We start from the raw sequence: 139,154 nt of genomic DNA, 5'->3' as shown, positions 1-139,154 counted from the left end.
CTCACTCTCTCTCTCTCTCTCTCTTTCTCTGTCTCTCTCACTCTCTCTCTGTCTCTCTCTCTCTCTCTCTGTCTGTCTCTTTCTCCCCCTCTCTCTCTCTGTTTCTCTGTCTCTCTCTCCCCCTCTCTCTCTCTCTGTCTCTCTCTCTCTCTGTTTCCCTCTCTCTGTCTCTCTCTCTCTCTGTCTCTCTCCCCCTCTCTCTCTCTCTTTCTGTCTGTCTCTCTCTCTCTGTCTCTGTGTCTCTTTCTCTCCCTCTCTCTCACTCCCTCTCTCCCTGTCTCGCTCTCCCCCCCCTCTCTCTCTCCGTGTGTGTCTCTCTCTCTGTTTCCCTCTCTCTCCCTCTGACTCTTTCTCTGTCTCTCTCTCTCTCTGTCCCTGTCTCTCTCTCTCTGTCTCTCTGTCTCTCTCTCTCTCTCTCTGTCTGAAAATCTGTCTCTCTGTTGCTCTCTCTCTCTCCCTCTCCTCTCTCTCTCTCTGTCACTGTCTCCCTCTTTCTCTCTCTGTCTCCCTCTCCCCTCTCTCTCTCTGTTGCTCTCTCTCTCTCTCCCTCTCCCTCTCCCTCTCTCTCTCTCTGTCACTGTCTCCCTCTCTCTTTCTCTCTCTGTCTCCCTCTCCCTCTCTCTCTCTGCCTCCCCCTCTCGCTGTCTCCCTCTCTCCTCTCTCTCTGTTGCTCTCTCTCTCTCTCTCCCTCTCCTTCTCTCTTTCTCTCTCTGTCTCCCTCTCCCTCTCTCTCCCTTTCTCCCTTTCCCTCTCCCTTTCTCCCTCTCCCTCTCCCGCTCTCTCCCTCTCCCTCTCTCTCCCTCTCCCTCTCCCTCTCTCTCCCTCTCCTTCTCTCTTTCTCTCTCTGTCTCCCTCTCCCTCTCTCTCTGTTGTTCTCTCTCTCTCTCCCTCTTTCTCTCTCTGTCTCCCTCTCCCTCCCTCTCTGTTGCTCTCTCTCCCTCTCCCTCTCCCTCTCTCTCCCTCTCCTTCTCTCTTTCTCTCTCTGTCTCCCTCTCCCTCTCTCTCTGTTGTTCTCTCTCTCTCTCCCTCTTTCTTTCTCTGTCTCCCTCTCCCTCCCTCTCTGTTGCTCTCTCTCCCTCTCCCTCTCTCTCCCTCTCTCTCTCCCTTTCCCTCTCTCCCTCTCCCCCTGAGTGTATTGATGATGAATTCTCGCAGTATTCTCACAGCTCTGCCCATTGGATGTTTCAGGAAGGTATAAGTGCACAGTGTCTCGACACTGGGTGAACAACGATGTGGGAGAGACCATCCCGTACTGTGCCCCAGGTAAGGCCCCGCTGGCTGTTGGACTCTCGAGGTGCCCCAGGGTACATGGTCCCTGATACATGGACCCTTGCTCCCAACCTGCCATACTTGCAGTTTCTGGGTCAATATAGTCTGGTCCCTCAATCCATCCCTCCCTCCCTCCCTCCCTCCGTCCCTCTCTCCCTCCATTCCTCCCTCCATCCACCCATCCCTCCATCCCTCCCTCCCTCCCTCTGTCCCTCTCTCCACTCCTCCCTCCGTCCCTCTCTCCCTCCATTCCTCCCTCCATCCACCCATCCATCCCTCCCTCCTTCCCTCCTCCCTATCTCCCTCCCTCCTTCCATGACCCCTTCCCTCTCTTCCTCCCTCCATTATTCTCTCGCTCCCTCCCTCCTTCCCTCTCTCACTCCTCACTCCCTCCCTCTCTCCCTCTTTCACCCCTTCCCTCCCTCCCTCTCTCCCTCCTTCCCTCCTCCCTATCTCCCTCCCTCCTTCCCTCTCTCACTCCTCACTCCCTCCCTCTCTCCCTCTTTCGCCCCCTCCTTCCCTCCCTCCCTCTCTCCCTCCTTCCCTCCTCCCTATCTCCCTCCCTCCTTGCATCCCTCCTTCCCTCTCTTCCTCCCTCCATTATTCCCTCCCTCCCTCCCTCCCTCTCTCGCTCCCTCACTCCCTCCCTTCCTCTCTCGCTCCCTCCCTCTCTTCCTTCTTCCCTCCTTCCCTCCTCCCTATCACCCTCCCTCCTTGCATCCCTCCTTCCCTCTCTTCCTCCCTCCATTATTCCCTCCCTCCCTCCCTCTCTCGCTCCCTCACTCCCTCCCTCCCTCTCTCGCTCCCTCCCTCTCTTCCTTCTTCCCTCCCTCCCTCTCTCCCTCCCAACCTCTCTCTCCTTCCTTTCCTCCATCCCATCCTCCCTCCCTCCTTCCCTCCCTCTCTTCCTCGTTCCCACCCTCCCGCTCCCTCCCTCCCTCCTTCACTCCTTCCCTCTCTCCCTAATTCTCTCCATCCCTCCCTCCCTCTCTCCCTTCTTCACTCCCTTCACTCCTTCCCTCTCTCCCTAATTCTCTCCCTCCCTCCCGCCCTCTCTCCCTCTCTCCCTCCTTCACTCCTTCCCTCTCTCCCTAATTCTCTCCATCCCTCCCTCCCTCTCTCCCTTCTTCACTCCCTTCACTCCTTCCCTCTCTCCCTAATTCTCTCCCTCCCTCCCGCCCTCTCTCCCTCTCTCCCTCCTTCACTCCTTCCCTCTCTCCCTAATTCTCTCTCTCCCTCCCTCCCTCCCTCCTTGGCCCCTTTATCGCTCCCCCTTTTATTGTAATTCAGTTGTTAACCGGAACAGGGACATGATGATTTGCCTAACTGGTCCACTCTAGTATCTCCGTCCTCAACTTTACAGCACCTTCACTGACCTTGTGTCCCATTTCACGCCGATGAATTTGAGCCCAGTCCTTCTCTGCTCTAAGGTTTGCAGAAGACACAGTTACAAACCTCTTTGCATGTACAATATTCCCGAATTTCACTCCTGAAAGGTCTGGCTCTAATTGTTAGTCTATGCTCCCAAGTACTAGACTCCCCAACCAGTAGAAATAGTTTATCTCTGTCTCTGTCTACCCTATCTGTTCCCCTAACTATCTTCATACCTTCTACATTCCAGGGAGTAAAAGGTCAAAAAAAAAAGGTTCCCGAATGTCGCCTCTGTTTTTTTGGCGGTTATCTTCAATCTGTGTCCTTTTGGTTACGGACCCACCTCCCGCTGGAAACAGATTGTCCCTCTCTACTCCGGCAAAACCCTTCATCATTTTCAACATCTCAATTAAATCTCCCCTTAGCCGTCTCTGCTCCAAGGTCAACAACCCCAGCGTCTCTGGTCTCCCCACATCATTGAAGTTCCTCATCCCTTGGTAACCATTCACGTCAACCTCCTCCTGAACCTTCTCTGCTCTACGTAGAAACACAGAAAATAGGTGCAGGAGTAGGCCATTCGGCCCTTCGAGCCTGCACCGCCATTCAATAAGATCATGGCTGATCATTCACCTCAGTACCCCTTTCCTGCTTTCTCTCCATACCCCTTGATCCCTTTAGCCGTAAGGGCCACATCTAACTCCAACGAATATATCCAACGAACTGGCCTCAACAACTCTCTGCGGTAGAGAATTCCACAGGTTCACCACTCTCTGAGTGAAGAAGTTTCTCCTCATCTCGGTCCTAAATGGCTTACCCCTTATCCTTAGACTGTGACCCCTGGTTCTGGACTTCCCCAACATCGGGAACATTCTTCCTGCATCTAACCCTGTCCAATCCCCGTCAGAATTTTATATGTTTCTGTGAGATCCCCTCTCATTCTTCTAAATTCCAGTGAATATAAGCTTAATCGATCCAGTCTTTCTTCATATGTCAGTCCTGCCATCCCAGGAATCAGTCTGGTGAACCTTCGCTGCACTCCCTCAATAGCAAGAATGTCCTTCCTCAGATTAGGAGACCAAAACTGAACACAATACGCAAGGTGTGGCCTCACCAAGGCCCTGTACAACTGTAGTAAGGCCTCCCTGCTCCTATACACAAATCCTCTCGCTATGAAGGCCAACATGCCATTTGCCTTCTTCACCGCCTGCTGTACCTGCATGTCAACTTTCAATGACTGATGTAACATGACATCCAGGTCTCGTTGCACCTCCCCTTTTCCTAATCTGTCACCATTCAGATAATATTCTGCCTTCCTGTTTTTACCACGAAAGTGGATAACCTCACATTTATCCACATTTTACTGCATCTGCCATGCATTTGCCCACTCACCTAACCTGTCCAAGTCACCCTGCAGCCTCTTAGCATCCTCCTCACAGCTCACACCGCCACCCAGCTTAGTGTCATCTGCAAACTTGGAGATATTACATTCAATTACTTCGTCTAAATCATTGTAAAGAGCTGGGGTCCCAGCACTGAGCCCTGCGGTACCCCACTAGTCACTGCCTGCCATTCTGAAAAGGACCCGTTTATCCCGACTCTCTGCTTCCTGTCTGCCAACCAGTTCTCTATCCACGTCAGCACATTACCCCCAATACCATGTGCTTTAATTTTGCACATCAATCTCTTGTGTGGGACCTTGTCAAAAGCTTTTTGAAAGTCCAAATACACCACATCCACTGGTTCTCCCTTGTCCACTCTATTAGTTACATCCTCAAAAAATTCCAGAAGATTTGTCAACCATTCAGGTCAATCTCCGTGTAACCTTCTCAGCTCCAAGAAGGACAACCTGAGCCTCCGAGATCTCGGTGCTCCTCTGATTCTGCCCCCTTGAACACCCCCGATTTTAATCGTTCCACCATCAACGTCCGTGACTTCACGTACCCCTGGCCTAAGCTCTGGAATCACCTCCCTAATTATTACTGGGGGAGGGTGCGAGTTTAGGTGGGGTAGAGGAACAAAGGGATCTCGGAGAACAAACACACAAATCGCTAAAGGTTGCGACAGAGGTTAGCAAGGCCATCAAAAAAGCAAACCAAGAACTAGGGTTTATTTCTCGAGGTATAGAATTGAAAAGTAGGGAAGTTATGCTAAACCTGTCTCGAACCTTGGGTAGACCACACTTGGAGCACTGCGTGCAGTTCTGGTCGCCGTATTATAAGAAGGATATAGAGGCGCTGGAGAGGGTGTGGAGAAGATTTACAAGGATGATACCAGAAATGCGAGGGTGTACATATCAGGAAAGGATGAACAGGCTGGGTCTTATGAAAGGGTGACCTAATAGAGGTCTTTAAAATGAGGAAAGGTTTTGATCGAGTGGCTACAGAGAGAATGTTTCCACTTGTGGGGAAGAGCATAACCAGAGGCCATCAATATAAGATAGTCACCAAAAAAATCCAATAGGGGAATTCAGGAGAAACATCTTCACCCAGAGAGTGGTGAGAACGTGAACTGTCTCACCTCCTGACTCCCTCATCAGAACATAAGAAATAGGGGGCAGGGGCAGGCCATTCGGCCCCTCGAGCCTGCTCCGCCATTTATCAGATCATGGCTGATCCGATCATGGACTCAGCTCCACTTCCCCGCCTGCTCCCCATAACCCTTCACTCCCTTATCGCTCAAAAATCTGTCTATCTCCGCCTTGAATATATTCAATGACCCAGCCTCCACAGCTCTCTGGGGCAGAGAATTCCACAGATTTACAATCCTCTGAGAGGAGAAATTCCTCCTCATCTCAGTTTTAAATGGGCGGCCCCTTATTCTAAGACCATGCCCCCTAGTTCTAGTCTCCCCCATCAGTGGAAACATCCTCTCTGCATCCACCTTGTCGAGCCCCCTCATAATCTGATACGTTTCGATAAGATCACCTCTCATTCTTATGAACTTCAAATGAGTAGAGGCCCAACCTACTCAACCTTTCCTCATAAGTCAACCCCCTCATCTCCGGAATCAACCGAGTGAACCTTCTCTGAACTGCCACCAAAGCAAGTGTATCCTTTCGTAAATCTGGAAACCAAAACTGCACGCAGTACTCCAGGTGTGGCCTCACCAATACCCTGTATAACTGGAGCAAGACTTCCCTGCTTTTATACTCCATCCCCTTTGCAGTAAAGGCCAAGATACCATTGGCCTTCCTGATCACTTGCTGTACCTGCATACTAACCTTTTGTGTTTCATGCACAAGTACCCCCAGGTCCCGCTGTACTGCAGCACTTTGCAATCTTTCTCCATTTAAATAACAACTTGCTCTTTGATTTTTTTCTGCCAAAGTGCATGACCTCACACTTTCCAACATTATATTCCATCTGCCAAATTTTTGCCCACTCACTGAGCCTGTCTATGTCCTTTTGCAGATTTTTTGTGTCCTCCTCACACATTGCTTTTCCTCCCATCTTTGTATCGTCAGCAAACTTGGCTACGTGACACTCAGTCCCTTCTTCCAAGTCGTTAATATAGATTGTAAATAGTTGGGGTCCCAGCACTGATCCCTGCGGCACCCCACTAGTTACTGATTGCCAACCCGAGAATGAACCATTTATCCCGACTCTCTGTTTTCTGTTCGTTAGCCAATCCTCTATCCATGCTAATATATTACCCCCAACCCCGTGAAATTTTATCTTGTGCAGTAACCTTTTATGTGGCAACTTGTCAAATGTCTTCTGGAAATCCAAATACACCACATCTACTGGTTCCCCCTTATCCACCCTGTTCGTTACATCCTCAAAGAATTCCAGCAAATTTGTCAAACATGACTTCCCCTTCATAAATCCATGCTGACTCTGCCTGACCGAATTTTGCTTTTCCAAATGTCCTGCTGCTGTTTCTTTAATAATGGACTCCAACATCTTCCCAACCACAGATGTTGGACTAACTGGTCTGTAGTTTCCTGCTTTTTGTCTGCCTCATAAGTCAACCCTCTCATCTCTAGAATCAACCGAGTGAACCTTCTCTGAACTGCCTCCAATGCAAGTATATCCTTCCTTAAATACGGAGACCAAAACTGCACGCAGTACTCCAGGTGTGGCCTCACCAATACCCTGTACAGTTGTAGCAGGTCTTCTCTGCTTTTATACTCCATCCCCTTTGCAATAAAGGCCAACATTACATTGGCCTTCTTGATCACTTGCTGTACCTGCATACTAACTTTTTGTGTTTCATGCACAAGGACCCCCAGGTCCCGCTGTACTGCAGCACTTTGCAATTTTTCTCCATTTAAATAATAATTTGCTTTTCTATTATTTCTGCCAAAGTGGATCATTGATATATACCACAAAATGCAAGGGACCCAGTACTGTGCCCTGCAGATCCCCACAGAAAACAGCCTTCAACCATTACCATTTGCTTTCTGCCTCAGCCAATTTTGGATCCAACTTGCCACTTTGCCCTGGATCCCATGGGCTTTTACTTTCATGACCAGTCCACTATGTGGGACCTTATCGAAAGCCTTGCTAAAATCTATATATACTACATCTGGTGCACTGCCCTCATCGAGCCTCTTTGTTACCTCCTCCAAAAAGTGAATCAAGTTAGTCAGGCACAACCTTCCCTTAACAAATCCATGCTGACTGTCCTTGATTAATCCATGTCTTTCCAAATGAAGATTTATCCTGTCCCTCAGGATTTTTCCCAATAATTTTCCCGCCACGGAGGTTAGGCCGACTGGCCTGTAACTACTCGACCTTTCCTATTCTCCCTTTTTAAACAAAGGTACAATATTAACAGTCCTCCAGTCCTCTGTAGCCAGAGAGGATTGGAAAATGATGGTCAGAGCCTCTGCTATTTCCTCTTTTGCTTCGCTTAACTGTCTGGGATACATTTCATCCGGGCCTGGGGATTTATCCACTGTCAAAGCTGTTAAGCCCCTTAATACTTCCGATGTTCATCTCGTCTAATATTTCACACTCCTCCTCCCTCATTGCAAAGTCTGCATCGCCCCTTCTCCTTTGTGAAAACAGATGCAAAGTATTCATTAAGAATCATACCCGCATCTTCTGCCCCCCCCCCACACAGATTTCCTTTATGGTCTCGAATAGATCCCACTCTTCCTCTGGTTGTCCTCTTGCTCTTAATGTAATTATAAAATAAATACATGACCAGTCTGCCCTCTGGGAGCTTATCAAAAGCCGTGCTAAAATCTCGATATACCACATCGGGCGCACTGCCCTCATCGAGCCTCCTTTGTTACCTCCTCCAAAAGTTCACTCAAGTGAGTCAGACACGATCTTCCCGCAACAAATCTGCCCTGCTCTTGTATTCCACGCCGATAAATGCTCTCCCGGTTTTTCAGTTTGCGGGAAGCCTGAGAATTCGGTGACCAGCGGGGCGACTGGGCGGATCTTCGGTGGTCTGAAGGCGCCTGCTGGCAGCTTCCCCTGGCAGGTCTACCTGCACTCCCCCCAAGGATATCGGGCGGGCGCGATCCTGATCGACCACCGGTGGGTGATGACGGCAGCCCATGTGTTCTACCCCAAGGGGGAGCAGCGTCCGACGCAGGAGAAGATGCTGAGCTTCAAGGTCTTCATGGGGGACAACGACTTGGAGGACCTGATAAACATGTCGCCGGTGTCGATGAAGCGAGTCTACCTTCACCCGGGCTTCAGCGGTGACTCAGCCCAGTACCGCGATGACCTGGCGCTGATTGAGCTGCGGTGGCCGGTTCGGTTGACGGCAGACGTGGCTCCAATCTGCCTGCCCCCGGCCGGCTTGCCGGCCCTGTACCGCCCGGGCTTGCTGGGCTACGTGGCGGGCTGGGGGGTGACCCAGGACCGCCTGCTCCTGAACCAGCTGCACTACGTGGGCCTGCCCATGGCGGACCAGGACAGGTGCGCCGCCTCCCTGCGGCGAGCGCAGGGAGGCGGTGCTGGGGCGGGAGGCGAGGATCTGGTGCTGACAGCGGGCATGTTCTGCGCCGGCACGGGGCTGGGCGAGACCGACTCCTGCCAGGGCGACAGCGGCGGGGCCTATGCCGTCCACCGGCGGGACGAGGACACGTGGTACGTGACGGGCATCGTCTCCTGGGGGCTGGGCTGCGGGCGCAACGCCACGTACGGGGTCTACACCAGGGTGACGCAGTACCTCCAGTGGATCAATCGCACCATGGCCAGCGGAGATCCTCCCCACCCCCTGCCGTAACGCGCGCGCGCGGGCTCACGGGCCTTCGGGGCACGCAGCGCTGACGAGCATCTCAGCCACTCGCCGCGCTTGTCCGCGGGGCTAAATAAAACCCCGCTCCGCTGGGCCCAGCTCATCCACCGCCCGGTATGCAGCCGTGGGCCCAGTGCATGAACTGGTAATGTGTAACGTGATTGTTAAACCTTTCGCCAATAAACCAACTCGCTCTTAAAAGCAACGTGTAGCTTGTCAATTCTTAAGCAAAGTGCATGAGACACAAAAGGTTAGTCTGCAGGTACAGCAAGTGATCAGGAAGGCCAATGGTATCTTGGCCTTTTTTTGCAAAGGGGATGGAGTATAAAAGCAGGGAAGTCTTGCTCCAGTTATACAGGGTATTGGTGAGGCCACACCTGGAGTACGACGTGCAGTTTTGGTCTCCGTGTTTACGAAAGGAGATACTTGCTTTGGAGGCAGTTCAGAGAAGGTTCACTCGGTTGGTTCCGGGGATGAGGGGGTTGACTTATGAGGAAAGGTTGAGGAGGTTGGGCCTCTACTCATTGGAATTCAGAAGAATGAGAGGTGATCTTATGGAAACGTATCAGATTATGAGGGGGCTCGACAAGGTGGATGCAGAGAGGATGTTCCCACTGATGGGGGAGACTAGAACTAGGGGGCATGGTCTTAGAATAAGGGGCCGCCCATTTAAAACTGAGATGAGGAGGAATTTCTTCTCTCAGAGGGTTGTAAATCTGTGGAATTCGCTGCCTCAGAGAGCTGTGGGAGCCGGGACATTGAATATATTTAAGACAGAGATTGACAGTTTCTTAAATGCTGAGGGGTTATGGGGAGCGGGCAGGGAAGTGGAGCTGAGTCCATGATCGGATCAGCCATGATTGTATTAAATGGCAGAGCAGGCTCGAGGGGCCGAATGGCCGATTCCTGCTCCGATATCTTATGTTCTTATTGGTTGTCATCTTCCAAAATTCTATAGATTATGGAACAGTTCCTGCAGACTGGAGGGTGGCAAATGTATTTAAAAAAGGAGGGGGAGAGAAAACAGGGAACTAGAGACCGGTTAGCCTAACATCAGTAGTAGGGAAATTGCTTGAGTCTGTTATAAAGGATGTGATAACGGCACACTTAGATAATATCAACGGGATTAAACAAAGCCAACATGGATTTATGAAAGGAAAATCGTGTTTGACAAACCTACTGGAGTTTTTTTGAGGATGTAACTGATAGAGTAGATAAGGGGGAACCAGTGGATGTAGTGTATTTGGATTTTCAGAAGGCCTTTGATAAAGTCCCACATAAGAGGTTAGTGAGCAAAATTAAAGCACATAGGATTGCGGGTAATGTATTGGCATGGATTGAAAATTGGTTAACTGACAGGAAACAGAGAGTAGGAATAAACGGGTCTTTTTCGGGGTGTCGGGCAGTGACTAGTGGGGTACCACGGGGATCAGTGCTGGGGCCGCAGCTATTCACAATATATATAAATGATTTGGCTAAGGGAACCAAATGTAATATTTCCAAGTTTGCTGACGGCACAAAACTAGGTGGGTTTGTGGGTTGTGAGGAGGATGCAAGGCGATTTAGATCGGTCGAGTGAGTGGGCAAACACATGGCAGATGCAGTGGATACATGTGAAGTTATCCACTTTGGTCGGAAAAACATAAGGACAAAGTATTATTTAAATGGTGACGGCTTGGGAAGTGTGGATGTACAGAGGGACCTGGGTGTCCTTGTACACCAGTCATTGAAAGCCAACATGCAGGTGTAGCAAGCAGTTAGGGAGGCAAATGGTACGTTGGTCTTCATTGCAAGAGGGTTTGTGCACAGGAGCCAGGATGTCTTACTGCAGTTATACAGGGCCTTGGTGAGACCACACCTGGAGTATTGTGAGCAGTTCTGGTCTCCTTATCTAAGGAAGGATACACTTGCCACAGAGGGAGTGCAGCGAAGGTTCACCAGACTGATTCCTGGGATGGCAGGACTGTGGTATGAGGAGAGATTGGGTCGACTGGGCCTGTACTCACTGGAGTTTAGAAGAATGAGAGGGGACCTCATTGAAAGGTATAAAATTCTGACGGGGTTGGACAGACTGGATGTGGGGAGGGTGTTTCCCGGGGCTGGGAAGTCTAGAACAAGGGGTCACACAGTCTCAGGATACGGGGTAGGAAATTTAGGACCGAGATGAGGAGAAATGTCTTCACTCAGAGGGTGGTGAACCTGTGGAATTCTCTACCACAGAAGGCTGTGGAGGCCAAGTCACTGAATATATTTAAGAGGGCGATCGACAGATTTCTAGACACAAAAGGCATCAAGAGGTATGGGGAGAAAGCGGGAATATGGTGTTGTGATAGAGGATCAGCCATGATCATACTGAATGGTGGTGCAGGCTCGAAGGGCCGAATGGCCTACTCCTGCTCCTATTTTCTATGTTTCTATGTTTCTATTCCCTGCTCGAAATCATTGAGTCGTAGAGGGAGCTTTACTCTGTACCTAACCCCGTGCTGTACCTGCCCTGGGAGTGTTTGATGGGACTGCCGCACTGTCGGAGGGGCGGTACTGAGGGAGTGCTGCACTGTCGGAGGGATGGTGCTGAGGGAGCAACGCACTGTCGGAGGGGCAGTACTGAGGGAGTGCTGCACTGTCGGAGGGGCAGTACTGAGGGAGTGCCGCACTGTCGGAGGGGCAGCACTGAGGGAGCAACGCAGTGTCGGAGGGGCAGTACTGAGGGAGCGCCGCACTGTCGGAGAGGCAGTACTGAGGGAGCGCCGTACTGTCGGAGGGGGCAGTACTGAGGGAGCGCCGCACTGTCGGAGGGGCAGTACTGAGGGAGTGCCGTACTGTCGGAGGGGCGGTACTGAGGGAGTGCCGCACTGTCGGAGGGGCAGTACTGAGGGAGTGCCGCACTGTCGGAGATGCCGTCTTACGAAGAGGCATTAAGCCGAGCCCTGTCTATTACAAGATGAACAGGGGTGATCTCCATGGTGCCCTGAGCCAATATTTATCCCTCAATCAACACCTAAAACAGATTATCTGCTCATATTTACATTGCTGTGTGTGGGAGCTTGCTGTGCACAAATTGGCTGCCGCGTTTCCCACCATACAACACTGACTGCACGCCAAAGTTTATCACGTGCATTGGACCGTCCTGAGATCATGAAAGGCATCATAGAATGCAAGTCTTTCTCGCCTTCTCTCTTTCTCTCTGTCTCTCTATCTCGTTCCCTCTCTCTGTCTCTTTCTTTCTCACACTCTCTCAGTCTTTGACTCTAACTCAAAATCTCACTCCGCACTCTCTCCCTCTTTCACACTCTCACTCTCTCTCACTCTTTCATTCTATCAATCTCTCACTCATTCATTCTCTCTCTCTCTCACACTCTCACTCTCTCACTCTCAGTCATTCACTCATTCACTGTATCAATCTCTCCCTCTCTCTCTCACTCATTCACTCTATCAATCTCTCCCTCTCTCTCTCACTCTCTCACTCTCTCACTCATTTGCTCTGTCAATCACTCACTCTCTTTCACACTCACTCATTCACTCTTTCACTCTCTCACACTCTCTCTCTCACTCTCTCACTCTTTCACTGATTCACTCTATCAATATCTCACTCTTTCACTCTCTCTCTCTCACTCCCACTCCCTCTCTCTCACTCCCTCTCTCTCACACTCTCTCACACTCTCCCACTCTCTCTCTCACACACTTTCTCACTCTCTCACACTCACTCTCTCTCACTCTCTCTCACTCCCACTGCCCCTCTCTCATTCTCCCACTCTCACTCACTCTCCGACTCTCTCTCACACTCACTCACTCACTCGCACTCTATCACACTCACTCTCCCACTCTCTCTCACACTCACTCACTCGCACTCTCTCACTCTCTCTCTCACTCTCTCTCTCTCTCACTCCCACTCCCTCTCTCTCACTCTCCCACACTCACTCACTCTCCCACTCTCTCTCACACTCACTCACTCACTCGCACTCCATCACACTCACTCACACTCACTCACACTCACACTCTCTCTATCACATTCTCTTTCTCCCACTCTCTCCCACTCCCTCTCACTCTCACTCTCTCCCACTCCCTCTCACTCTCTCCCACTCTCACTCTCTCCCACTCTCACTCTCACTCTCTCCCACTCTCACTCTCACTCTCTCATTCTCTCTCTCTCTTACTCCTTCCCTCTCTCTCTCTCTTACTCCCTCTCTTTCTCTCTCTCACCCCTCCCTCTCTCTCTCTCTCTCACACGCTCACACTCTCTCTCTATCTCACACTCTCCCATTCTCTCTCTCTCTCACACTCTCATACTCTCTCCCACTCACACCCACTCTCTCCCAATCTCGCTCTCTCACATTCTCTCCCAATCTCTCTCTCTCTCTCCTCCACTCTCCCACTCTGTCTCCCACTCTCACACTCTGTCTCTCTCTCCCCCACTCTCCCACTCTCCCACTCTGTCTCTCACTCTCACACTCTGTCTCTCTCTCCCCCACTCTCCCACTCTCCCACTCTGTCTCCCACTCTCCCACTCTGTCTCCCACTCTCTCTCACTCTCTCTCTGTGACTTCCGTGGTTTCTCCTGTTATTATTTATTTTGTGTTGGGGGAGGGGGGGCGCGGGAGTTTGAACATCGAGACGAGGGTCGGTGATTGAAAGAAATGGAAAGGATTGCGGGGAACTGTTACGTAGCGAAGAATTCCACGAGGCTGAGTACTGTGAGCTAAACTTAGTGTGACCTTAGTGTGTGCAGGTGACCAGTAGGACTCCAACAGTCGCGCCCTCTGGTGGCAAGTATTACATAGTTACATACATAACATCACTCCCCCCCTCCCAACGTCTTTGATACAAGTTATTTACAAGTTGAGACGATCTGGGGCCCTACGCTCCCTGGTTGATTGTCTGAGTTCAAACCCTGGTGTGTGTGAGTTAGTTTGGCCATTGCTACACTGTGGCTCGGCTGGTCTGACAGGGCTGTTGGGAATGGTGGCTTCATCCCCCTGATCGACAGCGAGGTACGATTGCTGGTTGGGTGTGTGTGTGGGTGGATCGATGATGGCGACGTCCTCTTCAGGTTGTTCCCGGTTGGCGGTGGACCGCTGTTTGGGTCTGATGCAAACGCTTTCTGCACGTTTGTCCTTTCAGTGGTTTGACTCGAAACACTCTGTTCCCCTTCCTTGGCCAAGGCAGTGCCAGCGACCCATTGAGGACCATGGCCGTAATGGGGGACAAACACGGGGCCGTTAACATCAATGTCACGCGATACAGCCGCGCGATCGTGGTAGGCGTGTTTTGCGGGTGACGCGTCGGTGGACTCGGGAGAGCCTGGTTTCGAGGGCTCTCTTCATTAACAATTCTGCCGACGGGGAGCCCCCGGCGAGCGAGTGGGGTCGCGTGCGGTAACTGAGCAGAATTCGAGATAACCGGGTCTGCAAGGAGCCCCCCAGCACGCGTTTCAAGCTCTGCTCGATAGTTGGGACTGCCCGTTCCGCTTGACCGTTAGACGCGGGCTTAAACGGGGCAGACCTGACGTGCTTGATGCCACTGGGGGTCATAAACCCGTTGAATCGCGAGCTGGTGAAACACGGTCCATTGTCACTGACAAGGACGTCAGGCAAGCCATGGGTGGCGAACATGGTCCGGAGGCTTTCAATGGTGGCAGTGGATGCACTGGATGACATAATTATACATTCAATCCATTTAGAGCAAGTGTCCACTACAGCGAAAGACATCTTTCCGAGAAAGGGGCCGGCAAAATCTACGTGGACCCTGGACCAGGGTTTGGAGGGCCGTGTCCACAGAGTAATGGGGCCTCCCTCGGTGCATTGCTCAGTTGTGAGCACGTGTTGCACTGGGTGTACGCAAGACTCTTAAGTCCGAGTCAATGCCGGGCCACCAAATGTGCGACCTGGCGATAGCCTTCAGCGTGACTATGCCTGGGTGGGTATTGTGTCGGTCGCTTGTATAAACGCTTCCGTCTTTTTTTGGCGAAACCACGCGATTACCCCACGGGAGACAATCCGACTGGACGGACATTTCATCTTTGCGTCGGTGGAACGGCTTGACTTCATCCTGCATTTCCCCGGGATTGCCCCGCAGTTTCTCGAACGCCTTCTGGCTCATTATTGACTGACTCGCAACCGGTGTCCAACTCCATGGGATACTGGAACTCCATTTAATTTGACTTTCAGCATTATCGGAGGGCTCTTGGTGGTGAAGGTTTGTACCCCGTACACTTCTTCTTCGGGCTGAGTTGCCTGTGCTGCGTGATCCGCGCCGGATCGATCATCCTCTGCCGCGTGACGTGTCTCAGCACGCTTGCTCATTTGCTGGGGGGGGGGTGCCCCACCGTTGTGCAGCCTTTGCACACGTGGTGCTCGAATCGCCATTGATGGGCTCGGATGATTACCCCCGCAGCGCCAACACGGTGCGAGTGGATTCACGTTCACCCCCGAAGGCGGACTCTGGGTCGCCACAGATCTTGCAGCCGCAGACGTGTCGGTCCTGCCGTGCGCAGTTCGGCTTGCGAGCCACGTTACTTTATGCACTTGCCGGTGAGCTTCGATGTTGAGAAGCCATCTGTGTTTGGTGTTGTCGCCCGTGGCCACGCCCGCCTGGGCGATCGCGACGGCCCTGCTCAGGTCTTGGGTTTCGGCGTACAGCAGCTTTCAAAGGTTGACCTCGTGGCTGGTGCCCAGCACGAAAAAGTCCCCCAGCATTTGGCCCAACGCAGCTCCGAAGTCGCAAGGTCCCGCGAGGCGTCTCAGGTCGGCGACGTAATCCGCCACGTCCTGACCCCCGGAGCGATGGTGCGTGTTAAAACTGTTGGGGGGGGGGGGGGGGGGGGATGACTTATCAGGGGGAGGGCAGCAGTGGCCAAGTTCATGGCACCGTGGCTGGCTCTGCTGCACAGGAGGGCGGGAAAAAGAGTGGGGGAGCGCGATAGTGATAGGGGATTCAATGGCGAGGGGAATAGATAGGCGTTTCTGCGGCCGCGACCGAGACTCCAGGATGGTATGTTGCCTCCCTGGTGCAAGGGTCAAGGATGTCTCGGAGCGGGTGCAGGACATTCTGAAAAGGGAGGGAGAACAGCCAGTTGTCGTGGTGCACATTGGTACCAACGATACAGGTAGAAAATGGGAAGAGGCCCTACAAGCTGAATTTAGGGAGCTAGGAGTTAAATTAAACAGTAGGACCTGAAAGGTAGTAGTCTTCAGCCATGAACTCATTGAATGGCGGTGCAGGCTCGAAGGGCCGAATGGCCTACTCCTGCACCTATTTTCTATGTTTCTATGTTTCGGTGATATTTGGCCATGAGGACACTCTCCTTCGGCTTGAGCTGGTCCCCGAACCAGCATGCACAACTCTGGACATTCCTTCTCCGTTGGTTTTGCCGGTGCGAGCAGATTCTTGATGAGGCCGTATCTTTTAGGCCCGCAGACGGTGGAGAGGACCGCCCCCGCGCTTGGCCGCGTTAGCGTCTCCTTCCAGCTCGTTGGCCGCGTAGTACTGGTCGAGACGCTCCGCAAAGGCTTCCCCATCACCGCCCTCGACTAATCTCTCGAATATTCCATGGTTGCGCGAAGTTCGTATTCTGTTACTCGTCGCCAATTGTTGTGCATAGAAGGACTCCACGAGGCTGAGTACTGTGAGCTAAACTTAGTCTTCTTTATCACAACTCCAGAGTGCCTAAACAACATGGCAGCCAACCTTTTATACTGGCCCTGCACCTGTGTGCAGGTGGCCATTAGGACTCCAACAATCGCGCCCTCTGGTGGCAAGTGTTGCATAGTTACATACATAACAGGAACTGACATGGAATTCGGGAGACACAAGGTTAATGTAGATTCCTCCATTGAAAAAGGGAACGGATCCAATATATAACAACATTCCCGACAGGAGTCAATGACCCCACGGATGTTAAACAACTTTGTAAACATTTCCCAGAAGATAATGTTCTCGTGTCCAACTGGCACAAGTTGGTTAAGCTTCAAGCATCAGCTGTGGCTCTGTGGGCCACCCCCTCGCTTCTGAGTCAGATAGTCGTGGGTTCAAGTCCCACTCCAGGGACTCGAGCACATAAATCTAGGCTGACACTCGCAGTGCAGTGCTGAGGGAGCCCCGCACTGTCGGAGGGGCAGTGCTGAGGGAGCGCCGCACTGTCGGAGGGGCAGTGCTGAGGGAGCGCCGCGCTGTCGGAGGGGCAGTGCTGAGGGAGCGCCGCACTGTCGGAGGGGCAGTGCTGAGGGAGGGGTGCACTGTCGGAGGGGCAGTGCTGAGGGAGCCCCGCACTGTCGGAGGGGCAGTACTGAGGGAGGGGTGCACTGTCGGAGGGGCAGATTACTGAGGGAGCGCCGCACTGTCGGAGGGGCAGTGCTGAGGGAGCACCGCACTGTCGGAGGGACAGTACTGAGGGAGAGCCGCACTGTCGGAGGGGCAGTGCTGAGGGAGTGCCGCACTGTCGGAGGGGCAGTACTGAGGGAGTGCTGCACTGTCGGAGGGGCAGTACTGAGGGAGGGGTGCACTGTCGGAGGGGCAGTGCTGAGGGAGCCCCGCACTGTCGGAGGGGCAGTGCTGAGGGAGTGCCGCACTGTCGGAGGGGCAGTACTGAGGGAGGGGTGCACTGTCGGAGGGGCAGTGCTGAGGGAGCCCCGCACTGTCGGAGGGGCAGTGCTGAGAGAGCGCCGCACTGTCGGAGGGGCAGTGCTGAGGGAGCCCCGCACTGTCGGAGGGGCAGTGCTGAGGGAGTGCTGCACTGTCAGAGGGGCAGTACTGAGGGAGTGCTGCACTGTCGGAGGGGCAGTACTGAGGGAGTGCTGCACTGTCGGAGGGGCAGTACTGAGGGAGTGCTGCACTGTCGGAGGGGCAGTACTGAGGGAGCGCCGCACTGTCGGAGGGGCCGTCTTTCGGATGAGACATTAAACTGAGGCCTGTCTGCTCTCTCGGGTGGACATGAAAGATCCCGGGCAGCATTTCGAAGCAGAGCAGGGGAGTTATCTCTGGTGTCCTGAGCAATATTGATCCCTCAATCAATATAATGTGCTGTACCTGCCCTGGGAGTGTTTGATGGGACAGTGTAGAGGGAGCTTTACTCTGTATCTAACCCCATGTACCTGCCCTGGGAGTGTTTGATGGGACAGTGTAGAGGGAGCTTTACTCTGTATCTAACCCCATGTACCCGCCCTGGGAGTGTTTGATGGGACAGTGTAGAGGGAGCTTTACTCTGTATCTAACCCCCTATACCTGCCCTGGGAGTGTTTGATGGGACAGTGGAGGGGGAGCTTTACTCTGTATCTAACCCCCTGTACCTGTCCTGGGAGTGTTTGATGGGACAGTGTAGAGGGAGCTTTACTCTGTATCTAACCCCGTGCTGTACCTGCCCTGGGAGTGTTTGATGGGACAGTGTAGGGGGAGCTTTACTCTGTATCTAACCCCGTGCTGTACCTGCCCTGGGAGTGTTTGATGGGACAGTGTAGAAGGAGCTTTACTCTGTATCTAACCCCGTGCTGTACCTGCCCTGGGAGTGTTTGATGGGACAGTGTAGGGGGAGCTTTACTCTGTATCTAACCCCCTGTACCTGCCCTGGGAGTGTTTGATGGGACAGTGTAGAGGGAGCTTTACTCTGTATCTAACCCCCTGTACCTGCCCTGGGAGTGTTTGATGGGACAGTGTCGAGGGAGCTTTACTCTGTATCTAACCCCCTGTACCTGCCCTGGGAGTGTTTGATGGGACAGTGTAGAGGGAGCTTTACTCTGTATCTAACCCCCTGTACCTGCCCTGGGAGTGTTTGATGGGACAGTGTAGAGGGAGCTTTACTCTGTATCTAACCCCCTGTACCTGCCCAGGGAGAGTTTGATGGGACAGTGTAGAGGGAGCTTTACTCTGTATCTAACCCCCTGTACCTGCCCTGGGAGTGTTTGATGGGACAGTGTAGAGAGAGCTTTACTCTGTATCTAACCCCCTGTACCTGCCCTGGGAGAGTTTGATGGGACAGTGTCGAGGGAGCTTTACTCTGTATCTAACCCCCTGTACCTGCCCTGGGAGTGTTTGATGGGACAGTGTAGAGGGAGCTTTACTCTGTATCTAACCCCCTGTACCTGCCCTGGGAGTGTTTGATGGGACAGTGTAGAGGGAGCTTTACTCTGTATCTAACCCCCTGTACCTGCCCTGGGAGTGTTTGATGGGACAGTGTAGAGGGAGCTTTACTCTGTATCTAACCCCCTGTACCTGCCCTGGGAGTGTTTGATGGGACAGTGTAGAGGGAGCTTTACTCTGTATCTAACCCAGTGCTGTACCTGCCCTGGGAGTGTTTGATGGAACAGTGTAGAGGGAGCTTTACTCTGTATCTAACCCACTGTACCTGCCCTGGGACTGTTTGATGGGACAGTGTAGAGGGAGCTTTACTCTGTATCTAACCCCGTGCTGTACCTGCCCTGGGAGTGTTTGATGGGACAGTGTAGAGGGAGCTTTACTCTGTATCTAACCCCGTGCTGGAATCCAGTGCAGGGCTGTACTGGGAACATTGCTCAGAGAGGATGATGTGGGCGACCGACAGAGATAACGAATCCTCGCAGCCCAAGAGTCCGTGACCCCTGCAGCTGATCGCGTGAGTTGCTGTGTGTTTGTTCAATTGCTGAAAATCTGCTTTAACCCAGGACCTGCTCTCAACAAGCGAGGCGAAGGATCATGAGGTAGGTTGGGCATTCTTTGTTAGTGTGGCCGCTGGACTAGCGGGTTATAGTTAATGGCCAACAAAGACCTCGATGTATATAGCGCTTTTAACGCATGAAAGCCTTTCCAGGCCCGTCACAGGAGCAGTTCTCAAACTAAATTCAACACAGAAAGAAACGTAAAAGGAAGACGAGCCTTTATATAGCGCCTTTCACGGCCACCCGACGTCTCAAAGCACTTCTCAGCCAATGAAGTACTTTTAGAGTGTGCTCACTGTTGTATTGTGGGAAACGCGGCAGCCAATTTACGCACAGCAAGCTCCCACACACAGCCATGTGATAATAACCCAGATAATCTGGTTTTTGTGATGTTGATTGAGGGATAAATATTGGCCCCAGGACACCCGGGGAGAACTCCCCCTACTCTTCTTCCAAATAGTGCCCCGGGATCTTTTACATCCACCCGAGAGAGCAGACGGGGCCTCGGTTTAATGTCTCATCCGAAAGACGGCACCCTCCAACAGTGCGGCACTCCCTCAGTACTGCCCCTCCGACAGTGCGGCACTCCCTCAGTACTGCCCCTCCGACAGTGCGGCGCTCCCTCAGTACTGCCCCTCCGACAGTGCGGCACTCCCTCAGTACTGCCCCTCCGACAGTGCGGCACTCCCTCAGTACTGCCCCTCCGACAGTGCGGCACTCCCTCAGTACTGCCCCTCCGACAGTGCGGCACTCCCTCAGTACTGCCCCTCCGACAGTGCGGCACTCCCTCAGTACTGCCCCTCTGACAGTGCGGCACTCCCTCAGTACTGCCCCTCCGACAGTGCGGCACTCCCTCAGTACTGCCCCTCTGACAGTGCAGCACTCCCTCAGTACTGCCCCTCCGACAGTGCGGCGTTCCCTCAGTACTGCCCCTCCGACAGTGCGGCATTCCCTCAGTACTGCCTCTCTGACAGTGCAGCGCTCCCTCAGTACCGACCCTCCGACAGTGCGGCGTTCCCTCAGTACTGCCCCTCCGACAGTGCGGCACTCCCTCAGTACTGCCTCTCTGACAGTGCGGCGTTCCCTCAACACCGGGAGATCGAGTCCTGTTGGGACGGTTAGTGAAAGTATATTTCTGTCTCGTTTTGAAGATATTGCCTTCGGTGTTAAAATTGTCGCTCAGCCTGTGGGACTGAGCTCCACGGCGCCCCCCAACCCCCACACACACAGAGCAGGAAACGCCCAGGCTCTATCCACGGCCTGTGCTGAGTCAACGGGGTCGTACGGAGGTCGCCTGAGGGTGGGGTCGGGAAGTGGGAGGTGATGTGAGAGCGGTATGGGAGGAGGTGTGGAGGAGGAGGAGGGGGTGGGTGTGGGGAGGAGGGGCTTCTCTGTGCGGTAATTGGCCTCAGTTCCGCTGACATAAGGCTGGTTAAAACCAGCCACGGTTCCTGCCCCTGATCCCCGACCAGTGAAGCTTGCTGGAAAATGAATGTCGGGTTCAGCGGTGAAGCACTCCATGGTTGAATAGACAACGGTCACTCTCTGGGTTCACAGGTTAAGTTTGGGCTCAAGGATTAATCCTTGCCCTGCTGAATAAACAGGGAGCCAAAGGGCACAGTCACCTCCTGGTGGTGAGTTACTAAATTACACCCAGCACATGGAGCGAGGCTGCCTCCTGGTGATGAGTTACTGAATTACACCCAGCACATGGAGCATTGCTGCATCCTGGTGGTGAGTTACTGAATTACACCCAGCACATGGAGCGAGGCTGCCTCCTGGTGGTGAGTTACTGAATTACACCCAGCACATGGAGCGAGCTTGCCAACTGGTGGTGAGTTACTGAATTACACCCAGCACATGGAGCATTGCTGCCTCCTGGTGGTGAGTTACTGAATTACACCCAGCACATGGAGCGAGGCTGCCTCCTGGTGGTGAATTACTGAATTACACCCAGCACATGGAGCGAGGCTGCCTCCCGGTGGTGAGTTACTGAATTACACCCAGCACATGGAGCGAGCTTGCCTCCTGGTGGTGAGTTACTGAATTACACCCAGCACATGGAGCATTGCTGCCTCCTGGTGGTGAGTTACTGAATTACACCCAGCACATGGAGCGAGGCTGCCTCCTGGTGGTGAATTACTGAATTACACCCAGCACATGGAGCGAGGCTGCCTCCCGGTGGTGAGTTACTGAATTACACCCAGCACATGGAGCGAGCTTGCCTCCTGGTGGTGAGTTACTGAATTACACCCAGGACATGGCGCGAGACTGCCTCCTGGTGGTGAGTTACTTAATTACACCCAGGACATGGAGCGAGGCTGCCTCCTGGTGGTGAATTACTGAATTACACCCAGGACATGGAGCGAGGCTGCCTCCTGGTGGTGAGTTACTGAATTACACCCAGAACTTGGTTTAGTGCTGCCACCTAGTGGTGAGTTATTGTATTACACCCAGGCTCTTTGGTGGAGTTCTCCAATTAGCCCCACTGCCCCCATCCCCTGCTCTTTCACCATTGACCTGCAATTATTTCCTTTTCAAGTATTTCTCAATTGTCTTTTGAAACTCGCTGTTAAATCTGCTTCCACCGCCCTTTCAGGAAGCCCATTCCCAATCACAACAAATTGCTGCATATTTTTTCCCCTCATCTCACCTCTGGTAACTCACCACCAGGGGGCAGCCTCGCTCCATGCCCCGTGTGTAATTCAGTAACTTACCACCAGGAGGCAGCCTCACACCATGTCCCAGGTGTAATTCACTAAGTCACCTCCAGGAGGCAGCCTCGCTCCATGTCCTGGGTGTAATTCAGTAACTCACCACCAGGTGGCAGCCTCACTCCATGTGCTGGGTGTAATTCAGTAACTCATCACCAGGGGGCAGCCTCGCTCCATGTCCTGGGTGTAATTCAGTAATTCACCACCAGGGGGCAGCCTCGCTCCATGTCCTGGGTGTAATTCAGTAACTCACCACCAGGAGGCAGCCTTGCTCCATGTCCTGGGTGTAATTCAGTTACACACGATCAAGAGGCAACAATGCTCCATGTCCTGGGTGTAATTCAGTAACTCACCACCAGGAGGCAGCCTCGCTCCATGTCCTGGGTGTAATTCAGTTACACACGATCAAGAGGCAACAATGCTCCATGTCCTGGGTGTAATTCAGTAACTCACCACCAGGAGGCAGCCTCGCTCCATGTCCTGGGTGTAATTCAGTAACACACCATCAGGAGGCAACAATGCTCCATGTCCTGGGTGTAATTCAGTAACTCACCAACAGGAGGCAGCCTCGCTCCATGTCCTGGGTGTAATTCAGTAACACACCACCAGGAGGCAACAATGCTCCATGTCCTGTGTGTAATTCAGTAACACACCATCAGGAGGCAACAATGCTCCATGTCCTGGGTGTAATTCAGTAACTCACCACCAGGAGGCAGCCTCGCTCCATGTCCTGGGTGTAATTCAGTAACACACCATCAGGAGGCAGCCTCGCTCCATGTGCTGGGTGTAATTCAGTAACTCACCACCAGGAGGCAGCCTCGCTCCATGTCCCGGGTGTAATTAATCAACGCCTCGATTTCAAAATTCAGCTCCCTATTTTCAAATCACCATGAATCTCGCCCCACCCTGTCTCTGTAATCTCCTCCAGCTCCATTGCCCCTGAGAATTCTGGCCTCTTGAGCATCCCTGATTATAATGTTTTTTATAATGGCTCCATGTGAAACTGCTTGGAACGTATTACTCGGCTAAAGGCGTGAGATAAATGCAAGTGGTTGTTGAGGTTGAAAGGCTCTATCACTCTGGGAGAAATTAGGGCAGGTGACCCATGGAGGTGGTTTGAAGGAGCGTCTTGAAGGAGGAGAGAGAGGCCAAGAGGCGGAGAGGTTTAGGGAGGGAGTTCCAGAGCTTGGGGCCCAGGCAACAGAAGGCATGGTCACCGATGGTGGAGCGATTATAATCAGGGATGGTCAGGAGGGCAGAGTTAGAGGAGTGCAGACATCTCGGGGGGTTGTGGGGCTGGAGGTTACAGAGATAGGGAGGGGTGTCGGGGCTGGAGGGGGTTACAGGGATAGGGAGGGGTGTAGGGGCTGGAGGGGGTTACAGAGATAGGGAGGGGTGTAGGGGCTGGAGGAGGTTACAGAGATAGGGAGGGGTGTAGGGGCTGGAGGGGGTGACAGAGATAGGGAGGGGTGTAGGGGCTGGAGGAGGTTACAGAGATAGGGAGGGGTGTCGGGGCTGGAGGAGGTTACAGAGATAGGGAGGGGTGTAGGGGCTGGAGGAGGTTACAGAGATAGGGAGGGGTGTAGGGGCTGGAGGGGGTGACAGAGATAGGGAGGGATGTAGGGGCTGGAGGAGGTTACAGAGATAGAGAGGGATGTAGGGGCTGGAGGAGGTTACAGAGATAGGGAGCGGTGTAGGGGCTGGAAGGGGTGACAGAGATAGGGAGGGGTATAGGGGCTGGAGGGGGTGACAGAGATAGGGAGGGGTGTAGGGGCTGGAGGAGGTTACAGAGATAGGGAGGGGTGTAGGGGCTGGAGGGGGTGACAGAGATAGGGAGGGGTGTAGGGGCTGGAGGAGGTTACAGAGATAGGGAGGGGTGTAGGGGCTGGAGGAGGTTACAGAGATAGGGAGGGGTGTAGGGGCTGGAGGAGGTTACAGAGATAGGGAGGGGTGTAGGGGCTGGAGGAGGTTACAGAGATAGAGAGGGGTGTAGGGGCTGGAGGAGGTTACAGAGCAAGGGAGCGGTGTAGGGGCTGGAGGGGGTGACAGAGATAGGGAGGGGTGTAGGGGCTGGAGGGGGTGACAGAGATAGGGAGGGGTGTAGGGGCTGGAGGAGGTAACAGAGATAGGGAGGGGTGTAGGGGCTGGAGGAGGTTACAGAGATAGAGAGGGGTGTAGGAGCTGGAGGAGGTTACAGAGATAGGGAGCGGTGTAGGGGCTGGAGGGGGTGACAGAGATAGGGAGGGGTGTAGGGGCTGGAGGAGGTTACAGAGATAGGGAGCGGTGTAGGGGCTGGAGGGGGTGACAGAGATAGGGAGGGGTGTAGGGGCTGGAGGAGGTTACAGAGATAAGGAGGGGTGTAGGGGCTGGAGGAGGTTACGGAGAAAGGGAGGTGTGTTGGGGCTGGAGGAGGTTACAGAGATAGGGAGGAGTGTAGGGGCTGGAGGGAGTTACAGAGATAGGGAGGGGTGTAGGGACTGGAGAAGGTTACAGAGATAGGGAGGTGTGTTGGGGCTGGAGGAGGTTACAGAGATAGGGAGAGGTGTAGGCGCTGGAGGAGGTTACAGAGATAGGGAGGTGTGTAGGGGCTGGAGGAGGTTACAGAGATAGGGAGGGGTGTAGGGGCTGGAGGAGGTTACAGAGATAGGGAGGGGTGTAGTGGCTGGAGGGGGTTACAGAGATAGGGAGGGCTGTAGGAGCTGGAGGGGGTTACAGAGATAGGGAGGGGTGTAGGGGCTGGAGGTGGTTACAGAGATAGGGAGGGGTGTAGGGGCTGGAGGAGGTTACAGAGATACGAAGGTGTGTAGGGGCTGAAGGAAGTTACAGAGATAGGGAGGGCTGTAGGAGCTGGAAGGGGTTACAGAGATAGGGAGGGGTGTAGGGGCTGGAGGTGGTTACAGAGATAGGGAGGGGTGTAGGGGCTGGAGGAGGTTACAGAGATAGGGAGGGGTGTCGGGGCTGGAGGAGGTTACAGAGATAGGGAGGCGGCAAGGGGCCAAGGAGGGATTTGTAAACAAGGGTGAGAATTTTGAAATCGAGGCGTTGCTTAAACGGGACCCAATGTAGGTCAGCGAGCACAGGGGGTGATGGGTGAGCGGGACTTGGTGCGAGTTAGGACACGGGGGCAGTGAGCACAGCGGGTGATGGGTGAGTGGGACTCGGTGCGAGTTAGGACACGGGGGCAGTGAGCACAGGGGGTGATGGGTGAGCGGGACACGGTGCGAGTTAGGACACGGGGTCAGTGAGCACAGTGGGTGATGGGTGAGCGGGACTCGGTGTGAGTTAGGACACGGGGGCAGTGAGCACAGGGGGTGATGGGTGAGTGGGACTCGGTGCGAGTTAGGACACCGGGCAGTGAGCACAGGGGGTGATGGGTGAACGGGACTCGGTGTGAGTTAGGACACGGGTCAGTGAGCACAGGGGGTGATGGGTGAGTGGGACTCGGTGCGAGTTAGGACACGGGGCACAGGGGGTGATGGGTGAGTGGGACTCGGTGTGAGTTAGGACACGGGGTCAGTGAGCACAGGGGGTGATGGGTGAGCGGGACACGGTGCGAGTTAGGACACGGGGTCAGTGAGCACAGAGGGTGATGGGTGAGTGGGACTCGGTGCGAGTTAGGACACAGGGTCAGTGAGCACAGGGGGTGATGGGTGAGCGGGACTGGGTGTGAGTTAGGACACGGAGCAGTGAGCACAGGGGGTGATGGGTGAGTGGGACTGGGTGTGAGTTAGGACACGGGGCACAGGGGGTGATGTGTGAGCAGGACTCGGTGCGAGTTAGGACACGGGGCACAGGGGGTGATGGGTGAGCGGGACTGGGTGCGAGTTAGGACACAGGGTCAGTGAGCACAGGGGGTGATGGGTGAGCGGGACTCGGTGTGAGTTAGGACACGGGTCACTGAGCACAGGGGGTGATGGGTGAGTGGGACTCGGTGCGAGTTAGGACACGGGGGCAGTGAGCACAGCGGGTGATGGGTGAGCAGGACTCGGTGTGAGTTAGGACACGGAGCAGTGAGCACAGGGGGTGATGGGTGAGTGGGACTGGGTGTGAGTTAGGACACGGGTCAGTGAGCACAGGGGGTGATGGGTGAGTGGGACTCGGTGCGAGTTAGGACACAGGGTCAGTGAGCACAGGGGGTGATGGGTGAGCGGGACTCGGTGCGAGTTAGGGCACGGGGGCGGCCGAGTTTTGGATCACCTCTAGTTGACGTCAGGTAGAACGTGGGAGGCCGGCCAGGAGTGCGTTGGAATGGTCAAGTCTGGAGGTAACGGAGGTGTGGACAGGCGGGATACCCATCTACTTGGCCTGCTACCTTTAAGGTCCTCCGCCCCTGAAGGATTGACTCAGGCGCCCTCCTGCCCCCCCCCGACAGTGGGAATTCCGTGCTGCCTGACCCGTCCAACGCTCGCGGAGTTCCCCAGTGACCACACACACAGCCTTGGCTCTCTGCTCTCTCTCTCTCCCTCCCAGGCTCCTGTTTCTGGCTGCCACTTGGCTCTGCGCCTGTCCCACCGCCCAGCAAAGCACCAACAGCTCCGACGTCCCAGCTCCCAGCGGCTCGCAGCCGACCAGAGCGTCCTGGGTCACGGAGCACAACACCGCAGGGACGGGCAGGATTGTGGGCGACGCCAGCAGCAACGGAACCTCTGGGATTAAAGGTAATGTGTCTCGCTCGGTCTCTCATCTCTCCCTCTCTCTTTGTCTCTGTCTGTCTGTCTCTCGGGGCGAGAACCTCCACTTTTGTGCTTGTCGCCCAAAAATGGGCGATTTTTCCGGTGTGGACGGTAAAAAAGGGTTTTCCAGTCGCTGGCTTCTTGCCCATTCTCAAAACACCTAAATGGACGTAACCATGAGCGATATGAAATGAGGAGGAATTTCTTCACCCAGAGAGTGGTGAACCTGTGGAATTCTCTACCACAGAAAGTTGTTGAGGCCAATTCACTAAATATATTCATAAAGGAGTTAGATGAAGTCCTTACTACTCGGGAGATCAAGGGGTATGGTGAGAAAGCAGGAATCGGGTACTGAAGTTGCGTGTTCAGCCATGAACTTATTGAATGGCGGTGCAGGCTAGAAGGGCCGAATGGCCTACTCCTGCACCTATTTTCTATGTTTCTATGTTTCTATGAAATGGGCGTTAGCCTTAAATTTTTTTGACCTTCTGCAGCAAAGTGTCGTTGTCCTTAGCAATGGCTCGATTCCCGCTATTCAGGAGGTCAAGGGGCATCGTGACATGCGCAGAAGAGGAGACAGAGAGAGAGGGAGCTCAGAGGCACTGAAGGCTTGGTGGTCGTGGTGTGTGTTTGTGGTGTGTGTTTGTCTGGCTGTTGTGAGAGGCACGAGGGAGATTCACCAGCAGCAAAAAGCCCACTAAGCACCAAGAACATAGTTGGCTCCGAGTTTTTGTCCAGCAAATAGGCTATAACATGGACGGGATGGAGGAGACCCTGGAGCTGGTAGCCAGGAACACTGGTGACAGAGGGCTGCCAGTGGTCCCAGAGCGCGGCACTGCACCCCAAGGTGACGCACCTCCATTGCCAACCACACATGAGAGCCAGCAGCAACATCTTGCTTCTGGCTGGGAGCACGTTCCCACCTCGGGACTGTCCTCTCCCGCATCAGTCCAAGCAGCGTTTTGGCCATCACCACCATCGCCTGAGGAACTCCTCGGCCAGGCGGCTTGGAGTCAGGAGGGGAAGGGGAAGGGGTAGAGGTGGGGAGAAGCCAGGGGGGAGGGGGGGGGGCGAAGGGTTGGTTTGTACAGAAATGCTGATGATTTCAGACTAATGTTCGGTTTAAATGTTTTTTATTTAACAAAATCTTGTCGCGCATTGGCTCAGGTAGCTGCACCGTTACACGCTGGTGTTTCCTTAACATCAAAGGGTATAATTACACTTAACTTCAATTAACGTAAACTTTAATTATCAGCAAGGTGATGTCCACCATTGATGTATCACCTGCACACCCAGCAGTGTGTCAGCCTTGTAAATAACACCAACATTCTTTCAGGCAAAGCGCTCATTGATGAGCTCCTGACATAAGGCTCTTGCAGCTATCATGTCACCGTGGGCCCTTTCATGCGATCGACAGGGGGGTGGGGGCATGGCTTCAGCGTCAGCCTGATTGTCTGGGCCGATGTCAGCGTTCGCTTCCTCGCCCTCCTCTTCTTCTCTCTGGTGAGGTGGACTGTCAGACTCATCAGGCAGTTCTTGTCCCCTCCTGATAGCCAAGTTGTGCAGTATGGAGCACACCGCCACGAATTGAGCTACCTGCTCAGGGTGGTATTGGAGCTCGCCTCCTGAGTGGTCCAGGCATCTAAAGAGCTGTTTCAGCACTCCAATGGTTTTCTCCACGATATTGCGAGTTGCTCTGTGGTTCTCATCGTATCGCCTGTCGGCTTCGCAGTGGGTGTCATGCAGGGGAGGGTCATCAGCCAGGTGGCGAGGCCATATCCTTTGTCACTAAGCATCCAGCATTGACCTTGTGACTGATGGTTAAACAAGTCAGAAACAGTGCTCTCACGCAGGATGTGCGCATCATGGATGCTGCCCGGAAATTGAGCATTCACTGCCAGTATAATTTGCTGGTGGTCGACAACCAGTTGGACATTCAGGGACTGGAATCCCTTGCGGTTCCTGAAAACCTCTGCATCCTGAAAAGGTGCCCGCATCGTGATGTGCGTACAGTCTATTGCTCCCTGCACGTTGGGGAAGTTTGCAATTCTGGGGAATCCTCGAGACCTCTCACTCGGTGCCTCCCTGGTCATAGGGAAGCTGCATGCGAACAGGGCTTCTGTGACCTGTCTAATGCAGCAATGTGTGGCATGCTGAGAAAGTCCGCAAATGTCTCCTGAAAAGAAACCGAGGCGTAGAACGACAGTGCCGCGGTGACTTTGACTCGACGGACAGTGGAGTACTGATGGTGCTGGCAGGCTGCAGATCTGCCTTTATCAGCTGGCATTTTTATTTATTTACTTGTTTTTATTTCAAAACATACTTTATTCATATAAAAATTTGCACGATACATTGGAAGGCAGTTCAGTCCATTTGGATGCAGTCAGCAATCCCGTACAATACATTTGGATGCTAACGGCAGTTCCGTTCAATAGATTTGCTTGCTTTACATTTCGAGGTACAATTCAGTACAATCCAGGATACATTGTAATACAGTCATCATATTACGTTGCATGTGGCACTATACGGTGCACGGAATGGGTGAGGGTACAGTTACATTTCTTTGCAACATACATTACTAAACAGAACTTGCATTATACATGACACTACACAGGTGTTTACAGATCATGGTGCTCTATGTAGACAGAAAGTTTACAAGTACGGCCCGAGGGGGGTTTGTACTGATTCCAGCCCCTGGGTTTACCGTGACAGAAGGGCTTTAAACTGTGGCCCTTCCCAATTTTAAGTGCGTCCCTTAGCACGTAATCCTGGATCTTGGATTGTGCCAGTCTGCAACACGCAGACGTGGACATCTCCTTGCTCTGGAAGACCGGCAGGTTTCGGCAAGACCAAAGAGCGTCTTTGACCGAGTTGATGGCCCTCCAGCAGCAGGTGATGTCTGTCTCGGTGTGTGTCCCTGGGACCAGCCCGCGGAGCACCGAGTCCTGTGTTACGGAGCTGCTCGGGATGGACCTCGACAGCAAACCACTGCGTCTCCTTCCAGACCTGCCTCGCGAAGGGACAATCCTGAAGGAGATGGGCGACAGTCTCGCCCGCCCCGCAGCCGGCCCGGGGGCACCGTGCCGTGTCTCTGAAACCCCGGCTGTGCTTGAACGCTCTGACGGGTAGGGCCCTCCTCACCGCCAACCAAGCTCCGTCTTGGTGCGTGTGTGAAAGCTCTGGCGATGAGACGTTCTGCCAGACGAGTTCGACAGTCCGCTCGGGGAACCACCCGACCGGGTACCACCCTCTCCTTCTTCCGAAGGGCGTCCAGGACCTTACGTGCTGACCGCTGTTTGACGGCCTTGTGGTCAAAGGGGTTTTTTTCTGAAAAACTTTCCCACGAAGGACAGGTGGACAGGCCTGGTCCAGCTGGTGGGGGCGTTTCACGGCAGCGTGGCCAGACCCATCCTTCGCAACACCGGGGACAGGTAGAACCTCAGCACGCAGTGACACTCGGTGTTTGCGTACCGGGGGTCTGTGCACAGCTTGGTGCAGCCGCACACAAAGGTGGCCGTCAGGATGAGGGCCCACGTCCGGAACGTCCTTTCCTCCACTGCCCAGAGATTTGTACGTTCGCGTCTCCTGCGGACACGGTCCCTTTTGGACCGCCGGACAAAGTGGAAGACGGCCCGGGTGACTGTCGCGGCTCAGGAGCGAGAGATGGGCCAGACCTGCGCCACGTACAGCAACCCCGAGAGCACCTCAACGCCTGATGACCAGGTTCTTGCCTGCCGCGGAGAGGGAGCACAGCTTCCACCATCCCAGTTTTTGCTTCACTTTGGCGGTACGCTCTTCCCAGTTTTTGGCACAGTGTGTCTGTATCACAGACCCCGGGGGGAGAGCTGGCATACCTCAGTGATGACCTCCTTGTGGAAGCGCAGTCTCCGAAGGCAGGTGGTGTTGGGCAAGTCGAGGTAAGAATGTTTCTCCTTGTACTTGCGGGGGGTGTAACGTCTGGTCCTCCTCGTCAGTCTGTCACTTCGTACATTGGGCACACAGTGCAGTGGAGCGTTCCTTCGGCCATCTCGAGTCTGCTGCACGCCATTGGTCACCAAGAGAGGGTGAGAGAGGACAGGCCCCATTGCAATAGCTCTGTGTCTTCCACCGATTGGTCACTAGCAAGGAATGTCCCGACGAAGACACCTCTTCAATTCCAATCGGTCACAGTGTGGCCAAGATGTTTGTGGAGATGTTCACATCAACTCCAACGACCTGCAGAGTACAGCTGAACTCCCCCGAGGTTGAAGCACAGCGGCCTTTTAAAGGCCGTGACATGTGATCGGGAACATGGCGTCCATAACGCTGTGATTAGTTCCGGTTAGTTCCACTTATTCTGGGTGGTTTTTTGGGCGAGGTGGTGAAATTGACGCTGGGCGATCGCGTTGGCTGCTAGTTTCGGTAAATATGCTCTTTGCGAGGGCGGGTGGTGTTATTGAATCTCAGCTTTAAACCCATGCGGGAATTAACGCTGGCCGATATTATGGGCGTTGAATTTGCCCATTCTCATGATTCCGCCCCAAAAAAGTGGGCGGGCGGTCATATTTTTTCCCAGCGTTAAGCACATGGGGAAAGTAACGCTCCACGAAAAGTTTCCAAAAAAATACCCGTCAGTTTCCACTTTGTGCTAAAATAGGCGATATCTGGGCATTATACGTCATTTCAGCGGTAAAATGGGCGTTAAGCATGCAAAAAAGAGTGGAGGTTCTAGCCCTCTGTCTCTCCCTTTCTGTCTCTCTCTCTGTCTCTCACTCTCTCCCTCTCTGTCTTTCTCTTTCTGTCTCTCTCTCTGTCTCTCACTTTCTCTCTCTCTTTCTGTCTCTCTCTCTCTCTGTCCCTCACTCTCTCCCTCTCTTTCTGCTTTCCCTCGCTCTTTGCCTCATTAACTTTCCCTTGCTCTCCCTCACTCCCCCTACTCGCTCACCATTTTCTTTCCCACTCTCTCCATCTCTCCCTCTCTCCGTCTCTCATCTCTGACTCTCATTCTTGAATTCCCACTCTCTCTATCTCTCCCTCTCTTTGTCTCTCTATCTCTTTCTCTATCGCTCCCTCTGCCTCTCTCTTGTCTCTCTCCATCTCTCCCTCTCTCCGTCTCTCATCTCTGACTCTCATTCTTGAATTCTCCCTCTCTCTATCTCTCCCTCTCTTTGTCTCTCTATCTCTCTCTCTATCTCTCCCTCTCTGTCTCTCTATCTCTCCCTCTCTCTGTCTCTCTATCTCTCTGACGCTCTCCCTCCTTCTTGAATTCCCACTCTCTCTAACTCTTTGTCTCTCTATCTCTGTCTCTCTCTTTGACTCTCATTCTTGAATTCCCACTTTTTCTATCTCTCCCTCTCTTTGTCTCTCTATCTCTCCCTCTCCCGCTCTCTGTCTCTCTTTCTCTCTATCTCTCCCTCTCTCTCTGTCTCTCTATCTTTCTGTCTCTCTCTGACTCTCATTCTTGAACTCTCACTCTCTGTCTGCCTCTCTCACTCTCTCCCTCTCTCTCTGTCTCTCCATCTTTCTGTCTCTCTCTGACTCTCATTCTTGAACTCTCACTCTCTGTCTGCCTCTCTCTCTCTCACTATCTCTCCCTCTCTCATTCATTCATTCATTCATTCTCTCTCTTTCGCTCCCTCTCCCTCTCTCCCTCCGTCTCTCTCCTTTCTATCTCTCCCTCTCTCTGTCTCTCTATCTCTCCCTCTCCCTGTCTCACTCTCTCCCTATCTCTCCCTCTCTCTCTTTCTCTCCATCTTTCTGTCTCTCTCTGACTCTCATTCTTCAACTCCCACTCTCTGTCTGCCTCTCTCCCTCTCTCATTCATTCTCTCTCTTTCGCTCCCTCTCCCTCTCTCCCTCCGTCTCTCTCCTTTCTGTCTCTCCCTCTGCCTACAGTACAATGACTGGCTGACACCTTTTCTCTCCCCCCTCGCCCCCCCCCGTCCCCCTTTCTCTCTCCCCCCCTCGCAGTGTGTGGCCGACCATCGTACCCAGCGACGGGCGTTCAGCGAATCCTGGGCGGCAGCCTGGCGCGGGAGGGCAGCTTCCCCTGGCACGTGCTGGTGGTGACCCGAGTGGGTGGCCGGGCGGGAGGCACGCTGCTGGGCGGGGGCTGGGTGCTGACCGCCGCCCACACCCTCTACCCCAAGGGGGCGGCCCGGCCCAGCGTGCAGCGGCTGCGGGCCACCACCCGGGTCCGCACGGCGGGCGGGGGAGGGGGCACCGGCCTGCGGGGGCTGCTGGCGCGCGAGGGCCCGGGGATTGAGGTCATCGCCGTGCATCCGGGCTTCGGCGAGGAACTCCACGACTTTGACCACGACATCGCGTTGATTAAGCTGCGTCCGGGCGGGGCGGGGCAGGGGGGCCAAGCGGAGGAGATGCCCGCTTGCATGCCCGGGCCCGGCGAGGGAGCCCTGCTCTTCCGGCCGGGGCGGGTGGGCTACGTGGCGGGCTGGGGGCTGGCGGACAACTACTTCCTGCGAGACCAGCTGCGCTACGCGCCGCTCCCCCTGGTCGGGCAGCACGCGTGCCGGCAGTCGCTCCGCACGGCCCGGATCGGGGGGCGGCAGCCGGTGGTCACCGACAACATGTTCTGCGCCGGGCTGCCCGAGGGCGGGAGGGACGCCTGCGGGGGGGACACGGGCGGAGGCCTCCTGGTCCCCCACCCACGCTCGGGGGACTGGCACCTGCTGGGCATCGTGTCCTGGGGCATAGGGTGCGGGCGGCCGGGGCGGTACGGGGTCTACACCCGGGTGTCCCGTTATCTCCATTGGATCAACGAGGTCATGGCCGCGCACCCCTAGGATGGGCTGCGGGGACGCTTCAGGCTAAATCTGGCCGTTGTGTTTATTTACTAATAAGATTACACACGGGTAATGGAGTAATTATCACACCTCAGGAGTAGATGGCACCCCCCCCCCCCCCCGTGGGACTCCTCACCCCCCCCAAACTGTGAGACTCCTCACCCCTCCAAACTGTGAGACTCCTCACCCCTCCAAACTGTGAGACTCCTCACCCCTCCCCAAACTGTGAGACTCCTCACCCCCCCAAACTGTGAGACTCCTCACCCCCCCAAACTGTGAGACTCCTCACCCCTCCAAACTGTGAGACTCCTCACCCCTCCAAACTGTGAGACTCCTCACCCCCCAAACTGTGAGACTCCTCACCCCCCCAAACTGTGAGACTCCTCACCCCCCCAAACTGTGAGACTCCTCACCCCCCCAAACTGTGAGACTCCTCACCCCCCCAAACTGTGAGACTCCTCACCCCCCCAAACTGTGGGACTCCTCACCCCCCCCAAACTGTGAGACTCCTCACCCCCCCCAAACTGTGAGACTCCTCACCTCCCCCAAACTGTGAGACTCCTCACCCCCCCAAACTGTGAGACTCCTCACCCCCCCAAACTGTGGGACTCCTCACCCCCCCCAAACTGTGAGACTCCTCACCCCCCCCAAACTGTGGGACTCCTCACCCCCCCAAACTGTGAGACTCCTCACCCCCCCCAAACTGTGAGACTCCTCACCCCCCCCAAACTGTGAGACTCCTCACCCCCCCAAACTGTGAGACTCCTCACCCCCCCCAAACTGTGAGACTCCTCACCTCCCCCAAACTGTGAGACTCCTCACCCCCCCAAACTGTGAGACTCCTCACCCCCCCAAACTGTGGGACTCCTCACCCCCCCAAACTGTGAGACTCCTCACCCCCCCCAAACTGTGAGACTCCTCACCTCCCCCAAACTGTGAGACTCCTCACCCCCCCAAACTGTGAGACTCCTCACCCCCCCAAACTGTGGGACTCCTCACCCCCCCCAAACTGTGAGACTCCTCACCCCCCCAAACTGTGAGACTCCTCACCCCCCCAAACTGTGGGACTCCTCACCCCCCCCAAACTGTGAGACTCCTCACCCCCCCAAACTGTGGGACTCCTCACCCCCCCCAAACTGTGAGACTCCTCACCCCCCCAAACTGTGAGACTCCTCACCCCCCCCAAACTGTGAGACTCCTCACCCCCCCAAACTGTGGGACTCCTCACCCCCCCCAAACTGTGAGACTCCTCACCCCCCCAAACTGTGAGACTCCTCACCCCCCCAAACTGTGAGACTCCTCACCCCCCCAAACTGTGAGACTCCTCACCCCCCCAAACTGTGAGACTCCTCACCCCCCCCAAACTGTGAGACTCCTCACCCCCCCAAACTGTGAGACTCCTCACCCCCCCCAAACTGTGAGACTCCTCACCCCCCCAAACTGTGGGACTCCTCACCCCCCCAAACTGTGAGACTCCTCCCCCCCCCAAACTGTGGGACTCCTCACCCCCCCCAAACTGTGAGACTCCTCACCCCCCCAAACTGTGAGACTCCTCACCCCCCCCAAACTGTGAGACTCCTCACCCCCCCAAACTGTGGGACTCCTCACCCCCCCCAAACTGTGGGACTCCTCACCCCCCCCCCAAACTGTGAGACTCCTCACCCCCCCCAAACTGTGAGACTCCTCACCCCCCAAACTGTGGGACTCCTCACCCCCCCCAAACTGTGAGACTCCTCACCCCCCCAAACTGTGGGACTCCTCACCCCCCCCAAACTGAGACTCCTCACCCCCCCAAACTGTGAGACTCCTCACCCCCCCCAAACTGAGACTCCTCACCCCCCCAAACTGTGAGACTCCTCACCCCCCCCAAACTGTGAGACTCCTCACCCCCCCAAACTGTGAGACTCCTCACCCCCCCCAAACTGTGGGACTCCTCACCCCCCCCAAACTGTGAGACTCCTCACCCCCCCAAACTGTGGGACTCCTCACCCCCCCCAAACTGAGACTCCTCACCCCCCCAAACTGTGGGACTCCTCACCCCCCCCAAACTGTGAGACTCCTCACCCCCCCAAACTGTGAGACTCCTCACCCCCCCAAACTGTGAGACTCCTCACCCCCCCAAACTGTGGGACTCCTCACCCCCCCCAAACTGTGGGACTCCTCACCCCCCCAAACTGTGAGACTCCTCACCCCCCCCAAACTGTGGGACTCCTCACCCCCCCAAACTGTGAGACTCCTCACCCCCCCCAAACTGTGGGACTCCTCACCCCCCCCAAACTGTGAGACTCCTCACCCCCCCCAAACTGTGAGACTCCTCACCCCCCCCAAACTGTGAGACTCCTCACCCCCCCCAAACTGTGAGACTCCTCACCCCCCCAAACTGTGAGACTCCTCACCCCCCCAAACTGTGAGACTCCTCACCCCCCCAAACTGTGAGACTCCTCACCCCCCCAAACTGTGGGACTCCTCACCCCCCCAAACTGTGGGACTCCTCACCCCCCCCAAACTGTGAGACTCCTCACCCCCCCCAAACTGTGAGACTCCTCACCCCCCCCAAACTGTGAGACTCCTCACCCCCCAAACTGTGAGACTCCTCACCCCCCCAAACTGTGAGACTCCTCACCCCCCCAAACTGTGAGACTCCTCACCCCCCCCAAACTGTGAGACTCCTCACCCCCCCAAACTGTGAGACTCCTCACCCCCCCCCAAACTGTGAGACTCCTCACCCCCCCAAACTGTGGGACTCCTCACCCCCCCCAAACTGTGAGACTCCTCACCCCCCCAAACTGTGAGACTCCTCACCCCCCCAAACTGTGAGACTCCTCACCCCCCCCAAACTGTGAGACTCCTCACCCCCCAAACTGTGGGACTCCTCACCCCCCCAAACTGTGAGACTCCTCACCCCCCCAAACTGTGGGACTCCTCACCCCCCCAAACTGTGAGACTCCTCACCCCTTCCAAACTGTGAGACTCCTCACCCCCCCCAAACTGTGAGACTCCTCACCCCCCCAAACTGTGGGACTCCTCACCCCCCCAAACTGTGAGACTCCTCACCCCCCCAAACTGTGAGACTCCTCACCCCTTCCAAACTGTGAGACTCCTCACCCCCCCCAAACTGTGAGACTCCTCACCCCCCCAAACTGTGGGACTCCTCACCCCCCCAAACTGTGAGACTCCTCACCCCCCCAAACTGTGGGACTCCTCACCCCTTCCAAACTGTGAGACTCCTCACCCCCCCAAACTGTGGGACTCCTCACCCCCCCAAACTGTGGGACTCCTCACCCCCCCAAACTGTGGGACTCCTCACTGTGCCCCTCCCCCTCCAAACTGTGGGCACCTCACCTCCAAAACTATGGGACTCCCCACTTCCTTCAAACTGTGGGATTCCTCATCCCCCAAACTCTGGGACTCCTCACCACCCCCCCCCCCCGCAAACTGTGGGTCTCCTCACCCCCCCCCCCCCAAACTGTGGGTCTCCTCACCCGTCCAAACTGTGGGACTCCTCACCCCCCCCAAACTGTGGGACTCCTCCCCCCAAACTGTGGAACTCCACACTTCCCAAACTATGGGACTCCTCAACCCCCCCCCAAACTGTAGGGACTTCTCACCCCCTCCCCCCAGACTGTGGGAACTCCTCATGTCCCCAACTGTGGGATTCGCCCCTGAAATGTGACTCCTCAAGCTAAATCTGATTGTTGTGCTTATTTACTCATAAGATTGCACAGAGGTAATGGAATACAACAAATTATCAGCTTGTCTTGCGGAATACTGTAAACTCTTTCCAGATTAATAAAACGTTCAAACCCTGTGTGTTCTTTTTAGAATTTCCGTAAGTCCGACTTCGAGAAATGTTACAGGGTCATGAACCCCCGCCCCAGTCTCAATGTAGGACCTGAATATTGCCGTTGATATCGGACTTGCATTTCTACAGCTTTTTCATGATCTCAACATGTCCCAAAACCCTTAACACGCCAGTGAAGCCCGTTGGATGGGTAGTGACTGTTACCCGCTGATGCTCTCCAAGGCCTTGATGTCCTTCTTCAAGTGTGGTGCCCAAAATTGCCCTCAAATGCCCCAGCTGGGGCCCAACCTGTGTATACAGTCAGCGTTCTTTGATCTGCTTGTCAACTCTTACACTGACCCCTGGCATGATTTCCCCCATCATTGCCTGACTTGTGTGTCACACAACGGCAACAACTTGCAATTATATAGCGCCTAATCCCACTATCCCGCTCTCGCTCCGTGGCCCTGTAGCTTACGGCACTTCAAGGTGCACTGCCTGCCAAATGTGGGGAGGGTTTCTGCCTCTACCACCCTTTCAGGCCGTGAGTTCCAGACCCTGCCCCAGACCCCCACCACCCTCCCCTCTAAACCCCCCCCCACCGCCAATTACTTTCAATCTCTGCCTCCTAGTTGTTGACACCTCTGCCCAGGGAAACAGGTCCGTCCTGTCCACTCTATCCAGGCCCCTCATCATTTTATACACCTCAATCAGGTCTCCCCTCAGCCTCAGGCCCCCCCAGCCTTTCCTCATGGCTAAAATTCTCCAGTCCTGGCAACATCGTCATAAATCTCCTCGACACCCTCTCCAGTGCAATCACGTTTCCTGTCATGTGGTGACCAGAACTGCACGCAGTACTCTAGCTGTGGCCTAACCTGTGTTTTATACAGTTCAAGCATAACCCTCCCTGCTCTTATATTCCATGCCTCGAGTAATAAAGGCAAGTATTCCTTATGCCTTCTTAACCACCTTAGCTACCTGGCCTGCTACTGTCATGGATCTGTGGACCTGCACTCCAAGGTCCCTCTGTTCCTCTACACTTCTCAGTGTCCTACCATTTAATGTGTAATCCCTTGCCTTGTAGCCCTCCCCAAATGCATTCCATCACACTTCTCCAGAGTGAATTCCATTTGCCACTGTTCTGCCCACATGTGCAGCGCTCCCTCAGTACCACCCCTCCAACAGTGCGGCGCTCCCTCAGTACTGCCCCTCTGACAGTACGGCATTCCCTCAGTACCCGCCCTCCGACAGAATGGCGCTCCCTCAGTACTGCCCCTCCAACAGAACAGCACTTCCTCAGTACCGCCTCTCCGACAGTGCGGCGCTCCCTCAGTACTGCCCCTCCGACAGTGCGGCACTCCCTCAGTACTGCCCCACCGACAGTGCGGCACTCCCTCAGTACTGCCCCTCCGACAGTGAAGCACTCCCTCAGTACTTTCCCTCCGACAGTGCGGCACTCCCTCAGTACTGCCCCTCCGACAGTGCGGCACTCCCTCAGTACTGCCCCTCCGACAGTGCGGCACTCCCTCAGTACTGCCCCTCCGACAGTGCGGCATTCCCTCAGTACTGCCCCTCCGACAGTGCAGCACTCCCTCAGTACTGCCCATCAGACAGCGCAGTACGGCGCTCCCTCAGTACTGCAGCTCCGACAGTGCGGTGCTCCCTCAGTACTGCCCCTCCCACAGTGCGGCACTCCCTCAGTACTGCCCCTCTGACTGTGCGGAGCTCCCTCAGTACTGCCCCTCCAACAGTGCGGCACTCGCTCAGTACTGCCCCTCCGACAGTGCGGCGCTCCCTCAGTACAGCCCCTCTGACAGCGTGGCGCTCCCTCAGTACTGCCCCTCCGACAGTGCGGCGTTCCCTCAGTACTGCCCCTGTGACAGTGCAGCACTCCCTCAGTACTGCCCCTCCAACAGCACAGTGCGGCGCTCCCTCAGTACTGCCCCTCCGACAGTGCGGCGCTCCCTCAGTACTGCCCCTCCGACAGTGCGGCGCTCCCTCAGTACTGCCCCTCCGACAGTGCGGCGCTCCCTCAGTACTGCCCCTCCGACAGTGCGGCGCTCCCTCAGTACTGCCCCTGTGACAGTGCAGCACTCCCTCAGTACTGCCCCTCCAACAGCACAGTGCGGCGCTCCCTCAGTACTGCCCCTCCGATAGTGCGGCGCTCCCTCAGTACTGCCCCTCCGACAGTGCGGCGCTCCCTCAGTACTGCCCCTCCGACAGTGCGGCGCTCCCTCAGTCCTGCCCCTCCGACAGTGCGGCGCTCCCTCACTACTCCCCCTCCGACAGTGTGGTGCTCCCTCAGTACTGTCCCTCCGACAGCGCAGTACGTCACTCCCTCAGTACTGCCTCTCCGACAGAGCGGTGCTCCCTCAGTACTGCCCCTCCGACAGTGCGGAACGGCGCTCCCTCAGTACTGCCCTTCCGACAGTGCGGCGCTCCCTTGGTACTGCTCCTGTGACAGTGCAGCACTCCGTCAGTACTGCCCCTCCAACAGTGCGGTGCTCCCTCAGTACTGCCCCTCCGACAGCACAGTGCGGCACTCCCTCAGTACAGCCCCTCCAACAGCGCAGCACTCCCTTAGTATTGTAGCTCCGACAGTGCGGCGCTCCCTCAGTACTGCCCCTCTGACAGAACAGCGCTCCCTCAGTACTGCCCCTCCGACAGCACAGTGTGGCACTCCCTCAGTACTGCCCCTCCAACAGTGCGGTGCTCCCTCAGTACTGCCCCTCCGACAGCGCAGTATGTCGCTCCCTCAGTACTGCCTCTCCGACAGTGCGGCACTCCCTCAGTACTGTCCCTCCGACAGTGCGGCGCTCCCTCAGTACTGCCCCTCCGACAGCGCAGTACGGCACTCCCTCAGTACTGCCCCTCCGACAATGCGGTGCTCCCTCAGTACTGTCCCTCCAACAGTGCAACACTCCCTCAGTACCGCCCCTCCGACACTGCGGCACTCCCTCAGTACTGCCCCTCTGACAGCGTAGTGCGGCGCTCCCTCAGTACTGCCCTTCAACAGTGCGTTGCTCCCTCAGTAGTGCCCCTCCGACAGCGCAGTACGGCGCTCCCTCAGTACTGCAGCTCCGACAGTGCAGCACTCCCTCAGTACAGTCCCTCCGACTGTGCGGAGCACCCTCAGTACTGCCCCTCCGACAGTGCGGCGATCCCTCAGTACTGCCCCTCCGACAGTGCAGTATGTCGCTCCCTCAGTACTGCCCCTCCGACAGTGCCGCGCTCCCTCAGTACTGCTCCTCCAACAGTGTGGCGCTCCCTCAGTACTGCCCTTCCGACAGTGCGGTGCTCCCTCAGTACTGTCCCTCCGACAGCGCAGTACGTCACTCCCTCAGTACTGCCCCTCCGACAGAGCGGTGCTCCCTCAGTACTGCCCCTCCGACAGTGCGGAACGGCGCTCCCTCAGTACTGCCCTTCCGACAGTGCGGTGCTCCCTCAGTACAGCCTCTCCGACAGTGCGGCGCTCCCTCAGTACTGCCACTCCGACAGTGCGGTGCTCCCTCAGTACCGCATCTCCGACAGTGCGGCGCTCCCTCAGTACAGCCCCTCCGACAGTGCGGTGCTCCCTCAGTACTGCCCCTCCGACAGTGCGGCGCTCCCTCAGTACTGCCCCTCCGACAGTGCGGCGCTCCCTCAGTACTGTCCCTCCGTCAGTGCGGCGCTCCCTCAGTACTGCCCCTCCAACAGTGCAGCGCTCCCTCAGTACAGCCCCTCCGACAGTGCGGCGCTCCCTCAGTACTGCCCCTCCCACAGTGCGGCACTCCCTCAGTACTGCCCCTCCGACAGTGCGGCGCTCCCTCAGTACTGCCCCTCCCACAGTGCGGCACTCCCTCAGTACAGCCCCTCCGACAGTGCGGCGCTCCCTCAGTACTGCCCCTCCCACAGTGCGGCACTCCCTCAGTACTGCCCCTCTGACACTACGGCGATCCCTCAGTACCGCCCCTCCGACAGTATGGCACTCCCTCAGTTGTGCCCCTCCAACAGTAGAGCGCTCCCCGAGTACTGCCCCTCCCACAGTGCGGCGCTCCCTCAGTACTGCCCCTCCAACAGTGTGGCACTCCCTCAGTACTGCCCGTCCGACAGCGCAGTATGGCGCTCCCTCAGTACTGCCCCTCCGACAGCGCAGTATGGCGCTCCCTCAGTACTGCCCCTCCAACAGTGTGGCACTCCCTCAGTACTGCCCCTCTGATAGTGCAGTATGGCGCTCCCTCAGTACTGCCCCTCCAACAGTGTGGCACTCCCTCAGTACTGCCCCTCCGACAGCGCAGTACGGCACTCCCTCAGTACTACCCCTCCGACAGCGCAGTATGGCGCTCCCTCAGTACTGTCCCTCCGACAGTGCGGCGCTCCCTCAGTACTGCCCTTCCGACAGTGCAGTACGACACTCCCTCAGTACAGCCCCTCCGACAGTGCAGCGCTCCCTCAGTACTGCCCCTTCGACAGCGCAGTGCAGCGCCCCCTCAGTACTGCAGCTCCGACACTGCGGTGCTCCCTCAGTACTGCCCCTCCGACTGTGCGGAGCTCCCTCAGTACTGCCCCTCCGACAGTACGGCGCTCCCTCAGTACTGCCCCTCCGACTGTGTGGAGCACCCTCAGTACTGCCCCTCCAACTGTGCGGAGCTCCCTCAGTACTGACCCTCCGATAGTAGGGCGCTCCCTCAATACTGCCTCTCCGACAGTGCGGTGCTCCCTCAGTACTGCCCCTCCGACAGTGCAGTGCGGCGCTCCCTCAGTACTGCCCTTCTGACAGTGCGGCGCTCCCTCAGTACTGCCCCTCCGACAGTGCGGCGCTCGCTCAGTACTGCCCCTACGACAGTGCGGCGCTCCCTCAGTACTGCCCTTCCGACAGTGCAGTACGACACTCCCTCAGTACCGCCCCTCCGACAGTGCGGCACTCCCTCAGTACTGCCCCTCCGACAGTGCGGCGCTCCCTCAGTGCTGCCCCTCCGACAGCGCAGTGCGGCGCTCCCTCAGTGCTGCCCCTCCGACAGCGCAGTGCGGCACTCCCTCAGTACTGGGCGAGTGAGAGAGTATCGAGCCTGGGATCAGGAGTGGGGGGGGTGCTCGAACCCACGAACTACGGCAGTAACTGCCCTCCAACAAAGCGTTTGGTTGACTGCCAAGGGCTTCGAGGCCGTGAAGGGCAACGAGTTTCCGGCAGGAAGAAGCAAGGGTGCTGAAATGAGTGTGGCGGGCCACGTTCTGGTGTTGAAGTGAAGCTTTATTTCAGGTAACAAACAGCCAGCAAATAAAAGTTAAACACTGCCTCCCTGGGGCTCTTGTTCGAAGCGGGGATTTGCACGGAACGGCGGGGGGGGGGGTCGTTGAGGCAGGCGGGGGGTGTGCAGAACGAGGCGACTTGGGGGAACAAACGACAAACGCCCAGGATGTGCGACCCGACTTCTCACAGGCTGATTGGGAGCTTCTCCGACTTGCGTCTGCAGATCCAGTGGTGGACCACGGAGCATGCTGCGTTGGCCCAGGCTCCCTTCCGCAGCAGGCCGCAGTTCTTGAAGGCCTCCAGTTCGTAGTCGAAGTGCCTGTCCGGGTGGCCTCGTTCCCAGTACCTAGGGTGGGGGGGTAGTGTGGGGGCGGGGGGGGGGGCGGAGGAGCAGAGAGTTTAGGCGCCGTGACGGCAACTGTGGATAAACGGCGGGAAGGGAAGGGAAGGGAGGGAGGGAGGGAGCGAGGGAGGGAGGGAAGGAAGGAAGGGAGGAAGGGTGGGAGAGAGAGAGCTAGGGAAGGAAGGAAGGGAGGGAGCGAGGGAGGGAGGGAAGGAAGGAAGGGAGGGAAGGAAGGGAGGGAGGGTGGGAGAGAGAGAGCGAGGGAAGGAAGGAAGGGAGGGAGGAAGGGAGCGAGGGAGGGAGGGAAGGAAGGAAGGGAGGGAGGGAGCGAGGGAGGGAGGGAAGGAAGGAAGGAAGGAAGGGAGGGAGAGAGGGAAGGAAGGAAGGGAGGAAGGGAGCGAGGGAGGGAGGGAAGGAAGGAAGGGAGGGAGGGAGCGAGGGAGGGAGGGAAGGAAGGAAGGGAGGGAGGAAGGGAGCGAGGGAGGGAGGGAAGGAAGGAAGGGAGGGAGCGAGGGAGGGAGGGAAGGAAGGAAGGGAGGGAGGGAGCGAGGGAGGGAGGGAAGGAAGGGAGGGAGAGAGGGAAGGGAGGAAGGGAGCGAGGGAGGGAGGGAAGGAAGGAAGGGAGTGAGAGAGGGAGCGAGGGAAGGAAGGAAGAGAGGGAGGGAGAGAGGGAGGGAAGGAAGGAAGGGAGGGAGAGAGGGAGCGAGGGAGGGAGGGAAGGGAGGGAGAGAGGGAGCAAGGGAAGGAAGGAAGGGAGGGAGAGAGGGAGCGAGGGAGGGAAGGAAGGGAGGGAGGGAGAGAGGGAGGGAGGGAAGGAAGGGAGGGTGAGAGAGAGGGAGCGAGGGAAGGAAGGGAGGGAGAGAGGGAGCGAGGGAGGGAGGGAAGGAAGGAAGGGAGGGAGAGAGGGAGCGAGGGAGGGAGCGAGGGAGGGAGAGAGGGAGGGAGGGAAGGAAGGGAGGGTGAGAGAGAGGGAGCGAGGGAAGGAAGGAAGGGAGGGAGAGAGGGAGCGAGGGAGGGAGGGAAGGAAGGGAGGGAGGGAGAGAGGGAGCGAGGGAGGGAGGGAAGGAAGGGACGGAGGGAGAGAGGGAGCGAGGGAGGGAGGGAAGGAAGGGAGGGAGGGAGAGAGGGAGCGAGGGAAGGAAGGGCGGGAGGGAGGGAGTGAGGGAGCGAGGGAGGGAGGGAGGGAGAGAGGGAGCGAGGGAGAGAAGGAGGAAGGAAGGAAAGAAAGAACAAAAGAAACGAATGGAGGATAGATGTAAAGAAAGTAGGACCGAATGAATGAAAGGATGAAGGAAAGAACGAACGAATGAACTAACTGACATTTATAAAGCCCGTTTCACAACCTCAGGACGTCACAAACCCATTTACAGCCGATGATTTACGTTTTTTGAAATGTAGCCAATGTGGGAAATGCCAAGCTCCCACACACAGCAATGTGATAATGGCCAGATATTCTGCTTTGTTTCGTGCTGTCGGTTTAACTGCGGGATGACTATGGGCCCAGGACACCCGGGACAACTCTCCCCACAGCCCCTCCCCCACCCCCCCGCCCCGCGGACAGGTCTAACTGTGTCAAATTATGCCGATGCAAAAGACCCTTTCGTACGGGGTTGTATTCTGGGGCTTGTTAGTCCAACATAAATCCTAGTGATTTATACTGGGGAGGTAATTGAGTGTACGTTCAATAAACGAGCAAATCTTAGTCAAGCCAAAACCCTGTGCCGTGTGTATTTTGTTCTTATAAATCCTGACGTCAAAGGGTGACGAGGTAATTAGACACCCTTACAGTCAGCATGGATTTATTACGGGAAGATCGTGTCTGACTGACCTGATTGAATTTTTGGAGGAGATAATGAGGAGGCTCGATGAGGGCAGTGTACCCGATGTAGTATACATAGAGTTTAGCAAGGATTTCGATAAGGTCCCACATGGCAGACTGGTCACGAAGGTAAAAGCCCGTGGGATCCAGGGCAAAGTGGCAAGTTGGATCCAAAATTGGCTCAGAGGTCGTTAGCAAAGGGTAAGGGTCGAGGGGTGTTTTTATGACTGGAAGGATGTTTCCAGTGGGGTTCCGCAGGGCTCAGTACTCGGTCGCTTGTTTTCTGTGGTATATATCATTGATTCAGACTTGAATGCAGGGGGTATGATTAAGAAGTTTACAGACGATGCTACAATCGGCTGTGTGGTTGATAATGAAGAAGAAAGCTGTGGACTGCAGGAAGATATCAATGAACTGGTCAGGCGGGCAGAACAGTGGCAAATGGAATTCAATCCGGAGAAGTGTGAGGTTGGGGAGGGCTAACAAGGCAAGGGAATTAACACATTAAATGGCACGACACTGAGAAGTGTAGAGGAACAAAAGGACCTTGGAGTGCAGGTCCACAGATCACTGAAGGTAGCAGGCCTGGTAGATGAGGTGGTTAAGAAGACATACAGAATACAAGAGCAGTGGGGCGGGGGGGGGTGTTATGCTTGAACAGTATAACACACTGGTTAGGCCACAGCTGGAGTACTGCGTGCAGTTCTGGTCACCACATTACAGGAAAGATGTGATTGCACTGGAGAGGGTACAGAGGAGACTTACAAGGGTGTTGCCTGGACTGGAGAATTTTAGTGATGAGAAAAGATTGGATAGGCTGGGGTTGTTTTCTCTGGAACAGAGGAGGCTGAGGGGAGACCTGATTGAGGTGTATAAAATGATGAGGGGCCTGGATAGAGTGGATAGGACGGACCTGTTTCCCTGGGCAGAGGGGTCAATGACCAGGGGGCTTGGATTGAAAGTAATTGGGGGGAGGTTTAGAGGGGATTTGAGGGGAGAAGGTGGAGGGGGTCTGGGGCAGGGTCTGGAACTCACGGCCTGAAAGGGTGGTAGAGGCAGAAACCCTCCCCACATTTGGCAGAGCACCTTGAAGTGCCGTAAGCTGCAGAGCTACGGACCGAGAGCGGGAAAGTGGGATTAGGCCGGGGGGGGGGCTCTTGGTCGGCCGGCGCGAGGCGGACACGATGGGCCGAAATGGCCTCCTTCCGCGCTGTAAATTTCTATGATTCTATGAGCCCCTTCCGTCTCGGCCCAGATTTGGGACGAAAGCTATTATCAGCTACTCACGTCAGGTTGTCGAGCAGATACGTTCCATCGATCCACATCCAAGTGGAGTCATGCTGGACCTCCTTAATTCCAATCCAATACACCTTGTCCACGTCGAAGGCAGCAACAAATTTCTGTGGGCCAGTACAGAGTCAATCATTGAGTGAAGCTCCATCTGCCCCGGCCCATCAAACACTCCCAGGGCAGGTACACGGGGTTAGATACAGAGTAAAGCTCCCTCTACACTGTCCCATCAAACACTCCCAGGGCAGGTGTCGTGTCTTGGATAAAGAGTCAGACTAGATACTGCGGGCTCAAAGTAAGGTGTGACCGTAGTCCTTTATTACAGATCTCAGAGTGCCGCTCCAGCCTGTGAGGCCTCCTTATGTACAGGTGCTCCCAAAGGATTGTGGGATCCCTTGGGACTCCAGGGGATGAGCCCTCTGGTGGTTAAACATGGTATTTACAGGTTTACATATATAACTACACTCCCCTCCCCAAAGTCAATAGTGTAACTATTTACAATGTGAGTCAATCTGGGGCCTTCCTTTCCCTGGTTGATCGTCTCGGTGTAAATGCTGGTTTTGGTGAGTCATTTGTTGGGCCCTCGCTGGGCTGCTGTGTAGCTGGTCTTGCTGGGCTGCAGGACGTGGTGAGTCCTGCTGGGCTGCTGTGGGTGATGGGTTCTGCTTCATGGTCAACCGCTGGGTCGGTTGCCACTTGTGTGTGTGTTGGAGGGTCGAAAAAGGTAGAATCTATTGTGGGTTGTTCTGGATAGTCCGTGAATCTGAGTTATGTTTAGTCCAAGTGTTTCCTGCAGGTGAGTCCATTTGAGAGTTTGACCAGAAACACCCTACTCCCCTCTTTGGCCACGACAGTGCCGGGAAGCCACTTGGGACCTTGTCCATAGTTCAACACAAATACAGCATCATTAATCTCAATTTCGCGTGACACGTTTGCGTGATCATGATATGTATTCTGTTGAAGCCGCCTGCTCTCTACCTGTTCATGTAGATCAGGGTGGACTAGCAAGAGCCTTGTCTTAAGTGCCCTTTTCATGAGCAGTTCAGCCGGGGAACCCCAGTGAGCGAGTGGGGTCTTGTGCCGTAACTAAACAGGACTCAGGATAGGCGAGTCTGCAGTGAGCCTTCAGTTACCCTCTTCAAGCTCTGCTTGATTGTTTGCACTGCTCGCTCTGCCTGACCGTTGGTTTAAACGGGGTAGATGTGACATGTTTGATCCCATTGCGGGACATGAACTCTTTCAACTCGGCACTGGTGAAGCACTTTCCATTGTCACTCACAAGGACGTCAGGCAGGCCGTGCATGGCAAACATGGCCCGCAGGCTTTCAATGGTGGCAGCAGACGTGCTTGCCGACATTATCTCACATTCAATCCATTTGGAGTGCGCATCTACAACCACTAGGAACATTTTTCCCAAGAATGGGCCTGCATAGTCGACATGGACCCTAGACCGCGGTTTGGAAGGCCAGGACCATAAATTTAGTGGCGCCCCCCTGGATGCATTGCTTAACTGTGAACATGTATTACATGTGTGCACGCAGGACTCAAAGTCTGCATCGATACCGGGCCACCACACGTGGGATCTGGCTATCGCTTTCATCATTACGATGCCTGGGTGGGTGCTGTGGAGGTCACTAATGAAGGTGTCCCTGGCCTTTTTGGGCACCACTACCCGATTACCCCATAGGAGGCAGTCTGCCTGTATAGATATTTCATCTTTGCGCCGCTGGTACGGCTTTATTTCTTCCTGCATCTCTAATGGGACACTAGACTAACTCCCGTGGAGCAGACAGTTTCTTACTAAAGACAGTAAGGGATCCTGGCTCGTCCAGGTTCTAATCTGTCGGGCGGTAACAGATGATTGCTCACTCTCGAATGCTTCCATTACCATGACTAAATCTGCGGGCTGTGCCATCTCCACCCCTGTGGTGGGCAATGGCAGCCTACTGAGAGCATCGGCACAGTTTTCTGTGCCTGGCCTGTGGCGGATGGCGTAGTTGTATGCGGTCAAAGTGAGCGCCCATCTCTGAATGCAGGCCGATGCATTCATATTTATCCCCTTGCTTTCAGAAAAGAGGGATATCAGTGGCTTATGGTCAGTTTCCAATTCAAATTTGAGCCCAAACAGGTATTGATGCATTTTCTTTACCCCATAGACACATGCTAACGCTTCTTTTTTGATTATGCTATAGGCCCTCTCAGCCTTAGACAGACTTCTGGATGCATAAGCAACCGGTTGCAATTTCCCAAATTCATTAGCTTGTTGCAATAGACACCCGACACCATATGACGACGCATCACATGCTAGTACCAAATGCTTACATGGATCGTACAACACAAGCAATTTGTTTGAGCATAACAGTTTCTTAGCTTTCTCAAAGGCATTTTCTTGGCCTTTACCCCATGCCCATTCATCTCCTATATGCAGTAAAGAGTGCAGGGGTTCTAACAATGTGTTAAGACCCAGTAAGAAGTTACCAAAATAGTTCAGGAGTCCTATAACTGCAGCTCCGTCACATTCTGTTGTCTCAGTGCGTTCTTGATTGCCTCCATCTTCGAATCGGTGAGCCTGATGCCGTCCGCCGCGATTCTTCTCCCCAGGAACTCCACTTCAAGCGCCAGGAAAACGCACTTCGAGCATTTTAACCTGAGCCCCACACGATTAAGCCGACTAAGAACCTCCTCCAGGTGCTCGACGGTGTCCCGACCTGTAACCAAGATGTCGTCCTGGAAAACCATGGTGTGCGGGACCAACTTCAGCAAGCTTTCCATGTTCCTCTGGAATATTGCCGCGGCTGATCGAATCCCAAATGGGCATCTGTTGTAAATGAAGAGACCTTTGTGCGCGTGATGCAGGTGAGGCCCTTCGATGATTCCTCCAGCTCCTGTGTCATGTAGGCCAAGGTCAAGTCCAGCTTCGTGAACGTCTTTCCTCCCGCCAGCGTCGCAAATAGGTCGTCTGCCTTTGGTAGCGGGTATTGATCCTGCAGGGAGAAATGATTGATAATTACTTTGTAACCACCACAGATTCTGATGGTGTCATCTTCCTTGAGGACTGGAACAATCGGACTGGCCCACTCATTGAATTCGATCGGAGAAATGATGCCCTCTCGTTGCAGCCTGTCCAGCTCGATCTTCACCCTCTCTCTCATCATGTACGGTACCGCTCTCGCCTTGTGATGGATGGGTCGCGCCCCCGGAATCAAGTGGATCTGCACTTTTGCTCCTTGGAACTTCCCGATGCCTGGTTCGAACAGCGAGAGGAACTTGTTTAGGACCTGGGTTCATGAAGAGTCATCGACAGACGAGAGTGCTCAGACATCGTCCCAGTTCCAGCGTACCTTTCCCAGCCAGCTCCTGCTGAATAGCGTGGGGCCATCGCCTGGTACTACCCAGAGTGGTAAATTGTGTACCGCTCCATCGTAGGAGATTTTTACGGTAGCACTGCCGATTACGGGAATCAGTTCCTTTGTGTACGTTCTCAGTTTAGTACGAATGGGAGTCAGGACTGGCCTTGAGGCCTTGCTGCACCACAATTTATCGAAAGTCTTTTTGCTCATTATGAACTGGCTCGCGCCCATGTCCAGCTCCATTGACACCGGGAGTCCATTTAATTCAACCTTCAGCATTATCGGGGGTGAATGTGTGCACCCTATATACCTCTGTCTCCTCAGTCTGAGGCTCTGGTTCGTCATGATCCACCGTGGATCTGTCCTCCTCTGCAACATGGTGGTTTGCAGGATTAGCAGGGTTTGCAGCTCGCCTGCACATACGTTGGAGGTGTCCCATTGTTCCACAGCCCTTGCAAACGTATTCTTTGAAGCGGCATGAATGGAAATGATGATCACCCCCGCAGCGCCAGCAAGGTGTTAATGGCCTTGCATTCACCACCCTTGATGGTGGGCTCTGAGTCACCTGTGGACATGCAGCTGCAGGCGTGTAAGTCCTGCCCTGTACATTACGATTCGAAAACAACATTACTTTGTTCACAGTACTTGCAGCAGCACTAATGTGCTGGGAAAATTGTTTGGTATTGTCACTGGTGGCAATGAATGCCTGGGCTATCGCTATGGCTTTACTCAAGATTGGGGTCTCTACAGTCAAAAGTTTGCGAAGTATTACTTCATGGCCAATGCCAAGTACAAAGAAGTCCTTGAGCATGTGCTCCAAGTGTCCTTCACATTCGCAATGTCCTGCAAGGCGCCTTAGCTCGGTGACGTAGCTCGCCACTTCCTGGCCTTCAGACCTCTTGTCCGTGTAGAACCGATACCTTGCCATCAGAACGCTTTCCTTCGGGTTTAGATGCTCCCAGACTAGTGTGCACAACTCATCGTACAACTTCTCTCTGGGTTTCGCTGGAGCGAGCAGATTTCTCATGAGGCCATACGTTGGTGCCCCGCAAACGGTGAGGAGGATCGTCCTTCGTTTGGCAGCGTTCGCTTCTCCTTCCTGATCATTGGCCACGAAGTATTGGTCGAGTCGCTCCACGAAGGTTTCCCAATCATCTCCCTCCGATAAAATTTCTCCAGGATGCCCACGGTACTTTGCATTGTTACGGTGGGGTCCGTCATCTGTATCTCGTCGCCAGTTGTTATGTCTTGAATAAAGAGTCAGACCAGATACTGCAAGCTCAAAGTAAGGTGTGACCGTTGTCCTTTATTACAGATCTCAGAGTGCCTCTCCAGCCTGTGAGGCCTCCTTATATACCGGTGCTCCCAAGGGATTGTGGGGTCCCTTGGGACTCCAGGGGATGAGCCCTCTGGTGGTTAAACATGGTATTTACAGGTTTACATATATAACAGCAGGTACAGCACGGGGTTAGATAAGAGTAAAGCTCCCTCTACACTGTCCAATCAAACACTCCCAGGGCAGGTACAGCGAGTTAGATACAGAGTAAAGCTCCCTCTACACTGTCCCATCAAACACTCCCAGGGCAGGTACAGGGGGTTAGATAAGAGTAAAGCTCCCTCTACACTGTCCCATCAAACACTCCCAGGGCAGGTACAGCACGGGGTTCGATACAGAGTAAATCTCCCTCTACACTGTCCCATCAAACACTCCCAGGGCAGGTACAGCTCGGGGTTAGATACAGAGTAAAGCTGCCTCTAGACTGTCCCATCAAACACTCCCAGGGCAGGTACAGCACGGGGTTAGATACAGAGTAAAGCTCCCTCTACACTGTCCCATCAAACACTCCCAGGGCAGGTACAGCACGGGGTTAGATACAGAGTAAATCTCCCTCTACACTGTCCCATCAAACACTCCCAGGGCAGGTACAGTTCGGGGTTAGATACAGAGTAAAGCTCCCTCTACACTGTCCCATCAAACACTCCCAGGGCAGGTACAGCACGGGGTTAGATACAGAGTAAAGCTCCCTCTACACTGTCCCATCAAACACTCCCAGGGCAGGTACAGCACAGGGTTAGATATTGAGTAAATCTCCCTCTACACTGTCCCATCAAACACTCCCAGGGCAGGTACAGGGGGTTAGATACAGAGTAAAGCTCCCTCTGCCCCTCGAGCCTGGTCCACGAATCAATTACATTATGGCTGATCTGTACCTTGACACCATTAATCTGCCTTTGTTCCCTAACCCTTAAAATCCTGACTCAACCAAAATCTATCAAGCTCAGTACTGGAATTCTCAAATGAATCCCAGCCTGAACAGAGGTGGAAAACGAGTTCTAGATTTCCACTGCCGCCTTGCGGGAAGAAGTTGTTCCTGACATCACCCATGAACGGCTTGGCTCTAATTTGAAGGTTATGTCTCCTTGTTCTGGACTCCCCACCGCTCACCCCGCTGGCCACCAGAGAATTTGTTCCTCTCTCTATCTGTCAGTGGTTCTGTGGGTAGCACCCTTACCTCTGAGTCAGAAGGTTGTGGGTTCAAGTCCCACTCCAGGGACTCGAGCACATAAATCTAGGCTGACACTCCCAGTGCAGTGCTGAGGGAGCGCCGCACTGTCGGAAGGGCGGTACTGAGGGAGCCCCGCACTGTCAGAGGGGCAGTACTGAGGGAGCGCCGCACTGTCGGAGGGGCAGTACTGAGGGAGCGCCGCACTGTCGGAGGGGCAGTACTGAGGGAGCGCCGCACTGTCGGAGGGGCAGTACTGAGGGAGCGCCGCACTGTCAGAGGGGCAGTACTGAGGGAACGCCGCACTGTTGGAGGGGCAGTACTGAGGGAACGCCGCACTGTCGGAGGGGCAGTACTGAGGGAGCGCCGCACTGTCGGAGGGGCAGTACTGAGGGAGCGCCGCACTGTCGGAGGGGCAGTACTGAGGGAGCGCCGCACTGTCGGAGGGGCAGTACTGAGGGAGCGCCGCACTGTCGGAGGGGCTGTACTGAGGGAACGCCGCATTGTCGGAGGGGCTGTACTGAGGGAGCGCCGCACTGTCGGAGGGGCGGTACTGAGGGCGCGTCGCACTGTCGGAGGGGCCGTCTTTCGGATGAGATGTTAAACTGAGGCCCCGACTGCCCTCTTGTATGGGCGTAAAAGTTCCCATGGCCATTATTCCAAAGAAGAGCAGGGGAGTTATCCCAGGTGTCCTGGGGCCAATATTTATCCCTCAATCAACATAACAACAAACAGTTTGTCTGGGTCATTATTACAGGTCCGTCTTCCTCACAGTTTGCGGTCCGAAAATCTATAGACTCATAAAGAATCTTCTCTTGTCCGCAAGTCCAACGGACAAGGACTATGAGGAATTGTGTACTCTGGTACATGACCATCTCAAACTAGAAGAAGGCATCATCATCTCACAATATCGATTCTACAAGCACATTCGTTCTGAGGGCCAGGATGTGTCAGAATTAGTTGCCGACCTAAGACGTCAAGCTGGACGTGTAAGTTCGAAAATGCGTTGGGAGACATGCTGCGGGACTTCTTTGTAATCGGCATCAACCATGAGGTGATCCTGTGTAAGCTAATGGCGGTGGAAATGCTGGACTTGAACAAGGCCATCACGATTGCCCAGGCAGGCATGACGATGGACAAACACTTAAAGCAGATATCTTCGGAAAATCGGAACTCGGTAAGTACTGTATCGTCGTTTGGCAGAGCTGCATTTGGCAGGGCCTACTCGACTGTGTATGCGAAACCTGTGGTTGCTTAAAATCCGCCAACGGGAATGAATCTGATTTCACCATGTTAGCATTGTGGGGGCAATCATCGGCCTCATCAGTGTAGGTTTAAATAGTACATTTGTAAAGGCTGTTTGAGGCTGGGGCATCTTCAGCGCAATTGTCCGCAACTGAGCAAGCGTGCTGCAACACACCACGTGGAGGATGATGACCAGTCCAGTGCAGATCCGGATATGCAATCCGAGATACCAGAGGAGGAAGTGGATGGACTGTATTCGTTCCTAACAAAGAGCCAACCGATAACGATTAATGTGAAACTTAACGGTGTGCCGGTATCGATGGAATTGGACACGGGTGCGAGTCAATCAATAATGAGCCAGAGAACATTCGACAAGCTGTGGGATACTAAGGCTGTGAGGCCTAAGCTGAGTCCAGTCGATGCCAAGTTGCGTACGTACACTAAAGAACTCATAACGGTGATTGGCAGTGCAGTAGTCAAGGTGTCGTATGATGGTGAGCTTCATGATTTACCGTTATGAATTGTTCCAGGCAATGGTCCAACGCTGTTTGGCAGGAATTGGGTGGAAAAAATCTAATGGAATTGGAACGATATCAAAGCGTTGTCATCGGAGGATGATACTCCATGTGCTCAAGTGCTGAGCAAGTTCCCCTCGCTGTTTGAACCAGGCATCGGCAATTTCACGGGAGCCAAGGTGCAGATCCACGTGGACTCGGATACAAGACCCATCCATCATAAAGCTCAGGCAGTGCCGTACATGATGAGGGAGAAGGTCGGAATCGAACTGGACAGGACTCGAGCGTGAAGGGGTCATATCACCGGTCGAATTTAACGAATGCGCCCGCCCCATTGTTCCTGTGTTGAAGAATGATGGCACTGTCAGGATTTGTGGAGACTACAAGGTTACGATCCACCGAGTTTCAAAACAGGATCAATACCCGTTACCGAAGACTGATGACCTGTTTGCAACGCTAGCCGGGGGGAAGTCGTTCACTAAACTGGATCTGACGTTGGCCTACATGACACAGGAGCTGGTCGAGACATCGAAGAAACTTACATGCATCAACACTCATAAAGGACTGTTTATCTACAACCTACAACAAGTGCCCTTTTGGAATTCGCTCGGCTGCAGACATATTTCAGAGGAACATGGAGAGTCTACTGAAGTCCGTCCCTAGAACCGTCGTGTTTCAAGATGATATCCTGGTCACAGGTCGTGACACCGCCGAACATCTGAACAACCTGGAAGAGGTTCTACATCGTCTGGACAAAGTGGGACTCAGACTGAAACGTTCGAAGTGCGTCTTCATGGCACCGGAAATCGAATTCCTGGGGAGGAAAATTGCTGCTGACGGCATCAGGCCTACGGACTCGAAAACCAAGGCCATCAAAAATGCACCCAAGCCTCAGAATGTGACAGAGCTGCGTTCGTTCCTTGGTCTACCTAATTACTTCGGTAATTTCCGACCGAGATTGAGCACTTTATTAGAGCCACTGCACATGCTGCTCAGAAAAGGCGACAACTGGGTTTGGGGTGCGTCTCAAGACAGAGCTTTTGAGAAAGCTACTAATCTGCTTTGCTCTAACAAGCTGCTGGTCGATTATGACGGGGAACAAAGAAATGGCAGACCAATTGAACAAGTACTTTGGTTCGGTATTCACTGAGGAGGACACAAACAACCTTCCGGATATAAAAGGGGTCAGAGGGTCTAGTAAGAAGGAGGAACTGAGGGAAATCCTTATTAGTCGGGAAATTGTGTTGGGGATATTGATGGGATTGAAGGCCGATAAATCCCCAGGGCCTGATGGACTGCATCCCAGAGTACTTAAGGAGGTGGCCTTGGAAATAGCGGATGCGTTGACAGTCATTTTCCAACATTCCATTGACTCTGGATCAATTTCTATGGAGTGGAGGGTAGCCAATGTAACCCCACTTTTTAAAAAAGGAGGGAGAGAGAAAACAGGGAATTATAGACCGGTCAGCCTGACATCGGTAGTGGGTAAAATGATGGAATCAATTATTAAGGATGTCATAGCAGCGCATTTGGAAAGAGGTGACATGATAGGTCCAAGTCAGCATGGATTTGTGAAAGGAAAATCATGCTTGACAAATCTTCTGGAAGTTTTTGAGGATGTTTCCAGTAGAGTGGACAAGGGAGAACCAGTTGATGTGGTGTATTTGGATTTTCAGAAGGCTTTCGACAAGGTCCCATACAAGAGATTAATGTGCAAAGTTAAAGCATATGGGATTGGGGGTAGTGTGCTGACATGGATTGAGAACTGGTTGGCAGACAGGAAGCAAAGAGTAGGAGTAAATGGGGACTTTTCAGAATGGCAGGCAGTGACTAGTGGGGTACCGCAAGGTTCTGTGCTGGGGCCCCAGCTGTTTACATTGTACATTAATGATTTAGACGAGGGGATTAAATGTAGTTTCTCTAAATTTGCAGATGACACTAAGTTGGGTGGCAGTGTGAGCTGCGAGGAGGATGCTATGAGGCTGAAGAATGACTTAGATAGATTAGGTGAGTGGGCAAATGCATGGCAGATGAAGTATAATGTGGATAAATGTGAGGTTATCCACTTTGGTGGTAAAAACAGAGAGACAGACTATTATCTGAATGGTGACAGATTAGGAAAAGGGGAGATGCAACGAGACCTGGGTGTCATGGTACATCAGTCATTGAAGGTTGGCATGCAGGTACAGCAGGCGGTTAAGAAAGCAAATGGCATGTTGGCCTTCATAGCGAAGGGATTTGATTACAGGGGTGTTACTACAGTTGTACAGGGCCTTGGTGAGGCCACACCTGGAGTATTGTGTACAGTTTTGGTCTCCTAGCTTGAGGAAGGAAATTCTTGTTATTGAGGGAGTGCAGCGAAGGTTCACCAGACTGATTCCCGTGATGGCGGGACTGACATATCAAGAAAGACTGGATCAACTGGGCTTGTATTCACTGGAGTTCAGATGAATGAGAGGGGTTCTCATAGAAACGTTTACAATTCTGACGGGTTTAGACAGGTTAGATGCAGGAAGAATGTTCCCAATGTTGGGGAAATCCAGAACCAGGAGTCACAGTCTAAGGATAAGGGGTAATCCATTTAGGACTGAGATGAGGAGAAACTTCTTCACCCAGAGAGTGGTGAACCTATGGAATTCTCTACCGCAGAAAGTTGTTGAGGCCAATTCACTAAATATATTCAAAAAGAAGTTAGATGTAGTCCTTAATACTAGGGGCATGAAGGGGCATGGCGAGAAAGCAGGAACTCATGAACTCATTGAATGGTGGTGTAGGCTCGAAGGGTCGAATGGCCTACTCCTGCACCTATTTTCTATGTTTCTATGATCTGTGTAAGCATCTAGTATTGGCCTGTGATGCTTCATCATATGGAGTTGGTTGCATGATCCAACAAGCTAATGAGTCGGGTAAACTACAACCTGTTGCGTGTGCTTCTAAAAGTTTGTCAAAGACGGCAAAAGCCTACAGCATGGTAGAAAAAGAAGCATTAGCCTGTGTGTATGGGGTTAAAAAGAGTCATCAGTACCTGTTTGGTCTTCGGTTTAAACTGGAAAGAGATCACAAGCCACTGATTTCATTGTTTTCAGAAAACAAAGATATCAATACCAATGTATCATCCCACATCCAGAGATGGGCGCTGACATTATCTGCCTATGATTATAGAAACATAGAAACATAGAAAATAGGTGCAGGAGTAGGCCATTCGGCCCTTCTAGCCTGCACCGCCATTCAATGAGTTCATGGCTGAACATTCAACTTCAGTACCCCATTCCTGCTTTCTCGCCATACCCCTTGATCCCCCTAGCAGTAAGGACCTCATCTAACTCCTTTTTGAATATATTTAGTGAATTGGCCTCAACAACTTTCTGTGGTAGAGAATTCCACAGGTTCACCACTCTCTGGGTGAAGAAGTTCCTCCGCATCTCGGTCCCAAATGGCTTACCCCTTATCCTTAGACTGTGACCCCTGGTTCTGGACTTCCCCAACATTGGGAACATTCTTCCTGCATCTAACCTGTCTAACCCCGTCAGAATTTTATATGTTTCTATGAGGTCCCCTCTCATTCTTCTGAACTCCAGTGAATACAAGCCCAGTTGATCCAGTCTTTCTTGATAGGTCAGTCCCGCCATCCCGGGAATCAGTCTGGTGAACCTTCGCTGCACTCCCTCAATAGCAAGAATGTCCTTCCTCAGGTTAGGAGACCAAAACTGTACACAATACTCCAGGTATGTCATTCGCCATAGACCTGGCACCGGGAATTGTGCCGATGCACTGAGCCGTCTGCCGTTGCCCACACCGGAAGTGGAGACGACACAACCTGCAGACCTACTGTTAGTCATGGATGCTTTTGAAAGTGAAGGAACCCCTGTCACAGCTCAACAAGTTAAGACCTGGACCGATATTATCGGTTGTGAAACGTTGTGTCCTTAGTGGTGATTGGTCTGCCATACCCAAGCAAATGGGTGATGAGACCGAACTTTACAACCGTCACAAAGACGAACTATCCATTCAGTCAGATTGTTTACTGTGGGGTAATCGTGTTGTTATGCCTAAGAAAAAGGTAGAGAGAAATTTGTACATGATCTACATAGCATTCATCCCGGTATTGTCATGATGAAAGCCACTGCCAGGTCTCATGTATGGTGGCCTGGAATTGACTCTGATCTGGAATCATGTGTGCATCAGTGCAACACTTGCATGCAGCGAAGTAAAGCACCAGCGGAATCGCCGCTGAGTCTGTGGTCGTGGCCATCTAAACCATGGTCCAGGATCCACATCGACTTTGCAGGTCCATTCCTGGGAAAGATGTTTTTAGTTGTGGGATAGATGCATATTCCAAGTGGATAGAGTGTATAATCACGTCATCCAGTACATCCATAGCTACCATTGAGAGCCTTCCTGTCATGTTTGCCACTCATGGTCTGCCCGATGTAAGCAACAATGAACCTTGCTTCACCAGTCTGGAGTTTCAAGAGTTCATGAAACTCAATGGTGTCAAACATGTGAGGTCAGCACTATTCAAACCTGCTTCTAATGGTCAAGCAGAGCATGCTGTCCATTTAGGATCGAGATGAGGAGGAGTTTCTTCACCCAGAGAGTGGTGAACCTGTGGAATTCTCTACCGCAGAAAGTTGTTGAGGCCAATTCACTAAATATATTCAAAAAGGAGTTAGATGTAGTCCTTACTACTAGGGGGATCAAGGGGTATGGCGAGAAAGCAGGAAGGGGGTACTGAAGTTGCGTGTTCAGCCATGAACTCATTGAATGGCGGTGCAGGCTCGAAGGGCCGAATGGCCTACTCCTACACCTATTTTCTATGTTTCTATGTTTCTATGTCCAAACCATCAAGCAGAGTATGAAACGTGTAACTCATGGTTCACTGCAGACTCGCCTGTCACGCATATTGCTTAGTTACAGGACAAGACCCCACACGCTTACCGGGGTTCCCCCCTGCTGAACGATTGACAAAGGGAGGTCTCAAAACCAGGCTCTCTCGTGTCCATCCTGACTTGAACGATCACGTTGAATACAGACGTCAAAGTCAGCAGTGGTATCATGATCACGCTGCCGTGTCACGTGACATTTCTGTTAACGATCCTGTGAATGTTTGCGCATGCCCCCGGCCTATGAGCACCATCGGAGCAGGCCGGGGAGCGGTAGGGGCGGTGTGGAAGCCTACCACTCCGGGGAGCAGCGCGAGACGGTGCAGGAGGGCGACGGCAGCGAACAGCGACGTCATCAAGGTCCAGTTCGGTGATTGGAGCGTGGGTAGGCACAGCAGGAGCGGGGCGAGGTCGGGGCGAAGGAGCGGCGAGAGACTGTAGAGGGGCGTGATCGGGGCCCAGGAGAGGCGCGAGTTCGGGGCCCAGAAGAGGCGAGGGCCCAGGGGCAGCACGGGGCCAGCCCACACTGCGATATGTGTGCGCACTGGGTCCGTGCAGCAGAGCTGGTCTCCAGTCGTCTTGGTTGATCCTTGCTACTGGTCCAAGACCTAGCTCTGTCAAGCCCGTGTGGTGGCTGGTGTGCAACGGCCACCCCACGTTAAATAAATCCACGCACAGGCTTCAAGATTTAGTTCGGGCCTGGAATTTTAGGTCCATCATTGAAACACCTGTGAACGTTTTGACGTGGAAGCAAGTCATCCTCGGTTCGAGGGACTGGTATGATGATGTATGTACTAAATTAATGTCAAGGTCCCAAGTGAATCGCCGATACTGTTACGGCCAAGGAGGGTAACAGAGTGTTTATCGTCAAGCTCAAGAATGGGCAGACATGCAGGAAACATGTCAATCAGAAAAAGCTGCGGCACACGGATGAACCGGAACCGTGTGAGGAAGACACCGTCAGCGACCAACCAACCTACCCTCAGTCATCAGAGGACTCCGTTGTCCTCAGTGAATCTGGACTTTCAATCCCTGCCATGGTCATTGTCACTACCATCAGATCAGCTACCCAGCCCCCAGTCATAACAGACTTAGAACACTTGACCTAGGCTGGAGTTGAACTGAGACGACCAACTCGGGAGCGGAAAGCCCCGGAGCGTCTCAATTTGTAAAAAGACTGTTACTAATATCTTAAAGGGGGATGTTGTTATGGATGTATACTTGGGATTATTAGCCACTAGGTGGCGTGACTGTCGGAGGTCATTGGGTTGTACGCACATGTGTGCAGCCCAGGTATAAAAGGCAAGCCATCTTGTAATGTGATCACTTTGGGCCCTAACAAAGCAGAGCCAGGTTTGTACCTGCGTTTGTTTACAGCATTCTGTCTATCGAGTTATTACATACATAACACAGATACTCACCAACACTTTCACACACTCACACACACACACACATACTCACACACTCAGTCACCAACACTCAGTCACACACAGATACTCACACACACTTTCACAAACACACACTCACACACACATACTCACACACTCAGTCACCAACACTCAGTCACACACAGATACTCACAAACACTCACTCACACACAGATACTCATACACTCACTCACAAACACACACTCACACTCACACACAGATACTCACACACATATTCACAAACACACTCACACACAGATACTCACAAACACACACTCATACTCACACACAGATACTCACACACACATTCACAAACACACACTCACACACAGATACTCACAAACACTCACTCACAGTCAGATACTCACACACTCACTCACAAACACACACTCACACTCACACACAGATATCACACACACATTCACAAACACACACAGATACTCACAAACACTCACTCACACACAGATACTCACACGCTCACTCACAAACACACACTCACACACAGATACTCACAAACACAAGCTCACACTCACACAGATACTCACACACTCACTCACACACACATACTCACACACTCACTCACAAACACACACTCACACACAGATACTCACAAACACACACTCACACAGATACTCACACACTCACTCACAAACATCATCACAGGCAGTCCCTCGGAGTCAAGGAAGACTTGCTTCCACTCTTAACATGAGTCCTTAGGTGGCTGAACAGTCCGATACGAGAACCACAGTCCCTGTCACAGGTGGGACAGACAGTGGTTGAGGGAAGGGGAGGGTGGGACTGGTTTGCCGCACGCTCCTTCCGCTGCCTGTGTTTGATTTCTGCACGCTCTCGGCGACGAGACTCGAGGTGCTCAGCGCCCTCCCGGATGCTCTTCCTCCACTTAGGGCGGACTGGTCTTTGGCCAGGGACTCCCAGGTGTCAGTGGGGATGTTGCACTTTATCAGGGAGGGTGTCCCTTGTAACGTTTCCTCTGCACACCTTTGGCTCGTTTGCCGTGAAGGAGTTCCAAGTAGAGCGCTTGCTTTGGGAGTCTCGTGTCTGGGGCCTGCGGACGATGTGGCCTGCCCAGCGGAGCTGTTCGAGTGTGGTCAGTGCTTCGATGCTGGGGATGTTGGCCTGGTCGAGGACGCTAACGTTGGTGCATCTGTCTTCCCAGGGGATTTGCAGGATCTTGCGGAGACATCGTTGGTGGTATTTCTCCAGCGACTTGAGGCGCCTACTGTACATGGTCCATGTCTCTGAGCCATACAGGAGGGCGGGTATCACTACAGCCCTGTAGACCATGAGTTTGGTGGTAGATTTGAGGGCCTGGTCTTCAAACACTCTTTTCCTCAGGCAGCCAAAAGCTGCACTGGCGCACTGGAGACGGTGTTGAATCTCGTCGTCAAACACACACACACACTCACAATCTCACGCACATACACACACTCACCAACACACACTCGCACTCACACACAGATTCTCATCAACATGTTTCCCACATTACAACAGTAACTATACTCAGTACTGCCCCTCCGACAGTGCGGCACTCCCTCAGTACTGCCCCTCCGACAGTGCGCCGCTCTCTCAGTACTGTCCCTCCGACAGTGCGGCACTCCCTCAGTACTGCCCATCCGACAGTGCGGCGCTCCCTCAGTACTGTCCCTCCGACAGTGCGGCGCTCTCTCAGCACAGCCCCTGACAGATGGCGCTCCCTCAGTACTGTCTCTCCGACAGTGCAGCTCTCCCTCAGTACCGCCCCTCCGACAGTGCGGCGCTCCCTCAGTACCGCCCCTCCGACAGTGCGGCACTCCCTCAGTACTGCCCCTCCGACAGTGCAGCTCTCCCTCAGTACTGCCCCTCCGACAGTGCGGCGCTCCCTCAGTACCGCCCCTCCGACAGTGCGGCACTCCCTCAGTACTGCCCCTCCGACAGTGCGGCACTCCCTCAGTACTGCCCCTCCGACAGTGCGGCACTCCCTCAGTACTGCCCCTCCGACAGTGCGGCACTCCCTCAGTACGGCCCCTCCGACAGTGCGGCACTCCCTCAGTACTGCCCCTCCGACAGTGCGGCACTCCCTCAGTACGGCCCCTCCGACAGTGCGACGCTCCCTCAGTACTTCCCCTCCAACAGTGCGGCGCTCCCTCAGTGCCGTCCCTCCGACAGTGCGGCGCTCCCTCAGTACTGCCCCTCCGACACTGCGGCGCTCCCTCAGTGCCGTCCCTCCGACAGTGCGGCACTCCCTCAATACTGCATTTTTGACAAAAACACACTCACACACAGATACTCACACAGATACTCGCCAACACTTTCACAAACACACACTCACATACAGATACTCACATACTCAGTCACACACTCACTCACAAACACACAGATACCCATACACTCAACACACACTCATACTCTCACGCACACAGACACACTCATCAACACACACTCGCATTCACACACAGATTCTCATCAACATGTTTCCCACATTACAACAGTAACTACACTCAGTACTGCCCCTCCAACAGAGCAGCGCACTCTCAGTACTGCCCCTCCGACAGTGCGCCGCTCTCTCAGTACTGTCCCTCCGACAGCGCGGCGCTCTCTCAGTACAGCCCCTCTGTACTGTCCCTCCGACAGTGCAGCGCTCCCTCAGTACTGCCACTCTGACAGTGTGGCACTCCCTCAATACTGCCCCTCTGACAAACACACACTCACACACAGATACTCACACAGATACCAACACTTTCACAAACACACACTCAGTCACACACTCACTCACTCACAAACACACACTCACAATCACACACATATCCTCACACTCTCACTCACCAACACACACTCATACACACATTGACCAACACACTTTCACACACACACACTCACTCACAAACACACACTCGCACTCACGCACACATTCTCACCAACACGTTTCTCACATTACAACAGTGACTGCACTCCAAAAGTACTTAATTGGCTGCGAAAGGCTTTGGGACGTCCAGTGGTCGTGAAAGGTGTGACATAAATGTCGATCATTCTTTCTCCATCTATCCTCTCGAACCATCTTTCCTTCTCTCTATCTACCCTCTCGAACCATCCAATCATGGCCCAGGTCACGACCTCCACCTTCTCCACCCAAGGGAACGCGAGGACAGCGAACAGGCTGCACCGCGGCGCGTGGGATCGTGCTACGCGCGGATCGGGACCCCGTACCTGTTCCTCGTCAGTGCGTATCACCACCAGCTCTGACCCTTCCGAGATGCATTCCTGACGGCTTTCATCCCAGCCCAGTTTAGACTTGGAGAAGTAATAGCAGTTGCCTTCGAACGGGGTCCAGTTCTTGTGACACAGCTGGCTGGTGCAATCTGGGGCGAGGCAAACCAAAGGGTGAGATGGAGTTATAAAAACCTACCAGGCGATATAAATAGACGCACAGAGCACACAACCAGTCGGAGGGAGTGTAACACAAGTGTAACGCCCCGATTCACAAAAGGAGTGCAGACAGAAAGCAGGAAACTATCGGCCAGTTAGCCAAACAGCTGTCAATCTATCTGTTCAACCTTCGTTGCCTCCAGGCCAGATCCAAGACCGACCAAGAAAGTGTGAGGTCATGCACTTTGGCCGAAAAAAAATCAAAGAGCAAGTTATTATTTAAATGGAGAAAAATTGCCAAGTGCCGCAGTACAGCGGGACCTGGGGGTCCTTGTACATGGAACACAAAAGGTTAGTATGCAGGTACAGCAAGTGATCAGGAAGGCCAATGGTATCTTGGCCTTTATTGCAAAGGGGATGGAGTATAAAAGCAGGGAAGTCTTGCTACAGTTATACAGGGTATTGGTGAGGCCACACCTGGAGTACTGCGTGCAGTTTTGGTCTCCGTATTTACGAAAGGATATACTTGCTTTGGAAGCAGTTCAGAGAAGGTTCACTCGTTTGATTCCGGAGATGAGGGGGTTGACTTATGAGGAAAGATTGAGGAGGTTGGGCCTCTACTCATTGGAATTCAGGAGAATGAGAGGTGATCGTATCGAAACGTATAACATTATGAGGGGGCTTGACAAGGTGGATGCAGAGAGGATGTTTCCACTGATGGAGGAGACTAGAACTAAGGGGCATAATCTTAGAATAAGGGGCTGCCCATGAGGAGGAATTTCTTTTCTCAGAGGGTTGTAAATCTGTGGAATTCGCTTCCCCAAAGAGCTGTGGAAGCCGGGACATTGAATAAATTTAAGACAGAGATAGACAGTTTCTTAACCGATAAGGGAATAAGGGGGCGGGCAGGGAAGTGGAGCTGAGTCCATGATCGGATCAGCCATGATCGTATTAAATGGCGGAGCAGGCTCGAGGGTCCGTGTGGCCTACTCCTGCTCCTATTTCTTATCTTCTTGTGTTCTTATGTCCCATCCTCTGTCGTTGAACTACAGTACATGGACGACGCTTGCGTCTGAGCACATTCAGAGGCCGAATTCCAAGTCATCGTCAACACCTTCACTGAGGCGCACGAAAGCATGGGCCTTACACTAAATGTCCGTCAGACAAAGGTCCTCCACCAACCTGACCCCACACAGCACTGCTCCCCGGTTATCAAGATCCACGGCCCGGCCCTGGACAACATGGACCACTTTCCATACCTCGGGAGCCTATTATCAGCAAGGGCAGACATCGCCAACGAGGTTCAACACCCCCTCCAGTGCGCCAGCGCAGCCTTCGGCCGCCTGAGGAAAAGAGTGATCAAAGACCAGGCCCTCAAATCTGCCACCGAGCTCATGGTCTGCAGGGCTGTAGTAATACCCGCCCTCCTGTATGGCTCAGAGACATGGATTATATACAGCAGACACCTCAAGTTGCTGGAGAAATACCACCGACGATGTCTCCGCAAGATCCTGCAAATCCACTGGGAGGACAGACGCACCAACGTTAGCGTTCTCGACCAGGCCCAACATCCCCAGCATCGAAGCACTGACCACACTCGACCAGCTCCGCTGGGCAGGGCCACATTGTCCGCACGCCCCAGACACGAGACTCCCAAAGCGAGCGCTCTACTCGGAACTCCTTCACAGCAAGCGAGTCCCAGGTGGGCAGAGGAAACATTTCAAGGACACCCTCCTTGATAAAGTGCAACATTCCCACCAGCACCTGGGAGTCCCTGGCCCAAAGACCAGTCCGCCCTAAGTGGAGGAAGAGCATCCGGGAGGGCGCTGAGCACCTCGAGTCTCGTCGCCGAGAGCGTGCAGAAAGCAAGCGCAGGCAGCGGAAGGAGCGTGCGGCAAACCAGTCCCACCCACCCTTTCGTTCAATGACTGTCTGTCCCACCAGCGACAGAGACTGTAATTCCCGTATTGGACTGTTCAGTCACCTCAGAACTCACTTTTAAAGTGGAAGCAAGTCTTCCTCAATTTTGAGGGACTGCCCATGATGATGATGTCATTGTAAAAATGCTGGAGTCCATTATTAAGGGAGTAGTTGCAGAATAATTCGAAAATTATAGTATAATCAATCAGAGTCAAGATGGTTTTATGAAAGGGCTTGACAAATTTATTCGAGTTCTTTGAGGAAGTAATGAGCAGGGTGGATCAGGGGGAACCAGTAAATGTAGTGTATTTAGATTTCCAAAAGGCATTCGGTAAGGTGAATATCCCTGAAGGTAGCAGGCCAGGTAGATAAGGTGGTTGAGAAGGCATACAGAATACTTGCCTTTATTGGCCGAGGCACAGAATACAAGAGCAGGGAGGTTATGCTTGAACTGTATAAAACACTAGTTAGGCCACAGCTGGAGTACTGCATGCAGTTCTGGTCACCACATTACAGGCAATATGTGATTGCACTGGAGAGGGTGCAAAGGAGATTTACTAGGATGTTGCCAGGACTGGAGATTTTTAGCGATGAGGAAAGATTGGATAGGCTGGGGTTGTTTTCTTTGGAACAGAGGAGGCTGAGGGGAGACCTGATTGAGGTGTATAAAATTATGAGGAACCTGGATAGAGTGGATGGGACGGACCTGTTTCCCTTAGCAGAGGGGTCAATAACCAGGGGGCATCGATTTAAGGTAAGTGGCAGGAGGTTTAGAGGGGATTTGAGGGGAAATTTCTTCACCCAGAGGGTGCTGGGGGTCTGGGGCGGAACTCACTGCCTGAAAGGGTGGTAGAGGCAGAAAACCTCACCGTATTTGGATTCTATGAAGCTGTGATTGTTCTCCTTAGAGCAAAGAAGGTTAATCATAGAATCATAGAAGTTTACAGCACAGAAGGAGGCCATTTCGGCCCATCGTGTCCACGCTGGCTGACAAAGAGCCACCCCAGCCTAATCTCACTTTCCAGCTCTCGGTCCGTGGCCCTGTAGGTTACGGCACTTTAAATGCACATCCAAATGTGGGGAGGGTTTCTGCCTCGACCACCCTTTCAGGCAGCGATTTCCAGACACTCACCACCAATTAGTGAAAAAATTTCCCCTCAAATCCCCTCTAAACCTACGAATTACTTTAAATCTCTGCCCCCGGTTGTTGACCCCTCTGTTAAGGAAAACAGGTCCGTCCTATCCACTCTATCCAGGCCCCCTCATCATTTTATACACCTCAATCAGGTCTCCCCTCAGCCTCCTCTGTTCCAGAGAAAACAAAACCCCATCCTATCCAATCTTTCCTCGTAGCTAAAATTCTCCAGTCCCAGCAACATCCTGGTAAATCTCCTCTGTACTCTCTCCAGTGCAACATCCTGGTAAATCTCCTCTGTACCCTCTCCAGTGCAACATCCTGGTAAATCTCCTCTGTAGCCTCTCCAGTGCAACATCCTGGTAAATCTCCTCTGTACCCTCTCTAGTGCAACATCCTGGTAAATCTCCTCTGTACCCTCTCTAGTGCAACATCCTGGTAAATCTCCTCTGTACCCTCTCCAGTGCAACATCCTGATAAATCTCCTCTGTACCCTCTCGTGTGCAACATCCTGGTAAATCTCCTCTGTACTCTCTCCAGTGCAACATCCTGGTAAATCTCCTCTGTACTCTCTCCAGTGCAACATCCTGGTAAATCTCCTCTGTACTCTCTCCAGTGCAACATCCTGATAAATCTCCACTGTACCCTCTCCAGTGCAACATCCTGGTAAATCTCCTCTGTACTCTCTCCAGTGCAACATCCTGGTAAATCTCCTCTGTACCCTCTCCAGTGCAACATCCTGGTAAATCTCCTCTGCACCCTCTCTAGTGCAACATCCTGGTAAATCTCCTCTGTACCCTCTCCAGTGCAACATCCTGGTAAATCTCCTCTGCACCCTCTCCAGTGCAACATCCTGGTAAATCTCCTCTATACACTCTCTAGTGCAACATCCTGGTAAAGCTCCTCTGTACCCTCTCTAGTGCAACATCCTGGTAAATCTCCTCTGTACCCTCTCTAGTGCAACATCCTGTTAAATCTCCTCTGTACCCTCTCCAGTGCCACATCCTGGTAAATCTCCTCTGCACCCTCTCTAGTGCAACATCCTGGTAAATCTCCTCTGTACCCTCTCCAGTGCCACATCCTGGTAAATCTCCTCTGTACCCTCTCTAGTGCAACATCCTGGTAAATCTCCTCTGTACCCTCTCCAGTGCCACATCCTGGTAAATCTCCTCTGCACCCTCTCTAGTGCAACATCCTGGTAAATCTCCTCTGTACCCTCTCCAGTGCCACATCCTGGTAAATCCCCTCTGCACTCTCTCCAGTGCAATCACATCCTTCCTGTAATGTGGTGACCAGACCTGCACGCAGTACTCCAGCTGTGGCCTAACCAGTGTTTTATACAGTTCAAGCATAACCCTCCTGCTCTTGTATTCTACGTCTCGGCTAATAAGGGTAAGCATTCCATATGCCTTCTTACCCACCTTATCTACCTGGCCTGCTACCTTCAGGGATCTGTGACATGTCCTCCAATGTGCTGATCAGGACTGCATGGGGAGTTTGGCCAAAATGGGAGACTTAAGAAGGTTTTTTTGGTAGAACACAAAGACTCGCAGGAGGTAACTCGTTTGCTGTTTGACAATTCGGGGGAGGGGCTGGCCCATGATTGAGCGATATGTAAGGTTACTAATCTTCAGAAAAACACAGACCATGAACTAAACATTGATTAAGCCAAGCTTTTGGAATTAAGCTGGACAATTAAGGACATTCTGTGGTCAGGCACTAAAACTGACTTCATGCACAACAACAATGGAGTTGTTCCGGGAGGCCCTGAACTTGATTGACCAGGGCGGGGAAAACAGCCACTGGAGACATCGAGTCCGTAAAAAAAACGGACAACAAAGGACCCCCACGGAATGCAAATTTTTGGATGACGGCATTCAGCATAAGGAAATATCTTTTGCATTGTCGACTCCGTGTGCAAATTAGTAGCCGTTCAAACTCATCACCCCCCAGCCTGTTAAACCGATCCCCACATCGATATTCGGATCTCGGCCCAGCGGGGAAACGTTTTCAAAACATGGATAAATATGCGAGAAAAAAGTCGCTCGGCAGAAGGAGGACAGGAAGACAGAACAAGCAGCGGAAAGGAACAGAATATGCAGAGGGCAGCCAGAAGAAGAAACAGCAAGTCATGGAATCAAGGACCACGAATCTCTGGTGATAAAGTCAAATTTCTCTCAGAAGTTTAGGCCTGTAGTTTTAGTTGTTTTTTGTTACGTAATACAACGGAAACTGGGTTAAGCCTAGATTTTGTGCCAGGTGCTGTCCATTCCCACTATAAGTTCCGCGGTCGCAGAATCGGAGTAGATTGAAACTTACTGACGATTTGGCAGAAGGACTGCAGCCAACGCAGGAACATGTCCTCGTATCTCGTGCACTTCGGGTCGAACATGTTTTGCACGAGCAACAGTTTCAACACTGCGTTCTTCTCTTCCATCGCGTCGGCTACGATCAACTCACTCGCCGCACGTTTCCGCACCTGCGCGCCTGTGGGTCACCAGAGCAAAACCGTCAGAATTCGCGTGTCCAGAACGTGTTTCAAGCCCCCAGAGCTGCCCCCTCCCTCTCTCTCTGGCCTCTCAAGAGTCAAAAGGGTCGTGGGTTCGTGTCCCCCTCCCCCACACCCTCCACACACTCACACACACACACACTCCAGAAACTCGAGCCCCATAATCCCCCGCCCGCCACCCCCCCACTTGCCCAGTACTGAGGGAGCGGTGCACCGTCGGAGGGGCGGTACTGAGGGAGCACTGTACTGCGCTGTCGGAGGGGCGGTACTGAGGGAGCGCCGTACTGCATTGTCGGAGGGGCAGTACTGAGGGAGCGCCGTACTGCATTGTCGGAGGGGCGGTGGTGAGGGAGCGCCGTACTGCGCTGTTGGAGGGGCAGTGCTGAGGAAGCGCCATACTAGGCTGTCGGAGGGGCAGTACTGAGGGAGCGCCGTACTGCATTGTCGGACGGTCAGTACTGAGGGAGCGCCGTACTGCACTGTCGGAGGGGCGGTACTGAGGGAGCGCCGTACTGCACTGTCGGAGGGGCGGTACTGAGGGAGCGCCGTACTGCACTGTCGGAGGGGCGGTGGTGAGGGAGCGCCGCACTGCATTGTCGGAGGGGCGGTGGTGAGGGAGCGCCGTACTGCGCTGTTGGAGGGGCGGTAGTGAGGGAGCGCCGTACTGCATTGTCGGAGGGGCGGTGGTGAGGGAGCGCCGTACTGCGCTGTTGGAGGGGCAGTGCTGAGGTAGCGCCATACTAGGCTGTCGGAGGGGCAGTACTGAGGGAGCGCCATACTGCGCTGTTGGAGGGGCGGTAGTGAGGGAGCGCCGTACTGCATTGTCGGAGGGGCGGTGGTGAGGGAGCGCCGTACTGCGCTGTTGGAGGGGCAGTGCTGAGGTAGCGCCATACTAGGCTGTCGGAGGGGCAGTACTGAGGGAGCGCCATACTGCGCTGTTGGAGGGGCGGTAGTGAGGGAGCGCCGTACTGCGCTGTCGGAGAGTCGGTACTGAGGGAGCGCCGTACTGTGCTGTCGGAGAGTCGGTACTGAGGGAGCGCCGTACTGCGCTGTCGGAGAGTCGGTACTGAGGGAGCGCCGTACTGCGCTGTCGGAGAGTCGGTACTGAGGGAGCGCCGTACTGCGCTGTCGGAGAGTCGGTACTGAGGGAGCGCCGTACTGCGCTGTCGGAGAGTCGGTACTGAGGGAGCGCCGTACTGCGCTGTCGGAGAGTCGGTACTGAGGGAGCGCCACACTGCGCTGTCGGAGAGTCGGTACTGAGGGAGCGCCACACTGCGCTGTCGGAGAGTCGGTACTGAGGGAGCGCCACACTGCGCTGTCGGAGAGTCGGTACTGAGGGAGCGCCGCATTGCGCTGTCGGAGAGTCGGTACTGAGGGAGCGCCGCACTGCGTTGTCGGAGAGTCGGTACTGAGGGAGCGCCGCACAGTTGGAGGGGCAGTACCAAGGGAGCGCCGCACAGTTGGAGGGGCAGTACCAAGGGAGCGCCGCACTGTCGGAGGGGCAGTACCGAGGGAGCGCCGCACAGTTGGAGGGGCGGTACCGAGGGAGTGCCGCACTGTCGGAGGGGAGGTACTGAGGGAGCGCCGCACTGTGGGAGGGGCAGTACCGAGGGAGCGCCGCACAGTTGGAGGGGCGGTACCGAGGGAGTGCCGCACTGTCGGAGGGGAGGTACTGAGGGAGCGCCGCACTGTGGGAGGGGCAGTACTGACAGAGCACTGCACTGTCAGAGGTGCCGTCTTGCGGATGAGACGTTAAACCGAGGCCCCGTCTGCTCTCTCAGGTGGACGTAAAAGGTTGAGTAGGTTGGGCCTCTACTCATTGGAATTCAGAAGAATGAGAGGTGATCTTATTGAAACATATAAGATTATAAGGGGGCTCGACAAGGTGGATGCAGAGAGGATGTTTCCATTGATGGGGGAGACTAGAACTAGGGGCATAATCTTCGAATAAGGGGCCGTCCATTTAAAACTGAGATGAGGAGGAATTTCTTCTCTCAGAGGGTTGTAAATCTGTGGAATTCGCTGCCTCAGAGAGCTGTGGAAGCTGGGACATATATTTAAGACAGAGATAGACAGTTTCTTAACCGATAAGGGGTTAAATGTGAAGTTATCCACTTTGGTTGGAAAAGCATAAGGACAAAATATTATTTAAATGGTGATGGCTTGGGAAGTGTGGATGTACAGAGGGACCTGGGAGGTCTTGTACACCAGTCATTGAAAACAAACATGTAGGTGCAGCAAGCAGTTAGGGAGGCAAATGGTACGTTGGCCTTCATTGCAAGAGGGTTTGAGTACAGGAGCAAAGATGTCTCACTACTGTTACACAGGGCCTTGGTGAGACCTGGAGTATTGTGAGCAGTTCTGGTCTCCTTACCTAAGGAAGGATATACTTGCCATCGAGGGAATGCAGCGAAGGTTCACCAGACTGATTCCTGGGATGGCAGGACTGTGGTACGAGGAGAGATTGGGTCGACTAGGCCTGTATTCACTGGAGTTTAGAAGAATGAGAGGGGATCTCATTGAAAGGTATAAAATTCTGACGGGGTTGGACAGACTGGATGCGGGGAGGATGTTTCCTGGGGCTGGGAAGTCTAGAACAAGGGGTCACACAGTCTCAGGATACGAAGTTGGAAATTTAGGGCCGAGATGAGGAGAAATTTCTTCACTCAGAGGGTGGTGAACCTGTGGAATTCTCTATCCCAGACGGCTGTGGAGGCCAAGTCAATGAATATATTTAAGAGGTAGATAGACAGATTTCTCGAAACAAAAGACATCAAGGGGTATGGGGAGAAAGCGGGAATGTGGTGTTGAGATAGAGGATCAGCCATGATCATATTGAATGGTGGTGCAGGCTCGAAGGGCCCAATGGCCTACTCCTGCACCTATTTATTATGTTCTTCTGTTCAAGGTGGGAATACACTCACTGGGCCAAATGACCTGTTTCTCTGCCACAGACGCGATATAACTCACTGTAAAATGACCACTTACCTTCGACGTGCAATACCAAAATGCAGATGGCAAGGATGGCACAAAGGGCAAGGAGAGCCAGAGCTAACTTGCTCCAGTTTGATCTGCAGGCTTCTCTCCAACCAGAAGCTGGGCGCAAAGGGGCATAAAAAAACATGGTTAGCAACGAGAGAGGGAGGGGGAAAACAGCAGGCAGATATTAAGAACGTAAGAACATAAGAAATAGGAGAAGGAGTTGGCCATTTGGCCCTTCGAGCCTGCAGCACCATTCAATATGATCATGGCTGATCATTCCCTCAGTACCCCTTTTCCTGCTTTTTCTCCATACCCCTTGATCCCTTTAGCCGTAAGGACCACATCTAACTCCCTCTTGAATATATCTAACGAACTGGCCTCAACAACTCTCTGTGGTAGAGAATTCCACAGGTTAACAACTCTCTGAGTGAAGAAGTTTCTCCTCATCTCAGTCCTAAATGGCCTACCCCTTATCCTTAGACTGTGACCCCTGGTTCTGGACTTCCCCAACATCGGGAACATTCTTCCTGCATCTAACCTGTCCAATCCCGTCAGAATTTTATATGTTTCTATGAGATCCCCTCTCATTCTTCTAAATTCCAGTGAATATAAGCCCAGTCGATCCAGCCTTTCTTCATATGTCAGTCCTGTTATCCCGGGAATTAGTCTGGTGAACCTTCGCTGCACTCCCTCAATAGAATGTCCTTCCTCAGATTAGGAAACCAAAAACTTACACAATCTTCAAGGTGTGGCCTCACCAAGGCCCTGTACAACTGCAGTAAGACCTCTCTGCTTCTATACTCAAATCCCCTCGCTATGAAGGCCAACATACCATTTGCCTTCTTCACCGCCTGCTGCACCTGCATGCCAACCTTCCATGGCTGATGTACCATGAGCAGGAGCAGGAGTAGGCCATACGGCCCTTCGAGCCTGCTCCGCCATTCAATACGATCATGGCTGATCCGATCATGGACTCAGCTCCACTTCCCTGCCCGCTCCCCATAACCCTTGACCCCCTTATCGCTCAAAAATATGTCTATTTCCACCTTGAATATATTCAATGACCCAGCCTCCACAGCTCTCTGGGGCAGAGAATTCCACAGATTTACAATCCACTGGGAGAAGAAATTCCTCCTCATTTCCATCTTAAATGGGCGGCCCCTTAATCTGAAACTATGCCCCCTAGTTCTAGACTCCCACCGCCCCCCCCCCCCCCTCCACGAGGGGAAATATCCTCTCTGCATCCACCCTGTCAAGCCCCCTCAGAATCATATATGTTTCAGTAAGATCACCTCTCATTCTTCTAAACTCCAATGAGTACAGGCCCAACCTGTTCAACCTTTCTTCATAAGACAACCCATTCATCTCAGGAATCAACCAAGTGAACCTTCTCTGAACAGCCTCCAATGCAAGTATATCCTTCCGTAAATACGGAGACCAAAACTGCGTGCAGTATTCCAGGTGTGGTCTCACCAATACCCTGTCTAACTGTAGCAAGACTTCCTTGCTTTTATACTCCATCCCCTTTGCAATAAAGACCAAGATACCATTGGCCTTCCTGATCACTTGCTGTACCTGCATACTATCCTTTTGTGTTTCATGTACCAGGACCCCCTCTGTACTGCAACACTTTGCAATTTTTCTCCATTTAAATTATAATTTGCTTTTCTATTTTTTCTAGCAAAATGGACAACCTCACATTTTCCCACATTATACTCCATCTGCCAAATTTTTGCCCACTCACTTAGCCTGTGATAGAGAATTCAAACAGGCTGCATTTAGACAGACTGTGAAAATTCACAGACCCCCAAGTCAAGGTTGCTACATGCAGTTCAGCATGTTGCATTAAGTCATCAATCAACTTGACATTTTAAGACCCTTGGGTAGCGAGCCAATTAAAAGGTTAAAAGACTATTAATTGAGCCAATAAGGTCAAAGAAGGCGAGTTCTTTTCTGTAAATTGATCCAGGTATAAGTACAGCCATTTTGACCATGTGGTCCCAGAAGGACAAAGACCTGGCTTAAAGCCAAGAACTTGTTACTGCTGTCTGCCAAAAATAAAGCAGTTAAAACTACAATCGGAGTTCGTATTTCATTGGAAATTAAGAGATCTAACAGCCTGCCCATGTCCCTTTGCAGATTTTTTGTGTCCTCCTCACAATTTTCTTTCCCACCCATCTTTGTATCATCAGCAAACTTGGCTACATTACACTCGGTCGCTGTATCCAAATCATTAATATAGATTGTAAATAGTTGAGGCCCCAGCATCGATCCCTGCGGCACCCCACTAGTCACTGTTTGCCAACCGGAAAATGACCCATTTATCCCGACTCTGTTTTCTGTTAGTCAGCCAATCCTTTATCCATGCTAATACATTACCCCCAACCCCGTGAACTTTTATCTTGTGCAGTAACCTTTTATGGGGCACCTTATTGAACCCCTTCTGGAAATCCAAATACACCACATCCACTGGTTCCCCCTTATCCACCCTGCTCGTTACAATCCTCAGGGAATTTCAGCAAATTTGTCAAACATAAAACCATGCTGACTCTGCTTGATTTAATTATTCTTTTCCAAATGTCCCGTTACTACTTCCTTAATAATGGACTCCAGCATTTTCCCAATGACAGATGTTAGGCTAACTGGTCTATAGTTTCCTGCTTTTTGTCTGCCTCCTTTTTTTAAATAGGGGCGTTACATTTGCTGTTTTCCAATCTGCTGGGATCGCCCCAGAATCCAAGGAATTTTGGTGGATTATAACCAATGCATCCATTATCTCTGCAGCCACCTCTCTTAAGACCCTAGGATGTAAGGTATCAGGTCCAGGGGACTTGTCCGCCTTTAGTCCCATTATTTTACTGAGTACTACTTCATTAGCGATCGTGATTGAATTAAGTTCCTCCCTCCCTATAGCCCCTTGATTATCCACTATCGGGATGTTTTTAGTATCTTCTATCATGAAGGCCGGTACAAAATATTTGTTCAATGCCCTGTACAGTTGTAACAGGATTTCCCTACTTTTATATTCCATCCCCCTTGCAATAAAGGCCAACATTCAATTTGCCTTGCTGTTTTGCATGCCAACTTTTTGGGTTTCATGTACAAGAACCTCCAGATCCTTCTGTACCATAGCATTGTGTAATCTCTCCCCATTTAAATAAGAATTTGCTTTTGTATTTTTCCTACAGAAGTGGATAACCTCACATTTTCCCACATTCTGCTCCATCTGCCAAATTTTTGCCCACTCATTTAGCCCGTCTACATCTCTTTGTAGATTCTTTGCGTCCTCCTCACAACTTGCTTTCCCACTTTGTAATACCTCTCATTCTTCTAAACTCCAGAGAGTATAGGCCCACTCCACACTCGCTCTCATCATAAGACAGCCCTCTTATCCCAGGAATCAATCTAGTGAACCTCCGTTGCACCGCCTCCAAGGCAGGTATATCCTTAATAAGAACATAAGAAATAGGAGCAGGAGTAGGCCATATGGCCCCTCGAGCCTGCTCCGCCATTTAATACCATCATGGCTGGTCCACTTCCCTGCCCGCTCCCCCTAACTCCTTATTCCCTTATTGGTTCAGAAACTGTCGATCTCTGTCTTAAATCTACTCAATGTCCCAGCCTCCACAGCTCTCTGGGGCAGCGAATTCCACAGATTTACAACCCTCTGAGAGAAGAAATTCCTCCTCGTCTCAGTGTTAAATGGGCAGCCCCTTATTCTAAGATTATGCCCCCTAGATCATTCCTCAGATAAGGAGACCAAAATTGTGCGCAGTGCTCCAGCTCACCAAGGCCCTGTGCAAAATGCATTTTGTGAGTGCACTGGTGCATGAGTTGCTTTGATCGCCACTCAGCCTGCAAAGTCTTACACAATACCACAAATTCACACGAGGCACATTCTATCGACAAGGTCACTCCATGACCTGAACCTTTATTCACAGGACCAAGAAGTGATGACCCTGCGTGGGACCTCCCTTTATATACCTGGATGACCAGGTGAGGAGTGTCTCCCACAAGTTCACCCCCTGTGGTCAAGGTGTGCATTTCTTACGTATACACAGTATTGCAGCGTTGTTACATAAAGGTTACATACATGACACAGCCTACCCTCATCCTCCTCAGAGGCAGTCTTTTCTATGCTGGGCCCCTCCATGAGCCCGATCTCGTCCATGAAGGTCGCCTGCATGCCGTGGATGGAGCTCGCCAGTCCCTCTGAGCCCGGCCTGTTGTCCAAAGCGGCGGCCATTCCCACTGGCTGGTCCGTACGCTCCGAAATGTTCATCCCCACCATGGTTCCCTCATAGTCCTCCAGGTTGGGCACCGAATCTGGCCGTCTGACTGAGTCGGAATCATCCAATCTTAGCTGCTCGTCATTAACTTCCTTCTCCGAGCGCAGCAGAAACCTTGGCCTCTTGAATTTGCGGAGCAAGGAGCCAGCCATTTTGTCTTTTTGTCAACCTTGACGTCAAATAATGGGATTTGCGACCATTTCGGTTCGGCTGCTATTAATTTTCTTCATACTATTGAATTGGTTGGCCTTCGTTGATTCAAGGAAATGAATGAATGAATGAATGATTTATTTTTTTAAACTCTCAACAATTTACTGATTTGATTAACAAGTAACATTTATAATGAATTAACTTTTGAAGGAACTATTTCTCTCGAGCTAAATATAATTTAACAAGATTATGACAAATAGTTGAATCATTTAATTGAGTAATTAACAGTTGAAGGAATTTCAATTCATTACGTTTGATCAAATAATGAGATAATTGATAATTAATCTTGTTAATCAATTATTCATTTGTAATTAACTATTAATACTTTCATTAATCACTATTAATGGGATTTTTAGGTTAATTCTTCATCTTTAATTATTAAATCAATTATTGATTAGTTTTGGTTTGTTAAGATGATTAATATAGATTATTTATTTTATTGTGTCGTTGACAATTTTATTAGTTACTCCTTATTAACCATTAACTTATTAAATTAACTATTAAAGATTATTAAAGACAATTTAAATTAGAGTATATTTAAATAAATTTGATAATTAGTGACTTTTATTCAAAGAATTAAAATGATCGATGAATAAAGGTAAGTTATGTTAACTATGGAATCATAATATGAATATTCTCCCCAATTACTAATTAGGTATAAATATTTTATTATTCGATATTTAGTTTAATTATGCAATATTCAAACTACTGTCTTTTAGATTAAGTAGTTGAATATGTGGACTAGTAACTGTCTTTAGTTACATAATTGTGAATTTGTGGATTCATATTAGACAAAAGGCTGATTTTGAATAAATGAGTATTGAATATTACACAAACGGCTGATTTTAAATGAATGAATATTGATTACTTATAATCAATTATGTCGATTATTGAATAGATCGAAGTTAAATTCCAATTTATAAATTATTGACCAGATTAATTATTGATATACATTGAACATTAACTAATTAACAATTTAATATTTAGATTATTGATTATACAATTAATGGTATTTAATTATTGATTAGGTATATGAATGATTGAATACAGGGAATAATTGTTGATATGGAATATTAATTGATTATAGAGATGAATTATTGATCAGATATATTAATAATGGAATATGCAGACTAATTATATTAATGATAGATTATTGAGATTAATTATTGATCTGGTATATTAATGATGTTTTACAGAGATTCATTAGGGATTAGGTATACTAGTGATGCATTGTTGAGATTAATTATATTAATGGATTATCGAGAGTAATTACTGATTAGGTATGTTAATCATAGATTATAGAGATTATTTACATTAATGGTATGTTGAGATTAGTTATAATAATGATGGATTATTGAGAGTAATTATATTAATTATGGATTCTTGGGAATAATTATATTAACGATAGATTACTGACAGTAATTATATTAATGATGGATTACCGACAGTAATTATATTAATATAGATGACTGACAGAAATTATAATGGGGATTGCTGACAGTAATTATATAAATGATAGATTACTGAAAGTAATTATAATGGGGATTACTGACATAATTATATTAATGATAGATTAATGACAGTAATTATATTGATGATAGATTACTGACAGTAATTATAATTGGGATTACTGACAGTAATTATATTAATGATAGATTACTGACAGTAATTAAAATGGGGATTACTGACAGCAATTATATTAATGATAGATTACTGACAGTAATTATATTAATGACAGATTATTGACAGTAATTATATTAATGATGGCTGACTGACAGTAATTATATTAATATAGATGACTGACAGAAATTATAATGGGGATTGCTGTCAGTAATGATATAAATGATAGATTACTGAAAGTAATTATAATGGAGATTACTGACATAATTATATTAATGATAGATTACTGACAGTAATTAAAATGGGGATTACTGACAGCAATTATATTAATGATCGATTACTGACAGTAATTACATTAATGATAGATTACTGAAGGTAATTATATTAATGATGGATTACTGACAGTAATTATATTAATGATGGATTACTGACAGTAATTATATTAATGATACATTACGGACAGTAATTATATTAATGATGGATTACTGACAGTAATTATATTAATGATGGATTACTGACAGTAATTATAATGGGGATTACTGACAGTAATTACATTAATGATACATAACTGACATTAATTATTTTAATGATACATTACGGACAGTAATTATAATGGGGATTACTGACAGTAATTACATTAATGATACATTACTGACAGTAATTATATTAATGATACATTACGGACAGTAATTATAATGGGGATTACTGACAGTAATTACATTAATGATACATTACTGACAGTAATTATATTAATGATACATTACGGACAGTAATTATAATGGGGATTACTGACAGTAATTACATTAATGATACATTACCGACAGTAATTATAATGGGGATTACTGACAGTAATTACATTAATGATACATTACTGACAGTAATTACATTAATGATAGATTACTGACAGTAATTAATTATATTAATGATAGATTACTGACCGTAATTATATTAATGATAGATTACTGACAGTAATTATAATGGGAATTACTGACAGTAATTATATTAATGATAGATTACTGACAGTAATTATATAAATGATAGATTACTGACAGTAATTATATTAATGATAGATTACTGACAGGAATTATAATGGGGATTATTGACAGTAATTATATTAATGATAGATTACTGACAGTAATTATAATGGGGATTATTGACAGTAATTATATTAATGATAGATTACTGACAGTAATTATAATGGGGATTAGTGACAGTAATTACATGAATGATAGATTACTGACAGTAATTATATTAATGATGGATTACTGACAGTAATTATATTAATGATGGAATACTGACAGTAATTATATTAATGATGGATTATTGACTTGAATTATGTTAATGATACATTACTGACAGTAATTATATTGATGATGGATTACTGACAGTAATTATATTAATGATGGATTACTGACAGTAATTATAACGGGGATTACTGACAGTAATTACATTAATGATAGATTATTGACTTGAATTATATTAATGATACATTACTGACAGTAATTATATTGATGATGGATTACTGACAGTAATTATATTAATGATGGATTACTGACAGTAATTATAACGGGGATTACTGACAGTAATTACATTAATGATAGATTATTGACTTGAATTATATTAATGATACATTACTGACAGTAATTATATTGATGATAAATTACTGACAGTAATTATAATGGGGAGTACTGACAGTAATGATATTAATGATCGATTACTGACAGTAATTATATTAATGATAGATTACTGACAGTAATTATATTAATGATCGATTACTGACAGCAATTATATTAATGATAGATTACTGACAGTAATTATATTAATTATAGATTACTGATGGTAATTATAATGGAGATTACTGAGAGTAATTATATTAATGATAGATTACTGACAGTAATTATATTAATGATGGATTACTGACAGTAATTATATTAATGATAGATTACTGATGGTAATTATAATGGAGATTACTGAGAGTAATTATATTAATGATGGATTGCTGACAGTAATTATATTAATGATAGATTACTGGCAGTAATTATAATGGAGATTACTGAGAGTAATTATATTAATGATAGATTACTGACAGTAATTATATTAATGATGGATTACTGACAGTAATTACATGAATGATAGATTACTGACAGTAATTATATTAATGATGGATTACTGACAGTAATTATAATGGGGATTACTAACAGTAATTACAATTGGGATTATTGACAGCATTTATGTTAATGATAGATTTTGACAGTAATTATATTAACGATGGATTACTGACAGTAATTATAATGGGGATAATTGACAGTAATTATATTAATGATAGGTTACTGATAGCAATTATATTAATGATAGATTACTGACAATAATTATAATGGGGATTAGTGACAGTAATTATATTAATGATAGATTACTGACAGTAATTATAATGTGGATTACTGACAGTAATTACATTAATGATAGATTACTGGCAGCAATTATATTAATGATAGATTACTGACAGTAATTATAATGGGGATTACTGACAGTAATTATATTGATGATAAATTACTGACAGTAATTATATTAATGATAGATTACTGACAGTAATTATATTAATGATGGATTACTGACAGTAATTATAACGGGGATTTCTGACAGTAATTACATTAATGATAGATTACTGACAGTAATTATATTAATGACAGATTACTGACAGTAATTACATGAATGATAAATTACTGACAGTAATTAATTATATTCATGATAGATTACTGACGGTAATTATAATGGAGATTACTGACAGTAATTATATTAATGATGGATGACTGACAGTAATTATATTAATGATAGATTACTGACAGTGATTATATTAATGATGGATTATTGACAGTAATTACATGAATGATAGATTACTGACAGTAATTAATTATATTAATGATAGATTACTGACTAATTATATTAATGATGGATTACTGACAGTATTAATATTAATGATAGATGACTGACAGTAATTATATTAATGATGGATTACTGACAGTAATTACATCAATGTTATATTACTGGCAGTAATTGTATTAATCATAGATTACTGACAGTAATTATATTAATGATAGATTACTGACAGTAATTATATTAACGATAGATTACTGACAGTAATTATAATGAGGATTATTGACAGTAATTATATTAATGATAGGTTACTGACAGCAATTATATTAATGATAGATTACTGACAGTAATTATAATGGGGATTACTGACAGTAATTATATTAATGATAGATAACTGACAGTAATTATATTAATCGATTACTGATAGTAATTATATTAATGATAGGTTACTGACAGTAATTATATTAATGATAGATTACTGACAGTAATTATAATGGGGATTACTGACAGTAATTATATTAATGATAGATTATTGACAGTAATTATATTAATGATGGCTTACTGACAGTAATTATAACGGTGATTACTGACAGTAATTACATTAATGATAGATTACCGACAGTAATTAATTATATTAATGATATATTACTGACGGTAATTATAATGGAGATTACTGACAGTAATTATATTAATGATAGATTACTGACAGTAATTATATTGATAATAGATTACTGACAGTAATTATAATGGGGATTACTGACAGTAATTATATTAATGATAGATTACTGACAGTAATTATATTAATGATAGATTACTGACAGTAATTATATTAATGACAGATTATTGACAGTAATTATAATGGAGATTACGGACAGTAATTATATTAACGATAGATTACTGACAGTAATTATATTGATGATAGATTACTGACAGTAATTATATTAATGACAGATTATTGACAGTAATTATATTAATGATGGCTTACTGACAGTAATTATAACGGGGATTACTACAGTAATTACATTAATGATAGATGACTGACAGTAATTAATTATATTAATGATGGATTACTGACAGTAATTATATTAATGATAGATTACTGATGGTAATTATAATGGAGATTACTGAGAGTAATTATATTAATGATGGCTTACTGACAGTAATTATAACGGGGATTACTACAGTAATTACATTAATGATAGATGACTGACAGTAATTAATTATATTAATGATAGATTACTGACGGTAATTATAATGGAGATTACTGACAGTAATTATATTAATGATAGATTACTGACAGTAATTATATTAATGATAGATTATTGACAGTAATTATATTAATGATGGCTTACTGACAGTAATTATAACGGTGATTACTGACAGTAATTACATTAATGATAGATTACCGACAGTAATTAATTATATTAATGATAGATTACTGACAGTAATTATAATGGAGATTACTGACAGTAATTATATTAATGATAGATTACTGATGGTAATTATAATGGAGATTATTGACAGTAATTATATTAATGATGGCTTACTGACAGTAATTATAACGGGCATTACTACAGTAATTACATTAATGATAGATGACTGACAGTAATTAATTATATTAATGATGGATTACTGACAGTAATTATATTAATGATAGATTACTGATGGTAATTATAATGGAGATTATTGACAGTAATTATATTAATGATGGCTTACTGACAGTAATTATAACGGGGATTACTACAGTAATTACATTAATGATAGATGACTGACAGTAATTAATTATATTAATGATAGATTACTGACAGTAATTATATTAATGATGGATTACTGACAGTAATTATAATGGGGATTACTAACAGTAATTACAATTGGGATTATTGACAGCAGTTATGTTAATGATAGATTTTGACAGTAATTATATTAACGATAGATTACTGACAGTAATTATAATGGGGATAATTGACAGTAATTATATTAATGATAGGTTACTGACAGCAATTATATTAATGATAGATTACTGACAATAATTATAATGGGGATTAGTGACAGTAATTATATTAATGATAGATTACTGACAGTAATTATAATGGGGATTACTGACAGTAATTATATTAATGATAGATTATTGACTTGAATTATATTAATGATAGATTACTGACAGTAATTATATTGATGATAAATTACTGACAGTAATTATATTAATGATGGCTTACTGACAGTAATTATATTAATGATGGCTTACTGACAGTAATTATAACAGAGATTACTACAGTAATTACATTAATGATAGATGACTGACAGTAATTAATTATATTAATGATAGATTACTGACAGTAATTATATTAATGATGGATTACTGACAGTAATTATATTAATGATAGATTACTGATGGTAATTATAATGGAGATTACTGAGAGTAATTATATTAATGCTAGATTACTGACAGTAATTATATTAATGATGGATTACTGACAGTAATTACATGAATGATAGATTACTGACAGTAATTAATTATATTAAATGTGGATTACTGACAGTAATTATATTAATGATAGATTACTGACAGTAATTATATTAATGATGGATTACTGACAGTAATTGTAATAGGGATTACTAAGTAATTACAATTGGGATTATTGACGACAGTTATGTTAATGATAGATTTTGACAGTAATTATATTAACGATAGATTACTGACAGTAATTATAATGGGGATAATTGACAGTAGTTATATTAATGATAGATTACTGACAATAATTATAATGGGGATTAGTGACAGTAATTATATTAATGATAGATTACTGACAGTAATTATAATGTGGATTACTGACAGTAATTACATTAATGATAGATTACTGACAGTAATTATAATGGGGATTACTGACAGTAATTATATTAATGATAGATTACTGACAGCAATTATATTAATGATAGATAACTGACAATAATTATAATGGGGATTAGTGACAGTAATTATATTAATGATAGATTACTGACAGTAATTATAATGTGGATTACTGACAGTAATTACATTAATGATAGATTACTGACAGTAATTATAATGGGGATTACTGACAGTAATTATATTGATGATAAATTACTGACAGTAATTAAAATGGGGATTACTGACAGCAATTATATTAATGATCAATTACTGGCAGTAATTATATTAATGATGGATTACTGACAGTAATTATAACGGGGATTTCTGACAGTAATTACATTAATGATACATTACTGACAGTAATTACATTAATGACAGATTACTGACAGTAATTATAATGGGGATTACTGACAGTAATTACATTAATGATATATTACTGACAGTAATTATATTAATGATAGATTACTGACAGTGATTATATTAATGATGGATTACTGACAGTAATTACATGAATGATAGATTACTGACAGTAATTAATTATGTTAATGATAGATTACTGACAGTAATTATATTAATGATGGATTACTGACAGTATTAATATTAATGATAGATGACTGACAGTAATTATATCAATGATAGATTACTGACAGTAATTACATTAATGATATATTACTGACAGTAATTATATTAATGATAGATTACTGACAGTAATTATATTAATGATGGATTACTGACAGTATTAATATTAATGATAGATGACTGACAGTAATTATATTAATCATAGATTACTGACAGTAATTATATTAATGATGGATTACTGACAGTAATTACAATTGGGATTACTGACAGCAGTTATCTTAATGATAGGTTACTGACAGCAATTATATTAATGATAGATTACTGACAGTAATTATATTGATGATAAATTACTGACAGTAATTATAATGGGGATTACTGACAGTAATTATATTAATGATAGATTACTGACAGTAATTATATTGATGATAAATTACTGACAGTAATTATAATGGGGATTACTGACAGTAATTATATTAATGATAGATTACTGACAGTAATTATAATGGGGATTACTGACAGTAATTATATTAATGATAGATTACTGACAGTAATTATATTAATGACAGATTATTGACAGTAATTATATTAATGATGGCTTACAGACAGTAATTATAACGGGGATTACTACAGTAATTACATTAATGATAGATGACTGACAGTAATTAATTATATTAATGATGGATTACTGACAGTAATTATATTAATGATAGATTACTGATGGTAATTATAATGGAGATTACTGAGAGTAATTATATTAATGATAGATTACTGACAGTAATTATAATGGGGATTACTGACAGTAATTATATTAATGATAGATTACTGACAGTAATTAATTATATTAATGATAGATTACTGACAGTAATTATATTGATGATAGGTTACTGACAGTAATTATAATGGGGATTACTGACAGTAATTACAGTAATTATATTGATGATAGATTACTGACAGTAATTATATTAATGATAGATTACTGACAGTAATTTTAATGGGGATTACTGACAGTAATTATATTAATGATAGATTACTGACAATAATTGTAATGGGGATTACTGACAGTAATTATATTGATGATAGATTACTGACAGTAATTATAATGGGGATTACTGACAGTAATTATATTGATGATAGATTACTGACAGTAATTATAATGGGGATTACTGACAGTAATTATATTCATGATAGATTACTGACAGTAATTATAATGGGGATTACTGACAGTAATTATATAAATGATAGATTACTGACAGTAATTATAATGGGGATTACTGACAATAATTATAATGGGGATTACTGACAGTAATTATATTAATGATAGATTATTGACTTGAATTAAATTAATGATAGATTACTGACAGTAATGATATTGATGATAAATTACTGACAGTAATTATAATGGGGATTACTGACAGTAATTATATTAATGATAGATTACTGACAGTAATTAAAATGGGGATTATTGACAGCAATTATATTAATGATCGATTACTGACAGTAATTATATTAATGATAGATTACTGACAGTAATTATATTAATGACAGATTATTGACAGTAATTATATTAATGATGGCTTACTGACAGTAATTATAACGGGGATTACTACAGTAATTACATTAATGATAGATGACTGACAGTAATTAATTATATTAATGATGGATTACTGACAGTAATTATATTAATGATAGATTACTGATGGTAATTATAATGGAGATTACTGACAGTAATTATATTAATGATAGATTACTGACAGTAATTATATTAATGATGGATTACTGACAGTAATTACATGAATGATAGATTACTGACAGTAATTAATTATATTAATGATGGATTACTGACAGTAATTATATTAATGATAGATTACTGACAGTAATTATATTAATGATGGATTACTGACAGTAATTATAATCGGGATTACTAACAGTAATTACAATTGGGATTATTGACAGCAGTTATGTTAATGATAGAATTTGACAGTAATTATATTAACGATAGATTAATGACAGTAATTATAATGGGGATAATTGACAGTAATTATATTAATGATAGGTTACTGACAGCAATTGTATTAATGATAGATTACTGACAATAATTATATTGATGACAGATTACTGACAGTAATTATATTAATGATGGATTACTGACAGTAATTACATGAATGATAGATTACTGACAGTAATTAATTATATTCATGATAGATTACTGACGGTAATTATAATGGAGATTACTGACAGTAATTATATTAATAATGGATTACTGACAGTATTAATATTAATGATAGATTACTGACAGTAATTATATTAATGATGGATGACTGACAGTAATTATAATGGGGATTACTGACAGTAATTACATTAATGATATATTACTGACAGTAATTATATTAATGATACATTACTGACAGTGATTATATTAATGATGGATTACTGACAGTAATTACATGAATGATAGATTACTGACAGTAATTAATTATATTAATGATAGATTACTGACAGTAATTATATTAATGATGGATTACTGACAGTATTAATATTAATGATAGATAACTGACAGTAATTATATTAATGATGGATTACTGACAGTAATTACATCAATGTTATATTACTGGCAGTAATTATATTAATCATATATTACTGACAGTAATTATATTAATGATGGATTACTGACAGTAATTACATCAATGTTATATTACTGACAGTAATTACATGAATGATAGATTACTGACAGTAATTAATTATATTAATGATAGATAACTGACAGTAATTATATTAATGATGGATTACTGACAGTAATTACATCAATGTTATATTACTGGTAGTAATTATATTAATGATAGATTACTGACAGTAATTATAATGGGGATTACTGACAGTAATTATAATAATGATAGATTACTGACAGTAATTATATTAATCGATTACTGATAGTAATTATATTGATGATAGATTACTGACAGTAATTATAATGGGGATTACTGACAGTAATTATATTAATGATAGATTACTGACAGCAATTATATTAATGATAGATTACTGACAGTAATTATAATGGGGATTACTGACAGTAATTATATTAATGATAGATTACTGACAGTAATTATATTAATGATAGATTACTGACAGTAATTATAATGGGGATTACTGACAGTAATTATATTAATGATAGATTATTGACAGTAATTATATTAATGATGGCTTACTGACAGTAATTATAACGGTGATTACTGAAGTAATTACATTAATGATAGATTACTGACAGTAATTAATTATATTAATGATAGATTACTGACGGTAATTATAATGGAGATTAGTGACAGTAATTATATTAATGATAGATTACTGACAGAAATTATATTGATGATAGGTTACTGACAGTAATTATAATGGGGATTACTGACAGTAATTATATTAATGATAGATTACTGACAGTAATTATAATGGGGATTACTGCCAGTAATTATATTGATGATAGATTACTGACAGTAATTATATTGATGATAGGTTACTGACAGTAATTATAATGGGGATTACTGACAGTAATTACAGTAATTATATTAATGATAGATTACTGACAGTAATTATACTGGGGATTACTGACAGTAATTACAGTAATTATATTGATGATAGATTACTGACAGTAATTATATTAATGATAGGTTACTGACAGTAATTATAATGGGGATTACTGACAGTAATTATATTAATGATAGATTACTGACAGTAATTATATTGATGATAGATTACTGACAGCAATTATATTAATGATAGATTACTGACAGTAATTATAATGGGGATTACTGACAGTAATTACAGTAATTATATTGATGATAGATTACTGACAGTAATTATATTAATGATAGATTACTGACAGTAATTATAATGGGGATTACTGACAGTAATTACAGTAATTATATTAATGATAGATTACTGACAGTAATTATAATGGGGATTACTGACAGTAATTACAGTAATTATATTGATGATAGATTACTGACAGTAATTATATTGATGATAGGTTACTAACAGTAATTATAATGGGGATTACTGACAGTAATTACAGTAATTATATTAATGATAGATTACTGACAGTAATTATATTAATGATAGATTACTGACAATAATTATAATGGGGATTACTGACAGTAATTATATTGATGATAGATTACTGACAGTAATTATAATGGGGATTACTGACAGTAATTATATAAATGATAGATTACTGAAAGTAATTATAATGGGGATTACTGACAGTAATTATATTAATGATAGATTACTGACAGTAATTATAATGGGGATTACTGACAGTAATTATATTGATGATAGATTACTGACAGTAATTATAATGGGGATTACTGACAGTAATTATATTGGGGATTACTGACAGTAATTATATTAATGATAGATTACTGACAGTAATTATATTGATGATAGATTACTGACAGTAATTTTAATGGGGATTACTGACAGTAATTATATCGATGATAGATTACTGACAGTAATTATATTAATGTTAGATTACTGACAGTAATTATATTGATGGTAGATTACTGACAGTAATTATATCAATGATAGATTACTGACAGTAATTATATTGATGGTAGATTACTGACAGTAATTATATCGATGATAGATTACTGACAGTAATTATATAAATGTTAGATTAATGACAGTAATTATATTAATGATAGATTACTGGCAGTAATTATATTTATGGTAGATTACTGACAGAAATTATATAGATGGTAGATTACTGACAGTAATTATATCAATGATAGATTACTGATAGTAATTATATTAATCGTAGATTACTGACAGTAATTATATTGATGGTAGATTACTGACAAAAATTATATAGATGGTAGATTACTGACAGTAATTATATCAATGATAGATTACTGATAGTAATTATATTAATCGTAGATTACTGACAGTAATTATATTGATGGTAGATTACTGACAGTAATTATATCAATGATAGATTACTGATAGTAATTATATTAATCGTAGATTACTGACAGTAATTATATCAATGATAGATTACTGACAGTAATTATATTGATGGTAGATTACTGACAGTAATTATATCGATGATAGATTACTGACAGTAATTATATAAATGTTAGATTAATGACAGTAATTATATTAATGATAGATTACTGGCAGTAATTATATTTATGGTAGATTACTGACAGTAATTATATAGATGGTAGATTACTGACAGTAATTATATCAATGATAGATTACTGATAGTAATTATATTAATCGTAGATTACTGACAGTAATTATATTGATGGTAGATTACTGACAGTAATTATATCAATGATAGATTACTGATAGTAATTATATTAATCGTAGATTACTGACAGTAATTATATTGATGGTAGATTACTGACAAAAATTATATAGATGGTAGATTACTGACAGTAATTATATCAATGATAGATTACTGATAGTAATTATATTAATCGTAGATTACTGACAGTAATTATATTGATGGTAGATTACTGACAGTAATTATATCAATGATAGATTACTGATAGTAATTATATTAATCGTAGATTACTGACAGTAATTATATTGATGGTAGATTACTGACAGTAATTATATCAATGATAGATTACTGACAGTAATTATATTAATGATAGATTACTGACAGTAATTATAATGGGGATTACTGACAGTAATTATATTGATGGTAGATTACTGACAGTAATTATATCAGATAGATTACTGACAGTAATTATATTGATGGTAGATTACTGACAGTAATTATATTGATGGTAGATTAATGACAGTAATTATAATGGGGATTACTGACAGTAATTATATCGATGATAGATTATTGACAGTAATTATATCAATGATAGATTACTGACAGTAATTATATCGATGATAGATTACTGACAGTAATTATATCGATGATAGATTACTGACAGTAATTATAATGGGGATTACTGACAGTAATTATATCGATGATAGATTACTGACAGTAATTATATCAATGATAGATTACTGACAGTAATTATAATGGGGATTACTGACAGTAATTACATTAATGATATATTACTGACAGTAATTATATTAATGATAGATTACTGACAGTGATTATATTAATGATGGATTACTGACAGTAATTACATGAATGATAGATTACTGACAGTAATTAATTCTGTTAATGATAGATTACTGACAGTAATTATGTTAATGATGGATTACTGACAGTATTAATATTAATGATAGATGACTGACAGTAATTATATCAATGATAGATTACTGACAGTAATTACATTAATGATATATTACTGACAGTAATTATATTAATGATAGATTACTGACAGTAATTATATTAATGATGGATTACTGACAGTATTAATATTAATGATAGATGACTGACAGTAATTATATTAATCATAGATTACTGACAGTAATTATATTAATGATGGATTACTGACAGTAATTACAATTGGGATTATTGACAGCAGTTATCTTAATGATAGGTTACTGACAGCAGTTATATTAATGATAGATTACTGACAGTAATTATATTGATGATAAATTACTGACAGTAATTATAATGGGGATTACTGACAGTAATTATATTAATGATAGATTACTGACAGTAATTATAATGGGGATTACTGACAGTAATTATATTAATGATAGATTACTGACAGTAATTATATTAATGACAGATTATTGACAGTAATTATATTAATGATGGCTTACAGACAGTAATTATAACGGGGATTACTACAGTAATTACATTAATGATAGATGACTGACAGTAATTAATTATATTAATGATGGATTACTGACAGTAATTATATTAATGATAGATTACTGATGGTAATTATAATGGAGATTACTGAGAGTAATTATATTAATGATAGATTACTGACAGTAATTATAATGGGGATTACTGACAGTAATTATATTAATGATAGATTACTGACAGTAATTATAACGGTGATTACTGACAGTAATTACATTAATGATAGATTACTGACAGTAATTAATTATATTAATGATAGATTACTGACAGTAATTATATTGATGATAGGTTACTGACAGTAATTATAATGGGGATTACTGACAGTAATTACAGTAATTATATTGATGATAGATTACTGACAGTAATTATATTAATGATAGATTACTGACAGTAATTTTAATGGGGATTACTGACAGTAATTATATTAATGATAGATTACTGACAATAATTGTAATGGGGATTACTGACAGTAATTATATTGATGATAGATTACTGACAGTAATTATAATGGGGATTACTGACAGTAATTATATTGATGATAGATTACTGACAGTAATTATAATGGGGATTACTGACAGTAATTATATTGATGATAGATTACTGACAGTAATTATAATGGGGATTACTGACAGTAATTATATAAATGATAGATTACTGACAGTAATTATAATGGGGATTACTGACAATAATTATAATGGGGATTACTGACAGTAATTATATTAATGATAGATTATTGACTTGAATTATATTAATGATAGATTACTGACAGTAATTATATTGATGATAAATTACTGACAGTAATTATAATGGGGATTACTGACAGTAATTATATTAATGATAGATTACTGACAGTAATTAAAATGGGGATTATTGACAGCAATTATATTAATGATCGATTACTGACAGTAATTATATTAATGATAGATTACTGACAGTAATTATATTAATGACAGATTATTGACAGTAATTATATTAATGATGGCTTACTGACAGTAATTATAACGGGGATTACTACAGTAATTACATTAATGATAGATGACTGACAGTAATTAATTATATTAATGATGGATTACTGACAGTAATTATATTAATGATAGATTACTGATGGTAATTATAATGGAGATTACTGACAGTAATTATATTAATGATAGATTACTGACAGTAATTATATTAATGATGGATTACTGGCAGTAATTACATGAATGATAGATTACTGACAGTAATTAATTATATTAATGATGGATTACTGACAGTAATTATATTAATGATAGATTACTGACAGTAATTATATTAATGATGGATTACTGACAGTAATTATAATCGGGATTACTAACAGTAATTACAATTGGGATTATTGACAGCAGTTATGTTAATGATAGAATTTGACAGTAATTATATTAACGATAGATTAATGACAGTAATTATAATGGGGATAATTGACAGTAATTATATTAATGATAGGTTACTGACAGCAATTGTATTAATGATAGATTACTGACAATAATTATATTGATGACAGATTACTGACAGTAATTATATTAATGATGGATTACTGACAGTAATTACATGAATGATAGATTACTGACAGTAATTAATTATATTCATGATAGATTACTGACGGTAATTATAATGGAGATTACTGACAGTAATTATATTAATAATGGATTACTGACAGTATTAATATTAATGATAGATTACTGACAGTAATTATATTAATGATGGATGACTGACAGTAATTATAATGGGGATTACTGACAGTAATTACATTAATGATATATTACTGACAGTAATTATATTAATGATACATTACTGACAGTGATTATATTAATGATGGATTACTGACAGTAATTACATGAATGATAGATTACTGACAGTAATTAATTATATTAATGATAGATTACTGACAGTAATTATATTAATGATGGATTACTGACAGTATTAATATTAATGATAGATAACTGACAGTAATTATATTAATGATGGATTACTGACAGTAATTACATCAATGTTATATTACTGGCAGTAATTATATTAATCATATATTACTGACAGTAATTATATTAATGATGGATTACTGACAGTAATTACATCAATGTTATATTACTGACAGTAATTACATGAATGATAGATTACTGACAGTAATTAATTATATTAATGATAGATAACTGACAGTAATTATATTAATGATGGATTACTGACAGTAATTACATCAATGTTATATTACTGGCAGTAATTATATTAATGATAGATTACTGACAGTAATAATAATGGGGATTACTGACAGTAATTATAATAATGATAGATTACTGACAGTAATTATATTAATCGATTACTGATAGTAATTATATTGATGATAGATTACTGACAGTAATTATAATGGGGATTACTGACAGTAATTATATTAATGATAGATTACTGACAGCAATTATATTAATGATAGATTACTGACAGTAATTATAATGGGGATTACTGACAGTAATTATATTAATGATAGATTACTGACAGTAATTATAATGGGGATTACTGACAGTAATTATATTAATGATAGATTATTGACAGTAATTATATTAATGATGGCTTACTGACAGTAATTATAAAGGTGATTACTGAAGTAATTACATTAATGATAGATTACTGACAGTAATTAATTATATTAATGATAGATTACTGACGGTAATTATAATGGAGATTAGTGACAGTAATTATATTAATGATAGATTACTGACAGAAATTATATTGATGATAGGTTACTGACAGTAATTATAATGGGGATTACTGCCAGTAATTATATTGATGATAGATTACTGACAGTAATTATATTGATGATAGGTTACTGACAGTAATTATAATGGGGATTACTGACAGTAATTACAGTAATTATATTAATGATAGATTACTGACAGTAATTATACTGGGGATTACTGACAGTAATTACAGTAATTATATTGATGATAGATTACTGACAGTAATTATATTAATGATAGGTTACTGACAGTAATTATAATGGGGATTACTGACAGTAATTATATTAATGATAGATTACTGACAGTAATTATATTGATGATAGATTACTGACAGCAATTATATTAATGATAGATTACTGACAGTAATTATAATGGGGATTACTGACAGTAATTACAGTAATTATATTGATGATAGATTACTGACAGTAATTATATTAATGATAGATTACTGACAGTAATTATAATGGGGATTACTGACAGTAATTACAGTAATTATATTAATGATAGATTACTGACAGTAATTATAATGGGGATTACTGACAGTAATTACAGTAATTATATTGATGATAGATTACTGACAGTAATTATATTGATGATAGGTTACTAACAGTAATTATAATGGGGATTACTGACAGTAATTATATTAATGATAGATTACTGACAGTAATTATATTAATGATAGATTACTGACAATAATTATAATGGGGATTACTGACAGTAATTATATTGATGATAGATTACTGACAGTAATTATAATGGGGATTACTGACAGTAATTATATAAATGATAGATTACTGACAGTAATTATATTAATGATAGATTACTGACAATAATTATAATGGGGATTACTGACAGTAATTATATAAATGATAGATTACTGACAGTAATTATAATGGGGATTACTGACAGTAATTATATTGGGGATTACTGACAGTAATTATATTGGGGATTACTGACAGTAATTATATTGATGGTAGATTACTGACAGTAATTATATCAATGATAGATTACTGACAGTAATTATATTGATGGTAGATTACTGACAGTAATTATATCGATGATAGATTACTGACAGTAATTATATAAATGTTAGATTAATGACAGTAATTATATTAATGATAGATTACTGGCAGTAATTATATTTATGGTAGATTACTGACAGTAATTATATAGATGGTAGATTACTGACAGTAATTATATCAATGATAGATTACTGATAGTAATTATATTAATCGTAGATTACTGACAGTAATTATATTGATGGTAGATTACTGACAGTAATTATATCAATGATAGATTACTGATAGTAATTATATTAATCGTAGATTACTGACAGTAATTATATTGATGGTAGATTACTGACAAAAATTATATAGATGGTAGATTACTGACAGTAATTATATCAATGATAGATTACTGATAGTAATTATATTAATCGTAGATTACTGACAGTAATTATATTGATGGTAGATTACTGACAGTAATTATATCAATGATAGATTACTGATAGTAATTATATTAATCGTAGATTACTGACAGTAATTACATCAATGATAGATTACTGACAGTAATTATATTAATGATAGATTACTGACAGTAATTATAATGGGGATTACTGACAGTAATTATATTGATGGTAGATTACTGACAGTAATTATATCAATGATAGATTACTGACAGTAATTATATTGATGGTAGATTACTGACAGTAATTATATTGATGGTAGATTAATGACATTAATTATAATGGGGATTACTGACAGTAATTATATCGATGATAGATTATTGACAGTAATTATATCAATGATAGATTACTGACAGTAATTATATCGATGATAGATTACTGACAGTAATTATATCGATGATAGATTACTGACAGTAATTATATCAATGATAGATTACTGACAGTAATTATAATGGGGATTACTGACAGTAATTATATCGATGATAGATTACTGACAGTAATTATATCAATGATAGATTACTGACAGTAATTATATTGATGGTAGATTACTGACAGTAATTATATCAATGATAGATTACTGACAGTAATTATAATGATGGTAGATTATAATTATATCAATGATAGATTACTGACAGTAATTATATTGATGGTAGATTAATGACAGTAATTATATAAATGTTAGATTACTGACAGTAATTATATTGATGGTAGATTACTGACAGTAATTATAATGGGGATTACTGACAGTAATTATATCGATGATAGATTACTGACAGTAATTATATCGATGATAGATTACTGACAGTAATTATATCAATGATAGATTACTGACAGTAATTATAATGGGGATTACTGACAGTAATTATATCGATGATAGATTACTGACAGTCATTATATCGATGATAGATTACTGACAGAAATTATATCAATGATAGATTACTGACAGTAATTATAATGGGGATTACTGACAGTAATTATATTGATGATAGATTATTGACAGTAATTATATCAATGATAGATTACTGACAGTAATTATATCAATGATAGATTACTGACAGTAATTATAATGGGGATTACTGACAGTAATTATATCGATGATAGATTACTGACAGTAATTATATCAATGATAGATTACTGACAGTAATTATATTGATGGTAGATTACTGACAGTAATTATATCAATGATAGATTACTGACAGTAATTATATCAATGATAGATTATTGACAGTAATTATATAAATGTTAGATTACTGACAGTAATTATATTGATGGTAGATTACTGACAGTAATTATATCAATGATAGATTACTGACAGTAATTATATAAATGTTAGATTACTGACAGTAATTATATTGATGGTAGATTACTGACAGTAATTATATAAATGTTAGATTACTGACAGTAATTATATTGATGGTAGATTACTGACAGTAATTATAATGGGGATTACTGACAGTAATTATATCGATGATAGATTACTGACAGTAATTATATAAATGTTAGATTACTGACAGTAATTATATTGATAGTAGATTACTGACAGTAACTATATTGATGATAGATTACTGACAGTAATCATAATGGGGATTACTGACAGTAATTATATCAATGATAGATTACTGACAGTAATTATATAAATTTTAGATTACTGACAGTAATTATATTGATGGTAGATTACTGACAGTAATTATAATGGGGATTACTGACAGTAATTATATTAATGGTAGATTACTGACAGTAATTATAATGGTGATTACTGACAGTAATTATATAAATGTTAGATTACTGACAGTAATTATATTGATGGTAGATTACTGACAGTAATTATATAAATGTTTGATTACTGACAGTAATTATATTGATGGTAGATTACTGACAGTAACTATATTGATGATAGATTACTGACAGTAATCATAATGGGGATTACTGACAGTAATTATATAGATGATAGATTACTGACAGTAATTATATAAATGATAGATTACTGACAGTAATTATATTGATGGTAGATTACTGACAGTAATTATATAAATGTTAGATTACTGACAGTAATTATAATGGGGATTACTGACAGTAATTATATCGATGATAGATTACTGACAGTAATTATATAAATGATAGATTACTGACAGTAATTATATTGATGGTAGATTACTGACAGTAATTATATTAATGATAGATTACTGACAGTAATTATATAAATGTTAGATTACTGACAGTAATTATATTAATGATAGATTACTGACAGTAATTATATTGATGATAGATTACTGACAGTAATTATATAAATGTTAGATTACTGACAGTAATTATATCAATGATAGATTACTGACAGTAATTATAATGGGGATTACTGACAGTAATTATATAAATGTTAGATTAATGACAGTAATTATATTAATGATAGATTACTGGCAGTAATTATATTTATGGTAGATTACTGACAGTAATTATATAGATGGTAGATTACTGACAGTAATTATATCAATGATAGATTACTGATAGTAATTATATTAATCGTAGATTACTGACAGTAATTATATTGATGGTAGATTACTGACAGTAATTATATCAATGATAGATTACTGATAGTAATTATATTAATCGTAGATTACTGACAGTAATTATATTGATGGTAGATTACTGACAAAAATTATATAGATGGTAGATTACTGACAGTAATTATATCAATGATAGATTACTGATAGTAATTATATTAATCGTAGATTACTGACAGTAATTATATTGATGGTAGATTACTGACAGTAATTATATCAATGATAGATTACTGATAGTAATTATATTAATCGTAGATTACTGACAGTAATTACATCAATGATAGATTACTGACAGTAATTATATTAATGATAGATTACTGACAGTAATTATAATGGGGATTACTGACAGTAATTATATTGATGGTAGATTACTGACAGTAATTATATCAATGATAGATTACTGACAGTAATTATATTGATGGTAGATTACTGACAGTAATTATATTGATGGTAGATTAATGACAGTAATTATAATGGGGATTACTGACAGTAATTATATCGATGATAGATTATTGACAGTAATTATATCAATGATAGATTACTGACAGTAATTATATCGATGATAGATTACTGACAGTAATTATATCGATGATAGATTACTGACAGTAATTATATCAATGATAGATTACTGACAGTAATTATAATGGGGATTACTGACAGTAATTATATCGATGATAGATTACTGACAGTAATTATATTGATGGTAGATTACTGACAGTAATTATATCAATGATAGATTATTGACAGTAATTATATAAATGTTAGATTACTGACAGTAATTATATTGATGGTAGATTACTGACAGTAATTATATCAATGATAGATTACTGACAGTAATTATATTGATGGTAGATTACTGACAGTAATTATATCAATGATAGATTACTGACAGTAATTATAATGATGGTAGATTATAATTATATCAATGATAGATTACTGACAGTAATTATATTGATGGTAGATTAATGACAGTAATTATATAAATGTTAGATTACTGACAGTAATTATATTGATGGTAGATTACTGACAGTAATTATAATGGGGATTACTGACAGTAATTATATCGATGATAGATTACTGACAGTAATTATATCGATGATAGATTACTGACAGTAATTATATCAATGATAGATTACTGACAGTAATTATAATGGGGATTACTGACAGTAATTATATCGATGATAGATTACTGACAGTCATTATATCGATGATAGATTACTGACAGTAATTATATCAATGATAGATTACTGACAGTAATTATAATGGGGATTACTGACAGTAATTATATTGATGATAGATTATTGACAGTAATTATATCAATGATAGATTACTGACAGTAATTATAATGGGGATTACTGACAGTAATTATATCGATGATAGATTACTGACAGTAATTATATCAATGATAGATTACTGACAGTAATTATATTGATGGTAGATTACTGACAGTAATTATATCAATGATAGATTATTGACAGTAATTATATAAATGTTAGATTACTGACAGTAATTATATTGATGGTAGATTACTGACAGTAATTATATCAATGATAGATTACTGACAGTAATTATATAAATGTTAGATTACTGACAGTAATTAAATTGATGGTAGATTACTGACAGTAATTATATAAATGTTAGATTACTGACAGTAATTATATTGATGGTAGATTACTGACAGTAATTATAATGGGGATTACTGACAGTAATTATATCGATGATAGATTACTGACAGTAATTATATAAATGTTAGATTACTGACAGTAATTATATTGATAGTAGATTACTGACAGTAACTATATTGATGATAGATTACTGACAGTAATCATAATGGGGATTACTGACAGTAATTATATTAATGATAGATTACTGACAGTAATTATATAAATTTTAGATTACTGACAGTAATTATATTGATGGTAGATTACTGACAGTAATTATAATGGGGATTACTGACAGTAATTATATTAATGGTAGATTACTGACAGTAATTATAATGGTGATTACTGACAGTAATTATATAAATGTTAGATTACTGACAGTAATTATATTGATGGTAGATTACTGACAGTAATTATATAAATGTTTGATTACTGACAGTAATTATATTGATGGTAGATTACTGACAGTAACTATATTGATGATAGATTACTGACAGTAATCATAATGGGGATTACTGACAGTAATTATATAGATGATAGATTACTGACAGTAATTATATAAATGATAGATTACTGACAGTAATTATATTGATGGTAGATTACTGACAGTAATTATATAAATGTTAGATTACTGACAGTAATTATAATGGGGATTACTGACAGTAATTATATCGATGATAGATTACTGACAGTAATTATATAAATGATAGATTACTGACAGTAATTATATTGATGGTAGATTACTGACAGTAATTATATTAATGATAGATTACTGACAGTAATTATATAAATGTTAGATTACTGACAGTACTTATATTAATGATAGATTACTGACAGTAATTATATTGATGATAGATTACTGACAGTAATTATATAAATGTTAGATTACTGACAGTAATTATATCAATGATAGATTACTGACAGTAATTATAATGGGGATTACTGACAGTAATTATATTAATGATAGATTACTGACAGTAATTATGATGGGGATTAGTGACAGTAATTATATTAATGATAGATTACTGACAGTAATTATAATGGGGATTGCTGACAGTAATTATATCAATGATAGATTACTAACAGTAATTATAATGGGGATTGCTGACAGTAATTATATCAATGATAGATTACTGACAGTAATTATAATGGGGATTGCTGACAGTAATTATATCGATGATAGATTATTGACAGTAATTATATCAATGATAGATTACTGACAGTAATTATATCGATGATAGATTACTGACAGTAATTATATCGATGATAGATTACTGACAGTAATTATATCAATGATAGATTACTGACAGTAATTATAATGGGGATTACTGACAGTAATTATATCGATGATAGATTACTGACAGTAATTATATCAATGATAGATTACTGACAGTAATTATATTGATGGTAGATTACTGACAGTAATTATATCAATGATAGATTACTTACAGTAATTATAATGATGGTAGATTATAATTATATCAATGATAGATTACTGACAGTAATTATATTGATGGTAGATTAATGACAGTAATTATATAAATGTTAGATTACTGACAGTAATTATATTGATGGTAGATTACTGACAGTAATTATAATGGGGATTACTGACAGTAATTATATCGATGATAGATTACTGACAGTAATTATATCGATGATAGATTACTGACAGTAATTATATCAATGATAGATTACTGACAGTAATTATAATGGAGATTACTGACAGTAATTATATCGATGATAGATTACTGACAGTCATTATATCGATGATAGATTACTGACAGTAATTATATCAATGATAGATTACTGACAGTAATTATAATGGGGATTACTGACAGTAATTATATTGATGATAGATTATTGACAGTAATTATATCAATGATAGATTACTGACAGTAATTATATCAATGATAGATTACTGACAGTAATTATAATGGGGATTACTGACAGTAATTATATCGATAATAGATTACTGACAGTAATTATATCAATGATAGATTACTGACAGTAATTATATTGATGGTAGATTACTGACAGTAATTATATCAATGATAGATTATTGACAGTAATTATATAAATGTTAGATTACTGACAGTAATTATATTGATGGTAGATTACTGACAGTAATTATATCAATGATAGATTACTGACAGTAATTATATAAATGTTAGATTACTGACAGTAATTATATTGATGGTAGATTACTGACAGTAATTATATAAATGTTAGATTACTGACAGTAATTATATTGATGGTAGATTACTGACAGTAATTATAATGGGGATTACTGACAGTAATTATATCGATGATAGATTACTGACAGTAATTATATAAATGTTAGATTACTGACAGTAATTATATTGATAGTAGATTACTGACAGTAACTATATTGATGATAGATTACTGACAGTAATCATAATGGGGATTACTGACAGTAATTATATTAATGATAGATTACTGACAGTAATTATATAAATTTTAGATTACTGACAGTAATTATATTGATGGTAGATTACTGACAGTAATTATAATGGGGATTACTGACAGTAATTATATTAATGGTAGATTACTGACAGTAATTATAATGGTGATTACTGACAGTAATTATATAAATGTTAGATTACTGACAGTAATTATATTGATGGTAGATTACTGACAGTAATTATATAAATGTTTGATTACTGACAGTAATTATATTGATGGTAGATTACTGACAGTAACTATATTGATGATAGATTACTGACAGTAATCATAATGGGGATTACTGACAGTAATTATATAGATGATAGATTACTGACAGTAATTATATAAATGATAGATTACTGACAGTAATTATATTGATGGTAGATTACTGACAGTAATTATATAAATGTTAGATTACTGACAGTAATTATAATGGGGATTACTGACAGTAATTATATCGATGATAGATTACTGACAGTAATTATATAAATGATAGATTACTGACAGTAATTATATTGATGGTAGATTACTGACAGTAATTATATTAATGATAGATTACTGACAGTAATTATATAAATGTTAGATTACTGACAGTAATTATATTAATGATAGATTACTGACAGTAATTATATTGATTATAGATTACTGACAGTAATTATATAAATGTTAGATTACTGACAGTAATTATATCAATGATAGATTACTGACAGTAATTATAATGGGGATTACTGACAGTAATTATATTAATGATAGATTACTGACAGTAATTATGATGGGGATTAGTGACAGTAATTATATTAATGATAGATTACTGACAGTAATTATAATGGGGATTGCTGACAGTAATTATATCAATGATAGATTACTAACAGTAATTATAATGGGGATTGCTGACAGTAATTATATCAATGATAGATTACTGACAGTAATTATAATGGGGATTGCTGACAGTAATTATATCAATGATAGATTACTGACAGTAATTATAATGGGGATTACTGACAGTAATTATATTAATGATAGATTACTGACAGTAATTATAATGGGGATTACTGACAGTAATTATATTAATGATAGATTACTGACAGTAATTATATTGATGATAGATTACTGACAGTAATTATAATGGGGATTACTTACAGTAATTATATTAATGATAGATTACTGACAGTAATTATAATGGGGATTACTGACAGTAATTATATTAATGATAGATTACTGACAGTAATTATATTGATGATAGATTACTGACAGTAATTATAATGGGGATTACTGACAGTAATTATATAAATGATAGATTACTGACAGTAATTATAATGGGGATTACTGACAGTAATTATATTGATGATAGATTACTGACAGTAATTATATAAATGTTAGATTACTGACAGTAATTATATCGATGATAGATTACTGACAGTAATTATAATGGGGATTACTGACAGTAATTATATCAATGATAGATTACTGACAGTAATTATAATGGGGATTACTGACAGTAATTATATTAATGATAGATTACTGACAGTAATTATAATGGGGATTACTGACAGTAATTATATTAATGGTAGATTACTGACAGTAATTATAATGGGGATTACTGACAGTAATTATATTAATGATAGATTACTGACAGTAATTATATAAATGATAGATTACTGACAGTAATTATAATGGGGATTACTGACAGTAATTATATAAATGATAGATTACTGACAGTAATTATAATGGGGATTACTGACAGTAATTATATTGATGATAGATTACTGACAGTAATTATATTAATGACAGATTACTGACAGTAATTGTAATGGGGATTACTGACAGTAATTATATAGATGATAGATTACTGACAGTAATTATATAAATGTTAGATTACTGACAGTAATTATATTAATGATAGATTACTGACAGTAATTATATAAATGTTAGATTACTGACAGTAATTATATTAATGATCGATTACTGACAGTAATTATATTGAAGATAGATTACTGACAGTAATTATAATGGGGATTACTGACAGTAATTATATTGATGATAGATTACTGACAGTAATTATATAAATGATAGATTACTGACAGTAATTATATAAATGTTAGATTACTGACAGTAATTATATTAATGATAGATTACTGACAGTAATTATATTAATGATAGATTACTGACAGTAATTATATAAATGTTAGATTACTGACAGTAATTATAATGGGGATTGCTGACAGTAATTATATCAATGATAGATTACTGACAGTAATTATAATGGGGATTGCTGACAGTAATTATATTAATGATAGATTACTGACAGTAATTATAATGGGGATTACTGACAGTAATTATATTAATGATAGATTACTGACAGTAATTATAATGGGGATTGCTGACAGTAATTATATCAATGATAGATTACTGACAGTAATTATAATGGGGATTACTGACAGTAATTATATTAATGATAGATTACTGACAGTAATTATATTGATGATAGATTACTGACAGTAATTATAATGGGGATTACTGACAGTAATTATATAAATGATAGATTACTGACAGTAATTATAATGGGGATTACTGACAGTAATTATATTGATGATAGATTACTGACAGTAATTATATAAATGTTAGATTACTGACAGTAATTATATCGATGATAGATTACTGATAGTAATTATAATGGGGATTACTGACAGTAATTATATCAATGATAGATTACTGACAGTAATTATAATGGGGATTACTGACAGTAATTATATTAATGATAGATTACTGACAGTAATTATAATGGCGATTACTGACAGTAATTATATTAATGGTAGATTACTGACAGTAATTATAATGGGGATTACTGACAGTAATTATATTAATGATAGATTACTGACAGTAATTATATAAATGATACATTACTGACAGTAATTATAATGGGGATTACTGACAGTAATTATATAAATGATAGATTACTGACAGTAATTATAATGGGGATTACTGACAGTAATTATATTGATGATAGATTACTGACAGTAATTATATTAATGATAGATTATTGACAGTAATTATATAAATGATAGATTACTGACAGTAATTATAATGGGGATTACTGACAGTAATTATATAAATGATAGATTACTGACAGTAATTAGAATGGGGATTACTGACAGTAATTATATTAATGATAGATTACTGACAGTAATTATATTGATGATGGATTACTGACAGTAATTATATTAATGATAGATTATTGACTTTAATTATATTGATGATAGATTACTGACAGTAATTATATTGATGATGGATTACTGACAGTAATTATATAAATGATAGATTACTGACAGTAATTAGAATGGGGATTACTGACAGTAATTATATTGATGATGGATTACTGACAGTAATTATATTAATGATAGATTATTGACTTTAATTATATTGATGATAGATTACTGACAGTAATTATATTAATGATAGATTATTGACTTTAATTATATTGATGATAGATTACTGACAGTAATTATATTGATGATAGATTACTGACAGTAATTATGTAAATGATAGATTACTGACAGTAATTATATTGATGATAGATTACTGACAGTAATTATATAAATGATAGATTACTGACAGTAATTATAATGGGGATTACTGACAGTAATTATATAAATGATAGATTACTGACAGTAATTATAATGGGGATTACTGACAGTAATTATATAAATGATAGATTACTGACAGTAATTATATTAATGATAGATTATTGACAGTAATTATATAAATGATAGATTACTGACAGTAATTATAATGGGGATTACTGACAGTAATTATATAAATGATAGATTACTGACAGTAATTAGAATGGGGATTACTGACAGTAATTATATTAATGATAGATTACTGACAGTAATTATATTGATGATGGATTACTGACAGTAATTATATTAATGATAGATTATTGACTTTAATTATATTGATGATAGATTACTGACAGTAATTATATTGATGATAGATTACTGACAGTAATTATATAAATGATAGATTACTGACAGTAATTATAATGGGGATTACTGACAGTAATTATATTGATGATAGATTACTGACAGTAATTATATAAATGATAGATTACTGACAGTAATTATATTGATGATAGATTACTGACAGTAATTATATTAATGATAGATTACTGACAGTAATTATATTGATGATAGATTACTGACAGTAATTATATTAATGATAGATTACTGACAGTAATTATATTGATGATAGATTACTGACAGTAATTATATAAATGATAGATTACTGACAGTAATTATATTGATGATAGATTACTGACAGAAATTATATAAATGATAGATTACTGACAGTAATTATAATGGGGATTACTGACAGTAATTATATAAATGATAGATTACTGACAGTAATTATAATGGGGATTACTGACAGTAATTATATAAATGATAGATTACTGACAGTAATTATATTAATGATAGATTATTGACAGTAATTATATAAATGATAGATTACTGACAGTAATTATAATGGGGATTACTGACAGTAATTATATAAATGATAGATTACTGACAGTAATTAGAATGGGGATTACTGACAGTAATTATATTGATGATGGATTACTGACAGTAATTATATTAATGATAGATTATTGACTTTAATTATATTGATGATAGATTACTGACAGTAATTATATAAATGATAGATTACTGACAGTAATTATATTGATGATAGATTACTGACAGTAATTATATAAATGATAGATTACTGACAGTAATTATAATGGGGATTACTGACAGTAATTATATTGATGATAGATTACTGACAGTAATTATATTAATGATAGATTACTGACAGTAATTATATAAATGATAGATTACTGACAGTAATTATATTGATGATAGATTACTGACAGTAATTATATTAATGATAGATTACTGACAGTAATTATAATGGGGATTACTGACAGTAATTATATTAATGATAGATTACTGACACTAATTATATTAATGATAGATTACTGACAGTAATTATATTAATGATAGATTACTGACAGTAATTATAATGGGGATTACTGACAGTAATTATATTAATGATAGATTACTGACACTAATTATATTAATGATAGATTACTGACAGTAATTATAATGGGGATTACTGACAGTAATTATATAAATGATAGATTACTGACAGTAATTATATAAATGATAGATTACTGACACTAATTATATTAATGATAGATTACTGACAGTAATTATAATGGGGATTACTGACAGTAATTATATTAATGATAGATTACTGACACTAATTATATTAATGATAGATTACTGACAGTAATTATAATGGGGATTACTGACAGTAATTATATAAATGATAGATTACTGACAGTAATTATATAAATGATAGATTACTGACACTAATTATATTAATGATAGATTACTGACACTAATTATATTAATGATAGATTACTGACAGTAATTATATTAATGATAGATTACTGACAGTAATTATATTGGGGATTACTGACACTAATTATATTAATGATAGATTACTGACAGTAATTATATTGATGATAGATTACTGACAGTAATTATAATGGGGATTACTGACAGTAATTATATGAATGATAGATTACTGACAGTAATTATAATGGGGATTACTGACAGTAATTATATTGATGATAGATTACTGACAGTAATTATATAAATGTTAGATTACTGACAGTAATTATATCGATGATAGATTACTGATAGTAATTATAATGGGGATTACTGACAGTAATTATATCAATGATAGATTACTGACAGTAATTATAATGGGGATTACTGACAGTAATTATATTAATGATAGATTACTGACAGTAATTATAATGGGGATTACTGACAGTAATTATATTAATGGTAGATTACTGACAGTAATTATAATGGGGATTACTGACAGTAATTATATTAATGATAGATTACTGACAGTAATTATATAAATGATACATTACTGACAGTAATTATAATGGGGATTACTGACAGTAATTATATAAATGATAGATTACTGACAGTAATTATAATGGGGATTACTGACAGTAATTATATTGATGATAGATTACTGACAGTAATTATATTAATGATAGATTATTGACAGTAATTATATAAATGATAGATTACTGACAGTAATTATAATGGGGATTACTGACAGTAATTATATAAATGATAGATTACTGACAGTAATTAGAATGGGGATTACTGACAGTAATTATATTAATGATAGATTACTGACAGTAATTATATTGATGATGGATTACTGACAGTAATTATATTAATGATAGATTATTGACTTTAATTATATTGATGATAGATTACTGACAGTAATTATAATGGGGATTACTGACAGTAATTATATAAATGATAGATTACTGACAGTAATTAGAATGGGGATTACTGACAGTAATTATATTAATGATAGATTACTGACAGTAATTATATTGATGATGGATTACTGACAGTAATTATATTGATGATAGATTACTGACAGTAATTATATAAATGATAGATTACTGACAGTAATTATAATGGGGATTACTGACAGTAATTATATTGATGATAGATTACTGACAGTAATTATATAAATGATAGATTACTGACAGTAATTATATTGATGATAGATTACTGACAGTAATTATATTGATGATAGATTACTGACAGTAATTATATTAATGATAGATTACTGACAGTAATTATATTGATGATAGATTACTGACAGTAATTATATAAATGATAGATTACTGACAGTAATTATATTGATGATAGATTACTGACAGTAATTATATAAATGATAGATTACTGACAGTAATTCGAATGGGGATTACTGACAGTAATTATATAAATGATAGATTACTGACAGTAATTATAATGGGGATTACTGACAGTAATTATATAAATGATAGATTACTGACAGTAATTATATTAATGATAGATTATTGACAGTAATTATATAAATGATAGATTACTGACAGTAATTATAATGGGGATTACTGACAGTAATTATATAAATGATAGATTACTGACAGTAATTAGAATGGGGATTACTGACAGTAATTATATTGATGATGGATTACTGACAGTAATTATATTAATGATAGATTATTGACTTTAATTATATTGATGATAGATTACTGACAGTAATTATATAAATGATAGATTACTGACAGTAATTATATTGATGATAGATTACTGACAGTAATTATATAAATGATAGATTACTGACAGTAATTATAATGGGGATTACTGACAGTAATTATATTGATGATAGATTACTGACAGTAATTATATTAATGATAGATTACTGACAGTAATTATATAAATGATAGATTACTGACAGTAATTATATTGATGATAGATTACTGACAGTAATTATATTAATGATAGATTACTGACAGTAATTATAATGGGGATTACTGACAGTAATTATATTAATGATAGATTACTGACACTAATTATATTAATGATAGATTACTGACAGTAATTATATTAATGATAGATTACTGACAGTAATTATAATGGGGATTACTGACAGTAATTATATTAATGATAGATTACTGACACTAATTATATTAATGATAGATTACTGACAGTAATTATAATGGGGATTACTGACAGTAATTATATAAATGATAGATTACTGACACTAATTATATTAATGATAGATTACTGACAGTAATTATAATGGGGATTACTGACAGTAATTATATTAATGATAGATTACTGACACTAATTATATTAATGATAGATTACTGACAGTAATTATAATGGGGATTACTGACAGTAATTATATAAATGATAGATTACTGACAGTAATTATATAAATGATAGATTACTGACAGTAATTATATAAATGATAGATTACTGACACTAATTATATTAATGATAGATTACTGACAGTAATATATTAATGATAGATTACTGACAGTAATTATATTGGGGATTACTGACACTAATTATATTAATGATAGATTACTGACAGTAATTATATTGATGATAGATTACTGACAGTAATTATAATGGGGATTACTGACAGTAATTATATAAATGATAGATTACTGACAGTAATTATAATGGGGATTACTGACAGTAATTATATTGATGATAGATTACTGACAGTAATTATATAAATGTTAGATTACTGACAGTAATTATATCGATGATAGATTACTGATAGTAATTATAATGGGGATTACTGACAGTAATTATATCAATGATAGATTACTGACAGTAATTATAATGGGGATTACTGACAGTAATTATATTAATGATAGATTACTGACAGTAATTATAATGGGGATTACTGACAGTAATTATATTAATGGTAGATTACTGACAGTAATTATAATGGGGATTACTGACAGTAATTATATTAATGATAGATTACTGACAGTAATTATATAAATGATACATTACTGACAGTAATTATAATGGGGATTACTGACAGTAATTATATAAATGATAGATTACTGACAGTAATTATAATGGGGATTACTAACAGTAATTATATTGATGATAGATTACTGACAGTAATTATATTAATGATAGATTATTGACAGTAATTATATAAATGATAGATTACTGACAGTAATTATAATGGGGATTACTGACAGTAATTATATAAATGATAGATTACTGACAGTAATTAGAATGGGGATTACTGACAGTAATTATATTAATGATAGATTACTGACAGTAATTATATTGATGATGGATTACTGACAGTAATTATATTAATGATAGATTATTGACTTTAATTATATTGATGATAGATTACTGACAGTAATTATATTGATGATGGATTACTGACAGTAATTATATAAATGATAGATTACTGACAGTAATTAGAATGGGGATTACTGACAGTAATTATATTGATGATGGATTACTGACAGTAATTATATTAATGATAGATTATTGACTTTAATTATATTGATGATAGATTACTGACAGTAATTATATTAATGATAGATTATTGACTTTAATTATATTGATGATAGATTACTGACAGTAATTATATTGATGATAGATTACTGACAGTAATTATATAAATGATAGATTACTGACAGTAATTATATTGATGATAGATTACTGACAGTAATTATATAAATGATAGATTACTGACAGTAATTATAATGGGGATTACTGACAGTAATTATATAAATGATAGATTACTGACAGTAATTATAATGGGGATTACTGACAGTAATTATATAAATGATAGATTACTGACAGTAATTATATTAATGATAGATTATTGACAGTAATTATATAAATGATAGATTACTGACAGTAATTATAATGGGGATTACTGACAGTAATTATATAAATGATAGATTACTGACAGTAATTAGAATGGGGATTACTGACAGTAATTATATTAATGATAGATTACTGACAGTAATTATATTGATGATGGATTACTGACAGTAATTATATTAATGATAGATTATTGACTTTAATTATATTGATGATAGATTACTGACAGTAATTATATTGATGATGGATTACTGACAGTAATTATATAAATGATAGATTACTGACAGTAATTAGAATGGGGATTACTGACAGTAATTATATTGATGATGGATTACTGACAGTAATTATATTAATGATAGATTATTGACTTTAATTATATTGATGATAGATTACTGACAGTAATTATATAAATGATAGATTACTGACAGTAATTATATTGATGATAGATTACTGACAGTAATTATAATGGGGATTACTGACAGTAATTATATTGATGATAGATTACTGACAGTAATTATATTAATGATAGATTACTGACAGTAATTATATAAATGATAGATTACTGACAGTAATTATATTGATGATAGATTACTGACAGTAATTATATTAATGATAGATTACTGACAGTAATTATAATGGGGATTACTGACAGTAATTATATTAATGATAGATTACTGACACTAATTATATTAATGATAGATTACTGACAGTAATTATATTAATGATAGATTACTGACAGTAATTATAATGGGGATTACTGACAGTAATTATATAAATGATAGATTACTGACAGTAATTATATTAATGGTAGATTACTGACAGTAATTATAATGGGGATTACTGACAGTAATTATATTAATGATAGATTACTGACAGTAATTATAATGGGGATTACTGACAGTAATTATATTAATGATAGATTACTGACACTAATTATATTAATGATAGATTACTGACAGTAATTATAATGGGGATTACTGACAGTAATTATATTGATGATAGATTACTGACAGTAATTATATTAATGATAGATTACTGACAGTAATTATAATGGGGATTACTGACAGTAATTATATTAATGATAGATTACTGACACTAATTATATTAATGATAGATTACTGACAGTAATTATATTAATGATAGATTACTGACAGTAATTATAATGGGGATTACTGACAGTAATTATATAAATGATAGATTACTGACAGTAATTATATTAATGGTAGATTACTGACAGTAATTATAATGGGGATTACTGACAGTAATTATATTAATGATAGATTACTGACAGTAATTATAATGGGGATTACTGACAGTAATTATATTAATGATAGATTACTGACAGTAATTATATTGATGATAGATTACTGACAGTAATTATATTGATGATAGATTACTGACAGTAATTATATAAATGATAGATTACTGACAGTAATTATATTGATGATAGATTACTGACAGTAATTATATAAATGATAGATTACTGACAGTAATTATAATGGGGATTACTGACAGTAATTATATAAATGATAGATTACTGACAGTAATTATAATGGGGATTACTGACAGTAATTATATAAATGATAGATTACTGACAGTAATTATATTAATGATAGATTATTGACAGTAATTATATAAATGATAGATTACTGACAGTAATTATAATGGGGATTACTGACAGTAATTATATAAATGATAGATTACTGACAGTAATTAGAATGGGGATTACTGACAGTAATTATATTGATGATGGATTACTGACAGTAATTATATTAATGATAGATTATTGACTTTAATTATATTGATGATAGATTACTGACAGTAATTATATAAATGATAGATTACTGACAGTAATTATATTGATGATAGATTACTGACAGTAATTATATAAATGATAGATTACTGACAGTAATTATAATGGGGATTACTGACAGTAATTATATTAATGATAGATTACTGACAGTAATTATATAAATGATAGATTACTGACAGTAATTATATTGATGATAGATTACTGACAGTAATTATATTAATGATAGATTACTGACAGTAATTATAATGGGGATTACTGACAGTAATTATATTAATGATAGATTACTGACACTAATTATATTAATGATAGATTACTGACAGTAATTATAATGGGGATTACTGACAGTAATTATATAAATGATAGATTACTGACAGTAATTATATAAATGATAGATTACTGACACTAATTATATTAATGATAGATTACTGACACTAATTATATTAATGATAGATTACTGACAGTAATTATAATGGGGATTACTGACAGTAATTATATTAATGATAGATTACTGACACTAATTATATTAATGATAGATTACTGACAGTAATTATAATGGGGATTACTGACAGTAATTATATAAATGATAGATTACTGACAGTAATTATAATGGGGATTACTGACAGTAATTATATTAATGATAGATTACTGACAGTAATTATATAAATGATAGATTACTGACAGTAATTATATTGATGATAGATTACTGACAGTAATTATATTAATGATAGATTACTGACAGTAATTATAATGGGGATTACTGACAGTAATTATATTAATGATAGATTACTGACACTAATTATATTAATGATAGATTACTGACAGTAATTATATTAATGATAGATTACTGACAGTAATTATATTAATGATAGATTACTGACAGTAATTATAATGGGGATTACTGACAGTAATTATATTAATGATAGATTACTGACACTAATTATATTAATGATAGATTACTGACAGTAATTATAATGGGGATTACTGACAGTAATTATATAAATGATAGATTACTGACAGTAATTATATAAATGATAGATTACTGACACTAATTATATTAATGATAGATTACTGACACTAATTATATTAATGATAGATTACTGACAGTAATTATAATGGGGATTACTGACAGTAATTATATTAATGATAGATTACTGACACTAATTATATTAATGATAGATTACTGACAGTAATTATAATGGGGATTACTGACAGTAATTATATAAATGATAGATTACTGACAGTAATTATATAAATGATAGATTACTGACACTAATTATATTAATGATAGATTACTGACACTAATTATATTAATGATAGATTACTGACAGTAATATATTAATGATAGATTACTGACAGTAATTATATTGGGGATTACTGACACTAATTATATTAATGATAGATTACTGACAGTAATTATATTGATGATAGATTACTGACAGTAATTATAATGGGGATTACTGACAGTAATTATATAAATGATAGATTACTGACAGTAATTATAATGGGGATTACTGACAGTAATTATATTGATGATAGATTACTGACAGTAATTATATAAATGTTAGATTACTGACAGTAATTATATCGATGATAGATTACTGATAGTAATTATAATGGGGATTACTGACAGTAATTATATCAATGATAGATTACTGACAGTAATTATAATGGGGATTACTGACAGTAATTATATTAATGATAGATTACTGACAGTAATTATAATGGGGATTACTGACAGTAATTATATTAATGGTAGATTACTGACAGTAATTATAATGGGGATTACTGACAGTAATTATATTAATGATAGATTACTGACAGTAATTATATAAATGATACATTACTGACAGTAATTATAATGGGGATTACTGACAGTAATTATATAAATGATAGATTACTGACAGTAATTATAATGGGGATTACTGACAGTAATTATATTGATGATAGATTACTGACAGTAATTATATTAATGATAGATTATTGACAGTAATTATATAAATGATAGATTACTGACAGTAATTATAATGGGGATTACTGACAGTAATTATATAAATGATAGATTACTGACAGTAATTAGAATGGGGATTACTGACAGTAATTATATTAATGATAGATTACTGACAGTAATTATATTGATGATGGATTACTGACAGTAATTATATTAATGATAGATTATTGACTTTAATTATATTGATGATAGATTACTGACAGTAATTATATTGATGATGGATTACTGACAGTAATTATATAAATGATAGATTACTGACAGTAATTAGAATGGGGATTACTGACAGTAATTATATTGATGATGGATTACTGACAGTAATTATATTAATGATAGATTATTGACTTTAATTATATTGATGATAGATTACTGACAGTAATTATATTAATGATAGATTATTGACTTTAATTATATTGATGATAGATTACTGACAGTAATTATATTGATGATAGATTACTGACAGTAATTATATAAATGATAGATTACTGACAGTAATTATAATGGGGATTACTGACAGTAATTATATAAATGATAGATTACTGACACTAATTATATTAATGATAGATTACTGACAGTAATTATAATGGGGATTACTGACAGTAATTATATTAATGATAGATTACTGACACTAATTATATTAATGATAGATTACTGACAGTAATTATAATGGGGATTACTGACAGTAATTATATAAATGATAGATTACTGACAGTAATTATATAAATGATAGATTACTGACACTAATTATATTAATGATAGATTACTGACACTAATTATATTAATGATAGATTACTGACAGTAATATATTAATGATAGATTACTGACAGTAATTATATTGGGGATTACTGACACTAATTATATTAATGATAGATTACTGACAGTAATTATATTGATGATAGATTACTGACAGTAATTATAATGGGGATTACTGACAGTAATTATATAAATGATAGATTACTGACAGTAATTATAATGGGGATTACTGACAGTAATTATATTGATGATAGATTACTGACAGTAATTATATAAATGTTAGATTACTGACAGTAATTATATCGATGATAGATTACTGATAGTAATTATAATGGGGATTACTGACAGTAATTATATCAATGATAGATTACTGACAGTAATTATAATGGGGATTACTGACAGTAATTATATTAATGATAGATTACTGACAGTAATTATAATGGGGATTACTGACAGTAATTATATTAATGGTAGATTACTGACAGTAATTATAATGGGGATTACTGACAGTAATTATATTAATGATAGATTACTGACAGTAATTATATAAATGATACATTACTGACAGTAATTATAATGGGGATTACTGACAGTAATTATATAAATGATAGATTACTGACAGTAATTATAATGGGGATTACTAACAGTAATTATATTGATGATAGATTACTGACAGTAATTATATTAATGATAGATTATTGACAGTAATTATATAAATGATAGATTACTGACAGTAATTATAATGGGGATTACTGACAGTAATTATATAAATGATAGATTACTGACAGTAATTAGAATGGGGATTACTGACAGTAATTATATTAATGATAGATTACTGACAGTAATTATATTGATGATGGATTACTGACAGTAATTATATTAATGATAGATTATTGACTTTAATTATATTGATGATAGATTACTGACAGTAATTATATTGATGATGGATTACTGACAGTAATTATATAAATGATAGATTACTGACAGTAATTAGAATGGGGATTACTGACAGTAATTATATTGATGATGGATTACTGACAGTAATTATATTAATGATAGATTATTGACTTTAATTATATTGATGATAGATTACTGACAGTAATTATATTAATGATAGATTATTGACTTTAATTATATTGATGATAGATTACTGACAGTAATTATATTGATGATAGATTACTGACAGTAATTATATAAATGATAGATTACTGACAGTAATTATATTGATGATAGATTACTGACAGTAATTATATAAATGATAGATTACTGACAGTAATTATAATGGGGATTACTGACAGTAATTATATAAATGATAGATTACTGACAGTAATTATAATGGGGATTACTGACAGTAATTATATAAATGATAGATTACTGACAGTAATTATATTAATGATAGATTATTGACAGTAATTATATAAATGATAGATTACTGACAGTAATTATAATGGGGATTACTGACAGTAATTATATAAATGATAGATTACTGACAGTAATTAGAATGGGGATTACTGACAGTAATTATATTAATGATAGATTACTGACAGTAATTATATTGATGATGGATTACTGACAGTAATTATATAAATGATAGATTACTGACAGTAATTAGAATGGGGATTACTGACAGTAATTATATTGATGATGGATTACTGACAGTAATTATATTAATGATAGATTATTGACTTTAATTATATTGATGATAGATTACTGACAGTAATTATATAAATGATAGATTACTGACAGTAATTATATTGATGATAGATTACTGACAGTAATTATAATGGGGATTACTGACAGTAATTATATTGATGATAGATTACTGACAGTAATTATATTAATGATAGATTACTGACAGTAATTATATAAATGATAGATTACTGACAGTAATTATATTGATGATAGATTACTGACAGTAATTATATTAATGATAGATTACTGACAGTAATTATAATGGGGATTACTGACAGTAATTATATTAATGATAGATTACTGACACTAATTATATTAATGATAGATTACTGACAGTAATTATATTAATGATAGATTACTGACAGTAATTATAATGGGGATTACTGACAGTAATTATATAAATGATAGATTACTGACAGTAATTATATTAATGGTAGATTACTGACAGTAATTATAATGGGGATTACTGACAGTAATTATATTAATGATAGATTACTGACACTAATTATATTAATGATAGATTACTGACAGTAATTATAATGGGGATTACTGACAGTAATTATATTGATGATAGATTACTGACAGTAATTATATTAATGATAGATTACTGACAGTAATTATAATGGGGATTACTGACAGTAATTATATTAATGATAGATTACTGACACTAATTATATTAATGATAGATTACTGACAGTAATTATATTAATGATAGATTACTGACAGTAATTATAATGGGGATTACTGACAGTAATTATATAAATGATAGATTACTGACAGTAATTATATTAATGGTAGATTACTGACAGTAATTATAATGGGCATTACTGACAGTAATTATATTAATGATAGATTACTGACAGTAATTATAATGGGGATTACTGACAGTAATTATATTAATGATAGATTACTGACAGTAATTATATTGATGATAGATTACTGACAGTAATTATATTGATGATAGATTACTGACAGTAATTATATAAATGATAGATTACTGACAGTAATTATATTGATGATAGATTACTGACAGTAATTATATAAATGATAGATTACTGACAGTAATTATAATGGGGATTACTGACAGTAATTATATAATTGATAGATTACTGACAGTAATTATAATGGGGATTACTGACAGTAATTATATAAATGATAGATTACTGACAGTAATTATATTAATGATAGATTATTGACAGTAATTATATAAATGATAGATTACTGACAGTAATTATAATGGGGATTACTGACAGTAATTATATAAATGATAGATTACTGACAGTAATTAGAATGGGGATTACTGACAGTAATTATATTGATGATGGATTACTGACAGTAATTATATTAATGATAGATTATTGACTTTAATTATATTGATGATAGATTACTGACAGTAATTATATAAATGATAGATTACTGACAGTAATTATATTGATGATAGATTACTGACAGTAATTATATAAATGATAGATTACTGACAGTAATTATAATGGGGATTACTGACAGTAATTATATTAATGATAGATTACTGACAGTAATTATATAAATGATAGATTACTGACAGTAATTATATTGATGATAGATTACTGACAGTAATTATATTAATGATAGATTACTGACAGTAATTATAATGGGGATTACTGACAGTAATTATATTAATGATAGATTACTGACACTAATTATATTAATGATAGATTACTGACAGTAATTATATTAATGATAGATTACTGACAGTAATTATATTAATGATAGATTACTGACAGTAATTATAATGGGGATTACTGACAGTAATTATATTAATGATAGATTACTGACACTAATTATATTAATGATAGATTACTGACAGTAATTATAATGGGGATTACTGACAGTAATTATATAAATGATAGATTACTGACAGTAATTATATAAATGATAGATTACTGACACTAATTATATTAATGATAGATTACTGACACTAATTATATTAATGATAGATTACTGACAGTAATTATAATGGGGATTACTGACAGTAATTATATTAATGATAGATTACTGACACTAATTATATTAATGATAGATTACTGACAGTAATTATAATGGGGATTACTGACAGTAATTATATAAATGATAGATTACTGACAGTAATTATATAAATGATAGATTACTGACACTAATTATATTAATGATAGATTACTGACACTAATTATATTAATGATAGATTACTGACAGTAATATATTAATGATAGATTACTGACAGTAATTATATTGGGGATTACTGACACTAATTATATTAATGATAGATTACTGACAGTAATTATATTGATGATAGATTACTGACAGTAATTATAATGGGGATTACTGACAGTAATTATATAAATGATAGATTACTGACAGTAATTATAATGGGGATTACTGACAGTAATTATATTGATGATAGATTACTGACAGTAATTATATAAATGTTAGATTACTGACAGTAATTATATCGATGATAGATTACTGATAGTAATTATAATGGGGATTACTGACAGTAATTATATCAATGATAGATTACTGACAGTAATTATAATGGGGATTACTGACAGTAATTATATTAATGATAGATTACTGACAGTAATTATAATGGGGATTACTGACAGTAATTATATTAATGGTAGATTACTGACAGTAATTATAATGGGGATTACTGACAGTAATTATATTAATGATAGATTACTGACAGTAATTATATAAATGATACATTACTGACAGTAATTATAATGGGGATTACTGACAGTAATTATATAAATGATAGATTACTGACAGTAATTATAATGGGGATTACTGACAGTAATTATATTGATGATAGATTACTGACAGTAATTATATTAATGATAGATTATTGACAGTAATTATATAAATGATAGATTACTGACAGTAATTATAATGGGGATTACTGACAGTAATTATATAAATGATAGATTACTGACAGTAATTAGAATGGGGATTACTGACAGTAATTATATTAATGATAGATTACTGACAGTAATTATATTGATGATGGATTACTGACAGTAATTATATTAATGATAGATTATTGACTTTAATTATATTGATGATAGATTACTGACAGTAATTATATTGATGATGGATTACTGACAGTAATTATATAAATGATAGATTACTGACAGTAATTAGAATGGGGATTACTGACAGTAATTATATTGATGATGGATTACTGACAGTAATTATATTAATGATAGATTATTGACTTTAATTATATTGATGATAGATTACTGACAGTAATTATATTAATGATAGATTATTGACTTTAATTATATTGATGATAGATTACTGACAGTAATTATATTGATGATAGATTACTGACAGTAATTATATAAATGATAGATTACTGACAGTAATTATATTGATGATAGATTACTGACAGTAATTATATAAATGATAGATTACTGACAGTAATTATAATGGGGATTACTGACAGTAATTATATAAATGATAGATTACTGACAGTAATTATAATGGGGATTACTGACAGTAATTATATAAATGATAGATTACTGACAGTAATTATATTAATGATAGATTATTGACAGTAATTATATAAATGATAGATTACTGACAGTAATTATAATGGGGATTACTGACAGTAATTATATAAATGATAGATTACTGACAGTAATTAGAATGGGGATTACTGACAGTAATTATATTAATGATAGATTACTGACAGTAATTATATTGATGATGGATTACTGACAGTAATTATATTAATGATAGATTATTGACTTTAATTATATTGATGATAGATTACTGACAGTAATTATATTGATGATGGATTACTGACAGTAATTATATAAATGATAGATTACTGACAGTAATTAGAATGGGGATTACTGACAGTAATTATATTGATGATGGATTACTGACAGTAATTATATTAATGATAGATTATTGACTTTAATTATATTGATGATAGATTACTGACAGTAATTATATAAATGATAGATTACTGACAGTAATTATATTGATGATAGATTACTGACAGTAATTATAATGGGGATTACTGACAGTAATTATATTGATGATAGATTACTGACAGTAATTATATTAATGATAGATTACTGACAGTAATTATATTGATGATAGATTACTGACAGTAATTATATTAATGATAGATTACTGACAGTAATTATAATGGGGATTACTGACAGTAATTATATTAATGATAGATTACTGACACTAATTATATTAATGATAGATTACTGACAGTAATTATATTAATGATAGATTACTGACAGTAATTATAATGGGGATTACTGACAGTAATTATATAAATGATAGATTACTGACAGTAATTATATTAATGGTAGATTACTGACAGTAATTATAATGGGGATTACTGACAGTAATTATATTAATGATAGATTACTGACAGTAATTATAATGGGGATTACTGACAGTAATTATATTAATGATAGAATACTGACACTAATTATATTAATGATAGATTACTGACAGTAATTATAATGGGGATTACTGACAGTAATTATATTGATGATAGATTACTGACAGTAATTATATTAATGATAGATTACTGACAGTAATTATATAAATGATAGATTACTGACAGTAATTATATTGATGATAGATTACTGACAGTAATTATATTAATGATAGATTACTGACAGTAATTATAATGGGGATTACTGACAGTAATTATATTGATGATAGATTACTGACAGTAATTATATAGATGATAGATTACTGACAGTAATTATATAAATGATAGATTACTGACAGTAATTATATTGATGATAGATTACTGACAGTAATTATATTGATGATAGATTACTGACAGTAATTATATAAATGATAGATTACTGACAGTAATTATAATGGGGATTACTGACAGTAATTATATTGATGATAGATTACTGACAGTAATTATATAAATGATAGATTACTGACAGTAATTATAATGGGGATTACTGACAGTAATTATATAAATGATAGATTACTGACAGTAATTATAATGGGGATTACTGACAGTAATTATATTGATGATAGATTACTGACAGTAATTATATAAATGTTAGATTACTGACAGTAATTATATCGATGATAGATTACTGATAGTAATTATAATGGGGATTACTGACAGTAATTATATCAATGATAGATTACTGACAGTAATTATAATGGGGATTACTGACAGTAATTATATTAATGATAGATTACTGACAGTAATTATAATGGGGATTACTGACAGTAATTATATTAATGGTAGATTACTGACAGTAATTATAATGGGGATTACTGACAGTAATTATATTAATGATAGATTACTGACAGTAATTATATAAATGATACATTACTGACAGTAATTATAATGGGGATTACTGACAGTAATTATATAAATGATAGATTACTGACAGTAATTATAATGGGGATTACTGACAGTAATTATATTGATGATAGATTACTGACAGTAATTATATTAATGATAGATTATTGACAGTAATTATATAAATGATAGATTACTGACAGTAATTATAATGGGGATTACTGACAGTAATTATATAAATGATAGATTACTGACAGTAATTAGAATGGGGATTACTGACAGTAATTATATTAATGATAGATTACTGACAGTAATTATATTGATGATGGATTACTGACAGTAATTATATTAATGATAGATTATTGACTTTAATTATATTGATGATAGATTACTGACAGTAATTATATTGATGATGGATTACTGACAGTAATTATATAAATGATAGATTACTGACAGTAATTAGAATGGGGATTACTGACAGTAATTATATTGATGATGGATTACTGACAGTAATTATATTAATGATAGATTATTGACTTTAATTATATTGATGATAGATTACTGACAGTAATTATATTAATGATAGATTATTGACTTTAATTATATTGATGATAGATTACTGACAGTAATTATATTGATGATAGATTACTGACAGTAATTATATAAATGATAGATTACTGACAGTAATTATATTGATGATAGATTACTGACAGTAATTATATAAATGATAGATTACTGACAGTAATTATAATGGGGATTACTGACAGTAATTATATAAATGATAGATTACTGACAGTAATTATAATGGGGATTACTGACAGTAATTATATAAATGATAGATTACTGACAGTAATTATATTAATGATAGATTATTGACAGTAATTATATAAATGATAGATTACTGACAGTAATTATAATGGGGATTACTGACAGTAATTATATAAATGATAGATTACTGACAGTAATTAGAATGGGGATTACTGACAGTAATTATATTAATGATAGATTACTGACAGTAATTATATTGATGATGGATTACTGACAGTAATTATATTAATGATAGATTATTGACTTTAATTATATTGATGATAGATTACTGACAGTAATTATATTGATGATGGATTACTGACAGTAATTATATAAATGATAGATTACTGACAGTAATTAGAATGGGGATTACTGACAGTAATTATATTGATGATGGATTACTGACAGTAATTATATTAATGATAGATTATTGACTTTAATTATATTGATGATAGATTACTGACAGTAATTATATAAATGATAGATTACTGACAGTAATTATATTGATGATAGATTACTGACAGTAATTATAATGGGGATTACTGACAGTAATTATATTGATGATAGATTACTGACAGTAATTATATTAATGATAGATTACTGACAGTAATTATATTGATGATAGATTACTGACAGTAATTATATTAATGATAGATTACTGACAGTAATTATAATGGGGATTACTGACAGTAATTATATTAATGATAGATTACTGACACTAATTATATTAATGATAGATTACTGACAGTAATTATATTAATGATAGATTACTGACAGTAATTATAATGGGGATTACTGACAGTAATTATATAAATGATAGATTACTGACAGTAATTATATTAATGGTAGATTACTGACAGTAATTATAATGGGGATTACTGACAGTAATTATATTAATGATAGATTACTGACAGTAATTATAATGGGGATTACTGACAGTAATTATATTAATGATAGAATACTGACACTAATTATATTAATGATAGATTACTGACAGTAATTATAATGGGGATTACTGACAGTAATTATATTGATGATAGATTACTGACAGTAATTATATTAATGATAGATTACTGACAGTAATTATATAAATGATAGATTACTGACAGTAATTATATTGATGATAGATTACTGACAGTAATTATATTAATGATAGATTACTGACAGTAATTATAATGGGGATTACTGACAGTAATTATATTGATGATAGATTACTGACAGTAATTATATAGATGATAGATTACTGACAGTAATTATATAAATGATAGATTACTGACAGTAATTATATTGATGATAGATTACTGACAGTAATTATATTGATGATAGATTACTGACAGTAATTATATAAATGATAGATTACTGACAGTAATTATAATGGGGATTACTGACAGTAATTATATTGATGATAGATTACTGACAGTAATTATATAAATGATAGATTACTGACAGTAATTATATTGATGGTAGATTACTGACAGTAATTATATAAATGATAGATTACTGACAGTAATTATATAAATGATAGATTACTGACAGTAATTATATTAATGATAGATTACTGACAGTAATTATATAAATGATAGATTACTGACAGTAATTATATTGGGGATTACTGACAGTAATTATAATGATGATAGATTACTGACAGTAATTATATTAAGGACCTCCGACTGACAGGAATTGTAACCAGGCCCAGCTTCAGGCCTCGGCCTCCCGCTCGCTGCCCCGGGGCCTCAAGGCCGGATCCCGCCCGCCGCCGCCATCTTGCTGCAGGAGAAACCGTGGCGGAAGTAAGGAAGCCGCAGGAGGACCCGGAAGTCAATCTCACCAGGGAGGAAGAGAGGTCACGGCGCAGACGTCAGAGGTTCCTTGGACAATGGGCGTGACGTCACAGGGCCAATCTCCTGCAAAAAGATCCCAGTGTCTTCATCAATATAATGGATGATAACTGGGGGATCAATGTATCTTCATCAATATAATGGGTGATATCTGGGGAATCACTGTATCTTCATCAATATAATGGGTGATAACTGGGGTATCAATGTATCTTCATCAATATAATGGATGATAACTGGGGGATCAATGTATCTTCATCAATATAATGGGTGATATCTGGGGAATCACTGTATCTTCATCAATATAATGGGTGACAACTGGGGTATCAATGTATCTTCATCAATATAATGGATGATAACTGGGGGATCAATGTATCTTCATCAATATAATGGGTGATATCTGGGGGATCAATGCATCTTCATCAATATAATGGGTGATAACTGGGCGATCAATGTATCTTCATCAATATAATGGGTGATAACTGGGGGATCAATGTATCTTCATCAATATAATGGGTGATAACTGGGGGATCAATGTATCTTCATCAATATAATGGGTGATAACTGGGGGATCAATGTATCTTCATCAATATAATGGGTGATAACTGGGGAATCAATGCATCTTCATCAATATAATGGGTGATAACTGGGGGATCAATGCATCTTCATCAATATAATGGGTGATAACTGGGGGATCAATGTATCTTCATCAATATAATGGGTGATAACTGGGGAATCAATGTATCTTCATCAATATAATGGGTGATAACTGGGGAATCAATGTATCTTCATCAATATAATGAGTGATAACTGGGGGATCAATGTATCTTCATCAATATAATGGGTGATAACTGGGGGATCAATGTATCTTCATCAATATAATGGGTGCTAACTGGGGAATCAATGTATCTTCATCAATATAATGGGTGATAACTGGGAGATCAATGTATCTTCATCAATATAATGGGTGATAACTGGGAGATCAATGTATCTTCATCAATATAATGTGTGATAACTGGGGGATCAATGTATCTTCATCAATATAATGGATGATAACTGGGGGATCAATGTATCTTCATCAATATAATGGATGATAATTGGGGGATCACTGTATCTTCATCAATATAATGGGTGATAACTGGGGAATCAATGCATCTTCATCAATATAATGGGTGATAATTGGGGGATCAATGCATCTTCATCAATATAATGGGTGATAACTGGGGAATCACTGTATCTTCATCAATATAATGAGTGATAACTGGGGAATCAATGTATCTTCATCAATATAATGGGTGATAACTGGGGAATCAATGTATCTTCATCAATATAATGGGTGATAATTGGGGATGAATGTATCTTCATCAATATAATGGGTGATAATTGGGGAATCAATGTATCTTGATCAATATAATGGGTGATAATTGGGGATGAATGTATCTTCATCAATATAATGGGCGATAATTGGGGGATCAATGTATCTTCATCAATATAATGGGTGATAACTGGGGAATCAATGTATCTTCATCAATATAATGGGTGATAATTGGGGAATCAATGTATCTTCATCAATATAATGGGTGATAACTGGGGGATCAATGTATCTTCATCAATATAATGGATGATAACTGGGGAAATAATGTATCTTCATCAATATAGTGGGTGATAATTGGAGAATCACTGTATCTTCATCAATATAATGGGTGATAATTGGGGAATCAATGCATCTTCATCAATATAATGGGTGATAATTGGGGGATCAATGCATCTTCATCAATATAATGGGTGATAATTGGGGAATCAATGTATCTTGATCAATATAATGGGTGATAATTGGGGATGAATGTATCTTCATCAATATAATGGGCGATAATTGGGGGATGAATGTATCTTCATCAATATAATGGGCGATAATTGGGGAATCAATGTATCTTCATCAATATAATGGGTGATAATTGGGGAATCAATGTATCTTCATCAATATAATGGGTGATAACTGGGGGATCAATGTATCTTCATCAATATAATGGGTGATAACTGGGGAATCAATGTATCTTCATCAATATAATGGGTGATAATTGGGGATGAATGTATCTTCATCAATATAATGGGTGATAATTGGGGAATCAATGTATCTTGATCAATATAATGGGTGATAATTGGGGATGAATGTATCTTCATCAATATAATGGGCGATAATTGGGGGATCAATGTATCTTCATCAATATAATGGGTGATAACTGGGGAATCAATGTATCTTCATCAATATAATGGGTGATAATTGGGGAATCAATGTATCTTCATCAATATAATGGGTGATAACTGGGGAATCACTGCATCTTCATCAACATAATGGTTGATAACTGGGGAATTAATGTATCTTCATCAATATAATGGGTGATAACTGGGGAATCACTGCATCTTCATCAACATAATGGGTGATAATTGGGGAATCAATGTATCTTCATCAATATAATGGGTGATAACTGGGGAATCAGTGTATCTTCATCAACATAATGGGTGATAACTGGGGGATCAATGTATCTTCATCAATATAATGGGCGATAACTGGGGAATTAATGTATCTTCATCAATATAATGGGTGATAACTGGGGGATCAATGTATCTTCATCAATATAATGGGTGATAACTGGGGAATCAATGTATCTTCATCAATATAATGGGTGATAACTGGGGGATCAATGCATCTTCATCAATATAATGGGTGATATCTGGGGATCAATGCATCATCAATATAATGAGTGATAATTGGGGAATCAATGTATCTTCATCAATATAATAGGTGATAACTGGGGGATCAATGCATCTTCATCAATATAATGGGTGATATCTGGGGGATCAATGCATCTTCATCAATAGAATGAGTGATAACTGTGGGAACAATGCATCTTCATCAATATAAAGGGTGATAACTGGGGAATCAATGTATCTTCATCAATATAATAGGTGATAACTGGGGGAACAATGCATCTTCATCAATATAATAGGTGATAACTTGGGGATCAATGTATCTTCATCAATATAAAAGGTGATAACTGGGGAATCAATGCATCTACATCAATATAATGGGTAATGACTGGGGAATCAATGCAACAAGGCAAAGGCCATATCATTATAAGTATAATGTATAATAAGTGGAGAATCAATGCAACAGTGCAATCAATTTGATCATTTTGGTTAGTGGGTTATTATCTGTGACTATTTATACCCTAGATTATTATCTGTGGCACCCCCTCTGTCTAATTTATCAATTGCATTCCCCTCTATTTGCACACTTGGGTAATATCTGTGACTATTTGCACACTGGATTATTATCTGTGACTATTTTACACACTGGATTATTATCTGTGACTATTTACACACTGGATTATTATCTATGACTATTTGCACACTGGATTATTGTCTGTGACTATTTACACACTGCACACTGGACTATTACCTGTGACTATTTACACACTGGATTATTATCTGTGACTATTTGCACATGGATTATTATCTGTGACTATTTGCACACTGAATTATCATCTGTGACTATTTGCACACTGGATTATTATCTGTGACTATTTTACACACTGGATTATTATCTGTGACTATTTACACACTGGATTATTATCTGTGACTATTTACACACTGGATTATTGTCTGTGACTATTTACACACTGCACACTGGACTATTACCTGTGACTATTTACACACTGGATTATTATCTGTGACTATTTGCACATGGATTATTATCTGTGACTATTTGCACACTGAATTATCATCTGTGACTATTTACACACTGGATTATTATCTGTGACTATTTGCACACTGGATTATTACCTGTGACTATTTACACATTGGATTATTATCTGTGACTATTTACACACTGGATTATTATTTTACACACTGGATTATTATCGGTGACTATTTGCACGCTGGATTATTATTTTACACACTGGATTATTATCTGTGACTATTTACACACTGGATTATTATCTGTGACTATCTACAGACTGGATTATTATCTGTGACTATTTTCACACTGGATTATTATCTGTGACTATCTACACGCTGGATTATTATCTGTGACTATTTTACACACTGGATTATTATCTGTGACTATTTACACACTGGCTTATTATCTGTGACTATTTGCACACTGGATTATTATCTGTGACTACTTTACACACTGGATTATTATCTGTGACTATTTGCACACTGGATTATTATCGGTGACTATTTTACACACTGGATTATTATCTGTGACTATTTACACACTGGATTATTATCTGTGACTATTTACACGCTGGATTATTATCTGTGACTATTTTACACACTGGATTATTATCTGTGACTATCTACACACTGGATTATTATCTATGACTATTTGCACACTGGATTATTATCTGTGACTATTTTACACACTGGATTATTATCTGTGACTATTTACACGCTGGATTATTATCTGTGACTATTTTACACACTGGATTATTATCTGTGACTATCTACACACTGGATTAGTATCTGTGACTATTTTACACACTGGATTATTATCTGTGACTATTTACACGCTAGATTATTATCTGTGACTATTTTACACACTGGATTATTATCTGTGACTATCTACACACTGGATTATTAACTGTGACTATTTGCACACTGGATTATTATCTGTGACTATTTTACACACTGGATTATTATCTGTTACTATTTGCACACTGGATTATTATCTGTGACTATTTTACACACTGGATTATTGTCTGTTACTATTTACAGACTGGATTATTGTCTGTTACTATTTACAGACTGGATTATTATCTGTGACTATTTACACACTGGATTATTATCTGTGACTATTTGCACACTGCATTATTATCTGTGACTATTTGCACACTGGATTATTATCTGTGACTATTTACACACTGGATTATTGTCTGTTACTATTTGCACACTGGATTATTATCTGTGACTATTTGCACACTGAATTATTAATAGTGACTATTTACACACTGGATTATTATCTGTGACTATTTGTACAATGAATTATTATCTGCGACTATTTACACACTGGATTATTATCTGTGACTATGTAAATGTAGATTCTTTTCTCTCAATCTGGTTCAGTAAAATTACTGAGTCGAATACCTCTTGTGCTTTGAACAAAGCAGTCTTTATTTTACCGGCCGGCAAGACATATCAGACAGAAGATATACTTTCTCGATCGAGCGTACACACTCCCTACGGAAATGTGACGTTACATTGTCAAGGCACGATGGTTATACATTTTCGGCAAAAGATAACAAGATCGGGCTAGAGTGACATCCCAGCTCAGCCCATCTCTTTTGATCCCTCCTTCCCTTTGTCCACTCATAAGCCGACCCAAGCATGGTCCGATTTTAAACAAAGACCTTCTGTCAATGTTTCAGGTCAATAACATGATTTAATAAGACCTTGAGGTTTTTCTGCAAGCTGTGGGTTTTGTTTCAATATGTGTTAGTGTTGTAACATTTTGCAGTCTCGAGTCTGAGATGTCATGGCTATTCCACCATGAATTGTTTGTTAGCTTATACTGTCCCTATACAATTCCCACGTTCTCAACTTCAATGTCTCTATACATTTTTAAACAGTCACATTCCCCCCTTTTATCATTCCATGATAACACTTAGGATCATTCTAGGAGTAAAATGTATCGGGAATGTGAACACACCCAACATCTAGAAAAGTTCCCATTTTGCGCATAAACATAAGACATGTAGCTCTCGTCTCTGTCTCCCCTCCCATGCGCCGAAACTGTCATATATCAACACTATTATACAGACTGTGGCATACAGACAGTTTCATCTTATGGCTCAGGATTCAGATACATAATCCAATTATTTTGCTGATTAAAAGAGTTCAGTTTTCCCGTCTGTCTTCTCAGGTCACCGTCGGTGTAGCTGGCTGTCTATCACTACGGGTAAAAGTTCAAACTGGTCCACGTTCCAATTAGGATGCCAATGGCCTTGTTCAGCTATGGAGAAGAGGAAGTCTGGAACAGAAACAGGAGTTAGAATAACCAGTAAAATAGGTTCGTTAGAGGGTGGTGAGCTTGCAGTGGTGCAGGTGAACCCAGGCACTTTTCCCCTCAACCTTGGCTGCAGTGGGGGTAGTGAGTAACACCTGAAAATGCCCCTCCCATTGTGGCTCTAATCCCTTCCGAATCCATACTTCCCTGGTGCCACAAGGGACAATTTGGGTAAAACTGGGAGGTCGAGGTGAGCATCTTGAACCTGGTTGTGAACTAGTCGCAGAGCCTGAGTCAGAGAAAGAACATAGGTGGTCATCAGTCGAGCTGAGATCTCATATCTAGGAACAATTTCCCTCATTAACACCTGTACAACAGTTTGAGCCTTATTGTCCAGGGTAGGGTAGGCTTCAATCCATCTGCTAAACACATCTACTATTACTAACACATATTTGTAACACTGAACTTTTTGCAACTCAATGTAGTCCAACTGAAATGTCTCAAAGGGACCTTCGGGTAGGGGCGTTTTACCCCAATCACGGGGGACTCCCTTCCTTGGATTATGTTGCTGGCAAACCAGGCAACGACTACTGATGTTCTGGGTGAGCGCCTGGAGTCTAGGGTGCCACCAAGTAGCCAAAAGTGTGTCACTCATGGTCCTTGCTCCACAATGAGTAGCAAAATGCATACATTCAATAACCCATAGAGCCAACTTGTCAGACATGCAAGTCTGTTCCGCGGGAGTGGTCCAGAGTTTAGAAACATTGTCATAAGTACATGCATAATATTTCCACAACAGTTTATCTTTTTCAGGAGTGTCCTCCTGTGCTTTTATAACATCTTGGATGGTTGGCATTGGTTTTTCCGAGGCTAACTTATCCTTCGCAGGATTTTTAGTCTGACTCATAATTTTGGGCACTACCATCTGTTGGTCACGAGAGGCCTGTTTGGCCTCTTGGTCAGCACAACAATTCCCTATATCAACCAGAGAATTTCCGGTAGTGTGGGCAGTACATTTGACAATGGCAATGCGTTTGGGGAACATGAGGGCTTGCAACAAATCAGATACTAGCTGTTTATGGGATATCTCATTCCCCTGTGAGGTTAGGAATCCCCTATTTTTCCATAATTGTCCGAAATCATGGGCAACCCCAAAGGCATACCTAGAGTCGGTATAGATATTGACTGAGATCTTTGGCCAAGATACAGGCTCGGGTGAGGGTGGCTAGTTCAGCTTGTTGGGCAGAATAGGCAGTTTCAAAAGCGGCAGATTCCAAGACCTGATTCTCCTGGTTTACTATGGCGTATCCTGAGATTCGTGTACCTTCTGGATTAATTCCGTCAACATACATAATACAGTCTGGATCTTCAATTGGTACATCAACAAAATCTTCCCTGACTGATGTGGCCTCTTAAATTAAAGATAAACAATCATGACTGGGTTCTTCCTCATCTTGGGGCGGCTCAGTAAGAAAACAGGCCGGATTAATTGCAGTACAGTGCCAAAAGGTCAGCTTAGGATTGTTTAGTAAGTAGATCTCATATCTGCTTTGCCTGGCCATGGTAAGGTGTTGAGTCTGCAGTTGGCCCAGGAGGGCAGCTACGGAGTGAGATGTGTTAAGACAACGGTAGCACAGTCTTTCAGAATTGTACAATACAGTTGAAAGGGCCGGTCATAGAGGGGCCGGCCCAAAGCCGGAGCTTGCAGCAGGGCTGTCTTTAGTTCCTTAAAGGCTTGGACGTCTGCGGTTTCTATTTGTATATGGGGTGAGGTGCTTAGTCATCAGGGCAACATTAGGGATCCAGGATCTGCAGTAATTGATCATCCCCAAACACTGTCGCATTTGTTTAGCCGTGCTAGGGACTGGAAACTGGCAAATTGGTTCGACTCGGCTAGCCTCCAAAGCTCGGTGGTTACTCGGTATTGCCTGTGATAACCCACTTGGGAGGGGTCCTCTGCCCACACATGAGGATCCACATAGTCAGGTATGTCAGAGCCAGTATGATGCTGCAGAGTCGTTAAGACCTTCTCGGGGTCCCCGTGGAATTTGCACATCCCGGCTGGTAGGGTCAGCCTCGTCTATAGCCTGGCGCACCATAACTCCCAAATCTTTAGCGTGGTGGGGAGGTAATACTTCACGAGTAATATGTGGTGCCACCATTGGGGGCTGTCCATTTCCACAAAATCTGCCTTCCCTTCCGGTCCAGTCACTCTAGCCCTTAATAGAATTTCCTTCACTTCCCCTTCGTGATCCTGATAAAAGTTCTGCAGGTCCTGATTCTTTCCACTGGGATCGTATGCTAGGGTCACGTGATAGGGTGCCTGCGGCAGGTCCAGAGACCACCACTGAGGGGTTCTAGTGGTATAATACTGCCGCTTAAGGGTTCCTTGTTTTCCAATAATCCCATCATCTCCACACTCCAAATGCAACTGGAATTTGCAGAGGAGGTCTCTAGCCATCAAGTTATGGTCCAGATTGGTTGTGATAACAACTCGATGTTCCACCGATTCTTCCTGGTAACCCATTTTAACCGGTTCTGACACCGGGAATGTCGAGATTTGTCCCAGGAATCCTGAAAGTTCCTGTGTTTCAGTAGGGGCAGGGAGTTTAAGCTTTGATTGTACAGAAGACATGAAGGCTCCCGTATCTATCAAAAAGGGTTGCCACTCATTCAGAATTTATAACAATATCATTGGTTCATCGTCCGGGGAGGATCCCTGCACAATCAAGCTGCGTAGTCAATCGGGGGACAATTGACCAAAGGGGTTGTTCTGGGAGAAGTTAGTGTAAGATCTTCCTCTCCCCCCTTGCCCCCCTCCTCTTCCTCCTCTTCCTTTTCCATGCTGACGGTAGGGGCAATTTTTATTCCAATGTCCTTCCTGCCCACAATTAAAACAGTCAATTCCTCTTACCCAGTCCCGGCCTCTTCCCATACCATGCCGGGGACAATAGGAAGGTTTATTAGCAGGGCGTTTGGTTGTTTAGTATAACCGTATCCTTGCTTATCCATCCAATCCTGTATGCAATACTGCGGTTCTATTGATCCTTCCTCCTGAGATGGCTCTTCCTTTCTAGTCACGTATTCAGTCTTGACCCGGGTTGGGGGCGCACCTCCCCCCTCCCCTTTCTTTTCCTGCCAATAATATCTAACTGCCCTTTCCATTTGTCCGGATAGCATGAGCAATCGAATAGTTGTTCGAAGATCACATAGACATCTATAGTGGGGTGGTCTGCAACTTGTTGTGCATCAGGGTTTGGCATTGGTCTGACAGGGAATTGGTGTCGGGACTTTGGGATCTTGGAAATCATTTCTAGGTCGGAGGATGTTTCGGAGCTGTCTGACTGCTTGACAGTTCTGTGTCTCGATCGGCGGGGGTGTTTGCTATGTCTTTCACAACTTGGACTGGTAGATTGACTCGAAGATTTACGGGACTGTCTGTGATATCGAGATATAGTTCTGCCCTTTCGAGTGTGAGATCTGGTCCTTTCGGCTATATTGCTTGTGAACTGGGGATCCGAATCGCTATCAGAGGATGAGGAGTCAGTTTGGGTTTGTTGCTTTGGTGGTATGGGGTTATTTTTAACTCCTCTCGCTGGAGTGTAAGGTGGAGGGTGTTGGGAAGAGGACTGGAGCAAGGGGCCAGGGGGTGCGGGAGGCGCCATTGGGCGCTGAGTCAGTGACCACTCATCAATTTCATCATCAGCCTCGGTTAACACAAAGCCAGCCATTTTACTACATAGTCGGTCAATACCTTTCTCAGAGGTCCCAGAGGATCTCTTAGTAAGTTTCTCGTGCGCACATTCTTTTTTTAAGACGTCTACAGTTTTAACATGTGTTCCCTCTGTCAATGAAAGTCCTAATTTAATAGCATTTATTTGCCAACTTGACAGAAGTGATGCATCTTTTAATTTTTTTTTTGACAATCCCTGTGCTTTTTTTTTTACTATCTCTACGCTTCTAGTGCCACCTAGAGACCACTGGTCATCTCCTAATAATTTGTTCAGGGCTCCTGATAATTTTCTAAAGTCTTCAGCTCTTTCAGGGAATTCCTCACGTAACTTTTGTAGCGGACTATCCGCATCCGTTGTTTTATCCAACTGATTACCCATTTTCATGCTGTCCCTCGTATTACCGTGTCGTTACGCGTTCACGTAGTCATGCGATTTAAACAAACTTAAAACAAACAGACTTTACTAAAACTAACACAAAGCCACGTCGCCCCGCGGCTCGCATCGTCACGCGATTCAAACTTGAAGTAAACAGACTTAACAAACTTACTAAACTAACACAAAGCCGCGTCACCCCGCGGCTCGCGTCGCCGCGCGATTCCAACTTAAAACAGACTTAACAAACTTACTAAACTAACACAAAGCCGCGTCGCCCCGTGGCTCATGTCGCCGTGCGATTCCAACTTGAAGTAAACAGACTTAACAAACTTACAATAAACGGACTTACAAAAATCAGCACTGACTTGATATTATTTCGTGGTTCGCGTCGCTGCGCGTTCGCGTCGGCCCACGTTCACTCGGGCGCGCGCTCGCGCCACTGCACATCTCGCGTCACCACACATTAGCGCCGCTGCGCGTCTGCGTCAGCCCTCCACTCGGCCGCACGCTCGCGCCGCTGCACGTCTCGCGTTGGCCCTACCTTCGAGTTGCTGCGTGATTTAAATTCAATCAGTGCCTCGACGGGCCAAGTGATATACAAGGTCGACGTCCCACCTGACTTGAATTTATTTAATTCCCTGTGAGCCTAATTTTCTAAATTTGATTTCTTATGAGCCTTATTTAATTTCTTTTAGTCTCCAAATTTCCCTATCCTTTCGCGTCACTGTGCAGTTTAAATCCAATCAGTCAATGAAAGCCCTAATTTAATGGAGTTTTTCTGCCTACTGGACAGGAGTGATTTTTTTCTTTTAGACTGCAGTGGAATTTTTCTCATAATTTAAAATCTCAGAACATTTTTTTTTCAGCACCTATTTAGTACGTTACTTTTTTTTTGTCTTTTCCATAACTGGAGAGAAGTCTGGCACGTAGGCTGTGGACTGTTTTTCGTTATCTCAATTGTTCCAGCCTCAAGGTCGTGTTATTTAATATATTATATATTTTTTTGAATCCTTTTGAATCCATCTCAGTTGTTTTGCTGTGCCTTCTCTGAATGTTTTCTTTCAACAAGTTTTTCTTTTTTTTTTCAACAAACCTATCCTTTGTGCATTTCCTGACTCCGTAACTTATCATCCGAATATACGTAATTCAATAAGGTTCACACTTTTAAACTTCCCACATACAGGACAACACTACGAAGGGTTAAAGAAACTTTCATTCTGTTTGAAAAAGTAAGTGGAGCTAAAACAAACCACAACTCCCGGGCTTTTTTTTTTACAGTAAAAATCACAGAAGCATTTTTCATTTAAACAGACGTTCACAAGAGTCTCTTTTCTTTCCTATTAATTTTTGGATCCATGATTGATCATCTATCCCTATCTAGCTCTAACTATAACCTATCTTTCCAAGTCGCCGCTTGGTTTGCGTCACCGCGCAATTTCCCTATCTCTATCCCTATTCTAAGTTTGAAAGGTATTCACCAGATTGTCCTGGATCTTGTTCAGACACTACCTGAGAACCAGCGAGTGGCTAAACTTTCCCCAGACTTTTGAAACCGGGGGAAACTGGAGCAGTATTGAAATCATACTCACTCCAGTGGCCACTTTCCCGTCGTCTCGTCCAAGGCCAGTCTGGCTCGTAATTCGCAAGTTTTTGGCAGTCGTCCGTTGAGAGCCCACTTCTGACACCAAATGTAAATGTAGATTCTTTTCTCTCAATCTGGTTCAGTAAAATTACTGAGTCGAATACCTCTTGTGCTTTGAACAAAGCAGTCTTTATTTTACCGGCCGGCAAGACTTATCAGACAGAAGATATACTTTCTCGATCGAGCGTACACACTCCCTACGGATAAGTGACGTTACATTGTCAAGGCACGATGGTTATCCATTTTCGGCAAAAGATAACAAGATAGGGCTAGAGTGACAACCCAGCTCAGCCCATCTCTTTTGATCCCTCCTTCCCTTTGTCCACTCATAAGCCGACCCAAGCATGGTCCGATTTTAAACAAAGACCTTCTGTCAATGTTTCAGGTCAATAACACGATTTAATAAGACCTTGGGGTTTTTATGAAAGCTGTGGGTTTTGTTTCAATATGTGTTAGTGTTGTAACAGTGTTAGAGTCTGAGATGTCATGGCTATTCCTCCATGAATTGTTTGTTAGCTTATACTGCCCCTATACAATTCCCACGTTCTCAACTTCAATGTCTCTATACATTTTTAAACATTCACAACTACTTGCACACTGAATTATTATCTGTGACTATTTGCACACTGAATTATTATCTGTGACTATTTACATGCTGGATTATTGTCTGTTACTATTTGCACACTGGATTATCATCTGTGACTATTTACACGCTGGATTATTGTCTATTACTATTTGCACACTGAATTATCATCTGTGACTATTTACACACTGGATTATTGTCTGTTACTATTTGCACACTGGATTATTATCTGTGACTATTTTACACACTGGATTATTGTCTGTTAATATTTGCACACTGGATTATTATCTGTGACTATTTGCATACTGGATTATTATCTGTGACATTTGCACACTGGATTATTATCTGTGACTATTTGCACACTGGATTATTATCTGTTACTCTTTGCACACTAGATTATTATATGTGACTATTTACACACTGGATTATTAACTGTGACTATTTGCACACTGAATTATTTTCTTTGACTATTTACACATTGGATTATTGTCTGTGACTATTTGCACACTGAATTATTATCTGTGACTATTTACACACTGAATTATTATCTGTGACTATTTGCACACTGGATTATTATCTGTCACTATTTGCACACTGGATTATTATCTGTTACTATTTGCACACTGGATTATTATCTGTGACTATTTTACACACTGGATTATTGTCTGTTACTATTTGCACATTGGATTATTATCTGTGACTATTTTACACACTGGATTATTATCTGTCACTATTTGCACACTGGATTATTATCTGTGACTATTTTACACACTGGATTATTATCTGTGACTATTTGCACACTGGATTATTGTCTGTTACTATTTGCACACTGGATTATTGTCTGTTACTATTTACACACTGGATTATTATCTGTGACTATTTACACGCTGGAGTATTGTCTGTTACTATTTGCATGCTGGATTATTATCTGTGACTATTTGCACACTGGATTATTATCTGTGACTATTTGCACACTGGATTATTTTCTGTTACTATTTGCACGCTGGATTATTATCTGTGACTATTTACACACTGGATTATTATCTGTGACTATTTTACACACTGGATTTCTCTACACACTGGATTATTATCTGTGACTATTTGCACACTGGATTAATGTATGTTACTATTTGCACACTGGATTATTATCTGTGACTATTTCCACACTGGATTATTATCTGTGACATTTGCACACTGGGTTATTATCTGTTACTCTTTGTACACTGGATTATTATCTGTGACTATTTAC

General features: G+C 42.0%; 3 protein-coding genes across 6 annotated transcripts in view; 2 read left to right on the top strand and 1 right to left on the bottom strand.

Moving 5' to 3' along the window:
• LOC139247679 (complement C1r-A subcomponent-like) overlaps positions 1–8,829 on the top strand; it is a 27,008-nt gene extending 18,179 nt beyond the window's left edge. Inside the window, exons 8-9 of the mRNA XM_070871762.1 lie at positions 1,167–1,263; positions 7,985–8,829. Of these exons, the coding sequence (XP_070727863.1) occupies positions 1,167–1,263; positions 7,985–8,829 (942 nt within the window). The remainder of the gene's footprint in view (positions 1–1,166; positions 1,264–7,984) is intronic.
• A 22,149-nt stretch (positions 8,830–30,978) lies between these two features.
• On the top strand, positions 30,979–33,631 carry LOC139247678 (complement C1r subcomponent-like). Its single transcript, XM_070871761.1, has 2 exons — positions 30,979–31,072; positions 32,799–33,631. Exons 1-2 carry the CDS (start codon positions 30,979–30,981, stop codon positions 33,629–33,631), a joined length of 927 nt encoding a protein of 308 aa, XP_070727862.1.
• Positions 33,632–42,633: 9,002 nt separating this feature from the next.
• LOC139247684 (C-type lectin domain family 7 member A-like) lies at positions 42,634–125,547 on the bottom strand. Of its 4 annotated transcripts, none has more exons than XM_070871772.1 (7): positions 125,376–125,547; positions 76,035–76,464; positions 71,934–72,041; positions 68,756–68,923; positions 63,223–63,374; positions 46,092–46,204; positions 42,634–42,988 (listed from the first exon to the last, which is right to left on the bottom strand). In XM_070871772.1, exons 2-7 carry the CDS (start codon positions 76,366–76,368, stop codon positions 42,826–42,828), a joined length of 1,038 nt encoding a protein of 345 aa, XP_070727873.1. In that variant the 5' UTR covers positions 76,369–76,464; positions 125,376–125,547; the 3' UTR covers positions 42,634–42,825. The 4 variants fall into 4 exon arrangements, with proteins under 4 accessions (XP_070727873.1, XP_070727874.1, XP_070727872.1 ...); XM_070871773.1 differs by having other exon boundaries at positions 125,394–125,547; XM_070871771.1 differs by having other exon boundaries at positions 125,405–125,547.
• Between the last annotated feature and the right edge of the window lie 13,607 nt (positions 125,548–139,154).

The sequence above is a fragment of the Pristiophorus japonicus genome, unplaced genomic scaffold, assembly GCF_044704955.1.
Source record: "Pristiophorus japonicus isolate sPriJap1 unplaced genomic scaffold, sPriJap1.hap1 HAP1_SCAFFOLD_281, whole genome shotgun sequence".
Classification (NCBI taxonomy): Eukaryota; Metazoa; Chordata; class Chondrichthyes; family Pristiophoridae; genus Pristiophorus; species Pristiophorus japonicus.
Note: the sequence above shows the minus strand (reverse complement) of the source record. Positions and strands in the feature narration are given on the sequence as shown.

What these genes read in the sequence shown, in the direction of transcription:
- LOC139247678 (XM_070871761.1), top strand. Translation starts at nt 30,979, where the DNA reads ATGTCCCGACGAAGACACCTCTTCAATTCCAATCGGTCACAGTGTGGC. An exon ending in CAACTCCAACGACCTGCAGA is followed by an intron (nt 31,073 to 32,798) that starts GTACAGCTGAAC and finishes CCCCCCTCGCAG; the next exon opens with TGTGTGGCCGACCATCGTAC.
- LOC139247684 (XM_070871772.1), bottom strand. Translation starts at nt 76,368, where the DNA reads ATGGCTGGCTCCTTGCTCCGCAAATTCAAGAGGCCAAGGTTTCTGCTG. An exon ending in TTTGGTATTGCACGTCGAAG is followed by an intron (nt 68,924 to 71,933) that starts GTAAGTGGTCAT and finishes GGTGACCCACAG; the next exon opens with GCGCGCAGGTGCGGAAACGT. An exon ending in TATCTGCTCGACAACCTGAC is followed by an intron (nt 42,989 to 46,091) that starts GTGAGTAGCTGA and finishes CCCCCACCCTAG; the next exon opens with GTACTGGGAACGAGGCCACC.